Below are 144,179 nucleotides of genomic sequence, written 5' to 3' on the forward strand. Positions count from 1 at the left end.
AAATTAAAGAAACAATGGCAACAACAATGGGAAGAAAATAGGAAAGGACGATGGTTTCATAAGATTCAAAGGAGAGTGGGAGAAATAAGGTGTACAGGGAGGAATAGGCAAGAAGAGACAATAATATCAAGGCTTTGGTTTGGACACGGGATTAAATGGAACATTACTGAAAATAGGTAAACATGGCACAGGGAAATGTGAATATTGCGGGCATGAAGAAAAAGTGGAACACCTCATATTAGAGTGCAGGAAATATGAAACCGAAAAAAGACAATTGACTTTGGAGCGTAATATGGAATTACCCATATAACCAAAAGATGGCAGCAGAGGATTATTTTTTTATGCAGCTACCTTTTAAACTGCCTATATTTTTCCAGACGTCTTGCTTTTTGATTTATTATAAAATTACTAGTATAATAAATTGTAGTACTTTTACTGTCCTCATGTATATAAGTGCAGAAAATCAATAAGCTCACACACAAACAGCCTATAAGGGTGAATTATTTAAATACTAATATATAGTTCACTACAAATACATTACATAATTATGGTATAATAATTAAATAATGCACTCAATATGAATCGATAGGAATATGAAATATTTTATACAATTTAATAACATCTTTTAAGTTTTATCTTGAACTGTAAAATCTATTGAATAGCATATATTTAACCAATACTTATTTATTACCGGTGTAGTTTTGTTACTCTAAATTTAGTCTGAATCATTTTAAGCTCTTTTTTTGACATCAGCTTGTCAGATGTTTGTCTGGGTATTTCTGTCAATCATAGCAATGACTCGCGCATATTTAGACGATTTACTCGCCTATTTTTTATTTTTTTTATCTGGCATTTGTCATTCTTGAAACGGTGTACATGGACGTTTGGTCCTCTTAGACAAACAACACTTTTCTTCGATTGTAAATGGATTATGTTGATAAAAACGAACACAGTACGCTCATATTAGGGCACAGTACAGTTGACCAGAAACGAATTGGCTGGCTTGACTAAACAAGGAACTAATCCGTGCATATGGTCAATTAATAGCGAAATTAGAAGAAATTAAAATATGTTTCAATTTAGTAGATAAACTTCGGGAAGGGTCAACAGATTGTTATAGGGTGTTATTTCAATTTCTTAGAGAAATGAATATTTGAGCACAGAGGACCCAGATTGCTGATCGCGTCACTGTTAGATTGGGAGTGAGAATCAGAAATAACTGTGAACATTATTATCTTAAATAAATAACAGTGAAATGCATTCATGTGTCATAAATGTTTATATTAATTTTTCTAACATTTTGATTTATAGTCACGGATTGCCAGAAATGGGATAAACAGCGGAAAGATGTCTTGCTTGTAAATGTATGTAACCACAAACCAGTCATAAGCGAACGTTTTTTTTTTTTAAAAAAAAACTTTATTGAGATTTGTACACACCTGAAAGCTGAATAAATAAGCAAAGGATTCAGCGTTTATATAAAACGTATAATTCATAAGTATAGTTTCCAACTGCATTTCCTGTTGATCATGGCAGCGACGTCAATCCATTTCACTAACCAATGAGATGAGTTGTGGGAGGGATGTTGCGTCGACGTCATTAATTTACTTACAACCAATGAGAAGGCATGTGGGCGGGACGACACGTGCAGCCCCGCCCCAGATTCAGCCCCGCCTCGATCTGCAGGCTGCAGACAGGTGCACTTGGTCAAAATCGATTATAATAAACGTGAATTTATGTCATTACACAAACAAATAGGGTAAGGTTTAAATGTTTTATTACCAATTACCATTTTCCTAACTTTAATCAACCAAAGCAAGCGTTTTACCGGCTGTTCGAATGTAATTAGTTCCATATGAAAGATGACCTATGTTTAATTTGTATTATTTAATACAAACTGTTTTGTTTACATCCCCGATACAACATACTTCCGCCATTCTTGCACATGCGTACAACATCGGGATTCTTTTTTTATTTTATATTATATATTAAAGAATAATTGGACATTACAAAAATAGTGAAATAGAAATCCAGATACACAAAATACAAGCTTAATCTGTATACAGTAATACAATATGCAATAAGAGGGGGGAAAATAATAATAAAAAAATAAAAATAAACTAATACCATAGAGAGAAAAAAATAAATAAATAAACGTATAAATAAAAAGTAAAAAAATAAACACTAAATTAAAACCTAGAAACAACTAAACAATAGTTCAAATTTTCTTCCTTTTCCCTTACATATACAAAAATTATATCGTGGGAGCATAACCAGAAAAAAAGTTCTCTGTGAAATGTAACAACAAATGTATTCATTTGTTTTAAAGGCTTTTTAAAAACCTCTATTTCTGATAAAAATAAATTACATTTTGGTATGCATTTAGCAAATTTCTGTTTATGAATATAATATTTGCCTTGCAAAATGTAAAAGTTAACAACATACTCAATCATTTTACTTTTATGAGAATAAGTACAGATAACATCTTTAAAGAAAGCATATAATTAACATTTCTTTGCAGAAATAGAAAGGTGCTAACATCAGAATAACAAACTAAGAGACAATTCACAATTATAAAACAAATGACACAAGTCTTCCTCATGTGTGTTACAGAAACTGCAGGTATTATCAATGTCCATGAATTTAGAAAGAGCTACTTTACATGGATACATTTCGTGAAGTATTTTGAAATAAACCGCTTTAAGGCTACCGCTGGGGAGGGGAGTCACACGATGACGCATTGACGTGGGCGTGGTGTCTGACGTCACACATGGATGTGGGCGGGGTTGGATGTCCACCGCAGGCTGCAGTGAGCCCTACTTGACTGCACAGTGCACTGATTTTTGTTAAAAATCTCCGTCGTTCTGACTACGTTACCTGACAAACTAAGTCTCTGATTGGTTGCAGCGCTATCCTATTGCGTGGAGAGGAGTTTGAAAGACAACCGTTCATCCCACTCCTCCGGTTGAGCCCTGTCTATGGAGAGTGCCCAGTCCCTACATTTATGTGGGTCTGGCTTGCCAGGCTACAAGAATCACGTATCAATATCAACAATGGTGAGGTTTTGTGCTGATACCCAGCATGCATTGCAGCATGAAGCTTTTGAATTGTCACCATTGTTGAGATTCATGTGCTGATTCTTCATTTCTCCATTTGAGTAAAACAGCTATAGTTCCCAAAAGATTATTTATTGAATTCTTATTTTCTGATTGCTACATTACCAAATAATCTCCTCCGCAACAAAATCCGCAGTGTTAATTTACACTTTTGGAGTGGACACATATAGACACTGAAGCAGTGTTGAAGTTAACGAGATAACTAGGTTATTAACAAAGTGATGATTGATCATTAATGAAGACACATAATGTTAATAAGTAGAATTACCAAAGGAGAAAACCAACATTTTAAAGCAACCAATATAGCGGTCAGTGTTTGCATTAGTTAGGCTCTTGACCATTACATCTTCAATATTACGGTTTGTTTGACTGCAATTACTGAGTTATAACAGCCAGACAAGCCAAGAGCAAGAGTGATCAGGTGGCATTGACTGTGCTTGACATAATCATCATATAGTGACTTGAGTATTTAACATAAGACTTCCTTTCAGACTACAAGAAACTGTGACCAAAAGAGCAATCAGTTATGGCATAATCAGACAGAGGACAAAAATAAGATTTTTCCTAAATTTAGACACAAACATGAAGAATCAGCGTGAGAACCACAACAACAGTGACCATCAAAAAGCGTGTTGTAACCCCTGATCTATATAATGACTGGATTGCTCATTGCGTTCTAAACTGCCGTTAAGCAGTGAAGCCACCGGAAGTGTTTGATCCGCCATCTTACTATTCCCTACCAGCAGAGTGCGCCATTGATTTGCATGTAAGCCACTGACCTAAAATCACCCGATTTGAAGCGTTTCATTCACACAGGATTAGTTTTTAGGATATGTGTATGTAAATAAATTTTTATTTAGGACGTTATCTGGAATGTGTATGGTCTTTTCAGGCGGGATAAGCGATATATTGAAATCGGGTGTGTCAGCTGCGCACTTGCAGACACAGGTGAGTTAACTAATCCAATACGAAAATATATTTCTTTATGTACTTTATGTATTATGCAGGAAATAATGAACAAAACCATATTTATGGTATTAGTATCTGAAATTGTTTCGATTATACAATAAGTAATACAAAACAAGCCTCTGTTACTATATTGCTCTTTGTATTGAAATTCAAATCTTTGAAATAAAGCTTCATGTCTTTAAGTCCGTACCATATGTAGTCAGCGGTATAGCTATGGTGTGTATATTTTTAATGAGCAACAGCTATTTCAGACTCTTCAAATCAGCGATTCTGTAATGATTCACTAACATTACTGTTTCCATGTGAGTAAAATGCTGTGTATATATGTTGAATTAATTATTAATTTAACGAACAAATCATTACCTGCTTCAAAATTAACACTGTTAATAACGAATAAAATAATAAACAAATTAATAACGAAAGTATTGTTAAAACATGCAGTTAGCCTACTGTATGAATAAAAACAAAATGACAAATAAGTGAATTACTGTACTAAGATAAATTAAGGTGTATGTATACAAATCATAAATCTTAATTCAGATTTACGAGCATGTTGTCTTTTGTATGTTGAACGCCCGATGTTTATGTTTATCTGATGTGAGTGACTGTAATGTAGGCTATATGAACATACATTTTTAATAAGCAGAGGGAATTCCCGACATTAAACAATAACCGTTTACATGCTTAGGACGTTTGCATTGAGAAAATGTACATTGAGACTTCAGATATAAAAACGCTGACTTGTTATGTGATGTTTTCTCAATAAAATCGTATAATTCCCTATTAATTCAATGGAATGTATGCGAATACTAGGGAATACTAATATGGCGGCGTGGTGGCTTCACTTTTATGACGTCATGAGCAATCCAGTTCTCTATTATAGATCAGTGGTTGTAACCAATCAGAACTCATCCATGATTCCCATCATGCATTGCGGCATGAATAAAGTATGAGAGTTTAGAGTTGATCTGATTATTTGAATATGCCGTTTGTCACCATTGTTGAGATTCATGGGCTGGTTCTTGATGTCTATGTGAAACACTTATTTATTTATTTTTTGTAAACAGGTTGTAAAAAAATCTTTCCATAAAATATAGGAAGTGCTGGATCTTCTATACCTTGTAAAGGCTGTTACAATAAGCAAAAATAAATAAAAAATAACAGACTACACACAAAGTGGTTCACATCAAACAATGAATATGTTAAATCATAATCATCACTTGATGACATGAGCTTATGTCTGGCTGTTGGAACTAAAATACAGCAGCCAATCAAGCTGTAATATTGATGATCTAAGGGTCAAGAGGCTAACTAAAGCAAACACTGACCGCTATAATGGTTGCTTAAAACTTTTGGTTTTCTCCTTTGGTGATTCTGCTTATTAGCATCAGGTGTCTTCAATAATGATCAATCTTCACTTTGTTAATCACCTAATTATCTTGTTAACTTCAACACTGCTTCAATGTCTATATGTGTCCACACTCAGAGTGTTAAATTAACACTGGGGATTTTGCTGTGTGCTGTAACACACTTTGTGGGAAAAAACAACAACAATTATAGATCATGTTCATGCTCAACCAAAAATAGCCAACATACACTGACATTCATTACTGTCACTAATGCATCATACAAACCTAGCTACAGCAAAAACATCTATGTTTAAACATGAAGAGTCAGGAGCCCAATTCAATTAAAGCAAACACTGATCTCCACAATGGTATCGTCAAAGAAAACAAAACATCATCATCTAAACATCTGTTCATTCTCAATAAGAGCTTCTATAGACATCTGACAGAAATAAAATCTGTCCGGTTAGAAATGCGTGAAGTTGGTAAAGCTGTGTGTTGAGTTGTTTAAATTTTCAGTTGATTTCATCTAAGGCTGTGGCTGAAGTCAGTTATATAGTTCTTGTGTTTGTCTTGTTTCTCTGTCAATCAGTGATTCTGCTCATTAACAGCTGCTGTTCGTCAGTGTCTGAAGTCACTTTTTTTACAGCAATTTTTAACAGTGTACACAGTGAGTGATTATATTTCGTTTCGTTTTTTTATTAAGTTAATTTAGAAAAATGTTTGAATCATTTTTTTTATTGTTAATTGTATCTTAAATGTTTTTAAAGAAATAACAGCATCACTTCACAATGAACTGAAACTCAGCGAATAGCCTCACAGACATGATATATATATATATATATAGAGAGAGAGAGAGAGAGAGAGAGAGAGAGAGAGAGAGAGAGAGAGAAGCTTTAAATTACCACTTTAAAACGAAATAATTCAAATCGAAAATAGAAACTTTCATTATGTAATCTGTAAAGATTTAAAGATATTTCTACTGTATATAAAGGCACGTTCATTGAAGAGATGGCGAGTAATTTTTTTCTTCATCTCCATTATTGATGAATGTCTAAAATATAAAAATAAGGAAAAGCCTAAAACAGGCCCGATTATATTTGTTTTAAATTCTATTAAAATTATAATGTTATATTAATTTTTTAATAAAGTACCAATCGTGTCCCTTATTTTACTTTGCTGAAGTTGGCAAGCCTAATTGTTTGTTGGGGGAAAACTATCAAAATATGAAATAAAAACAGTCATAGATGTCATGTAGGGGAGAGCGGGGTAAGTAGTCACACGGGTAAGTTGTCACACTGTCCATAACTCCAATACTAGAGGCTTTATCTCAAAAATGAAATGGCCACTTTGTGTGAATTCTAATTCTATAGTCAACCTCCTGTTCACATGTGGTCAAGACTGCTCTAATCTGAGGTGAGCACAATTTTTATATTTTTTGACCTAAAAAGTAAAAACAAATCACTTAAAATTTTTTTCAGTACAACTTTGTTAGGTATAGATGTTAAAAATTATTATTTTGCACAAAATAGAGGAGACAGTAACGTGTCTTTTGATACTTTAGCTGACGTGCTATGTTGAGCTAACCCTGACATTTAGCCAACATTAGCATACATGTCAGTTTGGGGCAAGTTGTCTTATTGATTTTGGGGCAAGTCGTCACATGTGGAAAGGAAGAAAACGACACAAATGAGCAATTCTTACTGACACGCTCGTGAAGCAGCAACTAGAAATAGAAAAGAATAAGGCTGAATGAAGCAAAAAGCTATTTCAAAAGAAAGGGAAGCAAGGGGGGGGACCTACGAAGAACAAGGCAGGTAAAAGAAGAAAAATCATACAAGAGTCATCATCAGATGATGAAAAGTGCTTCTGCTTTGTCTGTGTGGAGCCATTTTCAAACAGTGTCCAAAAGAGACCTGGGTAAAATGTGTAAAATGCAACAAATGGGCCCATGATGCTTGCACCAGAATTGTGACTCTGAAGATGAGTCTGATTAATCAGATACAGGGCCTCTGTTTTGTTCAGAGGTTAAACGTATTATGTTAAGCCAGTTATTTGCAGCATTCCATTCAGTTATCATGGATTTATGTGCAAGCCAGAGAACATTTGAGTTTAAAGTTCAAAGTAAAGTTGTCTTGGCACTTAATGTTTTGATTGAAATGTGTATTGGACTGAAATAATAGTTTTTTTGCCAAATTCTCTAGGCAAAATTGTTCGTATTCCCAGTTTTGATTTGATTTTTACCAATTAAAATCAATCACAATTAAGTAGTTGTGTTTTTATTTTTAGATAATCTAGTGCGACAACTTACCTGCCGATGGGGCAAATTGTCACACAAGTGCACATTCTCCATTCAACAGTCTACAAATTCGTAATGAGATAAGATATGAAAATGTGATGAATACATCATATGTGCCTGAGACTTCCTTCTTTCATTTGGTAAGACATTTATAACATTGTGATGTATGGTGCTCAGTAAAAGTTAGACAGTGTGAAAAGTGTGACAACTTACCCCGCTCTCCCCTAATGCTCGTGCTAACATCCAACACTAGGCGGCGCAGTGAACTGCTGTCTTTAACTGCCATTTATCATTAACCAAAAACTATATGTAGATACTAGTTCAGGTGTTTTGAGCTGCTGCTCATGACAGCTTGGAGTTCGATCATGATGGTTTCTCATGGCTTATATGGGACCCTGTGGATGTTGTCGTTTTTTGGTGAGCCTCTTTCTATCAATAAATAATGTTGTTTTCCTTTCCTATACGGAAATATAATACATAGTAAGGCATATACTGCCATATACGTTACATTTAATGTGATATATAATGTTTCACATACACAAATCCCCTTTAAATAAACAACGAACATGCAAAATATCTGTTTTTAAAATATTTTAAACGCACCTCTATCTTATTTACTTATGTAATATTAACGTATTGACGGGTTTTAGGAAGTATATTTGCATATGGATTAATAGTTTGACATTTTTTTCACAAGCAAATGGCAAATTAGTACAAAACTCAGTCTAAACTGTTAACATTTGCATCATAGTGCATCTTTAATTTAAAACTTAAGAATAAGAAGTTGTGAAACAATGATTAGCCTAGTCTACGTTAAAGTAAGCATGTAGGCTACAGCTCTAGTTTTACTGAATATTGTGAAATATGAGAACCTTTTATTTATATATATTTTTTTACAAGTTAATTTAGTAACAAACAATACAAGATGCATGTTTTAAAACACACTTAGAGGTCCTAAATGAAAGATGTTATATGCAATCATCACACTGGACAACACGTCTACATTACATAATCTAAAAAATATCTATCTAGCAGGCATAATATGTGACCACCGATGGCATCAGTCCATAATGCAAAAATGCATGATGTACTTTTTGAAAAAACTAAACTATACTAATCTAAAAGCTAAAAAAGAGCTAATTACATAAAAAACAAGTGGAAGTCTGCCTTTTGAAATGTGTTATTATTTTTTTTATTATTATCATTTTTAATAGGTCTTTTTTTAAGTGAAGGCCTGCAGTTTTCTGAGCTGACTACTGGAGCAGTAGGAGGAAGTGTGGTGTTTGCCCCTGATAACCTACCCTCCACATCAATTAGTACAGTTCTGTGGAATTTTGAAACAGCTATTATATTGACAGCAGGGTCTGATTCCACTACAATAGCCGCAGCATACAGAGGCAGAGTCAGTTTTGACATAAACACTCTCGCTCTGGAGCTCTGGAACCTGACACTGGGTGATTCTGGAATATACAGATTGACTGTACTTACTACTGCTGGAAATGAACTTACAGGAGAAACTTCATTACAAGTGTTCGGTGAGTGTGCTGCAAAAAAAAAAAAAAAAGAAAGAAAAAAAAATTGGTTTGGTATTTTAGAACTCAGGAAACACAAAAAGTTCACATAACTTCAACCAGAGATGTTTTATAATTTATGGGAAGAAGAAATAACAATCAGCTTGAACCAATCATGATTTAGCATTGATGTCATTTAATTGCAGACAGATTTATATGACAGAAGCAAAAAATCCAATTTAGAATAGAATAGACTTTTGTCATATTAAGATATGAGATTTTAAGAGGTTAAAAGGTGTTTATAGTCTGAAGGCCATAGTACACAGAGTCTTGTATATACTTTAGGACAGTAGTTCCTGACCACTTTCCTACATTTCACTACATTGTACATGCGGGGTGTTAATACTTATGCTTAATGGTAGAATTGGGTCCTAAGTAAATTTAATGTCTGTTTTTGTTTTGTCTCTCCTTTGCCCACACAGAAAACATAACTAATGTCAGGCTTACTGGTCCAGATAAACCATTAATAGAGGGAGAATCATCTGCTAACATCATCTCGGAGGGAACTGGCACCATCACCTCTGTGCAGTGGATGAAAGATAACAGTCCTCTGTCTCCTAGCAACAGCATCATCTTCTCATCTGATAACAGATCAGTGTCCATCAGTCCAGTGCAGAGATCAGACAGTGGAGAATATCAGTGTATATATACAAACCCTGTCAGCTCTGGGATGGCAAAACTCAGACTGATCATCAACTGTGAGTGTTAAACATTCAAACATCAAGATGATTTGAGCCCAAAGCTGTAGAAATACAGACCTTCTTCATTGTGCAGTTTGTTCCTCAAACCATGAGTCTCATGTCTGTGTTCTAGATGGACCAGAAGATGTTTCTATTCAGGGTGAGGATGTGGTGGATTTAGGGGTTCGTGTGTCACTATCTTGCTCTGCAAAATCTCAGCCTTCTGCCTCATTCAGCTGGAAGTTTAATGGATCAGACGCTGGTGTGACCACAGACACATTCACCATAGATCAGACTGACTTCACACACAGTGGAGATTATGAATGCACAGCTTTGAATAGTGTCACAGAGAGAAGTGCCACACAAAAACATGCTTTACTAGTTAAAGGTAAGCAATTAAAACTAACGTGTTGTAAATATTTGATAACCAATGCAATTTGACATTATTTACATAAGATATGTTACATGTTGCTGTTTCAAAATTGTATCCAATATCTAGTATGTACCCCTTACAAAAATTAACCATGGTTTTACTACAAAAAAAAAAAAAAAAACATGATTACTATAGTTACACCATGGTAACCACACATTTACCATGGTCTTGCTACACTAACCATAGTTTAACAATGGTATTTGTTAGGGGTGGGAATCTTCAGGCACTTCACGATCCGATCCGATTCCGATTCTGGGAGTCACGATCCGATTCCAAAACGATTCTTGATCTACATTTTTTCCCCAATTAATTCTTCTGCTGTGCAAATACAACTTTATAATTTTAAAAACATGTAAAATTGCAGTTTATATGCTTTTTGTTTATTGTTGAAATCTCTGTAAAAGTAGGTGTCAATCTTCACTGGTTTCAAGATTCTGTACTGCACATGGCTACATTTTCGTATGTTTTATATCAAATTTTTCAGTGGACTTTCACATTTTAAATTGTTGAGAAATTATGATAATATACAGTTAGGATGTTTTTTGTTGTTGTTGTTTTTCGTTTGATTTAGTCGAGTAAGTTGTGCATCAAACACAATATGATTTTCGGCAATCAGGATCTGGCAGCAACAGTGCGTTTTTCCGCTTAGGCGAGCGCTTCACGGACAGCTTACCCCGCGAATAAAGTCATGCGCATGACAGAAAAACACAGAATGCGCATCAATTCTGAGGAGTCGATGAAGATGCGGAGAATCTGCTTGCCCAGAAGATTATATCTCAAATAAGGGATCAACTTATAAGCATGTTTATATTATTTAACACGTGAACGCATTCTCTCTGACAGCCTCGGTATGCGGAGCATTAGCAGCTTATATGGACGGAACGCCACTGATGCACAGATATATTTCGATATATCAGATGTTTTGTCCTGCTCTAAAAACAAAACTGACTTTATGTAGAGTTTCGTGTAAAACTATTTGAAAACGCAAGTGCATTTAACCGCATCTGCAATCGAGCTTTAGGACGAAAAAACACAAAGCGCACGCGAAAGTCTGTCAGTGCATCTAATAGTACTGCATTCCAGACGGCAGAAATGAAAGCATAACTTAAGTAAAACACGGCGGGTGGAAGCACACAATGTCAAGCAGTGCGCACGAGTCTCACAGTGCAAATGCTGTACAATGATGAAGCCGGCAGCGTCTCTAGCGCGCACACGTGCCATATGCGAAAAAAAACAAGCTCAGAATCGATTCTGAAATATTAGGAATCGATTCAGAATCGTTGAAGAGAGAATCGCGATGCATCGGAGAATCGTTTTTTCTCCCACCCCTAGTATTTGTAGTAAAATTATACAAATTGTAACCAACATGCCAAAAACATGGTTAGTACACTTTTACTATAAAAAAAAAAACCCATGGTTAATTTAAATAAGGGGTGTAGTAGGTGCTTTTTAAAAAAATATTTATTACATAAATGTATTTTCTGTTACATATATATAGAATGACCAAATATTTTATAATTTTATAATGCATGTTTTTTTAATTTTAGTCATACCCTAAAGTAAGCATTTTGTGTTGTACACTGTAAAAAACAACCTATAGAATCTACTCAATAAAATGGGGTAAACTGATGTAACAATTTACACAGTTTGTTTGGGTAGATTCTATCCAGTGGCGATTTCTTTAAGACTGCAAGGGAAGCTCAGCTTCCCCTATAATGTCACAAAATTAATGGTAAAATTACGTACTATTGTATTAACATTTTATTGACTAAAAATGCGTTAGAAAACGTTCATCTCAAAGACGAATTCGTTCAGAATCAGTTAGATATAGCAGGTCGGCTGACTTGATTTACTTCTCATACATTCCCGTAGCGTCACAGTGCATTTCCCCATTGAAGCCCAGCGTCCATTGACTTCAATGGGGCTGCTTTGAACGTTTTTTTTCAGTGCTTTGAAACTAGACGGTCATTGGATAAACGCTGCGATTATGTCCCGCCCACGGACGCTCAGCGTCTCTGGGGGTGAATGAGGAGTGGGCTGGCCTGGACGCTGAGCTTCTGCGTGATGATTGGAGGGTCTGTCGAAAGATTGCATCTCCTTTTGACTGACAGCGATTTTGTCCTATAAGGAATCGCTGAAGCTATTCGTTCGCGCTCTCTGCGGCCGCTCAGTCCCATCGTGGATTTCTCAAGTTCAGTCGAAACAAAAACTGCTGCAACCTATTTCTTTATATTTGCTTGGCGAAATTGCTTGATTTTCATCATACATTTCACACAATTATACACCACATTCCTTGTTTCACTTTTACAGAGTTTAATATTTTTTTTAGATCATTCATTCATATGAAACTGCACACGAAAAGTCACTGGAAAAGACGCCTAGTTGGTACGACAGGCTCACAGACCATTTTCTTGAAAAGGAACGTAGGGCAGAATTTACTTTTAAATAAATAGACAATTTTATGATGTAGACCGAAAATGAGCTTCCCCTATTTGACAGACCAGTAGCCGCCACTGATTCTATCCTATATATCTGAGTAAAGAATACCTGAATTTATCAGCTAAGAAAAACAAAAAAAAAAGTAGGTAAAGTCTACACAGCAAAAAGCGCAGTATTAAATGAACTCTCCCGGGAGTTTATTTGAGTCCATACTCAGAGTGTTAAAATCAACACTGAAGCAGTGTCAAAGCTAATCAGGTAATTAAGTGATTCATTGAGTGGTGATTGAAAATGATTGAAGACTTTAATGGTGACAAAATTTTTATGTCACCATTATAGTGGTCAGTGTTAGCATTAGTTGGGCTCTTGACCTATAGCTTTTTAGCATTAAGTTTTGTTTAGCTGTTTAGCTAAACCAGCCAGACAAGCTAAAGAGCAAAAGTCATGCAGTGGTGATAATTCTGGTTTAAAATAAGCTTAATTTGAGCCACTGGAATCATTTAGAGTCTAGTCTTTCAGTTCTATATTCTTTGTTTATTACAACTGCATTGGGCTTTCACAGCAGCAAAAAATAATAATAAAGCTTTTTTTTTTTATTGGCATTTTTACAAGCTCCTCTGATCAAAAAAATTTGAAAAGTTGCTCTTTTAGGCACACACAGACATCAGGAATCAGCATATGAATCTCAACAATGGTGACGAACAGCATATTCAGAAACAGATCAACTCTAAACATTACGGAAATAATCAGCTCATAATTTATTCATGCCGCAATGCATGATGGGAGACACGGATGAGTTTTGATTGGCTACAACATACGTTTTTGATGGTCACCATTGTTGTGATTCTCATGCTGATTGTTGATGTCTGTGTGTCTATATCTAAAATATGTGTATATTTTTGTCAAAATAAGCTTCAAAAACACCTCTCTGATTAATCCAGTGTAATTAACAAATAAAATATAACTCAGTTATTCAGGTCATTATATTATGACTTTGTCAAAGCATGTTCAACACCACATAATTTAATTTCTCCTGGTTTGTCTGACCGTTATAACTCAATTAGAGCACCCAAACAAAACCTAATGTTAAGAAGTTAATGGTAAAGAGCTAAACTAATGCTGACACTGACCACTATAATGGTGACTTACAAAATTAGATTTTCTCCTTTTGGCGATTCTGCTTTTTAACATCACACAGGTCTTTAATAATGGTCAATCACCACTCAATGAATAACTTAATTACCTCAATAACTCTAACACTGCTTCAGTGTTCATTTTAATACTCTGAGTATGGACTCAAACTATTGGGAGAGTTCATTTAATACTGGGCTTTTTGCTGTGTAGACTTTACCTACTTTTTTTAGTTTGTCTTAGCTGATCAATTCAGGTATTCTTTACTCAGATATATAGGATAGAATCTACCCAAACAAACTGTGCAAATTGTTACATCAGTTTACCCCATTTTATTGAGTAGATTCTATAGGTTGTTTTTTACAGTGTACATGATGTTGCTCTGTTGTTTCTTGTGTTTTTGTCAAAGTAGGGGGAGCAGTAATAGAAGGAGGAGGGCTGACATCAGGGGCTATAGCTGGGATTGTCATTGGGGTTTTAGTGGCAGTTGCAGGCATTTGTGGTCTGATTTTGTATTTAACAAAAACTAAGAAAATGTGAGTTAATTTTTTTTTCTGTATTATGAAAATATGTCAGTATTTATGAAATAACAAAATTATTTCCGTAAACAACTGTCATAAGCTGTCTTTTTGTGAGACAAAAAATGTGGTAAAGATAAAGTGAATGTCTTTACACTACAGCCCAAAAATAAGCCTTCCAAAAAGTGGACCAGCAAGGGGAGGTATGTTTGTTATTTATTCATATTGTCTACATAAGTATATGATTGAAATAATGCAATTTATTTCACAAGACTGACCATGATAATGAACATCCCATAATAGATTACAGATTAACTTTTCATATTACATGTGATTTAGTGCATATTCTTTCAGTATTAAACTCATGGAGTGTTACTTTCTTTAAACAGGAGCACAAAACAGACAGGATGCTGTAAGTAACTTTCATTTCTTGTTTTCTCATAATAGCCTTACTTTTTATTATATGGATACCTGTTTTAAAACTGTATAACTGGTGTCAAATGACATTACAAACACTTACTGGAAACATGCAGTAATACTGTAGTTACTAACTACAGTTCAGTTATTCAGCCTCAGAGGTAATTAAAGAGTTTATGGCTTTTATAGCAGGAGGAATGAGTATATTTTTAAAGTCAGCTTAAATGAACTTTAATCCTTCACATATCACTTCACAACGACTTTCTATGAGGATGAGGATGATTTTCTTTTTCTTTTTACCATATACAATGCTGTAAAAGTGTTTGCCCCCATTCTGATTTCTTCTATTTTGTGTATATACCAACTGGACCAACTGTAAAAATGTATTTGCCCTGTAGTTACTAATTTTTCCATTCATAATGGGTTGCAAGATGCAACCAGGCCTGATTTCTGCCAGCACTGTTCAAGTAAATAAACACTTAAATACAACTTCTTCAGCAGCATGAAGTTGGTTAGAAGTTCTTACCCAGTATCACACTGCTAAAGGTGAAAGAATTTCCAGAAACTATCAGTCTGGGAAAAATGTAAATGATGTCTCTTACTGATATATGGGTATGAAATATGTTTCATACCCATGAAAGATTTACATTATTTAAATCCACATAATTTTATACATAGCCTATTTTGGACTACAGGGGGACCATTACTTTCGATGACGTGAAATGGATGCACTGTGAGCTATTGGCACTACCTGTTGCTATTTGTACGCAGTACAATAAAATACTGATAATATGCCACATTGTGCAGCTTTTGGTTGTAATTTTCAGTCAAAGGGCAACATGAGAAGCGAAGTCTTCACTGCTTTTCCTAGTGATAAGATGAGGAGAAAAGAATGGGAAGATGCCTGTGGACAAATAAAATGTCCTAAAGACCGACGTCCACTTTAGACCTAATGCCTTTGAGGCTTTTAGTAGACCACATCTACTGAATGAGCTTACAAACAGCAGAGAAAAATAAGGTTAGATGCTGTCCTAGCCGGATGTAAACATGTTGACACTTGTCATGACGCCGCAGCCACTGAATGAGTTTTCCAGCGTTGATTTCACTCGATATTCAGGGGCGTTTAGACAGACAAACGGATTGTATGGCATTTGGTTTAAGCCTATGCTTATATACATTGCCACCTCTTTCAGTAGCTGTGGTCATCGTATCAGTATTTTATTTTCCATGTTGTGATTTCCCCTCCCCTCTGGTCCTTGCATCCCTGCCTCTGCTGAATTATTTTTATCTCGTTGGGGATAAAAAAACATCCCACAAACCCACTCCGAAGTGTCGATCTAAATCAAATGTTCTGAATTAAATGATTTGCGATCTGATTGGAACACTTCGAAACAGTAAATCATTTTGTGACGCAATATTTTAACTGATTCTGAGTTTTTAAAAAGCTCAGTTGATACTGTGTTCTTTGCTCTCTTTCTCTATATAATTTATTAAATATATAAAATGATTACAATTAATATGCCTAACTTACAATGTTTTTATTAAATTGATAATGACACCCATTATCTGGTATTTGCCTAAAAAAACAGGTTTGTGATGTGCGTTGTTAACAGATTACACTAACATAGGCTATAACTTTATTGGAGTAGGGTCAACCTCCGCTTATGGAGAGAGAATATTATTTTTAAAAGCATCCCCCCCTTTGCTTTTTTCACAAATTGCACCCTGATCATACCTATAGTCAAGCTACATGGTGGCAGTGTGCTGGTGTGAGGAATGAGGAAAACATTAATTCTGCTCTCTACAAGAAAATCCTAATGGAGAATTTTTGGTCTTCAGTCTGAAAGTTAAAGCTGAAGTGTTACTTGATTAAACAGCAAGACAGTGATGCAAAGCATACACTCCTAAAAATAAAGGTGCTTCAAAAGATTTTTCAAGCGATGCCATAGAAGAACTATTTTTGGTTCCACAAAGAACCATTCAGTCAAAGGTTCTTTATAGAACCACTTCTGGCTTAAGTTTTTATAATCTGAAGAACCTTATTTGCCACAAAGAACCTTTTGTGAAAGAGAAAGGTTCTTCAGATTTTAAAGTTCTTTAAGGAACCATTTAGACAAAAAGGTTGTTCTATAGCATTGTGAAGCACCTATATTTTTAAGAGTGTATGAGTAAGTCCACTCAATGGCTAAAATTAAAGTTTTGGAGTGGTCTAGTCTTGACTTCAACCCAAATACCTTAAACAGATATTTCATGCTCTTAAAACCCTCCAATGTGGCAGTTCTGCAAAGAACAGTGGGCCAAAATTCTACCAAATTGCTGAAAAAGATTGGTAGCATGTGCAGTTGTTGTTGCAGGTGGCGCAAACACATTTTAAGTTTAAGTTGGCAGATGTTGATGAATAACTTTTTTTATTTTTATTTCTTCAGTAAATAATTATAAATCAATAATGTATGTTCATTTGCATTGCCTTGTTTTATTTTGTTTAATTTAAAGATATAGAATGTACTGTACACAAAAAAGAAACAGAAGTCAGAATAGGGCAAATACATTTTCACAGTGCTGTAAATACATTCTGAAATTGTGATTTTAATTTAATATAAACAAATGACTATGTGTAGGAGTTGAACTACGCAGACATCAGCCATTTCCAGAAGGCTAATGGAGACCGAGTGAACCTAGGGAATGACAATGAACCTGCAACACAGTATGCAGAAGTAAAACATGGAGGGAAGTCAAGGGCTCCTCCACCTCCCTATGGAAGTCAGATAAGCGGTCGCATTCATTAAATGTAACCCATCTCATTCTAGAACACCATATGTGTACTTTAGCTGCAGTAAAACTTTACTGCATCACAAAATACGTGCTATTTATTCTGTTCTGTAGCTCTGCAGTAAAACAATAAGGAAGTAATTTGGTTGGTTTCATTTAACATGTTTCTGTAACTTCTCCATTCACGTTTCAAACCCTTTTGTGTGCAGGTGAGCAAGTGAAGACACGGAAATGAAATGAAATCTACTGCACTGAGTCTTCCTGCATATTGCACATTTCACATGTTGCGTTATTTCCTTAGTTTTATTTCACTAGATGTTGTTGTGTAAGTAAAATGTAAAACTTTCATTATGCTTTTGAATTCAGGATGGCTTGTTAGACTGTGTAATTTTTCTTTTTACACAATTAAGATGGAGAGACAGGGGAGGGTTGTAACACTGCTCAGCTTATCTTAAATTTACAGTTTTCCAACATTTATCTGATATAAATTGTTTAAAAAAACAGCTTCTCTTGAAATCTCTCTATTGTGTAAATTAATGTCAAGTACAGAGAGCACCGTTATTACAACATACAACCTACCGGAGTGAGTTTTAACAGAAGTTGTGGTGGGGTACAACATAACAGATAAAACATTAATATTGTTTTAAATTTTGTATATGCTTTTATTGGTTGGTATTGTGATGAAGTAAAAAATACATTTAAAAAATTGTTTTTAATGTCACCTTACACAATGTGCCATTTTTGCAACCCTCCCCAACTCAGAAATGACACTTTCTGCCACTTTCCAGTTTTTGTTTTAATATTCAATAAATATTGTACTAAATATTATCTAATTAAACAAGAATCTGTTGATTCAGATAAAAGCAGTTCATTGTAAACTGAATTATAACATGAAAGTAAAATGTTGATGTGTTTTTGTTCTATAAATCCTTTATATTTTTAAACATAGAATTATAAGATATATTTTCACCTCAAGAGAATGGTGTTCATGTATAATTTCATCCCTGTATGTAATTTCTAGATAGTTAAAGTGACTGAATTACTACTTAGCACTTGTTAGAAACATTCCTTTACCATCACGGCGTGTCTTATTGCATATTGTTAAAATATATTATCATTATATAAAAATCCACTGTGTGCACAATATGCCCCTTCAGAACCTTCTTTTTGTCTTTCACATTGGATGATGTACTAGAAACTGCCACAAATGTTTACTGGGTGATCTGGGAATGTGTAGGAAATGGTCTCATCTGAGCACTCCATACACTCGTTAAATGAGTTTTCCAAATAACAGTTTCCCAGAAATCACCAGACACATCCTCATTCTTTATTTCCTGTACTGGGCAAATAAAAGAAGATAAGATAGTGAGTAATAAAACAAAGGCCATATTCATGACTAAATGTACCTTAAGACCTGAACACATCATCACTCAGGGAAGAAAAGACACGAAGAAGTAACTTTTTGTTTCGGTTACAAACATTTCGTTTGGGTAAACTTTAAATTTATATGACTGTTGTGTCTTAACTATTGCCATGTAACAAATGTGATGTAACACTGCTTTTCTGTTAGTTATAATTTATGTTAACTTCAATGACAGAGGAATTTAATTTGCACAAAATAAAGATTTTTTTCTTTCTCATTCTACCTTCTAGTTCTGTTTTTCATCTGTTTTGTATATATAAGGTCAAAGACTGTATCATCTTCCCCATGGTGTGACGATAACACTGAACCACAACTGATATGGATTTGTCAAAGCAGATGTAGTGAGTTAAACTTTAACTTTGATTGTGTGTTTTATGAGTATGAGTGACCTGAAAAGTACAGGGTACAGGTGCAGGAGACACACACACACACACACACACACACACACACACACACACACACACACACACACACATATATATATATATATATATATATATATATATATATATATATATGTGTGTGTGTGTGTGTGTGACCCTGGACCACAAAACCAGTCATAAGTTTAAATTTTACAAAACTGAGCTGTATATATAATATGAAAGCTCAGAAAATAAGCTTTCTATTGATGTATGGTTTATTAGGATTGGACAATATTTGGCCGAGATACATCTATTTGAAAATCTGGAATCTGAGGGTGCAAAAAAATCAAAATCCTGAGAAAATCACCTTTAAAGTTGTCCAAATTAAGTTCTTAACAATGCATATTACTAATCACAAATTACATTTTGATACATTTATAGTAGGAATTTTACAAAAAATCTTCATGGAACATGATCTTTACTTAATTTCCTAATGATTTTTGGCATAAAAGAAAAATCAATAATTTTGACCCATGCAATGTATTTTTGGCTATTGCTACAAACATACCCCAGCGACTTAAGACTGGTTTTGTGGTCCAGGGTCACATATACATATGTTATATGTTATTACAGTAACACTTTCATTATGAGTTTAGTAGTGTTCAAAAATATTGTATATATGAACGTGAAATTTCTTCAAATTTCATTAATATCAGTTAAACCAAAATGCATGCATGTGCACTGACAACACATATTTTCTTCCTCTTTATTTCTGAGAAATGTGTGAAAGGATATTTCTCGTATATTTCCTCCCTACAACTCTGATAACTTATCAAACTGTATGAGAGCACTATTCAGCATTTTTAACTTCATTGGTACCTGTTACCGAACTTAAATGCCTTGTGTAAGTGTTCTTTATGTAAAAACATGCAGTAAACACAGATAAACAACTTTGATATGGTTATTAGTTACTGTAAATCAAGCTGCCTTTGTGATAGGGTGTTGTTTTACAGCCTGTTTGATAATTGTCTTGAATCATTATAAAACTGTACACTTAAAATGCTGGCATATTCTGTAGCCACAAAATAAGAAAAATATTAACAAATAAATAAATAAAAAACTGTACTGCACGTTGTGTCACAACTTACTTTCAGAGATTAAATTGGGACCGAAGAAAAACATTATTCAGTTTAATACCTATACCAGGTCTCCAGACTCTGATAGCTGAGAGCTGTAGACCTAAAAGCACAGGGCAGATTGTCTACTGCTGCCACCTGTTGTTTATGAAGAGAGAAATACCACTACATTTGTAAACTGTTTCCACTAGCAGCACATTTACTATATGTAATTGTATACTGTATACAATTTACTTAATGTTACACTATTGAACAAATAGACAGATTTAGTATTACAATAGTTGCATAACCACTTTGGGTTTTAGAGAGAACTGAATAATGACATTTCTGAATGGACAGATTTTAGAGATTTATAATCGGAGATTTTAGGACTTAATGAAGTAAGGATTTTTTTAATGAGTAAGTAAGGAATAGCACCCTGAAAAAGGACTATTTTGCTATAATGACGGACAGCACATTATCCCAGGTAACAAGGAACGTTCTCAAAACTTTGGTTTACTTTTTAGCAAGGTTATTTGGTCTTTAATTTCTTAAACATTGTATATATACATACATACATGCATACATACATAGGCCTACACATTTTTTTTAGCTATGATAACTCTTTTGCACATACTCACCAAATTAAATGGATATAAATGGCGCATGCGTCTGCTGAAATTAATTTTTGACAATGATTTATATCCTTTGGAGCAGTATCCTATACAGTAATTCACGTTAGTTGCACCTGGGGCATGTTGGTGATAAAGTGCAATGCATTGTTATCGCTAAACTTCTGGAGAATGCAGATATTGTGAGTGTACAAGATACATTTTTTTATCAAAACAAGGTCGAGACAAACGTATATGTTTATTATGACTTTTATGGTATTGGAAAATCTGTCATGCATTTACGGGAAAGGTGCATGACAGAATAGCCAGGGGTGTGGCCATTTTATGGCATAAGTGTGATCAGATTAAAGAAGAAGCGTGATTAGATTAGAGGTGGACTGGTTTATAGCAATTAAAGTGTAGCATAAGAATGCTTTTTGTAATAGGCTTTTTTTACATTCTTTTTTTTTAAGTAAAGCGTATATATTTGTAGTAGGGGACATGAATGCCAATATATCTGATATAACACAACAGACCATATACATGATGTTAAATGTTGAAAGTTTACCTGAGTTCAGCAATTCTGATAATTATAAGCAATGTAAACAATTAGATTGAGCAAGTCTTACAGCAAATGGCATTTGATCATAAAAATATCAACAGAGAAAAGTTTATGTAACATACGTGTATCAACTGAGGCTATTATGTGTGATAATAATAACTGTAAGAATCCTAAACATATTTATGATTTACGTTTGATGGTAAAAGTCGTCATTTTAGGGCTGGATGGAATGAATGTGTCTGGAATGAATTGCATTTTGAGGCTAGAGATGCTTTTAAAAACTGGTTTTAACAGGTAAAGAAACTGGAAAGTTCTCAATTCAAATGTGCTTTAAGGTTTATCAAAAGAAATGAGGCCACCATGAGAGAACTCAATGGTCAAGAAATTTCAGCAAAATAATCTATGAGTTTTGGAAACAAGTTAAAGTTAATAATAATAGTAAAGTACCATTGCCAGCTAGTATTAAAGGGGCTATTGGGGCTGAAAATATAAAAAATTGTGCATAAAAGGTTCTCCGCAATATTTTTAATTGTGTTGAGGCACGAATTTGAAGTAAGTCATATTATGAATGATGTTGGTGTAATTATTAGACCTCCCGTGGAGAGAAAATAGGAGTAAATAAAGCGTGTGGCCCCGATTTAATACAGCAGTGCCGATCACTTCTGGGGGCCCTACGCAAAACTGTGTCGGTGGTTATGAATGAATTTGAATTTATTTGAATTTCTTTATTAAGGGAAAGCCCCTTAAGATGCTCTCATTTTCGAGGGGGACCCTATAACACATACATAAGACAATACAGGATACAAAACAAGTAATAGACAAAACAAAATATACAAAAATTCACAGCTCACTCCCCTATTCACCCACCCATATAATGATTGCATAAGCAAACGTTTCCCTGTTTTTATTGTGACCAAGTATTAAACGTGGTAAATAAAATAAAATACCTGGGTCACATGATTAGAGATGATTTAATGATGATGTGTAGTGCCAGTGTAAAATTAAAAAAAAGCTTGTAAATCTTTCATGTACTGCATTACATCATGTTAAAATAGCACTTTTTAAAGCTTACTGTACTTCATTATATACAGGACATTTATGATGGAGTTATAGTAAAATTAAATGAAAAAGCTTCAGGTGGCATTTAATGATGCATTAACAATTCTGCTCAAGCTCCCAAGGTGGATAAGTGCTGCTAGCCAAATGTTCGTATAGTGAGAGTTCCTAAAGTAGTTTCTACTTTGCATGCTGGGTTTGGGAATTATAGTTATGTATAGTTTCGTGTCGATTAAGTGATTCAAAAAATACAATTATAATCAGGGTTGCACAAGTTTTTTGGCCTGGTTCTCATAAGAGTACCTGGAGATTTGGTTTGGTCCTCACACTACACATAGTGTGACCCATTAAATCTAAAGAAATCTAAAATAAATAATGACTTGATTTATTTATTTATTTTATAAAATAATAAAATTATAAAGTGTGGTAGTAGTATTATGTGTAAAATAAAAGGGGTAGATTAAAAAAATACAATTATTTTATATTTAACTTAAAAATAAAATGAATTTTTATCATGTTCAAACCTTTATTAGCAAGCTGTTATTTTGGCGAGTTGCTGGCAAGTGCGTAATGCGAAAGTTGCGCGGACGTTGACGGCCTTCAGTATACGCGCTCCCGATTAAAGAACATTCAGTGAAGAGCGTCAGTGAATGAAATGTCACGTTTTACACTGTGCTTTGAAAACGGCAGCGAATAGCCTATAATTATGGCTGTGTCCAAATTCAGGGTCTGCATCCTCCTTAGGATCCTTCCTACCAGGTTGAAGGAGGAGGGGTCCTCCGAAGACCGCAAAACCGGGAAGTAGGTGTCAGTGAATTTGGACAGCCTACACTTCTTTCAGTTCCCTCCCTTCCCCGTTGCTCATATCCTGTCGCCTAGCAACCGTGACAGCGCTAAGCAAGAAGTAAGGTTATCTGTACTGCACAAAAACAAAATAACTACTCTTTCATCCCTAAAAGCGTTAAAACAGCTTCAATCACTAACAAGAAATTACCTGTGTGTAAGGGGATATTCACACAGGCAGTAAAAAAGAAGCTAGTTTACGAAAGTGATGTTTTTTAACATATATACATACAAATGTAAAAAAAAAAAAAGCTTAACGCTAAAACCAAAGGCCTAACTAGACAACCGCTGTAAAAGAATATTTTTTGAAACGCCAGTTTTTTTTTTAAACTTCCATCATTACTACCGCGAAAATTCTGGAAGCGCTTTGCCGAAAGGTATTGTGGGATAGGTAGGACGGGAAAGGATCCACCAGACCCATCCTTCAAATTCGGGGAAAAGGAGGACGTATTTGTGGGCCGCATTTGAAGGATCCTATGAATTTGGACAGCCTTAGTCGCGGCGCTGTGACGTAACATCCTTCAAATGAGTCCTCCGAAGGATGTAGACCCTGAATTTGGACACAGCAGCTTTCAGTTCAAATAGAAATCTTAGGAACATTACAGTTTGTCGATCTAAATGGTAATTGTACATTAACAGTTGCAACCATGTCGGTACGCAAATGCGCGCTCTGAATTTATTTACACAGCGCATTTTCTTATTTAGGTCGCGAATGCGGACCTGCGGACCACTTATGTGCACCCCTGATCATAATTGTCTTAAATTATCCTACTTTAAGCGGCACAATTCTTCCTTGTTCTGGAAGCACTGGAATTCAAGTTTGTAACTATATGTTTTAAATAGTGTTTGTTCTATGCAAATGTAATCCAAGGGCCTGAAATAATAATAAAAAAAATAATAGTTTTTATCAACCTGTATATTATCTTTAAAAAAATGAGCAAAAATCCATTAGGAAACCACAATCACAAGACGTACACTGCAACAGTTCTACCAAACTCAATAAAAAGTATTTTTATTTTTATTACAACAATCCAGGCGCACGATGGCGCCAGTCGCGTTTGTATGAAACGAGAGAGCGTGAAGACGCATAAGCCACGCGCCAACAGTTTCGGGTAGGCAGAACCTGACGGGCTGTCCAGTCAAAACCAAAGTAGTGCAACATAATATTCTCATCCATCACACAGTCCGTTTGCATTGTTGCTTGTGTTTGCATTACAGAACAAACCTTTTAACCTCTACACAGAGACATTTGAAATGCTATGACTGTGTGCCTCTTTCCTGATAAATAAAACCAACATAATACCTTTGTCTCAAAAGAAGTCTTGCGATATAAATGCAAACATAAGTAGACAAATATTTCCAGGCATGCATTGTAGCATAAAAGGTGAGGCTGATACAACGCAGCTTTGGTAAAACAGGTTCTCTGGTCGCTTATTGAAGATAGGCTATAATTGTCCTTTGGATATCATTTTACTGACTTTGTTTGCTGACTTTGTGATTCCCACACAATCTGGGTGCAGCAGCTATTAGGCCTACTATTTTTTCCTAGACAGATGAGCGAGTTTAATTACATTCATTTATTTATTTATTTTAATACTTGGTGTGTTACCTATGTTAACAGCAGTGCCGATCCTACACTTCTGGGGGCCCTGCCCAAAACTGTGTCGGTGGTTATGAATGAATGAAACGCATTTTTTTCCCCCTTTTTTTAATCGCGAGCAAGAGGCCGAAGTTCACGTTACAGCGTGATGACAGCGCACCGCATTAAAATAAATGAACATTCATGATGTGATCCTGTTAAACATTTTCTCAGCAAATTTAAGAGAGAGATTGATGTCAATTGCTCTTTTTGCTCTTTGTACTTGGAAACTGTACCCCACATCTTTTGGCACTGTAGTTATGTTAAAATGTTATGGTATGATACCTCTGTGTTTATCAAAGAAAATATACTCTCTAATTGTAATTTGCATTTTGGAAATGTTGTATTTGGATATTTTGATTATGATAATATGAGTAGCGAAGCTTTTGTTATTAATCTATTTATATTATTATTTAAGTTTCACATTCATAAGTATAAATTTACAAACAAAAAAAACCCTGTTTCACAGTGTTTTGTAAAGAATTGGAAAACTATTTTTGTACTATTCTTCATAGTACTAATAGAAAAGCAATCAAAACTGTCTGTTTGTGTTCTGTCTTCAAAATCTTTGAGTAAAGGTCATGCATCTCTTTCATTGTAAATTTTCTTTTTTCCCCCTCTATTTGTTTTTATTTATCATTTGTTTCCTTGACTTTATAATATTTGTTGTATTTGCTGTCTCATATGTTATACATTTATAGAAAGTTGCCTATCAGATGTCAAACAGACATTTAGGAAATGTCTTTAATATGTTTATGTTTTAGAATGTATGTACAATTGACATCTTACAAAAGGCTTTCCAGATGAAGTGATCTTCAACAGACATCTTCCAGACGTACATTTATATAAAAGTGCTCCTTGAAAGTTTGTGAACCCTTCGCAATGTTCTATATTTCTGCATAAATGTGTCTCAAACATCATCAGTTTTTTTGCACAAGTCCTGAAAGACAAAGAGAACCCAATAAAAGAAATGAGACAAACATATTTTCTTTGTCATTTATTTCGGTAATTCTCAACTCCAGTCCTCGGGGCCCACTGCTCTGCATTCCTAATTCAGATCATCAGCTCATTAGGAGAAAGACCCATGAGCTGAACTGAGTGTGTCAGATTCAGAAACATACAAAATGTGCAGAGCAGTGGGCCCCGAGGACTGGAGTTGGGAACCGCTGATTTATTTATTGAAAAAAAAAAAAAAAAGAAAACTTCCATTGTTACATATATGTCTTGCAAAATTATTTAACTATTTGCTTCAGTATCTGGTGTGACCAAATTTTGCATAAGTGATTTCAGGTAAATGTTCTTGTAACTGCGATATAAATGCAAACATAAGTAGACAAATATTTCCAGGCATGCATTGTAGCATAAAAAGTGAGGCTGATACAACCCAGTTTTGGTAAAACAGGTTCTCTGATCGCTTATTGAAGATAGGGTATAATTGTCCTTTGGATATCATTTTGATGATCAGTCCTGCACAACATCTTGTAGGAGTTTTAGTCCATTTCTCAGTACAGAACCGCTTCAACTCTGTGACGTTGGTGAGTTTCCTCCTATGAACTGCTTGCTTCAGCTCCTTCCACAATATTTCAATTGGAGTAAGCTCCAGACTTTGACTTGGCCATTCCCAAAAAATGTCCATTAACCATTAATTTTAGTATTAGTATTATTAATCAAAGATAACACAAGTAAACACAACATGCAATTTTTAAATGAAGGGTTTAAATGAAGGGAAAAAATTCCAAACCCACATAGCCCTGTGTGAAAAAGTGTTTGCCCCATCCCTGTTAAAACATAACTGTCGTTTATCACACCTGAGTTCAGTTTCTCTAGCCACACCCAGGCCTGATTACTGCCAAACCTGTTCGCAATCAAGAAATCACTTAAATATGACCTGCCTGACAAAGTGAAGTAGACTAAAATATCCTCAAAAGCTACACATCATGTTGAGATCCGAAGAAATTCAGGAACAAATGAGAAAGAAAGTAATTGAGATCTATCAGTCTGAAAAAGGTTATAAAGCCATTTCTAAAGCTTTGGGACTCCAGCGAACCACAGTGAGAGCCATTATCCACAAATGACGAAAACATGGAACAGTGGTGAACCTTCCCAATATAGTCGGCTGACCAAAATTACCCCAAGAGTCCAGGAGATATCCAAGAGATCACAAAAGACCCACAACAACATCTAAAGAACTGCAGGCCTCTCTTGCCTCAGTTAAGGTCAGTGTTCATGACTCCACCATAAAAAACAGACTGAGCAAAAATTGCCTGCATGGCAGAGTTCCAAGACGAAAACCGCTGTTGAGCAAAAAGAACATAAAGGATCATCTCAGTTTTGCCAAGACTGACGAGCCAAAAGTTGAACTTTTTGAAAGGTGTGTGTGTCCCATTATATCTGGCGTAAAAGTAACACGGCATTTCAGAAAAAGAACATCATACCAACAGTAAAACATGGAAGTGGTAGTATGATGGTCTGGGGCTGTTTTGCTGCGTCTTGACCTAGAAGACTTGCTGTCATAAATGAAACCATAAATCCTGCTGTCTACCAAAAAATCCTGAAGGACAATGTCCGGCCAACTGTTTGTGACCTCAAGCTTAAGCGAACTTGGGTTCTGCAGCAGGACAATGATCCAAAACACACCAGCAAATCCACCTCTGAATGGCTGAAGAAAAACAAAATAAAGACTTTGGAGTGGCCTAGTCAAAGTCCTGACCTGAATCATATTGAGATGCTGTGGCATGACCTCAAAAACCCCTCCAATGTGGCTGAATTACAACAATTCTGCCAAGATGAGTGGGCCAAAATTCCTGCACAGTGCTGTAACAGACTCATTGAAAGTTATCGCAAATGCTTGTTTGCAGTTGTTGCTGCTAAGGCTGGCCCAACCAGTTACTAAGTTTAGGGAGCAAACTTTGGGCCATGTGGGTTTGGATTTTGTTTTCCCTTCATAATAAAAAAAAAAACTTCATTCAAAAACTGCATGTTGTGTTTACTTGTGTTATCTTTGATTAATATTTAAATTTGTTTGATGATCTGAAACATTAAAGTATGACAAACATGCAAAAAATAAAAAATCAGGAAGGGGGCCAACACTTTTTCACACCACTGTATAATTTAAAATTCATTGTTCCATCAATGATGGCAAGCTGTCATGTCCCAGATGCAGCAAAACAGGCCCAACCCATGATACTATCCCCACCATGTTTCATAGATGGGATAAGTTTCAGATGCTGGAATGTAGTGTCTTTTTTTCACCAAACATAAAGTTTCTCATTTAAAGGGGTCATCTGGTGCCACATGCACTTTTACAAGCTGTTTGACCTGAAATGTGTGTTGAGAGTGTGTGTACACAACCACTCTAGAATGACAAAGATCCACCCAGTTTTCTTTTAATTTAGTAAAATAATTTGCCTCTTCTCATATCGAGCCGTTCTCAGATGCCTGTCATTGTGGCGTAACACCGACAGAGGCCACTCCTGCGATAGTTGACAGCCAGTAGTGTTTTAGCATAGACCCGCCCTGAGTGAGAAGTAAAGGGTTTACAGCCCGCAACTGCATATGAGTAAAGACTATAACGCTCACATTTATGTATTTCAATATAAGGACGGGGTAAGTTATGTTAACCGATCACTTTTTTTGCTCTTGTTCAATCAGCTATGCCTCAGTAAACACACCGCGTTCGTCTCTTTACCACAGTAAACACAGTAAACACAACGCGTTCATCTCTGTACCACAGTAAACACAGTAAACACATGACGTTTGTATCTCTCTCAGTACTCTACCCTGCCAGTACATATAAAGATACATCAAAGTGACATTAAGTTTACTAACCATTCAAACACGTCCAGTATAAGCCGTAATTGCCGAACTTCTTTGCGGGTGTCATCTTGTTTCGGTTCCAACTCCGGTTTTTAAATTAAATTTTAAATGGATGGGGTTGTACAGTGTCTTCAAAGCCCCCCAAGTGCCATTTTCCCCCAAACTTTACAACTACCCCCAACTGTTGTCTAGGCAACACTCCTTGTGCTATGTAATGACACGCCCCACAGAACTGAGGGACGGGGTGAGCAGAGGTTCATATAATTTAAAGGGCCAGGTACTGATATCGCTTGCTGAGAACAGAGGCATTTTTTACCAGGTAAAATTAGTGTTTTTTACACTACCATATAGAATTTTTAATCAAAGTATATTACAAACTTTTCATTTGGACCCTAAAGCATCATATTAACTTGTGGAAAATGGGCATCGGATGACCCCTTTAAAACTAAAAATCTATTTTGGTTTCATCTGTCCACAAAACATTTCTCCAATAGCCCTCTGGCTTCTTTTTGGAGAGCCAAGGCTTTCCGCTTGCAACTCCATGCACACTATGGTTGTTCAGTGTTCTCCTGATGGTGGACTCATAAACATAAACATTAGCCAATGTGAGAAAGGTCTTTAGTTACTTAGAAGTTATCCCTTTTCAGCCTTGAAGACTATTACAGGTCTCGCTTTTGGAGTGATCTTTGTTGGTTGACCACTTCTGTGGAAGATAACAGTGATCTTGAATTTTCTTTACTCGTACACATCTGTCTGACAGTGGATTTGTGGAGTTCAAACTCTTTAGAGATGGTTTTGTAACTTTTTCCAACAGCAAATCTTTTTCTGAGCTACTCATTGACCTTTGTTCGTACCAAGATTAACTTCCCCAAACATGACTAGACTTTTATAGATTCCAGTTCTTTAAATAAAACAGGGCAGGTACTGACACTTGACAGTCGTGTAACTGAATGAAAACACCTCTGAATAGATCATTTCACCTTCAAATTAACCACTTTCAAATTAACACTTTCAAAACACACATATGTAACAATGGGTTATTTTTCTCAAATAAGCTAAAAAAAACTAAACACTAAATTTCCATTGGTGACAGTAAAAAAGCCTGATCTATATTTATTATCAAGCAAATATGTTACTGATGCTAACAGTTTCACTGCTTATTCATGATGCCATTTACAAATCACACACAGTAACTGGAATGTCTGATCATTTTATCAGCGGTTTAGCTGAAAGGAGAACATAAGAGAAAACACAAAAACATCAAAGAGTACATACAAAGAGACTATCAGATCTGTTTGCTCAAGGTGTGCAGCAGGAGAGGTGAAAGACAAATAGAACAGATGAAGAAGCCTTTTATAGCCTTTAATAGCACTGTGACGTAGATTTGTAAATGGATTTTCCACCATTTCACAATCAAAATGGTAGCAGTAGTGGTCTACATCTTGGGTTGGGAACCAACAACCGAAAAGCTGTAAATTTTAATGATAAAAGAATATAAAAATACCACAAAACCTTTTATGTTATGTAATTTTACAGTAAAATACAGTGTTATATTTAGTTTTTGAAAGTGAAAAAGAACAAGTTATCTTGTAAATTATTTTGTACATTAGGGTTTATATTAAATCTTACATTGTTTATTTAATGTTTATTGCATTATTTTAGTGCCATGTGTGTTACCATGGTGCTGTTGAGTATTTGTGTATATGACATTGCACACCTTCTATATATAAATATTTACTTCCTCGGCTTGTGGTTTTCTCATGATTGGTGTCAGTGTATTATAAAACTACAAAATGGTTGGTATATTAATATTATATTACAGTTAATTAAATACTTAATTTTACTTTAAATGTAAGTAAAATCTGTATAACCTAAAATGTTGCTACTACGTTTTTCTTTACAGTAAGGTTCTGTCTAGACTACTATGCATCATAAGACAAAGTTTAATCATACTCTTGTTCCATTTCCTCTTAGAAATGTTCATATTCCTTAAACACTTTTACAACCACCAAAGGAAATATTTAATTCTCTATCAAAATGTGTCTAGTTATAAAACACGTATTGTGGGCTTTTTAGTTGTGGGCTGTTATTAATGAAAATAAACATATGCTGAATACATTTTTATTGCACAAATTGTAAAATCATTCATAAAAGTTTTGCCCTCTGCCTAAACCTATACAAAATGTATAAATAGCTTTCTTATTAATATTTATATACCATTTTAAAGTGTTATTAATTTAAAAAACTAAATCAGGTATTCTGTTTAAAACTGTTTTGACAATTTAAAATTGAATAATCGATAACAAAATATGAATATTTACATATTTATTTGCCGTTTTAGTTCATAGTATGATTTCAAATTGAATGATTTTACTCAGTAGTGTCTTAAATGTTCAACTAATACATTAAATAATTAAATAATAACTATATCAAATTTAAAAACAAATTGTAAAATGAATTCTAACCCCAATAGTCTATTTGATCTTTTCACTTCAAAATACAAACTATTATTTTTACTCCACAAATCCCTCTTTAATAACAAAATTATTCAACACAATACAATGTTATGGATTTTCCAGAGAAACAGAATTTGATTATTTAACTTCAAAACTGTTTAGACTGATTACAACTCACAATGTTGATATTCAGATGAAATCACAAATGTTAAAATAGCACAGGGTGTGTCGAGATGAGATTTTGCGTCATGGTCAACAACATAAAAAATCCCTGTCTTACCGTATAAATATATTTCATAAACAAACTATGTGGTGTATCACCCTGGCGATATATTTACATACAAATACAAGACAATTTGATTTAGTTGTCTATTGATCAGGTTTGTGAAGGTTACTTAGAAAATTTAATAGGTTGCAGATTACAAGTTATCATATTTAAAATGTAATAAGTAGTGTATTATTTCAATTACTTTATTAAAGTAACGTAACTGATTACATTTGATTACTTTTTCTAAATTTTAATTTCTACATTTGTTCTAATTTTTGGAAACTGTTAATCATTTTCAAACATTAAAAGCAGACAGGGTTAACCATACAGCAGGACTCAAACTTTTATTGTTTTAAGATTTTCATCAGTTGAATTAAGATTATAATAAATTAATTTTAAATCACAGCCACCACAAAATCAGACTTTAACACCCCCTTTTATTATTTTGAGATCATTCTGAGGTTAAGTACAGATTTAAAATCATAAGATATATGTATTTGAAATCAAATCTTTGCATAGCCATTTGCATGACAGGAAACTCTGGCTTGAAAAAAGTTGAAAGTGAAAAAAATAAAGCATGTACACAAAGCCAAACAAGAAATAAAACAGTTATCGAAGAAATGTGTGTCCTATTCTGTGTCTTAAACTCTTGAAACATTGGTGTCTCATATGCAATTTTGAAAAGAAATCAAATCTGAATGTGTGTGACATTTTTTTAGACATAACCCCCTTGTAATCATTAACGTTTAACATTTGTAATTTAATTACACTTTTTTTTCCTCAGTAACTGTAACGCGATGATAAAAATTATTTTGTGAAGTAAATACTACATAAAAACAAATGTAATTTCTACATTAAAAAATTAAGTAAGGAAATAAAAAAATAAATAAATAAAAAAATAAAAATAAAAAAACATTTCAGGATTTCTCTCCATATAATGGACTTCTATGGTGCCCCCGATTTTGGACTTCCAAAATGCAGCTTCAAAGGGCTCCAAATGATCACAGCCGATAAAAGAAGGGTCTTATCTATTTAGCAAAATGATCGTTTTTTATTTTCTAAAAATAAATTACAATTTATATACTTTTTAACCTCAAATGCTCGTATTGTCTAGCTCTGTGTGTAGAGATTGAAAAGTATATAAATTGTAAATGTTTTTAGAAAATAACTGATCGTTTTGCTATATAAGACCCTTCTTCCTCAGCTGAGATCATTTAGAGTCCTTTGAAGCTGCATTTAAACTGATTTTGGAAGTTCAAACTTGGGGGCACCATAGAAGTTCATTATATGGAGAGAAATCCTGAAATGTTTTCCACAAAAAACATAATTTCTTCATAAATTTCTTCATAATTTCTTCATAAACAATTTCTTCATAAAGACCAAAGAAAGAAAGACATGAACATCTTGGATGACAAGGGGGTGAGTAGATTATCTGTAAATGTTTGTTCTGAAAGTGAACTATTCCTTTATGTACATTTTACGTAATTCAATACTTAAATTGTACTTAAAATTAATGTGTGCAAAAACTTGCAAGACAAAAATTAAGTAAATCTTACTTGTTGTTTTTTTTTCCAGTGCAGATGGCATTTACATTTATTTTCTAATTAAGTTAGGCTACACTGTGGGAAAAAAAGAACAAAAAACAATCTGTTGAGTCAACTTAAAATAATTTGTTACACAGCTGCCTTAAAATTTAAAGTTCAGTCAACTCAAATAAGTTTGTTCAGTCAACTTAAAATGTTAAGTTGTACTAAGTGACAATTTGAGTTGATTAAACAACAAATTTGGTTTGTTAAACTTAAAAGCTAGGTAAATTACCCAGCTGCCTTAAAAAAATTAAGTTGAATCAACTCAAATATCTAAGTTGTCACTTGGTACAACTTCACATTTAAAGTCAACTAAACTTAAATTTTTAAGGCAGCCAGGTAACAAATTATTATAAGCTGACTTCACAAATATTTTTTTTTACAGTGTACGTAATTCTGTTTCATGTAACTTACTCCAGTGCTATTGATATTTCCAAATTTCTGATTAATTGGATCACAGAGGGTAGCACTTTCACTGAAGATCCCTGGTGTGAGTCCTGTCTAAGCCAGATGACATTATGTGGAGTTGTTTACATTATGTTACTCCATGTTAATGGGTTTGCTCCTCCACATTCAAAGACAAGCGGGTTAGACTGCAAATTGCCCAGACTTAGTGCATATGTCATCCCTGTAATGGACTGGCCATCTGTCCAAAGGGTTTCCCTGTCTATGTACGTTCGGATATGATCTAGCATCCCTGCGAACCCACATAGGATAGAAGAATCAAAGGATGGATATCTTACAGTAGTACTTGATTTAATTTTCCAGTGTGATTATATCTGATTATTATTGATTATCCTTGATCAATGAGTGACTACATTTAATTTATTTAATTCTTTATTACTATTAAAGCATCAAGTCTATGGAAATGGTTTATGGGTGCGTCAGCACTGAACATGAAAGTCAGTCAAAAAGGCGCTATCACATTTAAATAATCGCAAAACAAACAGTGATTCATGATTCTTCACTTTTTACCACATAACAATTCTCGTCAAACAGAAGTAATCTTTCAGAATGCAAATAAAATGAAGTAATATTAAACATAGCTTTTCAATGACATCAAACCTGTGTTTGGTTTACATTCTACACTTGAGATAAAACAGTTCTATATACCATGGAAACTTACTGTATACTCAGAACCCTAAACCAGGAGTGACGCTGGAAGCTGGTGTGAAAGAAAACATCAAACTTTAATTGTCATCATGAGTCACTTCATGGTAATATCAACTCTTAGTGTTGATAGTCCACAATTTTTACTAACCACAAATCGTTTCCTACAACACCAGGATCTATTTTAAATACATATAGCATGACCTTCGATTTGTGACTAGCACGTCATCTGATCTGGGTACCAGCAGTCTGGTTCCAGATTACAGTCAACCACAACAAACACACCCTGAATGTGAATGTGTGTGATGATGACAAGAGGTGTGTGTAACTTTCTGTCACATGCTTACTCATTGGTGAACCTATCCATCTGCATAACAAGGTAAATATTAGCAGAATGAAAGTATACCATTTTGTTGCAGACTCGTCTGAAGTCTGTGGAAGAAGTGAAGAATTTGCTTGTTAGGATTTTCAAAATGGGACATAAATTACTCGTCTTATTCTTTACTGTAATCTGTATACCAGGTAATTATTCAACTGTATTTTCATTCAGTATTTTTCAATTCAATTTTAATTTGATATTTTTTATTTAAAAAAAAAAAAAACAATGCAGAAAGGAGATTGTTTGTTTGTCGTTGTTATTTAAATTTACCAGTCAGCAATTGTTTGACACAACACTTAACTTTTTAAAATTCTGTATCTTGAGAATTTTACTTGTACCTCACTGTAAAAAGTTTTCACCAGTTTCATCTTAAAAACTTAAGTTTAGCAGCTGCCTTAAGATTTTAAGTTAAATCAACTTAAGTAATTTCAACTCACAAGTTATATCAACTCATTTTCATTGTAATAAGTAAAAATGACTTGTAGTTTTAAGCTGATTTAACTTAAAAACTTAAGGCAGCTGCTGAACTTAGGTTTTTAAGTTGAATCTGGTGAAACCTTTTACAGTGTACCTAAGTAGGTTTATGTCAATTTTAAGAAATTGTCAAAAATATTGAGCAACAAATAGCCTTTTTAAATACATTTATCAAAAATGTACTGAATATCAAGCTTTTTTAAATAAATTTTTGAATATTTGAATTTTCTCAGATTCCTCTTAATGCAATTCATATTAGATATGTCTACATGAAATGTATATTTGTACATGTATATTTGAAGACATGTAGATTTGTGGATACAATTTAAATATATGTCATTCATCGGTTGTACTCAATACTCACTTGATCAGATGTGTCCTTTTACAAGCAAGAGCATACTAAATATGAAAACTACTTTCTAGTACTAGATGGAAACAAGCAACGACTATGCAAAAGCTACATGTAAATCAGTAGACTTGGTTCCATTCATGTTATCCAACAACAATGAGTTAAAAGTATATATATTTTCAAAATTACTGACTGCCACTTCTGCCTCTCCTAGGTCTTTATGCAGTGTCCCTGGTTCCATCACGGAACCCTGTGCCCATCGGGAGCAATGTCACTATAAATGTGACTGACACTGAGCCCATTATAATTGGGCTCTGGTTGTTTGGACCTAGTACATTGTTTATGTGGTACCCAGGAGACGTTTTTGTAGGAAGTGGCCACCAAAATGGAATGGAATTAAACTCTACTACATATCAGCTCACCTTACCGTCAGTAACTCTGAATAATTCTGGCCTGTATGTATTAGATGCATTGAAACCGAGAGCCCGAGCAGAGATTGCATTAGATGTTCAGGGTAAGTTGAAAAAAAAACATCCTCTTTTCCTACACACTGTAAAAAGTAAAAACTAACAGACTTTAAACACTTCAATTAATCTACTTAAGTAAATGCATTCACAGAATTTAAGTAGCTTGACTTAAAATTTCAATGCATGATCTGCCCACACTGTAAAGATTGGTAATAATGAGCAATAGAATTTAGTTTTTAAGTTCACTGAATATAATAAAAAAAATTTATTCTTAAACAATAGATGTTAGAAATAAGAACATTGTTTAGGTTATATTAAATATTTCTTAAATTCTATATACAGTTCCTATAAACCATGTACTTCCTGTTATGTTTTCTTTAAGAAACAATTCAATGCAGTCATTAAGTTTTTTTTTTTTTTTTTTTTCTTTTTTTTTGAGGCCTGATATTCTATTGCATGTCTAAAGTGTTGTAGGCTGTTCCCTCAATATATGTGACCACTAAATCGTTTAACATTCATAATATGTGACCCTGGACCACAAAACCAGTTTTAAGTAGCACAGGTATATTTGTAGCAATAGCCAAAAATGCATTGTATGAATCAAAATTTTCGATTTTTCTTTTATGCCAAAAGCCATTAGGATACCAAGTAAAGATCATGTTCCATGAAGATATTTAGTAAATTTCCTACCGTAAATATATCAAACGTTAAGTTCTGATTAGTAATATGCACTGCTAAGAACTTCATTTGGACAACTTTAAAGGTTATTTCTCAATATTTTGATATTTTTGCACCCTCAGATTCCGGATTTTCAAATGTGACCCTGGACCACAAAACCAGTCTTAAGTCGCTGGGGTATATTTGTAGCAATAGCCAAAAATACATTGCATGGGTCAAAATTTTTGATTTTTCTTTTATGTCAAAAATCATTAGGAAATTAAGTAAAGTTCATGTTCCATGAAGATTTTTTGTAAAATTCCTACTGTAAACATATCAAAATGTAATTTTTGATTTGTAATATGCATTGTTAAGAACCTAATTTGGACAACTTTAAAGGTGATTTTCTCAGTCTTTTTGATTTTTTTGCATCCTCAGATTTCTGATTTCAAATAGATGTATCTCAGTCAAATATTGTCCTATCCTAACAAACCATACATCAATAGAAAGCTTATTTATTGAGCTTTCATATGATGTATAAATCTCAGTTTTGTCAAATTTAACCTTCTGACTGGTTTTGTGGTCCAGGGTCACAAATAGTTGTATCTTGGCCAAATATTGGCCTAACAAATTATACATTGGCTGTCAGATGTCTGGAAATATCAGTATCATAAAATTGACTGTTATGATTGGTTTTGTGGTCCAGGGTCACATATTATAAAATAAATTAAGGTTGCAGCTTTGCAAGGATCAGCAAAACCGTAAACTTGACAATGATTTTTGAATTGCGAATTCTTAGCTCTTATAGATATAATATATAAGGCCATTGGTCACCTGGATTTTAGAAGTAATTTGCTTGTTACACACAAAACAAAACAAACATTTTAAAGTGAACAATCCAGTTAGCTTTTGCTTACCTACTTAGTTTCAAACAGCAAACACTTACACTCCCTGTACAAAATGTAGGCATAATATTAAAACGCCTATATTTGCTTTGTGATTGCTTGATGTTCTTTGAATACAAAATAATTGTTTATTAAATAATATAGACTACTGTGCTAACATTAACCGGTTAGCTAAGGCAGCAGAGTTATTTGCCGACAACAATGCTTTTCGCATACTCTACAGTGAACACGTCCAAATACTTACACAGTAAACGTTAGGTGCTTTGGTTGAGGGCATACTAATACATTTAGCATCCCGTAATGTACTATAAAGTTTTGCACTAAAACATTTTCTGTTAACTTGTAGAACCTGTCAGTAATGTAACTGCATTTGTAAGCGCAACAAACCTGGTGGAGTTTAACGACACCGTGACGTTTACATGCTCCGCCAACGGATCGCCGCTGTGGTTCTCGTGGCACAACGGAAGCTCTACAGTCACAGCGGGAGGAAGAGTTGAGCTCAGGAATGGTGGACGAGAGCTGGTCATCAATAGCGTGACGCGGTATGACGAAGGACCATTCAAGTGTCTTGTGAAAAACAACATCAGCAACACAGATACCATTCAAATGAAATTAAACATAAGCTGTGAGTATGACAGCAAACAATGTTGATTTCACTAACAGCATCCCTTCAAAGGGCATAGAGAGGGATGGGCAGCTGACAATAATTTAGTGCCTAATTTGTTTCAACTGAATTGGTTGTATTTGTTTAGATGGGCCCGACCTGACAATGACAGTCTGGCCAGAGAAACCGGCATACATTTCTGGTACGGACATATTTCTGTCATGCTCTGCTGACTCCAAACCAGCAGCTTCTTTCTACTGGATGTACAATGGCAATCGTTTGAATGCCCAGGGTCCAAGTTATAACCTTACAAGCACAACTCAGGACAGAAGTGGAGAGTACACCTGTGTTGCCCAAAATGCAGTCACACTCAGATATGCTGCAGTGAAAAATATGATTGAAATTGTTGGTAAGGACACACTCAAAATATTTTTCTAAATTTCTTATGATCATACGTGTGCTCATTTTTATCTCCAATACTTTTTTGTCTTTATTTAGATCCAATATCAGCAGTGACAGTGAATTCAGCAAGTAATCCAGTAGAAGGCACAGCTTTTAATCTAAGCTGTAATGTTGTGGGGCCAGTGGACTCCATTCATTGGATGAAGAATGGCGCATACCTGTATGCCGATGATACAATCACCTTCTTCAACGGCAACACAACCTTGAGCTTTTACAATCTTGATCTTAGTGATGACGGACACTACAAATGTGCTGCTAGTAATGCTGTCAGCAACATGACTAGCGAGGCCTACAATCTTGTGGTCAACTGTGAGTATGATAGATATTTTCAGGACATCCATGTTTCCTTTTATTGTATAGATTAATATGGGGTAAGATGTCCTCCCACCTTAAATTTTTCTATTGACTATACATAAATGGTCATAAAATGACATCTCAAGACATCTTTTTTGACATTAGATAATAGTGATCTGTGAATTTTATATTGTTAAATTTATTTATAATTACTGTTTATAAATAATTGATTTAGATGTGCATTTCTAACAACTATTAATCTATAACATTATTCATCATAATATATAGGCCAATTGAGTTGAATAATTTAATTTGAATAGTTTATACGGATTCAAATTAAACAAAGTTTAATTTATAACATTTATAACAACATTTATAACAAAGTTTGTAATTCATACTTTAAATGGGGCTTTTTCAGTTATAGAACTAAAATATGTACATTTATACAACAGTTCTTTCTCTAATTGGCTGATAAGAGTGAAATATTAGAATAATATCAGAACTTCAACGTTTTACCATTTGCAATTGTATCACTCCGCTTGCGATACTTCTCACAGCTAGTGTCATGGTGGACACCCAATCCGGTATCATTTTATAAATAATGTGACATAGTGACACTGCTTTTGTGTCACGGATTGTAGTTTTAAGATGTTTTCAGTTGAAAATGTACTTGTGTACAGTTCAAATATGCAGTTTGTTAATAAAGATAACGTTTATTTGAAAATACATCGTAGTTTTCAAGCAAAGCACCTCAACTCGGCCAGATCTTCTGTAATTTACCGCTGGCTCATACGTTTGACTGAATTGTCTAGTAACTTTATGATGACTGTTGTTGTTGTTTACTAAATAATTATTATTTAATAAATAATATTTTATATAAAAAGTAGTATTTAAAAGGCTTTAGTATTAAGAAACGTTGCGTGTTCATGATGGTGATTTTAGGTACATTGTTCTGCATTAGATGTCGTAAAGAGACTGTTTTACGAGTCAGCAGTAAAGACTTTTTTACAGAAAAATTAGAAATGGAAGTTAGTTTTAGCTTCAACAACAGCTTGGCACAGGTAACAAATGCAATGAGCAATGCTGTCATCAGAAATCACCCTTATAGGGGCTATATGCAATTTTCTGAAATTTAAACTCACGACTGACACCTGTGGCCAAAAAACGGAACTGCTCTTCCTTTCTGCTCGCTCTCGCAGTGCACGCTCGTACGTGCACACTTCACAAGTCATCCGCTGCACAGAAGTCAACATTATGTTTACAGAGGTAAGAACAGTCAAACACATATATTGTTTGAGAAACTAAGTTTGTTTGCAATGTATATGATAAGCGGTGGTGGCAGAGTGATCTGAAACGTTTAACATGAACGCGCTTGACGTCACATCCGCAGACAGCGCGCGAAAAATCCGACCCGACAGATAATAGGAAAAATAGGATACAGGCTTATAGGTGCACCCACTGCGAGCTGACAAGGTGTCAGTATGCTCATCAGGAGATGTTTGAGTCATAAATGGTCAAATAAAAAGGCTATTGTTACGTTTATTTTGGGGAAAAAGTTGCACATAGTCCCTTTAACAGATTATATTAAGGATATTAACGTTATGACAAATAAAAAAGGCTTTCCTCAGACAGTCATGCTAATGAATTTTCTTGAATATGAAGAATAAATGCTGTATTAGATGCAGGTAATCATAATCGCCTCTCTCATAAAACTCTACATAATATAGTCAGCTTGACTGCATAATACATGAAGCAACTCAGCGTCCGTTTGTTACTAGTACTAAAGTGACATTTTGGAATTAGTAACAGAGGCTTAGGCTCAGCTGTTCAACTGAATCCGTGGCTGAAAAAGTAGTTCTGCACAAAAGAGGGTTTTTAAATCCACTCCGTTGTTGTTTCTTATGTATTTACACACTCGTGCCGTCGAACTGTTGTATAAACGCAATATCACACTCGTATACGTGAAAAATGGCTGTATATTATCTTCTTGCCCCAGGTAGGAAACCATCTTATCCCAATGTATAAGATACCGCTTTTTCACATTTTCTGTTTTGTGCTAGACAATCAAAGCAAATGTTTTAATTTATTTTCTCTAATAATGTATTGAATGATATCCTGTAAATGTATCTTCCATCATCTCACCTTATATACAAGTTCAAAGCATTGGTCAAATCTGTTTGCATTTCATCGACAGTTGTCTTGTAATGTAAAGATATTAGTGCACCAGTTTAACATGAATCAGATGATTAAAACAATTTGTGTATTTGCTAGATGGCCCAAACAACACAACAGCCTCTGGTCCACATATAGCAGTAGTGGAATCCAGCGTGACCTTCAGCTGTTCCTCTGTCTCTCGTCCTCAAAGTGAATACAGCTGGTATTTCAGTGGCTTAAATGTGAAAAATGGTTCAGTGTATGTGACTGCACCTCTCTCAAAAAGCAATAGTGGAAAGTACACCTGCATGGCCTTCAATAGCATTACAGGCAGAAGCAGCAGTGCCTCAGTGACATTAGCTGTATATGGTGAGTCATTCAATTCAGTACTTTGCTTAACTGAAACCAGCTAATTTTGAAACATCCAGATTTTTAAAATCTAAAATGGTTGTGAATGTGATTGGTAATTTTTTTTTGTATGATATTTAGTTCCTGTCAGCAATGTTACTGTGAATAAGAACAATCAGCAACCAATCTTCAATGAGCCATTCACATTAACCTGCAGTGCCAATGGGGATGTTGAACACATTCAGTGGATGAAAAACGGCATGAACCTAGACAGCAACGATAGGATCAATTTCACCAATAACCACTCAGTTTTGAGCTTCAACCCACTCACACTAAGTGATAATGGACAGTATCAATGTGTGGCTAGTAATGCTGTCAGCAACATGACCAGTCAGGCCTATGACCTCGAGGTCTTCTGTGAGTAAAAACTTTGACCTAGCTGCTGGGTTTTGTTTTCGCAAGCAATATGTTCGAAAGTGACTCTGAGCGGAAAGTGACTTGTGCTTTATTTGTGTTTTCAGATGGTCCATGGGGCACAACCATCTCTGGTCCACTTGTTGGAGCTGTAGGAAGTAATGTGACCTTCAGCTGTTCTGCTGACTCCAATCCACCAAGTCAATACATTTGGCTTTTAAATGACACAACGGTGGGAAAGGGTCCAGTGTTAACTAGATTTCTCTCATCGAATGGTGGTGGACGCTACACCTGCATGACCTCCAATGAAATCACAGGCAACAGCAGCAGTGTATCACTGGAGTTAACTTTAAGATGTAAGCTGTTATGCTTTTAAATAATGTATTTACTGTATTGTATGAATAGTTCATAAGTTTGGTTGTTCAACAGGCAGGTCAGCACAAAGGTCGTTTTCTTCTAAATATCTTTTGTGCTTTAAAGAATTAAGAAATGCATACTGAACATGTTTGGAATGACATAAGAGAGAGTAAATGATGACTGAATTTTCATTTTTAAATGAACAAGCCCTTTAAATTATGATTATTTTGTGTGTGTGTACATTTCAGATCCAGTCACCGAGGTGTTTGTAAATGCGGGTAATCAGCAACCAGTATTCAATCAGTTATTCACACTGAGCTGCGCTGCCAATGGAGATATTGAACACATTCAGTGGATGAAGAACGGCACGTTAATTCATCCTCAGAATGGAACCACTTTCTCCAGTAACAACTCAACCTTGAGCTTCCAAAGTCTAAATCTCAATGATGATGGACATTATCAATGTGAAGCAAGTAATGCTGTCAGCAAAATGACTAGCCCTCCCTTTAACCTGATGGTCAACTGTGAGTAACACAAATGTACTTGTAATAAGTCCATTGAATCAGTGTTCATGGGAATCATTTTCATTGTATTTGGCATCTTTCAGATGGTCCATGGAACACGACAGTTGTTGGCCCAAGTGTGGCAGAGATGGGGTCCAGTGTGACTTTCACCTGTAGAGCAGACTCTCGTCCTCATAGTCAGTATAGCTGGTTCTACAACAATTCAAAGGTGGGAGATGGTCCAGTGTATGTGACAGCCTCGCTAACCAATATTGGACGCTACACCTGCATCTGCATGGCCTTTAATAGCATCACAGGCATTAGCAGAAACGCATCACTGGACTTAAATGTAATTGGTAAGCTATAACTCTTTACAACAATGTCTTGTTATGATCTTTAAGCTAATTGACTTCATATTAACATATGAAAATGGATCATTTGAAAAAGGTATGTACATTATTCTTAAACAAGGAAGAGGTTCTCTCTCTGCCAATTGGTAAATTATTAAGGGCATATTTTTAAGATTGGTTTAAAGAACCAACTCATAAGAGTCATTTACTTGAAGACTCCTAATACACTTTGCATGTTGTTGATTTACTTAAAAGAATGGTCTCAAGAAAGGCACCTAGTTCTGGGATTCATAAACATACAGTGTGACCAGCAGAGGATTTGATTTGGTTCGCTTTGGTTTTGTTTTTGATTCACTAAAAATAACTGTCTCATGAAAGCCAGTTGTTTCTGGGAATCAGACTTCACTGGTCGCAATGTATGTTTTTGATTTACCAAAAATAACTGGCTCATAAGAGTAACTTGTTTCTGGGAATCAAACTACACTGCTCATACTTTGTTTTTTGATTAACTAAAAATAACTTGCTCATAACAGTCATTTATTTCTAGGTATTAGACTACACTGGTCACACTGTACATTTCTGATTCACTTAAAAGAACAGGCTCATAAAAGTCAGTTGTTCTTGAATTGGATTACACCACTGGTCTCAAACTCAATTCCTGGAGGGCCACAGCTCTGCACAGTTTAAGTTGGAGTTGGTTGGAGCTAAACTCTGCAGAGCTGCAGCCCTCCAGGAATTGAGTTTGAGACCTCTGGATTACACTGTTGCATTTTTTTTTTTTTTTTTTTTTTGGTCACCCAGTTCAGTAGGAAGTCTTTGCAAGCCGTTATTATGTACTACATTATTTCTTTATGGCTTCAGATTCAGTAAGGACTGTAAACTAATAATCATTCAAATAAAAAAAATGCAGTCCTAGTTGATGCACAGTGCCTTGCGAAAGTTTCATTTTTTTTGTTTTATGTTGCTGCCTTAATTAAACTGCTTTAAAAAAAAAAAAGTACCACATTAATCTATACTCCAAACACCATAATGACAAAGCAAAAACAGAACTGTCACAACTTTGTACATTTATTAAAAAATCAAATGTGAATATGAAATAAGTACATTGGGGGCCACTCAAAGACATTCACAGAGTTGTCTATAGGCCACTCTTGATGTGAGCTTACAGTAGGGTCATTGTCCTGTTGGAAGCTGATCCTTCTGCCCTGTCTGAGGTTCTGAATGGTCTGGGTTTTAGGTTTTCATTAAGGCAAAATCTCTATATTTTGGTGCACTGAGCTTTCCTTCTACTCTGACGAGTCCTGCTGCTGAAAAACATCCCCACAGCATGTGGCTGTTACCAGCACACTTCACCTTTGGGATGAGCAGTTCCTGGATCCCTCCATGATGCTTGGAATTGTGATTCATCAGACCAGAAAATGTTGTTTCTCATAGTCTGATTCCAAATTGTGTTTTCATGTATCTTCACTGAGGAGAAGATTGAGTCTTGCCACACCATAATAAAGCCTGGATTGGTGGAGTGTTGCAATGATGTTCATCTTTCTGTAAGTTTCATCTCCATATATGATCATGGAGCTCAGGTTTTAGGTCACCACACCAAAGCCCTTCTCCATCAGTTGCTTAGTTTGGCCAGGAGGCCAGCAGCTCTAGGAAGAGTCTTGATTGTTTTAAACCTCTTCCATTAAGGGTAACGGAGACTTCATGCATCTGTGAACCTTTATTGCAGGAGATTTTTTTAGGAACTCTACCCCAGATCTGTGGCTTGACGCAATTCTTGTTTTTGAGCTCCGCGGGCAGTTCTTTTGACCTCAGGGCTTGGTTTTTGCTCTGACATGCATTTTCAGCTGTTCGACCTTTTATTAAGACAAGTGTAGTTACATCAACAAGCAATATGAATGTTCCAGAGCTTTCAACTGTGCCGGATAAGACTGAATACTTATGCAAAGGAATCAAGTTTTTCATTTTTAATACATTTGCAAAGATATTAAAAACCTGTTTTTTTCTTTGCAATTATGGTGTATGAAGTTTTGAATGATGTGGTGAAAAAGGTCATTTAAAGCAGTTTAACAAGACAGCAACATAAAACGTGAAAAATGAAGGAGTTTGAATTCTTCAGCAAGGCACTGTATAATCACACTATCTACCACAATTTGAGGGACTGGTCTGACATTCTGTACACTCCACAGAGGCCATCAAATTGGAAGTGATCCCTGATCGTCTTATACCTCTGGCTTCCCAAAGCCTGCAGCTCACCTGTAATGTAACGGGAGCCTACAACAGTCTTCACTGGCTTCGAAACAACCAGAATTTCGAACCATCAGACAAAGTTACATTTTCAAAAAACAACACCACTGTGACCTTCAAAGCCTTGCAGACCGCTGACGATGGGAGATACCAATGTGTCGCTTCGAACCCAGTGAAACAGCATGTCAGCCAACCATACGATCTTGCTGTCGTCTGTGAGTAATATAAAACGTGTTTAAATTACTTTTAATTAAATCTGACTTCAAAATACTTTTATTTTGCATGAACTAAAGCTCTGTGTTTATTGGGCAGTTGGACCACAGAGTGTGCAGATCATAGTACGCCCTGGGATTCCCCCCATCCTGACATTCCTGACATGTCAGGCACTGTCTCAGCCACCAGCCGTGTATCACTGGATCCTCGAAAACAACACAGTAGTGGGAAATGGTTCTTCCATCGAACTTCCCATAAAGTCTATCTTGGGCAGCAATTACACCTGCGTGGCCAAAAACCCTTTGACCAATGTGACAGTCTTCACCAGCCAAGTCGTCAGCTGTGAGCATTAGCCCAAATTCACACAGTAGTTAACATGCAAAATAAAAGTTAACTGATTGTCAGAAAGTCCATTTTTATGGTGTTTTTGAAGTGACCTAACAGATTATCATCTTCTCTGTCTTTACCCCAGACCCCGACGCTGCTGTCAGTGTCCAGGCAAGTGTGATATTGACGGCTCTCCTGGTTCTGCTGATCCCTGCGCTGGAGGAATGGCTGTAATACTGATATTGCCATAAACATGGCATCAGTCTTTGAAGCATGTATGTGGACTGGATAAATTTATCACTTAAAAAAAAAAACAAGAAAAAATTCACACTGGCAAGATCATACAGCCCAAATTAGTTGAACTGCTTCTTAATTCATTTTAAAACATATTTAACCATTATTTAAAGACAGGTATGAGAATTTATTAACAGAACATTTTCAAGTAATAGTCATACTACATTTTATTTTAATCATACTACATTATCTTCTAAAGAACTATATATATTCAGTACATTTATTACTATCAATTGGTCATTAATTTCGGACATGAATACTATAATATGCTGAAATTAATAGAGGCTGGATTGATTTTGGATTTGTAGCTCTGGTTAGGTGTGACACTAATCTCCATCTGGAAAAGCTATCATGCACCAAATTTAGGCAAATTACATGTCTGAATGACCAATTATTCAAATTACATTTCTGTTTTATTTACAAATGTCTTATATCTCACAATCACAAAATATTTTCTTATAAAATATTATATGCCTTCTGTGTGATTATTTCCAAATGATGTATTTTGGAGTTATTTAAAATATCAAAAAATTAAATGTTATATGTTTTATTTATATATAAATAAAATAAAATAAAAGCAAATTACTCAAATGAATTTCTCTCTTTATTAACATTTTTAAGCCCACTTGCATATTTTTTCCAGTATGAAATTTTTCTTCCCAATTGTAAAATCTGAATGTAGAACACTGAATAGAATAAATGTTATTGAATATAAGATATACAAAAATAGTTCAGTATACACAGTTTAAGAAATAGTATGATAAGTATGTTTAAATGGGGTTTATAGTTTGTGAATATAGTGACTGAGTTAAATCGGCATGCTGATGCCTTTTTTCTCCTTCCTGTTTCCTCCAGTCACCTGTAGGCATTTTTTATATGTCAAAATCCCCTTCTTTAGGCACAAATCTCTCCGCTCTTTGTTGAGCATTCCTAAAATTAAAACAAAAAGATATATACATTATAACAGCCAGAAGAGCCATCAACTTTTGCACATTTACTTTAAAAGTTTTCTTTTGTCTGCTATGTTTACATTAGACAAAATGCTCTGGGTAAATACATGTCGAATGACTCACTAAGTTGACGTTGCATCTCACAGGGACAGTAGTTCTGGTCCACTGCATTTTTTCTCCCTGTGGAAAACAGCACATCAATCAAAATGACTAGGACCTTTCATTTTAGACAATAAATGCTTTTAAAAACACTACAAAGCACTACATTTGAGCAGTGCACACTGTTTTCTGAACCAAAACCTACATCATCGACATCAAAACCTACAATAAGATACTTTACTACTGCAACACAAAGTCCTCAAAACGAGTAAATAAAAATAAGAGATTTTGGGCTCCTAGTATTGTTGTGACTGATCAAAATGTCATTTCAAATCATTTGATATGAAGGTGATCTCCCTTTTGAAGTTTTCAAAAAAGTAATTTTCTGTAACCTTTTGCATAGAGCAGTGGTTTCTCAATTACAGTCCACATTTTGTATGCGTCTTATCACTTCATATGTTTGTTCTATTAAGTGCCCTGTGAAGTGGACATCACAGGATATTCTGCCATGATTTCAGTTAGAAGAAATCGCATCCACTTTTTCTTCAATGCGAAAGTAAGCCTATGGGTGAGACTACCGGTTCATTAGGGAAAAAACGAGAAGAATAACAATGTGCAGTAAATGGTAAAACTGTTTGCACTTAAAACCAGTTTGTTCATAGCTAAGATAATACATTAAAATAACATGGTAAGACACCCCAGTGTCTGTTTCCTCCTGATGCATCAAGGACTTTTTTAAAGAAAAGCAGGCAGCTTAATTCTCCAGGACAAACAAGAGACTCATGAAAAACTACCACAAAAAAAGAATAAAAAAATCGCTGTGGATCATTTAGGTAACAACACAGTATTAAGAACGAAGTGTATGTACACTTTTGAACGGGGTCATTTTTATAAATTCAATTATTATTTACTCTTGTGGACTATATGTAAACTTATTTTTGTGAAATATTTTATTCAGGTCAGTATTAAATAACAAAAAACATACATTTTGTATGATCTTTCTTATTTTGGTAAAATAATTGACATTTTGCAAGGTGTGTGTAAACTTTTGACATCAACTGTATATTATGTCACACTTAACACTTTTGTCTGTGTGTGAAGACGTGGCAGGATGTGGCATAACGCAATGTCCCGTGCTCAAGGAGTAGGAAGCAAGAACACTGTGTAGGGGCCATGTCAATCGGAACACGGTTCATGCATGGAGCTCAATCTAACAAGCTGGTTATCTAAACTAGGTGTTAACAAAAGAGACATGCAAAATATGCAGGTCTGTGGTATGTTGGGACCAGAATTGAGAAAGAGTACTATCATCACTTACCAGTGCAGTTGCATAACTTGCCCGGTTGCCTGGAGATGGCGAGACCTTTGACCACTGGAGATTTATTTGAATCTCCTAGCTGAGGTAATGCTGCAATAAAAAAAGTATATAGAAACATATAAATAGTCTTAAATTTTACTTATTTAAAATAAAACTTTTAAAATAAATGTATTATATAACAGGATTTAACAGTAATGCTGTATAAGAGGTAAAATGTAGATTACAGCATAACAAAACAACAGGAAATTAACAGAAAATAACAATACAGCAACAGAAAGTGACATACACTCTTAAACATAAAGGTGCTTCACAGTGCCATAGAAGAACCTTTAACATCTGAAGAACCTTTCTGTTTAACAAAAGGGTATTTGTGGCAATAAAGTTCTACAGATTATAAAAGGTAAGCAAGTAATTGTTTTTTAAAGAACCTTTTCTGAATGGTTCTTTGTGGAATCAAAAATGGCTAAATTTATCATCTACCTTACCAACTATTAATAAGCAGCAAATTAGGAGTTATTTAAGGCAAAAGTCATAGTTAATAGTTAGTTAATATTGAGAAGTAGTTCTTAAATTAAAGTTTGACCATATATTTATATCAATTCATAAAAGCTTTTACCTTGACAGTGGATGTTAGTGGCAATCACCACAGCAAAGACCAGCAGAAGTACCTGGATGTTCATCATTATTACCAGCCCTTAGTAGGAAAATGAGAAACGCTGTCCAAAAAGATGCTTTTAAGTCTTCGAAACGCTGCTTTTCAAGAGAACTGTGTTCAAAAATCTAGGGTTACACACTATTTATATGACAAAGCTCTGATTTCTGGGTCTCAAAAGCCACGTCTGATTATGCCCCAACTTGTTTGATAGAATTTTAGAAACGAAGTGTGAATGAAATGTTGACAGCGTATCCCATTTGCCAGGAACTGCCAGGATTTGTGATGAGGGCTGCATGCAATTTGGGAAAAGAAAGCCATTATTTAGCCTCCTTTGTAATTCAAACTCATGGATCGTTTTATTCTTACCATATCACATTTAGAACAGCTTATTGGATCCAGTGCCAAATGTTTTGCACTTGAGTGATTTATGGGAATCCATAGTTCAGGTTTCACTAAACCTTAGAAGAAATAAATTGTCTCTTCTCTAGTCTAATGACATATTATGTGGTTACTGGTGCGGTAACAGTAATATGTCATGTTAGATACATGATGGATGTTTTTGAGAACAAGACGACCCATAGGTCAAACTTGATGAACAACTCAGGACCAAAAAAATTCCTTAACAGCTAAATGATATCAAGCATGCACCCCGTAATCAATCTTGTATTCACTCAGATTCATTAAACTGAAAAGACAAGCTGGTCTCACTAAGAGTATTGTATAACTGCTGGGTCGAAAAAAATGGGAAAAACATCTTGTCTTGGTGAAGAGTTCTGACCTCAACCTAACTGAGATTCCTTGGCCTCACTGGCGTCATCTATGGCTGAAATGAAACCGTTTTTAAAGAAGATAGGTGCAAAATTCCCTATAACTGTATGATTAACATTTCAAACATTTATGGTTTTAACCATATTAAGAAGACTGTGAACATCATGTAGAAATATCAGTGTCTTAAAGTTGTCTTTCAGATCAGATGTAATGAAGACAAATTGGATTCTACCTGTAAATCTTCCTGCCGCATACTGACATATAAGACATGTTGTGCAAGACATTTGAGTTAATAAAACTTCTAAAAAGAACTAAAGTACAGGTGGTTGTCTCGGCACCACTGATTTACAGATATCCCTGGAACTGTAATTCCATCTTTAACAGGCTGAATCACTCAGCATGCTCTCACGTGTCATCGGACACTCTTTTGTGTACACCATAACATGTCCCAGCCGAGTGTTTTGCAATGCTTATCAGATTGTAGGTGCCAAGAGGTATTTATCTGTATTTGAGCAGTGACACAATATCAACTGACTTTAGTTCATTCAGCTCAAGGAGATCTGTCGGTCACTGAAGCACATTTTCTGGAAGCAACTGTATACTTTAATCACAAAAATGATTATAGTAACTTATGAGCATTTTTTTTTGTAATGTCTGCTATTTCTTTATATTTTAATATAACCAATTTTTTCTTTCGATTTTAATATACCTTTATATTTACTTTAACCAACTTAGAAGTTTTTAAAATTGCATGGAAAAACAGTATGTCCAGCTATAGACGGGCCTTAAAAGCTGCTAAAGCCGAGTATATCCACCAACTCATAGAAAAAAACCAAAACAATCCAAGGTTTTTATTTAGCACAATGGCTAGATTAACAAATAACCAAACACCTCCTGACCTGAATATTCCTGCACAGTTTAATAGTAACGTCTTTATGAATTTCTTTACTGATAAAATAGACAACATTAGAAACACAATAACTAATATAGATACCACAGCAACTGATACTTCAACATTAGTCATTACACCCAAAGAAAAACTCCAGTGCTTTAAAACTATAGAACAGAAAGAATTAAATAAACTTATCACCACATCTAAACCAACAACATGCCTATTAGATCCTGTACCCACTAAATTACTAAAAGAGTTGTTACCTGTAGCAGAAGTACCGCTTCTTAATATTGTTAACTCATCGTTATCTTTAGGTCATGTCCCAAAACCATTCAAACTAGCGGTTATTAAACCTCTTATTAAGAAACCACAGCTAGACCCTGGTGAATTGGCAAATTACAGACCCATTTCTAATCTTCCATTTATGTCTAAAATTCTAGAAAAAGTTGTGTCTGCTCAATTGTGCTCCTTCTTGCAAAATAATAATATCTTTGAAGAATTTCAGTCAGGTTTCAGGCCCCATCATAGCACAGAAACTGCACTTGTAAAAATCACAAACGACTTGTACTTGCGTCAGATCAAGGCTGTGTCTCATTGCTAGTTTTACTTGATCTTAGTGCTGCGTTCGACACTATAGATCATGAAATACTCATAGATCGATTACAAAACTATACAGGTATTCAAGGGCAGGCTTTAGGATGGTTCAGATCATACCTGTCCGATCGCTACCACTTTGTTTATTTAAACGGGGAGTCATCGCAGCTAACACCAGTAAAGTATGGAGTGCCACAAGGATCTGTCCTAGGTCCTCTGCTATTTTCAATTTACATGTTACCCCTCGGTAATATTATTAGGAAATATGGGATTAGTTTCCATTGTTATGCTGATGACACTCAACTATATATTTCAACAAGACCAGATGAAACTTCTAACTTAGCAAAGTTAACAGAGTGTGTTAAAAATGTGAAAGACTGGATGACCAATAATTTTCTACTGTTAAATTCAGATAAGACTGAGATATTACTTATTGGACCAAAAAACAGTACACAGAATCTCTTAAACTGCAACTTGCAACTAGATGGATGTACTGTTATTTCCTCTACAGTCAAAAATTTGGGTGTTATATTAGACAGCAACCTCTCTTTTGAAAATCATATTTCCTATGTTACAAAAACAGCATTCTTTCATCTTAGAAACATTGCTAAGCTACGGAACATGTTACCTGTTTCTGATGCAGAAAAGTTAGTTCATGCATTCATGACGTCTAGACTGGACTATTGTAATGCACTACTAGGTGGTTGTCCTGCTTCTTCAATAAATAAGCTACAGGTAGTCCAAAATGCAGCTGCTAGAGTCCTTACCAGGTCAAGAAAATATGATCATATTACCCCAATTTTACAGTCTCTACACTGGCTACCTATTAGGTTCCGTATCACTTACAAAATATTACTTCTTACCTATAAGGCCCTAAATTGTTTAGCTCCTGCATACCTAACTAGTCTCCTACTACGCTACAATCCCTCACGCTCCCTAAGGTCGCAAAACTCTGGACTTTTGGTAGTACCTAGGATAGCAAAGTCCACTAAAGGAGGGAGAGCAGCTACGCTAATTATTTCTTTGTTTCTCTGTCTCTGCCACGGGATTCCATCCCGTGGTAACTAGGGTTTACACAAGATTCAGCCCGGATTCAGAAGAAGAGATGATGCCAACCCCTCAGAGGACCGCAGATGATGCCAGCCTTGAAACAACATACAGCACTACATAATTTTCCTACAAGTCGATTACAGCACATAACCATTGCAATTAGTGTTCATCATCTGTTTGATTACACAGTTACTGATTTTAATATTTATATCATATGTACATCGACTCAACATACAGTATTCACCACTAATAAGCTACTAAATATATTGTAGTAGCCTAAAACTTTTGTACAGCTGCTCTGCAACAATTTGTATTCTAAAAAGCGCTATACAAATAAACTTGAATTGAATTGAATTGAAAGAATCCTGAAACATAAAACAGTGTAAAACATTTCAGTTTTCACAAAAATAGCAGCACAATTGTTTTCAGCATTGATTAGAAAAAATGTGTGATTTTTAGACAATCATGTGACACTGAAGAATGAAGTAAAGTAAAAAATCATTTTTTATATATATAAATGATATTTTTCAGTCTGACTTTCTTAAACATGCTGAGACTGATGCTTACCCTATTCAGTGCTGAACTGGCAAGCAATTCCAGCTGCAGTGTTGAACCGATTCCCCATTGAGAGTCTCTGCATTATCCTGTCTTGCATTTGTCTACAATCAGCCTTTTTGGGGACTTGAATGAATTGATGTCATTGTAAACCTGTAATATTTAAGAAAGAACAACATTTTTGGAATGACGAACTTCTCTTGCAGTGGCTGAAAGGGTCCTTTTGGCCTTCATCTGGACAACCACCTGTCGCATGGTTTCAGTCACCTTAGAGCAGCCCACCATCTTGCATCTTGCAAACTTATATATATATAATATATATATATATATAACTTATATATAATATATATATATAGTCATGTGAAACAGTTAGGTCACTCTATTGAATTTCATTTCATACTGATCATCAGCAAGTTTGAGCGCTTCTATAAAAGCATAAGCTTTGGTGTTTTGCTGGTCTGGAGCCTTCAGGTGTGCACAATGCCAAGGAGGTAAGACATCAGCAATCATCTTAGAGAAGCATTTGTTGCTGCCATCAATCTGAGAAGAGTAATACAACCATGTCCAAACATTTTGACGTTTATTCACAAGTGAAAGACATTTAAAACAGACACCTCTCCTTCCAGGAGTGGACGTCCCAGAAAATTCACCCCAAGATCAGAGCGTGTAATGCTCAGAGAAATGGCACACAACCCAAGAACTACACCTCAGACTCTACAGGCCTCAGTTAACATGTTAAAGGATAAAGTTCATGACAATACCGCTAGAAAAATATAGGACAAAAATGGCATGTTTAGAAGCCTTGGCAAAGGAAAGCCTCTTCTATCTAAAAAAAAAAAAAAAAAACATGGCAGCACAGTTTAGGTCTGCAAAGTTGCATCTGAACAAAACAAGTCTTCTAGATTCTAGAATAATGTCCTTTGAACAGACGAGACCGAAGTGGAGATGTTTGGGCATAATGCAAGTTTAGTGAAAACCTAAAGAGCATATCAGCACCTCATACCAAAAGACAAGCATGCTGGAGGAGGGCTGATCATTTTGGGCTTGTTTTGTAGCTACAGGACCTGGGATCCTCACAATCATTGAGTCGGCCATGAACTCCAAAGAATATAGTATATCAAAGAATTCTCGAGTCAAATGTGAGGGCATCTGTCTGACAGCTAAAGTTGGGTCAAAATTGGGTCATGCAACAGGACAATAATCCCAAGCACACCAGAAAATCTACAACAGAATAGCTGAAAAGAAAAGAATCAAGGTGTTGCAAAAGCCCATTCAAAGTCCAGAGCTCATCCTGACTCAAATGCTGTGGTGAGAGCTGTGCATAAGCAAATGCCCACAAACCTTAACAAACTGGAGCAACGTTGAAAAGAAGAGTGATCCAAAATTCCTCCAGAACAATGTGAGAGACTGATAAAGTCACACAGAAAATGGATGCAAGTTATTGCTGCTAAAACTGGATCTACAGGCAATTGACTCATAGGGAGTCCTAACATTGTCACACATAGCCTTTTCCTCTTGGCTGTATTTTTCTTAAATAAATAATGACACTGTGTGATATGTCATGTGATGACGTTTATCTGAGGATTTATTTTCCAAATTTTAAGACCTGCTAAGGACAGATCATTTTGTATTATGTCCTGATACAGAAAACAATAGGGTGCCCTTTTTCACATGACTGTATATTTAAGTTTATTATACTGTGCTTCTGAATACAATTCATTTATTAAATATGCTTAAAACTGCCCTTCTACTCTTGTTAGGATATCTTCAAATGAAACTAAGCAATGACCTTATAATTTAGAAAATTTATTATTTTGATTTTAAATTTCCACTGTAAATGCAGCCTTGCTGTGCTAAAAAGTTTTTAAAAAATGATAGTAAATATATATATATATAAACATCACTTACCACTTTTGAATGGTATAGTGTCTATTAATAGTATAGTCTATTCATCAAAGAATCCTGAAAAAAAAAATTAATAAAAATTAATCTTAAACAGCAAATCAGCATATTAGAATGATTTCTGAGATATCATGTGACGCTGAAGATGCTAAAAATTTAGCTTTGATCAGAGGAATAATGTTTAAATAAAAGCATGCTTGGTGAGAAGAGACGTTACAAAACACTAAAACTTGAAAGGTCCAAAACATCTTGACTGGTAGTGTAATACAAAAGAGTGCTTTCTAAGAACTTGACAAGTATTTCAAATTTTCTTTTTATCATGGACACTTATAACTTGTCATGACTCTTAATTTTAACTTGATTGTTAACATAACAAACCAATATTTTAAAAATAACTACAAGTAAATTCAAAACAACACATCCGACAGGTTTTCCAGGTTTTCCATGATAACTGTTTATTGCAACACCAGACATGATATCTAACCTTCAGACAAAAATCTCAACAAGTCATGAGGGAAATCAACTCCTGGAATTGCCCACGACTAATGGATGATAACAATGATCACAAACCCCCCCTCAGACAAAGCATTATGAACACAAACACCAGGACAAAGCAGCAGAATAATCATACACCGCAACATTTAACCATATTCTTCACCATTTGAAAGTGATGGTTTGTTGGTTGTAATACAACAATACAACTGTAATACAAATAAAATAAAACCTGTGATCAGCTCCTTATGATTTTAATTCTCTGCTAAAAAGAATCTGAGCCATGCACAGACCACCCACACCCATTCCTTGTCTTTAGTTATGACATTTTTGGATTTCATCCATAGTGTAGTTTTTTCAGATACCCCGGTGCATAAAGTACATATAATTCACCTGCTGTCTTGCGGTTAGACAGCAAAGGAAAAAAAACACAAAATGAACAATACAAATATAAAGTAGACAAAACTGGGAGAAAATTAGAAAAATACTGTACAAAATAACTGAAACACTAACTCATTGTTTATCACAAAAACGGTCTAAAACATTACATCATATGGAATCATTTTAAAGGTACGTAACTTAGTGAGAAGCACCTACCCTTTTCTCAGAAAAGAGCCAATGGGCATGTACTGAGGAGAATCAATAATGGGGGACGAAACCAAATTAAGCCATATTACTCCTTTCAACAAATAATAAGAGTGGTTGTCAACATCTAAAGGGCTTTTGTGTTTCCTACACAAGGATAAGAAGAAATTTTTCGGCAGCCAAACCATGATAGCAACACACAGCCCTTATGTACACTTCAACAACCATTACTCATCAGAGGTCATGGAGAAAACAACATCACACGTGTTTTTGTGTCTTGTAAATAAACGTACACACTTTGGAATGTCCTAACCATTTTAAGCAAAAATAATTAGTCTGACAGAATAGGATAGTTTACCCAAATATAAGATTCTGTTATTATTTACTCATCCTCATGTCATTCCAATATTTCTCCATTCTCATATTTTGGAGACAAAAACTGTTGAATCATACATTGATTGGAACTACCTGAAGAATGACATCACAGACTTTTATTTTTAAATGAACTATCTTTTAAGCTAAAATCTATTTTTGCAGTAACAAGAAAGCAGTAATGCACGCTGACTGAAAGCATGTAATATATATGTGTTTATCTCTTAAACAGCCATGAGTTTTCCTGAGGGTGTTTATATCTCAGTAAGGCTCTAATTGTAGAGCATAAAGAACATCCGTTAATGCACAGGAAAGGGTGTTTATGCTGTACTTTGTTTTGCGTTCAGGGAGCATGTTTATCTAACAGGGATTTGATACATTCGTGTAAGGGCTGGCACACCCTCTGGTAGGCCTGCGGCGTGAGATGCAGATAATCATACATGTCCTGATGTGAGATAGAACCGTCTGAGTGAATGAACCCAGGGTCCATGTCCAGAAAGGAGACATGAGACAGAGACGCTACCTTAGCCTGAACTAGAGCATTCACACCTGCGTTACGCTCACGGAGAGGGTTTGGACTTTTACCTCTCGGCAGCAACCCCTAGTGGAGAGAAAAGAAAGAGTATTACATTACATTATAGCTTGGACCTTTTACACCAAACACTGTATTAATGTGATATTTATTAAGGATAATGTTAATGAAAAAGCAATAAAGAAATGACAGTATGAGATAATGTCTGAGATAAAAGTGTGTTTCTACTTACAACAAACTGACAATAAAAAGTCAAAATAAACGTACACTTAATATACACTTACTGTTCAAAAGTTGTGTTTTTTTGGAAATAAGTCTTTTATGCTCACCAAGGCTGCATTTATTTATTGATTTATTTTTATCAAAAATACAGCAGAAAGAATAATATTGTGAAACATTATTCCAACTTATTTTATTATAAAACTAAATTTATTCCCATGATGGCCAAGCTGAATTTTCAGAATCATTACTCCAGTCTTTAGTGTCACATGATCTTTCATAAATCATTCTAATATGCTGATGTGGTGCTCAAGGAACATTTCTTATTATTTTCAGTGTTGAAAACAGCACTGCTGTTATGTTTTTTTTTTTTTTTGCTGAAACTGATACATTTTTTCAAAATTTTTGATGAAAAGAAAGTTATATTCATAATAGAAAGTTACATTCATATTAGAAATCATTCTAATATGCTGATGTGGTGCTCAATGAACATTTCTTATTATTTTCAGTGTTAAAAACAGCAATGCTGTTAAATATTTTTATTGAAACTTTGATCCATTGTTTTCAGGAGTTTTGATGAATAGAAAGTTCAAAAGAACAGCACATTTTTTTAAACAGTAAAGATTTTTATAATGCTACAAAGTATGTACAAAGTAATGCATCCTTGCTAAATAAAAGTATTAATTTCTAAAAAAGTAGTGTATATTATAGTAAATGTGATTATTACCTTCAATTAAAGGGATAGTTCAAACAAAAATTAAAATTCTATCATTAATTAGTCTTCATGTCATTCCAAACGTGTAAGATTTGTTCATCTTTTTAACACAAATTAAGATATTTTTGATGAAATCCAAGAGCTTTCTGACTAGATGCATAGATAGCAATGCAACTGACATGTTCAAGGCCCAGAAAGATAGTAAGAACATTGATAAAATAGTCCATGTGACATCATCATTTTATGAAGCTACGGCAATACTTTGTGTGCGCAAAGAAAACTAAAATAACAACTTTATTCAACAATTTCTTCTGTTATGTGTAATTCATAACATGACGGTTGGATGTCACATAGACTATTTTAACAATGTCTTTGTCAGTTGCGTTACTCTCTAAGCAGAGTCAGAAAGCTCTCAGATTTCATCAAAAATGTGTTAATTTGTGTTCCGAAGATGAACAAAAGTCTAACAGGTTTAGAACGACCTAAGAGTGAGAATTTAATGACAGAAATTTCATTTCTATCCCTTTAAATGATTATTTAAATTATTTTATAATAATTTGTTCCCTTTTTTCTTGTGTAATTTTAATTTTGGAAATATATGTATCTTTTGTTGGACAGTCCTATTCTTTAGGTTTTTTTAAAAGATATTTAAGGATTAGATCACTTCCAGAGCAAAAATTTACAGATAATTTACTCACCCCTTGTTATCCAAGATGTTCATGTCTTTCTTTCTTCAGTTGTAAAGAAATTGTTTTTTGAGGAAAACATTTCAGGATTTCTCTCCATATAGTGGACTTCAACTTCTAAACGGGAATAAGCCCAGGAATAAGGGTCTCATCTAGTGAAACAATTGGTCATTTTCTTAAATAAAATCAATATTTGTACACTTTTTTTAACCACAAATGCTCATCTTTTGCATGCGTACTCTGTGTCAAAACTTCCATCTCAACTTCAAAATCATTCTACATCACTGCAGAAGTACCGACCAAGTGTTTACAAAGTGAACGTACAAAGAAGATCAAACGCTTTTACAGCGATGTAGGACGATTTTGAAGTTGGAGGAGAAAATTAGTTGGGAGTTTTTCTACATACCCTAACTGTGTATAAAGTAAATAAATATTAATTAATTTAAGAAAATGACCAATAGTTTCGCTAGATAAGGCACTTATTCCTCAGCTGGGATTGTTTAGAGCACTTTGAAGCTGTTATTAAACTGCATTTTGGAAGTTCAAACTCACGGGCACCATAGAAAATTCCTGAAATGTTTTCCTCAAAATCATAATTTCTTTACAACTGAAGAAAGAAAGACATGAAGATCTTGGATGAAAAGGGGGTGAGCAAACTATCTGTAAATTCATTAAGTTGCCTAATTCTCTGCTGCTCAAGTCACAATAACTATGAACATGACATTCAGCAATGACAGACTTTGACAATATGAATTAATGATGAAATAATTAAACAAATGAAATTATTTTAAAGAATTAAATAATGCTGTGACCGAGAGGTGGGAGCTGAAATAACTAACCAACACAAGAGTGTGAGCATGGGGCAGTTTCTGATGAATCACATTGATGATGGCCATGATGCCTCCACAGATCTGTTCCGGGGTGTGACCATGATTATTAGTGCCTACCCACAACACCACCACCTGTACACAAACACACAAAAGAAAACATTTCTACTTACTCTATTTTGCTACAAGAGGGTCTTTCACAATTGATGTGTTATTTCCTGTGTCTAAATAGGGTCATCCTTTCCTTTCATGTCCCAACACAAATAAGGGATCCATACACAAATGATTCACTTGTAAGAATGAATGATGTACTGTTTACATGTACATACTGTATCTAGACCATCTTATATAAGTCGAATACTCCACCGTAATATTTGAAAGAGTAGTAATTATTTTTAATCAATTGTTACAGTAAGTGCTAAACTAATTTGAAATTTAAAATTACATACCTTTGGGCTAATGTGGTCCAGTTCTCCATTTACGAGTCTCCACAGTACATGGTGTGTAGCATCCCCACCAACCCCAAAATTTAGAGCATGGAGAGGAGAAAACAGTTTTCGCCAAACCTTCCAACAAATACAAAAACTAATTATACACATTTTAAACACATAAATACATGTGCAGTCGCTGATATAAATGACAGATATGAAGGAGATGCAGGTACTTTGCTATACCTCAAACTCATGCAGAAGCTGGACAAGTGAATCTCCAATAAACAGCACATCAGGCTCTTTTCCTTTACTGTCTGATACAAATCGATGGTGCTGCAAAATGAGAACACATAAAAAAGCTATAACGACTCAGTTTGTATATTAGAGAAGATACTGGCCAAGTGTACATTTTAGGACAGCCTCAGACCTCAGTCATACAACGAAAAGGCTTCAGGTCTCAGGAAAAACAATGTCAGGTGTTAGGTCTCATACAACTAGGCATCGGACAAAACACTCAGATTAAAAGGCATCAGACAAAAAGGCATCAGACTAAAATGGACTTAAATTAAAATGCATCAGGCAAAAAGACATAAGGCAAAAAGGAGAGTGGCATCACACACGCGGTTCAGAACAAGCAAAGTGGTGTGGAATGTCATTTATTCTGGACTTGTCACTATACTGAACAATTCTGGGAAATTGTTGGGTCATTTATTAATAGTAATATCCAGCAAGATGTATCCATTACTTTCAAAGGCATTATTTTAGGACATTGTGATTCTGTCTCTACTAAAAGCAATGCTTGTTTTGTTATAAACTTATTTTTTTCTTTGTAAATTTTATATTCACAAATGTAAATTTACCAACAAGAAACCACAGTTTCTTGGTTTTTATTTTTAAGAATTTATTTGTTGTCAGAAAATAAAGCAAGAATAACTATTTCATTGTTTTATTAAATGCTAAACTAATTAAACTGCATACAGAGGAGAAAATGCAGTTCATAAGTATTGTGTGTATGTTTAAAAAGTTTATAATATTGCAACTGGCTAGCTTGTATGTTGTCAAATAGTACTAAAGTTACCCTTACGAAAAATAATCGTGGTTTTACTACAAATAAAATTGTGGTTATACAAATAGTAATCAATATACCAAAAAAAAAAATGTTTCTACACTTTCAGTATAGTAAACCCATGGTTAATTTTCTTAAGGTTAACTTTGTCCATCCTGAGTCCGTTTGACCTCATGTCTTTTTGTCTAATGCCTTTTAATCTGAATCCGTTTAGTCTGATGCCTTTTAATCTGAGTCCGTTTCAGCCGATGTCTAATTGTACGAGACCTGACGTCGTTTTTCCTGAGACCTGAAGCCTTTCAGTCTGAGGCACGATGCCGTTTTGTCCTGTGACTGAACCCTTTTAGTCTGAGGCATGACGCCTTGTCATTGTATGACTGAGGTCTGAGGATGTCCTAAAATGTACACCGTACAAGTGTTTAAAATAAAGTGGTATAATAGCAGATTAATAGGAATGCTAATGTTGTAAAATATATTATTATACAAAAGAAGCACCAATGACATCCATCGACCATCTCCCTGTATGTCCTGACAGGGGGTGGGTGTGGCGGCAGGGTTAGAATCTTCACTCATCACTTCCTGAGGACAGACATAGAGGGACATGACAGGTTACATTTTCCCCATTAGAGTTAAATATGGGACTTTATATTAGACCAAACATCATTTGAAAGTTTGAATACAACGTTGTGTTTTAAACATACAAAATATTAAAATTCATTTGGCAGGTTGTGCTTAGGTTGTTCAGTGAAAAAACATTTTTCTTCCACAGCTAAACTATTTTGGTGCAATTTTTGGATGAAATTTGCATTGCAGTAGTTAACCTTACAAACAAGCTGGTGAAAAATTAACATCTTATAAATCATAATTGGAAGTTTTAATATATATAAAAGTTAACGTTCTCTTTTTAATGTGCAGTATACTGTTTATAACTAAGCAGCTCACATGGCTAATGTAGCACTTAGCATGCAGATATCATTGATTTAGGAAAACAAGCCGCAAATGCTTTAAAACACTGCGTAACATTATACACTTGCCTGGCTATAAGTATATATAACACATGTTAACCTGTATGTTAATCCATATTAATAAAAGACAGGCGAAATATCGTTACCAAAAAATGCTACCACAGTACAGCTCTGTGTTCAATCAGTCAGCCAGCGGTCAGCTGCCAAACCCGGAAGCTGCTGGAATATCGAACCAGACATTACTGGCAGATCGCCGAGCACGGTCGACCAATAAATTAACTTTGCACTTTATATACGCGAAAAGGTCATTAAATCTCCTTCGTTTTTGACTTGTCAGTGTTGCAAATGTACGTTAAACACTCAAACAGTACTTAATATCAATCTTCTTGACCGTAGTTTCTTTCTTAGCAGAAATCTGCGTTTGATGTCCATCTTTGAAGCACGTTGCCAAGCAACAGAAAAGGTAAAACTTAACGGTCTTTGTAACTTACTTCAACTACATGCCGATATATATTTGACAATGAAGAGAGCATTTCAGTTTGAACACAAAGAATTCTGTTCATTTGAGGTATGTTGCCATATGGTGAACTAAGTAGGGTTGCCACCCTTCCCTTAAAATACTGAATCGTCCTGTATTTGAGAATGAAATTGCGTGTCCTGTTTTGAATCAATACGGGACGGGTTTTGTCCCGTATTTTTTTATCATCGGGAGAATTCCCCGTGGCCTAGCAGTCAATTTGGCCCGCTGCCATTTTTTTTATATATTTTATTTTCATATATATTGTTGTTTCTGTTGCCTGCCGAATGTACTAAAGTGATTATTTCCAAATTCGCCATTCAATAATAAAACTCTTAATAAATCGTAATCCGGTTTGTCTTGACTGACAATGCAATTTGCCTCGCGCACGCTCGCTCCGCCCATTCGCGCGTCCGACTCGAGAATAGAGCGCCCAGGTGGAGCAGAGAGGCAAAACTTTACAGGTCAGATACATTTGTAAATAGACTATTGTAGTTTTGTCTTTGTTTACTTAGTTAAGCATTAAACTGCTTGCAAATATTATCAATACCAGTCAGTTTGCTGCAAAATTAACAAAATTACATAACTGTTGTAAAGAGTTGGAACTTAGCAGACAAATATTCACATTGTTTTATAACAAGTTTAGAGGGAGCTATGGCTATAGCAACAATATGGCCCTTACAAAAATTAACCATGTTTTCACTAAAAACCAAAAACCATGGTTACTATAGTTAAACTATGGTAACCACAAATTAACAAAGGGTTTGCTACACTTTATGGTATTTGTAGTAAAATTTTGGTTAAACAAATTGTAATCAAAATGCCAAAAAAAAAAAAAAAAAAAAAAACACGGATACTACTATACTTTTACCATAGGCCTAAAAAACCTTTAATTATTTTGCACGGCACCAGCCAATGGATTTAAACTTTTTTATGTGATAATGATAATGGCTATATATATGGGTTTTTGGGATGGCCTGGATGAGTGTGAGATTTTCAGACCCCCGACCCCCCCCCCCCCCCCCCCTCCAAACAGTATGCGTCCCTTATTTTTTTGTATTAAAAGTGGTAACCCTACCTAGAAGTGGTGTGTGTAACCACAACCAGCATAAGACTGTTAACTCTATAAGACTATTTAACTTAATTATAAATGCATGACAGACTAATTGTTTGTATTTTAATAACTTGTGTTTCAATAGTCCTAGCATGAAGATGAGCCACCTATCCAGCAAAAGTGTTCTACATAAACATAACTTGCCGAAGACATCCAATGACCGCCACAGTAGCACAGTCAAGTCTTCATGTCAGAAAGCAAGTGCTGTCCATACCAGCAGAGCAGTGTGTTCCAGCAGCATGAAAACAGATGTGTATTTCAACTCGTCACATAAAGTAAGGCGTCTTAAAACAAGAAAGGAAAGGAATCAGATTCGAGGTCTGGAGAGAAACAGGTACCATCCATCTTCTCAGCACAGCAGAAGAGAAAGCACTGAGAAAGCACTTCATCCACCGGCTTGTTCTAGAAAACAGAGGGCATTCGCTAAACCATTCATTCCCCAGAAGCCAAGCATCATGACTGAAGGACGTCTTACCTCCATCCGAGGCCCTTTCAGCTATGAGATTAGGTCTATAGATATTGAGAGGCTTGTGAGTGAGCAAATAATGAGAGATAAGCAGAGAAATGAGCTAGGAAAACATCCTACGGTGCACATTGCATCACCGCTGCCTCCCTCGGTACCTGATTCAGACCTGGACTGCAGTCTCGATGAAGTACAGGAACCACTCCAGGAATCAGAAAATAATATGCCGCCACAAGTTAAGAGGAAGAGAAGTTCAAGAAAAGAGCCTGGTGAAAAAAACACAAGTGGTTTTCAGATTAATAGAGGAGTTGTTTTATCTATGGGACCATCTAGAGAAGATGGGAAGCATGGCAAAAGTGCCAACACCAGAAAGGAAGATCCTAATAGCAAAACAAGACAAGATAGTCAGAGTAGCCTCCCAAGAGAAACTGAACTTTTGGTTTTGTCATCCTCTGAAAATGAACCGGATCATCAGTTATGCTTCACTCCAGATGAAACTGATAAGAATAACTCACAAACAGGCAATCTCGAGTCTCATGATGGAGGAAGCCAAGAAAATGGTTTTATGAATATTCAGAGATTTGAGAAAAGCTCTACAACAGTGGGATTCCCGAACATGGAAGTTACGCAAGTGTTCGAAAATCAGCATACGTTAACCTCTTTATCTGATCTGAACTCTGGGGCTGCTCAAATAGGAGACAATGTTAAGCAAGGAGAGGAAATGTCACTGTCATGTAGGGAAGCAGTGAAAAGGCTCGCCAAACGTTTGTGTCAGAGTTCAGAGCTCCGTGTGCCAAGCCGTCGACGCCCCCTACTGGACGAATGTAGAGAGACACTACAACAGACTTTACAAAAAAGACACAGTTTCTATTTAGAGCACAACCTGCACAGGCTACAGTCCTTCTTGAATGGGAATCAAATGGCTTCTCAGCTCAGCTCAGGACAGAGAGATGAAAATTGTTCACGTTTTAGCCATGCAGTGGAGAATGAGGATAGGTGCTACAGAAGCAACAAGGAGATATGGACAGGTACTTTTTTTTATTTACAGCTGCAATCGAAAATATTCAACCCCCTTGACCTGCAAGACATTTCGCTGCAGAGAACAAAATTTTGTGAAAATAATTCAACCAAGGCATCAATACACAATTGGAGAAAGTTTTTAATACACATTTGAGTAATTCTGAGAATGTTAGTTGATCAAATTGGCTCTAAACGTTCAACCCCCCAAAAGTCAAATTTGGTGCAGAATCTTTAATTCTTTAAAACCACCAATAAACGCTGCTTGGAAGTGCCAAGCTTCTGTCACCTCTCTACTGCAATCTTGGCTCATTCCTCAACTCAAAAAGCTTTCAGATCACTGATAATCTTTGGTTTTCACTTTGCCACTGCTTTCTTCAAATTCAGCTAAATATTTTCAATGAGAATTAAATCTACAGACTGGACAGGCCACTCAAGAACATTCTATGACTGATCCCTGAACCAAAATAAGTAGATTTGGATGTATACTTTGGGATGATTATCCTGCAGAAAAGTACATTGATCATTAGCTTCAGTCTTTGCACCAAAGGCATCACAATTGATGGCATCACATGATCCACCTCCATGTTTGACGATGGAGATGATGTTCCTCTTCTCATAAGTTTTTCCTTTTTTGCATCAGACATCTGTACTAAATTGTTTTTCCACCTTGATTTGGGTCATCTTGCAAGTCTTTGGCTGTACATTGCAGGTTTTTCCTCAGTTGCTCTGATCAAACATTTTATATTTTTTTGTTTAACATACTCAAAGGTTTTCTGGTACATCACATTTAACCTAAGGAATAAGGCTGCCATCTGTGTCTCTAGGAACTTTTAATGTCTTGGAAAACTTCATATAACCTTAGACTTCCTTAGTAAAATTATTTCCTCTCTGTAGCTTCTTTATAGCTTTATTGAGGGATATCTGTTGGCTACTCAAACTTCAGCACAAGCATGGGAACTGTTTGTGTGTCTAACAGCTCAAGCTAATTCTGTTTTCTAATAGAGTTTCTAAAGGTTTAATTGTGTTTTAAGACAATTTTGTTCCCTTCCATACAAATAAGTGACTAAAAAACAGCAATGTTGAATAGGGGTTGAATAATTATGACATAGCAGTAAAAATTTTATTACAAAATTATAAAACTCAAAAACATTACATTATATTTTGACATTATCACTTTTAACATGCCAGTAAACTGTTGTAGATACAATTACAATCAGAAAAGCTTGTATTTGTAAAGTACTGCAGTTTTGGGGGGTTGAATAATTTTGATTTCAACTGTATTATGGTATCAGGACAATTGTATCACCCATTTTTTAAGTAATGCACTCCAGAAACAACAAAATTAATTTTAATTTTGAAATTTAAAATTAATTTCATGCTAAATACTAATTATTTACAAGGTTATTCAAATCATTGAATAGTTGTGTACATTATGGATGCTTTAAATTACCTTTCTGCATCCTAGACAGTGCCATGCAGCAAGACTACTTAGCACAAGAAGTTAAACAAGATTTGGAAAGAGAAGCTTTCGCCAAGAAACATAGGATACAAGATTGGAAGACCTCATCCACTCTATTCTCGCTTAAAGATCCACAACAGTCACACACAGACTTGGTAAGTAACAAAGTAAAGAATTCAAATCCAAATGTGACCCTGGACCACAAAACCAGTCTTAAGTAGAATGCTTAAATGTAGGGCTGTCGCGGTTAAGGAATTTCCCTTGCGGTAATTTTGAGTGGCTCAGTAGCGCGGTATGCGGTATTACCGCCATATAATTGTGTGTAGGCTGTTACAATGTAAGGTCATATTCAGAAATCAATAAACCGAAACCAAATCGCGTTGATATATGAAGTGAAGTAAACAGTACTTACATAGAAACCTAGCCAGTAAGAAATGCAAATTTTGAAGAAAAATGTCAGACATACTTAGAGGCTTTGCATCTGAAATCTTCGTGTGTGTATATATAACAGTTAGCGCGCACCCTCGAGTCTGACTGGACGAGAGACTTTCTGTCAGTATTTCACCTGCATGTTTTAGGCGAGCTGTCAGTCAGTGCAGTTTCATTGTTACGCCACAAGATGGAGGCAAGAGACTATCTCTGAGTAAGTCTTTAATCCGTTCATTCAACTATACGTTCAAAAACGCTTATTTATATTTTTTATACGCTTATTTATTTATTAAGAGAGACGTAATGAAACACGATGTTAAAATCATTTTAACTTTAAAAGCCACTTTTAAAGGCTCAGCTGACCAGCAGAGCACCGATGTTAAGACAGAGATTTCACTTTCCTTGGACATGACAAGCTAGTTTCACATACATACATGACTGGATCTGAAAGACAGACGCAGGTAATCGCACAAGCTCAGTCGATCTCTCTCTCATTCGCTGTCTGTGTAGGCATGTTAAGTGCATATCTACTGAGCCTCATAATAAATACATTATGTTATCATTACTAACTTATTACTAATTTAATATTCAGCGCACAGGCATTAAGTGAGAAGGGCAAATCCTTAGGAAAAAAGAAAACAGGCAAATATCGCGGTTGCTGCGGTTGTTGCATTCCTCTGCGGTTATGCACGTCAATAGCGCGGTATTGCGATATTGCGGTTATCGCGACAGCCCTACTTAAATGTGTAGAAATAGCCAAAAATACATTGTATGTGTCAAAATTATAATTTTTTTAATGCCAAAAATCATTACAATATTAAGTAAAGATGATGTTCCATGAAGATGTTTTGTAAATTTTCTACTGTAAATATTTAAAACTTGATTTTTTTGCACCCTCAGATTCCAGATTTTCAAATAGTTGATTAGCTAACAGATTCAAATAGATTTTCAAATAGCTAACAAACCATATCAATGGAAAGCTTATTTATTCAGCTTTCAATTTCAAAAAAATTACCCGTATGACTGGTCTAAGCTCACAAATAATAGCAAATTTGTTGTGAAGTAGACTATTACAGAGATTCAACATTTTTAACAGCTTGCAGTTCAGGACTGAATGTCTCGTTTACATGTAAAGTTGCTTGGTTAGTCTTTGCAGTTTGACCAATGGAGGGCAGCTAGGTTGTCTCAGGATAGCTTCAGAGCTCAGCATCATCACAGCAGACCGCTCTTCAACCAGGAACAGACCTTTACCCAGCATCCCGTCCCTGTACTCAGAAGTCCCACCTGGGTTGATCATCCAGTAAACTCCTATTCCCAGCAGCAGTCACTGAGCAGAGGGGAAAGTTGGACAAATGTAGACTTGGATCTCTCCAAAATCTCTCAACAGTGGAGGGAAGACAACGATCTTGATTTCAATTCACATCACATATATGAGAGCAGAAAACAAAAACCACAAGAAGCATCTTTTGGAGGATCCAGATTCTGGTCCCATCAGCAACACGTCCAGGATGAAAGAGAAAGATGGGCTCCCTTCTCATTCTCAGCATCCTACCTCTCGGAAGGCTTTCAGTACAAGCCTTTTTTTCGGTGTCCACATCCATCTAACGTCCAGCACAGGTCAGACTCTTTTGGCATGACTCACTGTCCCAGGACAAACACACCAGATAGGGTATTTTACCCTCCCCTTTACCTTTAGCAAAGCTGTGTGTCACGATTAAAGCTCTTTGCCAAGATTGTCTTTGTATGAGTGATATATATGAGTAACAATTATATATATATATATTTTTTTTGAAAGACCATCACCACTACATAAGATTTGAATTTGAGAGTTCTTTGTGCTCAAATTATGTACAGTCATGATTTCTGTAGTGTATGTGTATATACCGTTAACACAGGTAATACAAGTGAATGAAACTTGAAAACAAATCACTTCACACAAATATTAAAAGCACCACACATTAGTTATCTTTTATTCTCCTGAATTAATATGGTAAATGTTTATTTGCAAGGATGCTGCTTGTTTAGTTATTTAGTTGAGTATTATTATTATTATTATTATTTTTAATTTATTTAGATTTCTTCTATATATCTTGACTGGACTTTGACTGGAAGTTCAGTATTCTGTAAAAAAAAAAGGATGCATATGTTTTTGTGGCATTCTTTAATAAAGCAGTACAGAATTAAAATTCTTACATCAAACTGATTTCACAATTTACGTTTTATATTTGGTAAAATATCTTGTAGTAAACTGAAATGTAAAAATTCATCTGTGTGATACTCTTGTGAAGGTAAAGAAAGCACAGCTACTTTATCTGTTGAATTTCTACGTAGGTATATATTTATTTATTTATTTATTTATTTTTATTATTATATTTGTACCACAAATGCTTAACAAAAATTCAAAATGGCTTCCGGTGCATTTGTATCTTTTCCATTATTATTTTGTACATGTTTGCAAGCATGCAAAATGTACAGCCTTTTCATTTAAATTTATTTAGTCAGATTTCTTCTATATATATTGATTGGACTTTTTAAGTTCAGTATTCTGTAAAAAAAAAAGTGCATATAATTTTTTGCCATTCTTTAATAAAGCAGTACAGAATTAAAACAATTCTTACATCAAACTGATTTCACAATTTACGTTTTATATTTGGTAAAATATCTTAAACTGAAATGTAAAAATTCAACTGGGAAGGTAAAGAAATCACAGCTACTTTATTTGTTGAAATTCTATGTATGTATATATTTATTTATTTTTATTTATACATTTGTGCCACAAACACTTAATAAAATTCAAAACTGCTTCCGGTGCATATATATCTTGTCCAATATTATTTTGTACATGTTTGCAAACGTGCAGAATTTACAGCCTTTTAATTTACATTTATTGAAATTCATTCAATTTGTTCTCAAATTGTACAGATTAACTTTGGTATTATATGGCAGTGTAATCAGGGCATCAGGTAATATACTTCATCATCTACTGGTGTCTGATTCACAAAATATTCTCTTTCCTCCTGGTCAGCTTCCTCTTTGTCATGTCTTTTCTGATCATTCTGCTCCTTCTGCTCCTTGAAGATCTTCTGCTCCTCTTGGCTTCCAGTGTTGCTGCTCCTTAGTGCTCTCTTTAACTGATTCCAGAACAGTTCTTTTGCACTGTCTGGATCAGAGCAGTTTGACCCAGGCCACTGCAAATAAGTCTTTTTGAGCATGACCTTTCTCATACGGTGATAAGTGGACATTTGGCGTTCAGAGATAGGCTCCAGAAAGACCAGCAAAAGCACATCCTGCATTTCTTGAAAGAGGCGATAGCTGGCCAACTGGATCTCCAGTGAGCACCATTCGCTGCGAAGGAAGCTTTGACTAACCACACAGATCGTTTTGCGACTGCCGTATACAGCAGCCACGATGTTGTCGACAATATCGCGGCCCAGCTCGAAATCTCTGTGGTGGAGGCAGAGCTGAAATGAAGAACCCTCAAGGTTCGGCAGCAGTTGTTCCATTACCCAGTCTTCATCTGCTGAGTTGTAGGAAATGAAGGCGTCGTACTTGTATTTCTCCTCCTGGTCCTTTAAACGACGCCATTGTTCTCCAAACCATGATCGAAACACATAGTATCCATACTTAAATTTCCAGTAAAGTCTGACGTAGAGAAGTGGTATCAAGCTTAGTAAGATTGTGAACGTGAACGTTGAGGAAAAGAGGTAGAGTGCTATGTCCAAATAACACACATTAGTTAAGAAGTTGTGAAAATATAAGCCTGGTTGGTCTTGGCATGTAATATTGAAAAGATAAGGAAACTGGAGTCTCTCACTGCCTATGGTCCAGTTTTGTAGGTCACTATTCTGGCAGTTACAACTGAGAGGACAGCTGCGTATGTCAACATATGTAAGATTGGTCAGCTTTTCCAGTAAACTAATGTCTAAAGTCATCATGGCATTGCGGTTGAGATGCAGTTGTTTTAGTCCTGTGAGATTTCCAAATATCTCTTCAGAAAATGATTTAATGCCCATGTTCTCAGTGGATAATATCTTTAATTTTCGAAGGTTTTTGAAAATACCAGGTTTGAGCTGGGCGATCCCAACACATGAGTTGTCCAGAGTTAAGAACTCCAAGCTTTTCAGGTCATCGAACGTTTCAGCACCGAATCCAATGATATGGTTGTTAGTGAGGTAAAGACTTTTCAGAGAAGTTAGACCACGGAAAAATGCACGTGGCAACAAGTTGATGCCATTTGGTTCCTGTCCATCAAGTTTCAGATCACGAAGCCCCGACATATTTATAAATGGCGAGTATGTGTGTTCTGTAAAATACAGGATGTGGTTAGCCTGTAAATCCAACACCTGCAGGGTGCTATGAAGTTTCCCAACGAGCGTGCCGTCAATCTCTTTCAGGCGATTTCTATCCAAATACAGATTAGCCAAGCGTTGCAGCCCATCCAATGCATGCGGCCTCAGCTGCGTGATCTTGTTCCCTCCCAAATCTAAAATAAGTAGATTTGATAGATTTTGAAAGACATAGTCGAAAATCACAGATAATTGGTTGTTGCGCAGGTTGAGAGTTTCCAGGCTGGTAAGATCTTCAAAGGTGTCACAGTAGATATCAGACAAAAGATTGTTGTCGAGACGAAGTGTGACAAGATCTTTGAGTCCCCTTAGGGCTTTATGGTCCAAATAAGCAATTATGTTTATGTTTAGCTGGAGTTTTGTTAATTTCGGTGTATTGCTGAACGCATAACCACTAACCTCTAGAATACGATTGTATCGATAGCTCAGGTTTTTCATGCTGTCAAGCTGTGTAGATGTATTGCAGGGCCTTAGCCTAGTCAGATGGTTATGTTCGATCTTGAGAGTTTTCAGTTGGTTTTGACAGTGCAAAAACTGCAAGCAGCCTGTTGATTTCATCTCGTTCCGAGAGAGGTCCATTACATCAGTGATACTGGAGCAATTACAAAACGTGTTTTTGTTTATAACTTTTATGTAATTGCTCTGGAGTATCATTTTAGGTATTTGATGACCTTGCAGATGAAAGCACAGTGAAGTCAGTGCACGATCCTTCAGTTTCAAACCAGAGAAGTCGACGTACCTTGGTTGTATGTTGGTATACTTTAGAAGTTTGCTAGCAGAGACACTGGTAAAGCGCAAGCGCAGGTACTTTATATTCTTCAGATTCAGACCCTGAAAAGACTTGGATGACAGTAATGTGTTGTCTGATAAATCTAGCACTTTCACATACTTTAGAAAAGACTTGTCACATCCCAGTGTTTTTAGTTTATTATCACTGAGATAGAGTTTGACAAGCGAGTTTGGCAGACAGCTGGAGTGATTCAGAGTGGTTAGATTGTTAAAAGAAAGGTCCAGTTGTACCAAGCTAGACAGGTTGGTTATGCATTCAACCAAAGCTGAAAAGTTATTCAGGTGGTTCCTGCGTAGGTCAAGATTCTTGAGGTTTGTCAAGTTGGAAAACAAGAACATATTGATATTGGTGAGATTATTGTTTCCCAGGAGCAGCTCTGTAAGGTTATGTAGGTCATTGAAGACATCATGGTGGAGATATGATATGTGATTGCAGGACAGATTCAAAATCTTAAGTTTTTGCAAGTCATTAAAAGCATCTTTGTGGATCTTAACAATATGGTTATCATCTAGTACCAGAGAAGTCAGGCTGGGCAGATGAAGGAACACTTGGCCTTCAATGTATGTAATGTTATTGCGAGAAACTGTAAGGTTTGTTGCAGTGGAAAATACGTCACCCACAATTGTAGATATGTCTGTTTCATGACATTTAATACATCTAAAGATTGTATGGTTAGATTCAGGGATCTCTATGCAACTCCTGAAACTGTAGCTGAAGGCAAGCTTAAGGAGGCAGATGAATACTGCATTTACGATCAGTTCACGACATGCAGAATCTGCCATATTTTTTAATTCCACTTTTAATTGTAAGTCCCATTGATTGACTTCATCAAAGTCCAACACCACGAGGCTCTTCACTCAGTATGAGCACCTAATAGCTGCTAGAAAAAAAGGAGAAGGTTATAATCAGTTTAAATAAATGGTTATTATACAACTGAGGTCAAAAGTTTACATCCCCTTTTCAGAATCTGCATAAGGTTAATTATTTGACAAAAATAAGAGGAATCTTACAAAATGCATGTTATTGTTTATTTAGTACTAACCTGAATAAGATATTTTAGATAAAACATGTTAACATACAGTCCACAAGAGAAAATCCTCTTAATAATAACTGTTAATAATGCTGTTACCTGAATGATCCACATCTGTTTTTTTTTTTTTGTTGTTGTTTTTTTTTTTTTTTTTTGATGATAGTTGTTCATGATTTCCTTGTTTGACCTGAACAGTTAAACTGCCTGCTGTTCTTCAGAAAAAACCTTTAGGTCCCACAAATTCTTTGGTTTTCCACATTTTTTGTGTATTTAAACCCTTTCCAACACTGACTGTATGACTTAGACATCCATATTTTCACACTGAGGGACTCATATGAAACTATAAAAGAAGGTTCAAAAGCTCACTGTTGCTCCGGTAGGAAAAACCATGCATTAAGAGCCTTGAATTTGAATATCAGGGTAAATTTAACTTATTTTGTCTTCTGGGAAACATGTAACTGCCTTCTGTAGCCTCTCAAGGGCAATACTAAATGAAAGAAATATGATATGTAGGCTAAATAAAAATAAATGTCACAACAGTAACAATCCTGTTTTCACCTCCCCTCTTTAATCCATAGTTTTTCCTTCTGGAGCATCAGTGAGCATCTGAACCTTCTGTAATAGTTGCATATGAAAAGCTAAAATCATACAGTCATTGTTGGAAAGGGATCAAATACACAAAAATGCTGGAAAGCCAAAGAATTTATGGGATCTGAAGGAAGAACAGCGGGCAGTTTAACTGTTCAGGACAAACAAAGGACTCATGAACAACTATCACTAAACAAAAAACACAGATGTGGATCATTCAGGTAACAATACAGTATTAAGAATCAAGGGGATGTAAACTTTTGAATGGGGTCATTTTTATATATTCAACTATTATTTTCTCTTGTGGACTATATGTAAACATGTTCTATGTGAAATATCCTATTCAGGTCAGTACTAAACAAACAATAACATGCATTTTGTTTACCCTCTTATTTTGGTAAAATATTAAACATTTAGCAGATTCTGAAAGGGGGTGTAAACTTTATATGAATCCATAATGCTGCTATTCAAACTTTGTTCTGCTTAAATGTAACAAATACAGCAAGAACATGTTATGGATGCTTTATTCATTTATTATTAAATGGTAAATACAAAAACATCCTACAATTACATTACTCAGAAACAAACTTCTCTAATGTGTTCTCAACTGACAATTTCCCACTTCTCAGACCCTTTTCCCTTTTACATCAACTTCCTTAAAAATGTAAAGAAGTATATAAAAATGAAGTGAAGCTATAAGACCATAGTAGATATTTAAACACTTTGTAGGTTTACATGGAAATGCAGGAAAAGTCAGGTTTCTCTTTTTTCGCATTCTCCGTTTGTTCACAATACTGACATTCAGTTACAAATAAAGGCAAATAACTTTTCACTGTGAACAAAATAGACAGAGAGCTATATGTCTCGAGAATAATTTCAGGCTCACTACTATGAAACCAGTGAGAAAACCTATATTGCCTGAATATAGGAATGAATTCATTTCATTACATTGACTCCTTTGCTTAAAAATGGTCTCTTAAATAGTAATGTGATTCAGTAGCTTACCTTCATGAAATCGTTCCTGACAATTTTGCAAGACTATCATCGGCGTTCTCTCTTTTTCAAACAGGGCATTCCCTTCACAGGAATAGAAAGAGGAACCAAAAAAGCTTCAAGCCAGAGATAAAATCAGACAAAGGGCCACAATGTCTAATCCATTTGTTTTGATTCACTACAAAATTTTGAATATTTTCTTTAAAGGAGACATTGGATGCAAAATTCACTTTTACTTGATGTTTGGATATAAATGTGTCGTAGCAGTGTGTGGACAATGATAAAAATCCATTCACCTTTTTTTATTTCCCAAAAAACCTAAACAGTCTTAATAATTAAGTTGTTTTGATTTTCTAAGCTGTATGATGTCATAGTATGACATCATAATGCTCAGGCCCCACCCACAACCACTGACAGACTTGTTTTAGCATATTTCCGCCATCAGTCAGTTGTACTCTGTCCACCATTTTCTCTGTGCTCGAGTAGCTGTAGCCACAGCAATGTCTCATAAGCAATGCATGTGTTTTGTAGTTAGATGTAATGCGTCAACAAAAACACAAAAAACAGAAGAGAGGGGTGGGGTCAACAGTAGCTCATTATCATTTAAAGAGCCATGCACCGAAACAGCTCGCTGTTTTTTATAAGGTAAAAAAAGGGGTTGTTTTACACGACTATTGATGAATTTTAACCAAAGTATGTTGCAGACATTTAATGAAGACCCTAAAGAAATATACCAACTTGTGGAAAATAAACATCTGATTTCACCTTTAAACAAATATATGTATAATAATCATCATCATATCATCATCAAACTGCATTTTGGAAGTTCAAACTCACAGGCACCATAGAAGTCCACTATATGGAGAGAAATCCTGAAATGTTTCCTCAAAAAACATAATTTTTACGACATCTTGGATAACAAGGGGGTAATATTATCTGGGATTTTTTGTTCTGGAAGTGAACTTCTCCTTTAAAATGAAGCAAATTAGGAGATTATTCATAACGTAAAACCTGTTAGTAATATGATTTAATAAAAGGTGTAACAATTTAATATATAACTAACATTGAGTTTTTGATTTCATGCAGCATGACATTCATACAGTTTAAGTATCGCATAAACCATTAATATTTTTGAATATTCTAAAAACAAAACAGAAAACGACAAAAACAATTGCTGCTATCCAGGCATTTCTGAAATGAGCCATTCTCTCCTCTTCATTTTCTTTTCAAATTAGCCTCTCGCTTTCTGTTCTCGAGCCATCTGACAGAGTCCACAGAAAGGACAGCAGGTCATAATCACCCAGTCATCACAGACAGATCCCTAAAAAAAATACACAAGCCATTCATGCAGTGTTAGTCTCTGACAGTTATGTTATGTAATAATGGACTATATCAAGAGCAGAAACAAGCAATAATCAACACTGAAAAGGATTTTTATTGCATGGCCTACATTAATACGATATCTGTCACGGATGCTGGTTCTCAATGCAATCATTGCTCCAGGCAGAAAGGGCAAACAGCAGCTGTCACCATTATCCTGTGCCACCTTACATCCCAAAATGCAAGGAATAAATGCCCCACACAGACCTGAGGAATAAACCAGTGTCAAAATTCCCAGTATTTTACAATGTAATGTTTGTAAGTTTCAACAAATTGAATAAAGGGATAGTTCATTAGAATTTACTCACCCTCATGTCATTCCAAACCTGTATAGTGAACTATCCCTTTAAGAATTTACTCCACTTATAATCACTATTACAATTACATTAGCTTAAGCTAAATGAATTTGCATTCATAAATGAATCTCCCTGCTTCAATCACACTCACAGATTCCACAGTCATCACAGCAGTCACAGACATCAGAGCTCCAGTGAGAGACAGTGTAGCTGGTTACAGTCATTTGAGGCTGGGAAGTCATTGCTTCTGTTTGATATGACATCACTAATAAAAAAAAAACACTAATTTGCAATTACAACTACAATTACAACCCACACTTTTGTTTCTATAAAATACAATGATATTGTCCTGCTGTGAATAACAATGTATTTTTCATTTGATGGCTATCAAAGAGGCTACCAAATTTTAATTGGTTAAATAAGTATTAATTAGGACATAACATAAATGTCATTTTTAAGAACCATTAAAATAATAAGATCTTCTCTCTCTTACCTGTGTCTTTGGAGAGGCTTCCTGTTACTTTATGTGTCTCACTTCCTCAGGAATGATGTTCTGTTTCTGATAGATCTCCGTGAACTTGGAAATCACCTCAAGCATGACGAAGGGGAGGAGAAACTTTACTAGGGGTGAGTGGTTTTATGTGACCTGTAAACTAAAGGGTGAAGTGTTTGATTTGGGGGCGAGGAGTTTTGCACTATTTTAGGTCTCCACACCCTTCCATTATTACAGTATATTATCTACAATTTTTAGAAAAGAACTTTTTGACCGATGCAGCAGTGATCTTCAGAAAATCACCAACACTAATATACATTTCCTTTTCTTTTGAGGTATTAGGTATTGATGTTAGAAACGTATGAAAGCCCAATTCCACCAGAAAAAAACTGTGTTTTGTTAAATAATAATGACAACACATGCCAAAATTATAAAATAGAAAACAAAATTATGACAAAAAAAGTGAAAATTCTGTAAATAAAATGACATGAATATTTAGGTCAAATATAAAGTGTAAATTATTAGACTAAAAGTCATAATTATGATATGACATTTTTGGAGTAGTTCATTTACATAACAAGAATTTACAGATAATTTACTCACCCCCTTGGCATCCAAGATGTTCATGTCTTTCTTTCTTCAGTTATAGTGGACTTCTGTGGTGCCTGTGAGTTGGAACTTCCAAAATGCAGTTTAAATGCTACTTCAAAGGGCTCTAGACAACAGTTTCCACACAAAAACTGTTCTCATAGCTTCATGCTCTCTATGCAGGGTCAGAAAGCTCTTGGATTTCATTAATTTTTTTTTTTTTTTAGTTCGTAGTCCAAAGATGACCGAAGGGTTTGGAATTTAATTATGACTTTTTATTTGGTAATTTCGACTTACCTCATAATTATGACTGTATGTATGCAGATGATTCAGTTGCTAACTTTGAATCTGTAATCTGATTCAGGCAAGCAGATCCACAACAGGTGTCTGTTGCCGTCAGTTGTTGTCATTGTGCTATGTTTTGATAAGGCTGTTGCCATATGACGAATTTTATATGCAAGAACAGTAATTAATTTGCTCATCCAAGCAGAAAAACAACATTGCTAAAATAACCCAACATTTTAGCATTGCCTACCTGGTTGTAAAAGTCACTGTTCACCCCTGAACTTCACCAAACCACAAAACGTCTAGGTTACGAAGGTAACCCTCGTTCCCTGAAGGAGGGAACGGAGACATTACATGGGATCTCGCTTGAGAGACCGATCATCTCTGAACCGTATTAAAAAAGGCCAATTGAAAATTGGCGAGTGGACGTGCGCGCCGGCCACGCCCCCGTACATACCGGTATATAAGATGGCTGCGCGCATCACTCAGTTAGGCTTTTGCTGAAGAGCCGATCGAGCCGGCCTCAGCGCGACGTCAGGTCGTGGCAGGGGAATGTAATGTCTCCGTTCCCTCCTTCAGGGAACGAGGGTTACCTTCGTAACCTAGACGTTCCCCTTCAGTCGTTTCACTACGACGTTACATGGGAACAAGTCCTATGGAAAAGGCCACGAACCTGACGCCACGTTACGCACAACCCCACGTGCCGGCAAGTCTTCTTCAGACGTGTCCGCAGGCAGTATTGTAACGTAACCTTCCCAACGCCCTGAGGCCCAATAAGGGGGCCCTTCCAGGGATGCCAGATGTACTGAAGCATGGGTTGGGGGGCGGAGCACATGAGATCTTTACATGTGGAAATGAGAATAATTCAATATATCCATAAAGGCTTTTAGGGATACACGAGGGAAACAGCGGTCTCCTCCGCTGGAATAAATAAAAACTAAGCCACAACCTGCGGGGCGAAGGAGACCCAGGCAGGATCACAGTCAGGGACTACTCCGCATCTAGGCCAGGCTGCGGGGCACGGAGGACCCAGGGTTCACCGGAGGGAACATTCTGGGAATTGGCACACGGATCCACGTGGGAATGGCGCAGCAAGCCGACACCAGCCATCCTCCCGCTCGCCTAAGTCTTATGTCGAGACACGGGAGGATACGGCCTCTACGCGGAGGTTGTAAAACCTAGCGAAGGTATTGGGTGTCGCCCAGCCTGCAGCTCTACAGATGTCCGCTAGTGAGGCGCCATGAGCCAACGCGTAGGATGAGGCAACACTCCTAGTGGAGTGGGCATGAACACCTAAGGGGCATGGCTCTCCCTGATATAAGTAAGATAGGGAGATGGCTTCTACCACCCAATGAGCCAACCTCTGTTTGGAGACAGCATTCCCTTTCTTCTGACCTCCGAAGCAGACAAAGAGCTGCTCGGTGCACCTGAAGTGCCGAGTACGGTCTACGTAAGTACGCAGAGCACGAACAGGGCAGAGCAGCGCAGAAGCTGGGTCTGCCTCCTCCGGGGGCAGAGCTTGCAGGTTCACCACCTGATCGCGGAAGGGCATGGTGGGAACCTTGGGCACATAACCGGGCCGGGGTCTCAAGATGACGTGAGAATCTCCGGGCCCGAACTCAAGGCACGTTTCGTTGACAGAGAAGGCTTGTAGGTCCCCTACCCTCTTGATGGAGGCCAGAGCAGTCAGGAGCGCTGTCTTAAGAGACAGAAATTTCAGCTCAACTGACGCAAGTGGCTCGAATGAGGCGTCCCGTAGGCCACGGAGAGCGACGGAGAGATCCCAAGAGGGTATGAGGTGCGGTCTGGGAGGATTAAGTCTCCTGGCACCTCTAAGGAACCTCACGACCAGTGGGTGCTTACCCAGGGATGTTCCATCCACTGCATCATGATACGCCGCGATAGCAGCAACGTAGACTTTGAGAGTCGAAGGGGACAGCCTGCGCTCCAACTTCTCTTGCAGGAAGGAAAGCACTACTGCAATCGTGCATCTCTGTGGGTCCTCAGCTCGAGAGGAGCACCAGTCAACGAACAGACCCCACCTCAGAGCATAAGCCTGCCTCGTAGAGGGGGCTCGGGACTGAATGATGGTGTTTCTCACGGCCTGGGGAAGGCCGGCGAGGTCTGACGCGTCCCGTCCAGGAGCCAGACATGAAGGTTCCACAGGTCGGGGCGCGGGTGCCAAATCGTGCCCATCCCCTGAGAAAGAAGGTCTTTCCTCAAGGGGATTTTCCAGGGAGGGGCTGCCGCGAGGGAAATGAGTTCTGGAAACCAGGTCCGGGTGGGCCAATATGGCGCGACCAGCAAGACCTTCTCCTCGTCCTCCCGGATCTTGCACAGGGTCTGTGCAAGGAGGCTCACTGGGGGAAAGGCGTACTTGGGCCCCGGAGGCCAGCTGTGTGCCAGGGCGTCTCTGCCGAGGGGAGCCTGGGTCAGAGAGAAAAAGGGCTGGCAGTGGGAGGTTTCGGGGGAGGCGAACAGATCTATCTGAGCCTGGCCGAATCGACTCCAAATCAGCTGGACTGTCTCGGGGTAGAGTCGCCATTCTCCAGGGTGGGTGGACTGCCGTGAGAGCTGATCCACTGCACGGTTGAGTTCCCCTGGGATGTGAATGGCACGTAGCGATTTCAGCCACGTTTGACTCCAAAGGAGCAGACGGCGGGCGAGTTGTGACATGCGAGGTGAGCGAAGGCCGCCCTGGCGATTGATATACGCCACAGTCGCGGTGCTGTCGGTGTAAACAAGCACGTGCTTCTGACGCAGCGTCGATCGGAAGCGACGAAGGGCCAGAAGCACAGTCAACAACTCGAGGCAATTGATATGCCACTCCAGCTGAGGTCCTGTCCAGGAGCCCGAGGCTGCTTGCCCGTTGCATATAGCACCCCAACCCGTGGTAGAGGCATCGGTGTACATCACAACATGCCTGGAAACCTGCACCAAGGGAACTCCGGCCCGAAGGAAGACAGGGTCTGACCATGGGCTGAAAAGGCGGCGACACTGCGGGGAAACGCAAATCCGAAGTGTGCCACGGTGCCATGCCCGTCTTGGAACTCGATCGTGTAACCAGCGCTGAAGCGGTCTCATATGAAGCAAGCCCAGCGGCATGACCACGGACGTGGCTGCCATATGCCCCAGGAGCCTCTGAAAGGTTTTGAGAGGGACCGCTGTCTTGTGTCTGAATAAGTCCAGACATCTCAGCACTGACTGCGCGCGCTCGTTTGTGAGGCGGGCTGTCATATTGATCGAGTCCAGCTCCACACCGAGAAAAGAGATCCTCTGCACTGGGGAGAGTTTGCTCTTCTCTCGGTTGACCTGAAGGCCCAGATGGCTGAGGTGCCGAAGCACCAGGTCCCTCTGCTCGCACAATAGATCTCGCGAGTGAGCTACCAGGAGCCAGTCGTCGAGATAGTTGAAAATGCGAAGCCCCGACTGCCAAAGAGGGTTCAGGGCTGCTTCCGCGACCTTGGTGAAGACGCGGGGAGAGAGGGACAGGCCGAATGGGAGAACCTTGTACTGATACGTTCGACCTTCAAAGGCAAACCGAAGAAAGGGTCTGTGACGAGGAAGGATCGAGACGTGAAAGTACGCGTCCTTCAGGTCGATGGCTGCAAACCAATCCTGGGGACGAATGCAGGTTAGCATGCGTTTCGTCGTGAGCATCTTGAACGGCAGCCTGAGAAGGGACCGATTTAGAGCTCTGAGGTCCAGGATGGGTCTTAACCCACCGCTCTTTTTGGGCACGATGAAGTAGGGACTGTAGAACCCTGACTTCATCTCGGCTGGAGGGACTGGCTCGATTGCGTCCTTCGCCAGTAGGACTGCAACCTCTGCACGCAGGACAGCGGCATGCGTGTCCGAACGGACAGTAGTAAAATGGACACCTCTGTACCTGGGCGGACGCCTGGCGAATTGAATCGCATAGCCGAGACGTACCGTCCGTATCAACCACCGCGAGGGGTTGGGGAGCTGAAGCCACACCTTCAACCGGCTCGCTAGCGGTATCTAGGGAACGTTGACCGACGTGACCGCGGTGGGGCAGCCTAAGGGGGCGGGGGGAAGGGGACTGACCCCAGAGAACGCCGAGTTCTGGGGGAGAGTCTGGCTGCGAGAAGCAGCGCTTACCTTCTTCCCTGGATCCCGCGATGGCGATATCAGGCTCCGAGTCCGATGCCGAGGAGTGTAGGTTCTGCTCGAGAAGGGAACTCGGGGCCGAGGCCCCAGAGGTGAGGAAATTTGCTCTTTCTGTGAAAATGTGGGTACCGCCGACCCGTGGGCCGGCGGCGATGTTAAGTTTTGTGTGCACAGAAGCTCCCGGCCCTCCACCGGGAGTGGGGAAGTCGATGTCACTGTCCCCCGAAGAGCAATCTCCACCACCTCTGGGTTGCCCGCATCAGGGACGTCTCGCAGGTTTCTTGCGAGAGGTTTTCTTGGCTGGTCCCTGAGAGGCGGGCGGCGCCGCTCTCCTGGGGCCGGCTCTACGCCGGGTAGCCATCCCGGCTTCGTGACCCTCGGCGGGAGCTGGAGCTGTCCTACTAGCCGCAGGGGGGCGCCCTCCGCGACGGGCAGGCGGAGGCGGGGCCACCGGCGGCGGGATGTTAACTTCGCGACAGGGCAGGATGTGTTTGATGGCCTCCGTCTGTTTCTGAACTGCCGAGAATTGCTGGGCAAAATCCTCGACAGTGTCGCCGAACAGGCCGCTCTGGGAGATGGGGGCGTCGAGAAAGCGAGCTTTGTCGGCATCCGCCATCTGAGCCAGATTGAGCCACAAGTGTCGCTCCTGGACCACGGCCGTGGACATCACCTGACCAAGAGACCGCGCCGTGACCTTCGTCGCTCGAAGGGCGAAGTCGGTGGCGGCGCGGAGTTCCTGCATCATGTTTTGATCAGGACCACCCTTGTCCAGTTGTTTTAGTGCCTGCGCCTGGTAGACCTGTAAGGCGTGGAGGGCGGAGGCAGCCTGTCCAGCAGCGCGGTAGACGCGGCCCGCAAGGGCGGACGAGCGCTCACACGCTCTGGAGGGTAGATGCGGTCGGTCCCGCCAGGTGGCGGCGCCACGCGGGCATAGATGCACCGCGATAGCGCGTTCCACCTGAGGGAGCGACTCGTATCCCCGGGCTGCCCCGCCATCGAGGGTGGCGAGGGAGGAGGAGCTGGGGCGGAGGCGCGAGGAAAAAGGCGCCCGCCATGTTTTGATCAGCTCCTCATGCACCTCCGGAAAGAATGGAACGGGGGGAGGGCGCGGCGGAACCGCAGGCGCCCCCCTCAGGAACCAATCGCCAAGCCTAGAGGGATTGGCAGGAGGTAAATCCGACACCTCGAGGCCGATCCCCCTGGCGGCACGAAGGAGCATAGCCGACAGCTCAGCGTCCGTGTCAGACGAGGCAGCAACCGCAGGAGGGCGCTGGCCCGGCGAGATGTCCGCCTCACCATCGGACTCACCCTCTGACGCAGCGACAGACATCTCTTCCTCCGGTGGAGCGCCAAAGGAGATGCTCGGCCCGGATACCGGGGAAGCATACTGCTCTGGCCACTCAATGGGGCCACGCTGGGGTGCAGACGGCCGCGGGGCTTTGGAAGCCGGCGGCGCGTTCTGCACTGTAACCTGTAAACCCCCCCCGTTGCCTCGCCACGGCGGCCGAAAAGCATTGCCGGCTTAACGACGGGCCGCGGGGCACAGAGGGGAGCCGTCTCGCAAAAGAGCGGCGGTTCTTCAGCGTGACCATGGTCATGCACTCGCAATGAACGCACGAACCATCCGTGAACGCCGCCTCAGCATGCTCTAAGCCCAGGCATGTGAGGCAGCGTTCATGTCCGTCCTCGGAGGTGAGGAAACTGCCACGTCCAGTAGCGCACGCCCGGAAAACCATCCTGAAAAGGACGTTTCACAGCCGTGAGAAATTGCTCTTTTCTCGTCCCGGTCTGCCCAGGGAGGAACCGCGGCACTCTGTGCACTCGATGGGGTTGCTCGCTGGAGCGCAGGAGGCTTTTATTGGCCGTGAAAACGGCCGCCCGCAGGATACCGCTGATGGCTGCCAAAGACACTCTTTTAGAATATAGCTCTTTTAGATGGCAGCACGTCAGCGGAGAAGAGCTTGCAGGAACTCTGAGAATTCTTTCTGTAGGTAGGCTCGAGCAGAAGGGCTCTGAAAGCAAAAGTCTAACTGAGTGATGCGCGCACGTCCACTCGCCAATTTTTAATACGGCTCAGAGATGATCGGTCTCTCAAGCGAGATCCCATGTAACGTCGTAGTGAAACGACTGAAGGGGAACCAAACATACCATCCTGTTTACCCTTTTTGAGTACAACAACTGAAATCAAAAAAGAAAAATGACTTTAAAAGGCTTAACCATGTTCTCAACACTTTTAATTTACCTGTCTACAAGAATCAGAATTAAACAAAACACTAATGTAACTGAAAAAGGAAGCTCAGATATACTGGGATGTGACTAGTGTATTGTTTGCACATTTTTTAGAAAGGTTTTTAGGGAAGAACACTTGACACTGGTCCAGAAAGGCACTAGAGTCAAAGCCACACGTCTGACCACATTCTGGCTGAAATCTGACAATGCTATACCAAAATCAAACGAAATCAAGTGTTTTATTAGGCTAGATCTAGGTGTGTTTTCTTAAAAACTCATTAGGGAATGTTGAGGCACATTCACTATATGAACACAGTGTACACAAAATATATTACAAAAAAGTTGAAGGATTTGTTTGATCAGTTAAAATCTGTATAGATAGGATACTTATTAATAAGGGTTTTAGGTTATTAAAGGGGTCCTATGCTCTTTTACAAAATCTTTATTTAGTTGCACTAGAACATGCTCTCAGGCTTGGTGGTTCGAAAAACGAATTATTTTTCACATAATTTACATTATTACAATTGCTTTTTCCCCAGCCTGGCACAAATAACCCAATTAGTTCCAGGTTTGATAAAGGTCCACCTTCCAAAAAACGAAATGTGTTGTGATTGGTTAGCAGTCCCAGTTGCCTAACAGCTTAGACAGCGTTTCAGTATTTCCACGCCCCTTCCCAAAGCAGCTATAGTTCCGTGTACCACTGCACAAACTAGATTGAAGTGAGTTTTACGTTTTAAATATGGATATTTTTCTTACAAAAACACATCGGATCGCTAAAGGGGGCTTTTAATGACCCCTCCGGAGCCATGTGAGGCACTTTTTTATTATGGATCGACTTGTTTTGGACTGATGGAGAGAAACACTTGTCTATGCCCTTCAGTTCTAAAGCTTGGGAGTGCCAGGATTATTTTTAATATAACTCCGATTGCATTCGTCTGAAAGAAGGAAGTCATAAACACCTAGGATGCATAAAGGGTGAGGCAACAGTAGTGTTGGTCCTATATCGTCAGCCTGCGAGATCGCCGATACATGATATTATCATTATTGTGCTAATTTATTTAATTATTTACATGCCTGAAACCAGCTCCAGCATAAAGCTAGTGAAGCTATTTACACTGTATGATGAATAAATCTCTTACCACACACTGCACGTCTACGGCGCTGCTCCGACGCAGCAACCGACGATTGTCAATCTAGTCAATGCTTGTGTTTACATCAGCCGCGGCTCCATGTGTTTCAACCCTCTATACCGCATACGTCAACGGCGCGGGTCCAGCACGGCTACCGGAGCAGTTCGCGGACACTTTAATCAATGCTCGCGTTTATACCAGCGGCTCGCTGAAGCATCCCAGAAGCGGCTGTCCATGCTACATCGCTAAGTTAGGCGAATCTTCCACCTCGTTCCTCACCACCCTCCAACAATTTGAATTTCCGAGGGCGGGAATTATTTGAATGATATTCTAATGGACCGTGTTGTGACATCATAGCATCTGGAAAACAAACTCTGTAGTCCAAAGGAGCCATTCGTTGTAGTTCTTGAAAAGGGATTTTTTAAAAACTAAATATCTCCCTTTGGAATGGATTTTGAGATTTGTAACTTTGTAGATGTTTTTTTTATGCCCAAACATACACACCACACACTGGCTAAAATTCAAAAAGTGAAAAAGCATAATAGGACCCCTTTAAAACAGATTTGTCACATCTTCAGACATACAGAAGCAGCTGAGGATGAAGGTATGTTAAAAGATGGCTTGTGGTTTCATAATTGTGCAATGAATATGTTGAGCTGTTTGACTTCATTGTTTACACATCAGGGCATGTCTTTGGGTTTCTTATCCAGTGTATTGCACTGCTGTAGCACTTACTAATTCTTTGCTTTTTCATCTGCATCTGTGAAGTCAGCTTGTACAAATACAGCAACCAGCTTACTGCCCCTTAAGTAAATAATGTTTAAAACACCAAACACCCAAACTCATATATTAACATGAAATTCCATTTAAAAGAAGAAACATTACATATAAATACTCAGCAGTATTTAAAAGTATGCTATATTTAAAAAAAAAAAAAAAAGAAGTAATATCACATATACAGTACATTCTGTGTATGTTGTGTATTTTTGTATTTAAAGAACTATATTTCGGCCTAGATGTGAAAAGAAGAAATATTACAGTACATACTCAGCAATATGTCTTTTTGTTTTACGTAGATTTAAATGACTATCTCATGTTGCGTAAGTTATACAGTCAGTTCCTTATTCTGATCTCTGTAGCCACATACAAACATGCACAGGCCACATGATTTCACAATCCCTGAAGATAATATGTTGCACAACTATATTGTCAAAGGCGCACTCCACAGTTTCAAACATATTGGATAGGTTTAAGTAACGGATCTGAAACACAACCGTTGTTTCAGTGGCATCTGAAACAAGAGGCTCTGAGTGCACTTAAATGAGCATCTGTTAAAATGTCGAGTTGTGTGGACATTTCTGTATTGTTTACTTTATTTCTGTGTCACATATTAAATAATGACATTAACAAAAAATGTAAACAAGTAAATAATGAAGGATAAAGGAGTTTAAATTGTTCTTGAGTTTCTTGGACTGTATGTCAAAAGAAAGTCACTTGAATTAATATGTTGATCATATTTGCATAGGAAAGTGGAAGTATAGAGCAAATGTGACCCTGGACCACAAAACCAGTTGTAAGTAGCATGAGAATATTTGTAGCAGTAGCCAAAAATACATTGTATGGGCCGAAATGATCTATTTTTCTTTTATGACAGAAATCATTAGGATATTAAGATCATGTTCCATGAAGATATTTTGTACGTTTGCTACCGTAAATATATCAAAACATTTTTGATTAGTAATATGCATTGCTAAGATCTTTATTTGGACAAATTTAATGGTGATTTTCTCAATTTCTAGATTTTTTTCCACCCTCAGATTTTACACTGTAAAAAGTTTTTACCAGTTTCAACTTAAAAACGTAAGTTCAGCAGCTGCCTTAAAATTTTAAGTTAAATCAACTTAAAACTACTATTCATTTCAACTCACGACAATAAAATTAGTTAAAATGACTTGTACTTTTAAGTTGATTTAACTTAAAATTTTAATGCAGCTGCTAAACTTAAGTTTTTAAGTTGAAACTGGTGAAAACTTTTTACAGTGTAGATTTTCAAGTAGTTGTATCTTGGCTAAATGTTGTCCTACCCTAACAATCCATACATCAATGGAAAGCTTATTTATTCAGCTGGTTATGACTGGTTTTGTGGTCCAGGGTTACAAACATCCATCTGCAGTTGAGACATACAAAAAGAGACAAATACTGCTGCTCTGTGGTGGACAGAATCATTGCAGGTGACAACTGTCTATGAATAAACTGTATACAAATACTTTGTCATTTGTCTAAATAGACTGAAGTCCTGGGCCATATTTACCACAATCTGCAGGAGAAACATTGTTATGATTCATGAACAAATATTTCAGATCATATCTACACGTGGACTTGCCTAAATTAATGTCTTAAGACCTAAAAACACTGCTCTTGTTTTACACTTTGATCTATTCGTTGTAACTGAATATAAATCACAATTTGCAAAAAATCTGTCTGAATATGAATAAGAATCAAGCACAATAGAGAACATGTAGGTTGTAGCGTGCAGTCATTACTCAATACACAATTTCTCACTCTGGAAGTGAAATTTACTTCTGATAGATAGGAGATAGTATATTTTTAAAGTTTTTTCTTAGAAATAAAGATCATAGCCTGTTTACAGGGAAATCTGACTGTGCTTATTATTTTGTATTTATAATACTTTGTGGCCAGCCAGGATGTGGTTAAACTTTTGAGAAGGTGTCAAAACTTCAGAGCTGTTCATGTAAACATGTAAACACAACTGTCGGCTGTACCCGGTGGTTTAAGAGAATTAAAACAAGTGTGAATTCAGGGTGTGAAAAAATGACATACCCAGACCTGCAAAGGAAATACAGCATATTGAGTAACCAGAATGCTTTAAAAAAGGCTGTCAAGTTTCTACATTTCTATATACTATAGGCCCAAAGCTACATATATGTACTAGCTTCTTTTTTCAAGTTATATTTTTGGCTTTATATTGGATAGATGAGACATATAATAGAGAGGAGAGAGAGAAAGAACAGGACATTGAGCTGGGATTGAACTGAGCTGCTTTTTAAGTTTGAACATTGCCACAAAACTATGGCTAATGACTGAGGTTATTGACTTCCTGTCTGTTAACAGGAAAGATGAATCAGAATATCATTAGATTAAAAATTAGATCAAACAGATTTGAGCAGTAAAAGAGAAAAATGCTTCTCTTTAGTTTTACAAGCACCTTTTGAAAAAGACTATGAGGTTGAAAATATTTCCAGTAAGAGTAAGTTATGTGGAAAGAGCAAAAAGGGAAGAGAGAGAGAGAGAGAGAGAAAAAAAAAAAAGCCAGGAAGCACTAAGATAAATGTGTTTCCTGAACAAATTCAGTTATAATCAGACTAGCATCTGATCTGGGCCAGTCAAACCCCTGCACAGACAGCACAGAGAGAACAGGTACGAGACTTGATATTTGATTGTGTACTCTAAGATTTACTGTTAGTCCCTGCACTAACTATGATACTTTTTAAAAAGATAGATCATGTAGTCTGTTTTTGTAAATATATGGAATATTTATAATTATAATTAACTAACTAGAATTTAAATAGTTCAGTGCAGTGCAGTGTGAAATTAGATTTTGAAATTAGTAACAACAAATGAGAATATTCTCTCTATTTTACATTTAGTGTAAAAGTTATTGGAAGTTATAATAATTCCCTTTCTCAATGATTTTACCAGAAACATCACCATATCTATCAAAATACATGGATATGGCAATGGCAGATATTATTTTTAATATTTTTTAATATTATGTTTCATTGCACATGCCAAACTTATGCAATAATAATTCTGAGCACTTTCAGTTCCCTCAAGAACCCTTTATCTTTTTAAACTACTGTTAAAAAGTTGAATTTTTTAAAACACACTTACAGATGTGACAACCAATGTTGCTGATGTTGCAAAGGTGTTTTTGAGAAGCTCTGTAAATATATCTGTTCTCAGCAAATCGGGGATTTCAAAAACATGTTTGTTTAAATTTTTTTCAAATGAGTGCAGTTTTGTTTCCCTGTGGACGAAGTCTTTAGTTCCCTTTTGCAGCAGTTTTACAAGAAGGAATCAGTTTCTGTGGTCTGACTTCTTGCTCTCTTTCCCTCTATTTTTCTGACATTTGCCCAAAAGAAAGGAGAGACATATAGACAAGATAACGTGAGAGAGACGAGTGCATCTCGTGCCCACTATTTGATTTGTATGTCTCACTTCTCTGAAGCTCATCATGAAGGACACCACAACAGCTACAGAGGTCTCAGAGGTGAGTGTTAAAACAGTACTGTAAAAAAATAAAAGTTAGACAGTTCACCCAAAAATGAAAATTGTGTAATTATTTACTCACCCTCATGTTGTTTCAAACCTGTAAGACCATCATTCATCTTCAGAACACAAGTTAAGGGTGTGTTCACACTTGTCATGTTTGATTAGATTAAAACAAACTCTGGTATGATTGCTCAATATGTGTGAACACTGCAATCCAAATCCTGGTGCGCACCAAATAAGCGGACTGAGACCGCTAAAAAGATGGTTCTCGGTCCGCTTCCAAACAAACCGGTGTGTTTCAAATAAAAATATGAATGCAACAAGGACCAAATACTTCTCAAGGAACCAAATTCAGGAAGTAATGACAAGATGCAACGCTACCCTGATAGCACATCTTGGAGACATCTATTTAACGTCTGCATTTACATCTGCAAGACGAATTCTTTAGAGTGTTTGCTCATCTGCAATACATCTATAGGATGTCTCCTATCAGATGTCAAATAGACATTTATTAGATGTCTTTAACGGGATAGTTCACCCAAAAATGAAAATTTGATGTTTATCTGCTCACCTGCTTAGGTTATCCAAGATGGTGAATTTGTTTCTTCAATAGAACACATACAAAGATTTTTAACTCAAACCATTGCAGTGTGTCAGTCATATAATGGCAGTGAATGGGCACCAAACCTTTGAAAGTAAAAAAAAAAACATGCACAGACACATACAAATTACACCCTGCGGCTCGTGACAATACATTGATGTCCTAAGACACGAAACAATCGTTTTTTTGCGAGAAACTGAACAGTGTTTATATCTTTTTTTTAACCTTTGATACACAGCAATGTCCAACTGTCCTACAGCTGTACACGGGTCGAACACTTTTTCTTTCGTTTGAAGTGTTCGATGAATTCCATCATGAATATGTCATTCAACCCGACTAATCGGGTTGTAAACGTATCACTATGCCTTAAGGTTCGGTATCATTAGGTTGGCTGTCAAAAAATTCCAATTCTAACGCTAACATGTAACCAGGACTGAATGGTCCAGACCGAATTAACCAAACAAACCAAACAACAAGTTTGAACTCTAAGATATTTTTTATGAAATTCAAGAATTTTGTGACCCTGCAAAGACAGCAACGCAACTACTACGTCCAAAGTCTAAGAACATCAGTGGTTCAACCTTAATTTTATGAAGCTATGACAATAATTTTTTGTGTGAAGAAAACAAAAATAATGACTTCAGTCAACAATTACTTATCTTCTGAGACAGTCTACGATGCAAGATTGAACCACTGATGTCACATGGACTATTTTATTGATTAAGCCACCATTCTCACAACACAACCAAACACAGGAACGCGCTGCAATCACTCACAGGAACGCGCCGCAAATACAGGAATGCGCTGCAAATACAGGAACGCGCTGCAAAACGCACGGACCACAATGAAAATGTTTCAGGGGGACCTCAAAAAGTGACGAACCCATCTGGGACCTGATTACTTGTTCAGTGGCTGTTGGTCAGAGTTTGTGTGTTTGCAGCGCGTTCCTGTGTTTGCAGCGCGTTTCTGAGTTTGGTTGTGTTGTGAGAATTTGCAGCGCGTTTCCGTATTTGTTGTTGCGTTGCGAGCATTTGCAGCGCATTTTTTTTTCAGTTTGCATGTTTTTTCTTAAGTTGCAGCACATTGAGCTCTCTCTGCGACCGTATTTCTGGGCCTTGAACCTGTATGTTCATTGCTGTTTATGCAGGGTCAGAAAGCTCTCAGATTTCATCAAAAATATCTTAATTTGTGTTCCAACGATGAATGAAAGTCTTACAGGTTTGGAAAGACATGAGAGTAATTATTGACAGAATTTTCATTTTTGGGTGAGCTATCCCTTTAACTATCTGAATTAACAGAATATTGTTCTTTGCTCTGTTGCAGTACACAGATTATGACTACTCAAACACTTCTGCTGACTACAATGGACAAGATGATGACTCTGCTGCCCCCTGCAGTCTGAAGGAAACATGGGACATTCTTCGTCGCTTTGCCCCCGTGGCTTACATCCTAGTCTTTATCCTGGCGCTAGTGGGTAACATTCTGGTTCTGTGTGTGATCCGCCGCTACCGGCAGTCTCGACACAGCCCCTGCTCTTTCTCACTGACAGACACCTTCCTGCTCCACTTGGCCATCTCTGACCTCCTACTGGCTATAACATTACCCTTCTTTGCCATCGAGTGGATCCACGAGTGGGTTTTTGGCCTGTTCATGTGTAAAATAGCTGGAGCGTTGTTCTCGCTGAACGTCTATTGTGGGGTACTGTTCCTGGCCTGCATCAGCTTCGACCGATACTTGGCTATTGTACATGCCATCAATATCAGCTGGAGACGTAAGACCTGCCACGCTCAGCTGGCCTGTGCCATCATTTGGGGTATCTGTATGGGATTGGCGATGGTGGACGTGTACTACCGTAACGTGGTGAACGTATACGGCATAAATCGGTTGATGTGCCATGTAGATTTTTCTAAAGAGAACAGCCAGCAATGGCAGATCGGCATGCAGCTGGTTAGCATGATTCTTGGATTCATACTTCCCCTTTTGGTTATGCTGTACTGCTATCTTCACATTTTCAAAGCACTGTGCCATGCCACACGTAGGCAGAAGCGGCGCTCGCTGAGGCTCATCATCTCATTGGTCATTGTGTTTGTAGTCAGTTGGGCGCCTTATAATGCTTTGCGGATGACTGACAGCTTGCAGACTCTTGGGGTCATTGTCAAAACCTGCACGCTCAACAAGGTGCTAGATGTGGGCACTTCCGTGACAGAAAGCCTGGGGTTGGCACATTGCGCTTTAAATCCGCTACTCTACGGTCTTGTGGGGGTGAAATTCCGTCGTGAGCTCGCCCAGATGTGCAAGGCTGCTTTAGGACCCCAGGGGTGCCTTGGATTAGCAGGATGGGCAAACGGTCGGGGATCAACCCGCAGGCCTAATGGATCATTCAGCTCAGTGGAGAGTGAGAATACCTCGTACTTCTCTGTCATGGCCTGAAAAGAGCGCAAATGAACAAGAGTGCAAGAATAGGAGTGACGGTTGCTTTTATGTGGAATCAGGAAGAAACCACGATTTCAGTTCTGAAAGATATGAAAACTTTTCATGTTCTCGTTTTTTGAAGATCTATCTGCATGTTTTTGAATATGAATGAGAATATCCAAAAATACCCAATTTTTAGCTTTATTTTAGCTATAGGCTCTATATTTTTATACTTTTATTTTTCCAGACATTACATATTGAGGCAAAAAAATACAATGCTTTATTTATTTTTTTCTTCAGTTCATTTTCAATTCTGCCTTTTGTGGCAGCTGTAATCGTGACAATGAATCATTCGTTGAGTTGTCTGCGTCTGGTTTCACAAAAAGGAACTGAAAATAGCCTCCACATCCACATTTTTCTTTTTTTCTTTTATGAATACTCTTCATAAATAACGCTGTAACATCAAACTGAGTTATTTTTATCATTTTATTAATCTGTTGTTTGATATTTTAAGTTTATGACATAATATAATACGTAACACATCACATACAGGACATAATAGATCGGAACATGATGGATGCAATTTTTGTAAAACATTTCTATTGTTATTTTTGTAAGTTCGTTGTTGCCAGTTTTGTATTTCCATTAAACATGTAAAAAAATAAAATAAAAAGTTTCGTGTGACTCACTTTTTTTTTTTACTCTTCTTCAGCTCTAAACTGGGAAGGATGTGACACCCTGAAGATACATTTTAGTTCTGAGAATGACAGCCACAGAGGAAACATTGAGCAAAATGTGTAATTGCTTTTGTTTCATCTCTATTAATATTACTTCTTTCAATCACTTGTTTTATCTCTATTTTCATCTCTATTAAAATAAATGCATTTTAATTTATTTTTTTATTTGTATCTTAAATGCAGTGGAATTCTAACATTAATGATGGTAACAAAAAAAAAAAAAACTATAACTGCATGCTCTTTTATCTGAAAGGCAGTGTGGGGGTCAGGAAATGTGTTTCAGACTGAAACTCTTATGACCCGCATAAGTAACACCTCATTTGTAGCATCTGCTGAGCCTGAATTCTGAAGGTATTGATTTCACAGCTTTCAAAACCTTCAAAATTGGCCGTCTGTGGATTTTTGGTTAATGTCAGTTGGCTTTGAGGTAAATGCTAAAGACCCAAATTCTGACCGCAATATATAGAAAGTGACATATCATGTTTATCACCGTGATATAAACTCAAGCCTTTTGCCTATTTAACAAATGGTTAAACTAATGATCCATCACACCCAAATGTCCTGATTCAGTAGGAAAATGTTATTGCAGGACAGCATTTTTACATTATTTATGTGGATAAAAGTACATTTGGACAATGATTCCATTATCATCAGCAAGATGGCTAAGAGGTTTCTCTTTAATTAGAAAGCACTTGTACATGTTTGTTAATGACTTAAACAATGGCAAGTAGAATATTATGACAAGCACGTGAAAACAGCTGAATTGCATTTTACATATTCAATTGTAGTGCAAGTATATACTGATGACATTTTGGTTCTTGGTGTTTTTTGATTGCCAAGGGTGACTGAAGTCCACAAGCAATGAAAGCTCATATATGAAGAGGGAGCTTGACACCTGTCAGTTTTAGCTTAAAGGGATAGTTCACCCCAAAATGAAAATTTGACGTCTATCTGCTTACCCCCAGGCCTTCCAAGATGGAGGTGAACTTGTTTCTTTAGTAGAACACAGATTTTTAACTCAAACCATGACTAATTTTAACTCTAAAATGCCACAGTAAAAACCTGTTCATGGTCAATTGTCATACTATACAAAGGACGATTGTAGTAGGTCCAACATTACATTTTATGTGTACAAGTTAAAAATGTAAATGTACCATTTTTGGAAGTAAAGAACAAATCATCTTATAAACCAATATGTCCAAAATTCCCTGGGTGATAAATATTCTGTCATTAATTACTCACCCTCATGTTGCTCCAAACCCATAAGACCTTCATTCTTCTTCGGAATGCAAATTAAAATATTTGTTAACACTTTATAATAACGTTCAGTTGTAAGTCATTTATAAGTGGTTAGTTAATGATAAAATAATGATTTATAAAACACTCATAAATGTTTAATAAGCGATATGCTAACAATTTGTATGTTTTGTTAATTAATTTACAAGTAATTTACAATTAATTAGTTAATGATGAGCTAATCATTTACAAAACATGACTATGTATTCATAAATTATTAATAAGTGATATGTTAGTATTTTATCTATGTTTAAGTTATAAATCATTTACAAGTGATTAGATAATGATGAACTAAAAATTTACAAAACATGATTATTAAAGGGATAGTTCACCCAAAAATGAAAATTTGATGTTTATCTGTTTACCCCCAGGGCATCCAAGATGTTGGTGACTTTGTTTCCTCAGAAAAACACAAGCGAAGATTTTTAATGAAAACCGGTGCAGTCTGCCAGCCATATATGGACGTGGATGGGCACCAAACCTTTAAAAGTAAACAAAAACATGCACAGACAAATCCAAATTACACCCTGCGACTCGTGACGATACATTAATGTCACATTTTTGTGAAAAACTGACCAGTATTTATATCATTTTTTACCTTTGATAGACAGCCACGTCCATCTGTCCTGAGCACGAGCTTAACATCCGGCTTGTTACAGGTGAACGTGCTCTGGCGTAGAATACGCAAATGCCGTAAGGGGAAATCCGTGAAAAGTCCTGCATGAGTTTGCGCAAGCAAACGTAATCTTTTAGCTTTAAATCGGTTTGAGCAATCAGGATAAGCGCAAGTAATTACCATTTTCAATAGCTGCTATACCCACAATATCTGTGCTTTATGTAAACAATGAGTGTTGTATACATGCGACAGATCGCTTCCGGTGTTTGCGTATTCTACGCCAGAGCACGTACACGTGTAACGTGCCGGATGATAAACTCGTGCTAATGACAGATGGACGCGGATGTCACCTACATGTTACATATCATTTGTAGATCTTTCTTACATGTTACAAGATCTGGTGTATACAAGCCATTTACAACACTTTCTGCATCCCCTAATCTAAAGTGTAAACTACTCATGAGTTGTAAATGTTTTACAAACCTGCCGGTTACAGGTTGTGTGGGTATCAGGTGGGTATACACACTGGGTGAAAGACCTTTGAACAATGAGTAAAACATTTACAACTGATGAATTGTTTACACTTTAGATTAGGGGATGCAGAAAGATTTGTAAATGATTTATTCATGATGCGATCTTCAGTGAAGTATACAAATTTAAATGATTGATATTTTAATTATTTTTAAGTGACAAATAATATATTAACTAGTAACATATAAACCACTTACTAATGATCTGTTTGAATATTTTGTGATATTTTAGATAAATTATGACAGATTTGTAAATTGTCAGCATATTACTTAAAGGGATAGTTCACCCAAAAATGATCATTTGATGTGTATCTGCTTACCCCCAGGGCATCCAAGATGTAGGCAGTGTTGTTTTTGACAACCATCTTAGATTTAGTATTAGTCTTAGTCTTTTGGACTAACATGCTTCTTAGTTTTAGTCAAATTTTAGTCACTTCTATATGTGATAGTTTTAGTCCAATTTTAGTCGACGAAAAGTCAAAAAAGTTTTAGTCTAGTTTTAGTCAAAAAAAGGGGAAAAAGTAGTCTTTTAACAAATTAATGTAGGTCAGTAAGTATTTTGCTGTTGGGTAGTGTCACTTATAAGTTCTGAAAATAGCAGATCTATAGTTCAACACAATGTGAGCTTCCGGATCGACTATTTTCACCAATAATTACAATAATGAAGGAATGTTTTAGAACATAAAAGACAAACAAGGATGGAATGCTAAAACGGCTTGCCATACTAGCATAGCAAAGAGTATTTAATGCTAAAACGGCTTGCCATAGCCTCAGATACTTTTTAAGTTTTAATTGGCATGCACAATAAGCAGAAATGTCATGCATTTTAAACGTCTGACGGACCACCCACTAACATTTTCGTCTATTCTCGTCTCGTCAACGAAAACTCACACACGTCTCGTCATGTTTTAGTCATCAACGAGCCATTTTTATCTCGTCATCGTCTCGTTATCGTCATGAAAAAAAGTGGCGTCAACGAAATGATTTCGTCATCGTCATCGTTGACGAAAACAACACTGGTAACACATTTATAAATGATGAATTGTTTACACTTTAGATTAGATGCAGAAAGATTTGTAAATTATTTATTCATGCATTTACACAACAGCTTTTGAATACTTTGAAGTGTGTACTGCAATGTAAGGGCTTACTGGTGAGGATAAAGATGTCTTCTCTGTCTTCTCATGAGCTGTGCCCCAAATGACGCACTATACACTCTGCACTTATTCACTATGTACTTATGCACTTATGCACTTTGCACCATGTAGTGTATGAATTATATAACACCCTGGACAAACTTTCACAAGAACCTCAATTTCTTTTTTCATATCAACTTCAAATTTGGAATAACTTATTTAGATGTAAGGCTTCAAATTGATATCAAATTTAAGATAAAACCTGTTATGTAAAATATGTATTTTATATAAAATATAATAAAAATTGTACAGTGTATTTTCTTTACAGTAAATTTAAACTTCTGTAATTTGTTAATGCTTCTTTTTTTAAATTCCGCTTCCGCAATAATCTGCTGACTGTTTTCTTTAAAAAGAGACCTACCTTACATCTGTATTCCAAAGTCTTCATGAATTACAACAATTTAAGTTTGGATAGTGCACTTTCAAGCCTATTTAAAAAAAATGGGGGTGACAGTTAAGGGGTTAACTATTTTTTAACCATTTACTAAGGATCTGTTTGATTATTTTATTATATGCTATTTTTAAGATAATTTATGACAGATTGGTAAAATTGGTAAATTGTTAGCATATTACTTACAATAAAATTTACATATCACTTATTAATAATTTATAAACACATAGTCATGTTTTGTAAATAATTAGTTCATCATTAACTAATCACTTGTAAATTAACTTGTAACTCACTTGTAAATGAATTAACAAAACATACACAAATTTTTAGCATATCACTTAATAATCATTTGTGAATGTTTTGTAAATGATTATTTCATCATTAACTAATCACTTATAAAAGACTTACAACTGAACGTTATTATAAAGTGTTACCAAATATTTTTTTTTATGAAATCTAAGAGCTTTCTGACCCTGCATAGACAACAACATAACTACCATGTTTAAGGCCCAAAAAGGTAGTAAGGACATATATAAAACAGTCTATAGGGCCCTATGTAATCCATTTCCCTTCTTCCCCAATTTTTATTTTTTTTATTTTTTCATTTAATTTTCTAGACTCTGTGTTGTGTATTTACATTTTTTGGTAAATAAATTCTGGTAAGTCATTTTTCTGGTAAATATTCCATAAAAAATAATGATTTAGTAGTAGTACAAGCATTACATTGAGTAATAGATTTCTGTCACAGTTTCTTTAAGTTAAACTGAACCTTTATTTTGACGAGTTGCTGTAAAGACCTTTAGCTTTCGTTAGGAATCATTGCATTCTTAATTTAATTAAACTTAAATTGAATTTCTCATTAAACCTGACCATATTACTTAATTACCTGCAAATAAAACATTTCAAACTTAATTTTTTTTCCTGAAAATGCAATGAAGTTGTCACCAAAGACTCAAATCTCAAATTGCTTTAGAAAATATTTATTAACTTTCACTCATTTGCAAAACAAAGATTCCAATGTAAATTTATTCTCTTAAACTTAAAACAATACATTCTACTGTTTAGTCATTCTACTTTTTGCGATGTACTTTGTCTTTGCACTGCACCAAACACTTTATGCCCAAAACTGAGCCACTAATATATGAATAAAAAATAAAAACTGATCATTGAACTGAGGCAAAAAAGTATACCAGTCAAAAGTTTTTGAACAGTGAGATTTGTAATGTTTTTTGTGAAGTCTCTTCTGCTCACCAACCCTGCATTTATTTGATCCAAGGTACAACAGAAACAGTCACATTTATAAATATTTACACTATTTAAATAATTACCATCTATTTGAATATTTTAAAATGTAATTTATTCATTTAATTTCAAAGCTGAATTTGTAGTACCATTACTCCAGGCTTTAGTGTCACATGATCCTTTAGAAGTCATTCTAATATGCTGATTTGCTGCTCAAAAACTCTTTAATTATTAGAAAGTTCAGAAATACAGCATTTATCTGAAATGGAAATATTTTGTAACATTATAAATGACTTTATCATGACTTTTGGTCAATTTAAAACATCCTTGTTAAATAAAAGTAATTATATCTATAATCTATCTATTAATAATAATAATAATAAATGTTTTTTGAACATTTCTGAAGGATCATGTGACACTAAAGAAATGATGCAGAAAATTCAGCTTTGATCACAGTAATAAATGACAGTTTAACAGATATTCAAATAGAAAGCAGTTATTTTAAATAGTAAAAGTATTTCACATTACTACTGCTTTTGCTGTACTTTGATGAAATTAATGCAGGCTTGATGAGCAGAAGCGAATTCTTAAAAAAAAAGTGTACTATACAAAAACTTTTGACTGGTTGTGTGTAAAAAACTTTGACTCCCTCAATCACAATGCTGATGTCAGAAGTTGATTTATGAAGCTCTCTTCCTTTATCCTTTCCGAATAATAAACGTTCCCAGGTTGAGCTGCTCAAGTCACCACTGCAAGCATCTGTCTGGCGATGATGTTTGTGGAGCTGTTTAATCCTCCTCCGCTGAGATCTTGAGAGATTTAATGTGCTTTATTTCAGTTGATTTCAGGCAGCTGTGATGATATTTAACACATTTTATGTTAAACACATTGTATTCTCTCTCTCTCTCTCTCTACTTTTTAATACAACTATGAAAGGTGCTATACTGCCATTGATTATCCTTTTTAGAACATTTAACATGTTTGAAACCTTTTCAATCAACAAAAGGTTCTGATACTTGTATGTTCATTGCATAAAAAAGTCAGAGATTGACTAAAAAAAAACAAGTTGGCAGAGGCTTTTTTGGATGAACTAGCAAAGCGTTGCTCACAAAACTCATCTTTTTAATTTAATGAATAAAATCTTTGTTTGTAAGTTGATTGAATGTGTTAAATGTAGTTGTACAGAATTTTTTTTACAGATTTTTGCTGAATCAACAACTGTCCCAGTTCTGTCTGTTTATGTCTTTGGTTTCGCCCGGTGTCTCCCCCTGTTGATTCTGTGTGATTTGGTTTTGCCCTCGTTTGCCCTGATCCCCGTCACCTGTGTCTAATGATTAGTTTGTCTCTAAAAGTCTGTCTGTTTCTTGAGTTTGTAGTACTCCTGAAAAGAAGTTTATAAAGATGAATAAAGAAAAATGAAAAGACAGCGATGCAGTGATGACTTCTTCAGTGGCGAGTTTACTCTGAATGAATTATAAGATCATATGCATAACAAAAGCTCAGCATATTACAGCATCAACATAGTACAGTATACTTTGCCTGTAATGACTAAGTGTAAACATGAGTGACTTCAAACACTATTCATCAGAATAGTAGCAATAAGAAAATACGATCAACAGTCTATTTAACAAACTCTCTTCTTACAGTCCATATGCTGTAGTTTGAACTGACACAGTGACATACAAAACACATTTCTTTTAGAAACAGAAAAAGATGTTCAACATGTACACATGAGCACCAAACGTTATCTAACATCTTCATAAATATTCACCCTTAAAAATGAAAGAATTAGATTTATGATACAAAAATACAGCTAGGATATTAACCATGTGTTCATCTCTACACGCTGTTAAATCCCTCGTATCTGATGTACTTCATTCAATACAAGATTAATTCGGATAACTGTAATGCATAACTCAGGCACCAAATGGTTAAACCACCCAAACGTGCCAATTTAAGATAACTCACAAATATGCAACAACGTCATGAACCTTTATACACACAAATAGAATCGACATACTGACCTTTTATCACATAAAGCGGCTATCGCGCTAATCGCGAGGCACTCATACCAACCATGTGCTCAGGCCTGCTAAACTCATGACATACTATAAGTAATGTAAAACGAACTGCTTTCAACACATATAACTCATCAATATCATATTACCCAGTGTTTATACTTAATCGGAGAAGTGTTTTATACATCTTGTTTTGCATTTACCTGAAAAGAAGTTTATAAAGATGATTAAAGAAAAATGAAAAGACAGCGATGCAGTGATGACTTCTTCAGTGGCGAGTTTACTCTGAATGAAGCACATCACGCCCGCGCCACCTACTGAAACGTGCAATGACGTCATGACGCAGGTATGCCAAGCGAAAATAATTAATTCAATAAATGAACATAACACCTTTTTAAGAACAAATATGGAATTAAACACTTTTTAGCAATATTAAAAAAATATATAAATTTACCACTTAAACATAACTGGTATCCAAACATTCAATCTATCACACTCTCCCCTATCGGAAAAGATGTCGTCCCGACATCTACCAATGGTCTAATAAATTTCTAATGTTTTCTGTTACACAACTTTTTGTCTTACACAGTCATGCCACCGTAACATATCACCTTTTTTTTTTTTTTTTTACATTTGTATACTCAATGACACTGCAAGTTCAGATTTACCAACAGTCCTTGTCAACTGGTTATAATCTTTCTCGACTCAAATGCAAGAGATTGTGCCCCTTGCACATTCAAGTTCAAGGGTTCAGTGTCCAAGAAAGAGAAAAAAAAACATGAAAGTCCATTTCAACGCACAAAAACACAAAATCCCAGGTCGATGCCAATTAAAAAAAATGAAGAAGTTATAAATCAAAGTCTCTGCAGAGATGTTTCAAAACATTTTTCCAAAGTGTTAACTCAGTTTTTTTTTTTTTCAATTGGCCTTACAAAAGTCTTTGTTCCATTGGCCTGGAAACAGTCCAATTTGTGTAAGTGTATGCAAAAGTTTTTTTTTTTTTTCAGTCCATCAGGATAATTAGTGTATATGTGTGTGCAATAGTTCATTGTCTTTCACCAGTTCTTGCACAGTGAATAGGATAACTAAGTGTGTTATAGCAGTTTTCGTTTCAGTCCAAACTTAATAAACAAAAGGTGGTCTCGGGTAAGGGAACACCATCGGCATCCAAGGCGCAAATGTAGGTGTCCACATGCCTGGAGGGTGTGGATCATACCCAGGACCAGTTACTTGCACTTTGTAACAGGTAGGGGTCCCTAGGCTATCATACGTAAACAGTTTTGGTGGTCGCCGTTTCCTCCCTGAGTACTGGTATTCTCTTTGCACTTCAACAGGTCCGTCACTTGACTCCATTTCATCTGGTTCTTGCACAGGTAAGTTTTCACATGCACTCAACTCATTTTCCATTTGATTTCCAAGCAGTTCAGATCCGTGCTCTTTCACAGGTACATGAGCAGGTGTGGGCACAATTCGTTCTGCCTCAGCTGAAGGTAATGGTTCTAGTTCAAGCTGCAGTAATGCAGAATTATCCAATATATTCTGATGAGCAGGCGACTCAGGAGAAGGTGGTTGTATATTTGCTTCCTCTTGTCCCTGATCATAACTACTTCGCTGTTTTCCAAACTGGCAAGGCTCAACTGGTACATAATACTCAGAGTCACTTTCGCTTTCCAACTCACTTTCTTCCATTCTGTTTGCAGGTACGCCGGAGTTCTTCTGTGGCTGTCTCCGCTTTGATTTGGACCTCGGCGTTGGATCAACTTCAAGAGGTAAGTGATCACATGGCATCAACAAGTTTCGATGTAGTACTCGTGACCTCCCTTTTCCTTGTTCAGGCTTTATCTCATAAATTGGCACATCCTCTGCAACTCTGCGTACAACAACATGAATTTGTTCTTCCCAATAGTTTCGAAGTTTACCTGGTCCTCCCCTCGGGGTCAGGTTTCTTACCAGGACTCTACTTCCTGAGTCAAGGTCGGTGTATCTCACTTTCTGATCATAATTCCTTTTATTACGCTCACTTGCCTTTCTCACATGCTCTCTAGCAATCTCTTGTGCTTCTTGCATCCCTCGTTTCCATGTCTCCAGGTACTCGCTCTTGTTTATAGGCAAGCTGTCTGTGCCAAGCCCGAAGAGCACATCAATGGGAAGCCTGGGGGAACGCCCAAACAAAAGGTGAAATGGGGAGAAACCGGTCACTTCACTTTTTGTACAATTGTAAGCATAGATTAACTTGTTCAATGAGTCTTTCCAATTTGACTTCTGCTTCTCAGTGAGAGTTTTCAGCATTTGTAACAATGTTCGATTAAATCTCTCCACCTGCCCATTCCCTTGAGGGTGGTAGGGAGTAGTTCTTGACCCAGTGATCCCACTGTACTTCTGCAACTGTCCAAACAGCTGATTTTCAAACTCTCCCCCTTGATCATGGTGTATTCTCAACGGGAATCCAAACTTGAGGGCAAAGTCATTAAAGAGTTTGTCGGCAACAGTTTTGCCGGATTTTGACGTGGTCGCATATGCTTGTGCGAATCTTGTGAAATGATCGACTATTACAAGGATATATTCGTATCCTCCTCTGCATCTTTCCAGGTGAAGGAAGTCAACAGAGACAAGCTCGAATGGGTAAGTCGTTGTGATTGGCTTAAGGGGTGCTCTCGTCTCTCTGCACGGTTTCTTCTGTTTTACACAGGAGCAGGTCTGCAACACATAATGCTCAATGTCTCGCTGCATGTGGGGCCAAAAGAAGCGGTCTCTAACCAAACTTGTGGTCCGATCAACACCCTGGTGCCCCATTTTGTCATGCAATTCCTCAAGTACAATCTTTCTGAATTCTGCTGGCAATACAAGCTGAGTTCTCTGTGCTGTTTTCCTTCGCAGAATACCATCCTCATCCAGTGTCAACTTATCCCACCCTCTCATCATCGCTTTGGCTGCTGAGCCCGCAGTTCTCAACTGCTTAGAAGAAGGTTTTACTCCAGACTGTAAGTGATGAATAATGAACTGTATGTCCTTGTCTTTTCTTTGAGCTCTCATGATCTCTTCCTTTGGCAGGGGTCTTGCTGATGTTGTACTGATTTCTGCACATGTTGGAGAATTCTGACAAGCTACAGCGAAGGACCACGGAATACTTGACTCAAGCTGGGCTTCTACCACCTGTATCATAGCCCCTATAGAATCCGATGAAAGCTCCACTGTGTACTCTGGTATGTCTTTTTCTGAGAGTGTTGTCAGTCTGGATAATGCATCTGCATCAATGTTTTCCTTTCCAGGCCTATACCGAATGGTGAAGTGGAAATCAGCGAGCTCCGCGACCCATCGGCATCCCGTTGCGTTCAGTTTAGCAGACGTCAAAACGTAGGTAAGGGGATTATTGTCGCTGTACACTGTAAAAGTTGGGGCATAATAAAGATAATCCCTGAACTTCTCCGTGATAGCCCATTTAAGAGCCAGGAACTCTAATTTTCCACTATGCAAATGGTAATTCTGTTCTGCTGTTGTCAATGTCCTTGATCCATAAGCAATCACTCTCAATCTCCCCTCTTGATGTTGATACAGGACAGCTCCCAGTCCCAGATTTGAAGCGTCAGTGTGCAGTACAAAGGCTTTTGTAAAGTCTGGGAACCCGAGTACAGGTGGCTTGACAAGGCAATCAATCAGTTTTTCGAGCGTTTCCTGGTGTTGCTCCGTCCACTCAATCAACTGACTTGATGAAGCCACATGATTCTTGGGGTAAGTCCCTCTTTTCCCTTTAGCTTTTGTTTGTACCTTGTTATTGTCATTTTTCAACAGGCCATACAAGGGGTAAGCAATCCTTGAGAAGTCTTTAATGTATGGGCGGTAGTAACTTAACAAGCCTAAGATCTTCCTCAACTCCCCTACTGTGGTGGGTCTCTTGTCCTTCAGTGCGGTCACTGCTACAGTGTCTGCTGGATCCATCCTACTCCCCTCTTTTGATACAATCCTTCCCAGGTAGCGGACCTCCCCCTTGAACAGCTCACACTTTTTGGGCTTCAATTTCACCCCATGTGACCGCAAACGCTGTAAGACTTTTCTTACTGCCTCAACATGCTCATCAAAGGATTTTGTGAAGACCAGGATATCATCCAGGTAGGGAACACAGATGTTATCTCGTAGCCCTTCTAAACATCCTTCCATGAATTGCTGGAATGCAGCTGGAGCATTCATGAGCCCAAAGGGGATACGGATCCATTCATAAAGCCCCCATGGGGTACTAAAAGCTGTTAATGGCCGGCTTTCTGGTGTCACAAAACCCTGATGGTACGCCTTCCCTTGGTCTAACAGAGAGAACCATTGATTTCCTCCCAAGCCATCGAGTATATCCTGCACCCTTGGAATCGGTTGGCGGTCAGGCACTGTCTTCCGATTGAGATCCCTGTAATCAATGCACAATCTCAGACTGCCATCTTTTTTTCTGACACACACAATTGGAGATGAGTAAGGTGAATGAGATTTTCTAATCCACCCCTGAGCGATCAGATCATGAAGATAGTCTTTCATTTCTTGGTACAATGGCTTTGGAACAGATGTATACATCCGCACACAAGGTGTCTGATCTGTTAAACTGATGCTCAACTGTAGGTCTTTGACACACCCAATGTCCTCATCTGATTTTGAGAAGGAATGGCATTCCTCTCGCAGCATTTGTCTAACTTTCATCTGTTGTTCCATGGACAAGTGACTCACATCCACAGGTGGGTCCCACACACCTTCACTGTTTGCCTCACACTCACTTGTTGGCTTCACACTTTCCTTAACACAGGCTGTCGTTACGCAAAATGACTCTGTTGCTGGTATCACTGACTTTATTGTTTGTACTGTCCCAAGTTCAGTCTTTCCCACCAGGAGGATATCATGGTCGGTCACATTCTGGACACTGATTTGGATTACAGGTCGACTGCCCTTTTTCAGGGTCAAGAGTGTTTCGAAGGGTTCCAGTCCATCAGGGTACTTTGGATCGACAGCTGGTTCAAACAACATGACACTATCCTGCTTCGTACTTGGGGCTTTTACTTGACACTCCACTTGCACGATAGCATGTTTTGGCACATTGACATGGTTTTTTGTCACTTTAACACAATACTCGCTTGCACTCTCAGCGGTCACCAAGTTAATGAATGTTCGGATTTTGCTTCTCCTCAAACTTGGAAAGGCACTTCTAACAGTCTTGTTCAAGAGCCCTTTGCTCCCGTCACTCTGCCCACACGCTTCACTCTGTTTCATTACCTGTTCAATTACGTTGTATCCAATGATCGGCTTGGATAACTGCTGTCCTTTTAGAACAAGTACAGGAATGACTAACTCTTTCATTCTGTTTGCAGGAGGAGCCAAACTGAACGTGATTTCGACCCATCCTTCATAGGGAATACTGGAACCATTGGCTGCGACAAGACTCAAACCGTCTGCGGCCTCCATTACTTCGGCAACATCTCGCACCCTTACTCCAGGTATGTACTGATCTTTCCATTGTCGATCTACAATGCACACTTGAGATCCTGTATCCCACAATGCCTCTGTTTTGTGTCTGTTCAGATAACATGTTACTAAGCATTGTTTACCAACCAGAGAAGTCACAGGCGAATGGTTATTAACTTGACACTCAGAAATTAAATCACACTCAAAGGGAATTATCTCTGGCTGTAATTCAACACTTTCACTTTTTGGATGTGGGAGGGACAATTTCACTTGCTGGGCTACTCCCTGTCCCGCGGTGGCAACCCGTCCCCGTTTAACTGACCTCTGCTCTGTGATCGGTGACCTCTCTCTTTGCATCCTGCCAGAAAATGTTCATTGCTGCCACAGCGGTAACAATGGGTGCACAGTTCAGTCGATCTCACTTGCTGACAATGAAAACACTGCCTTGGCCTTGGGGGGCGTGGCTGTCGGTACAGCTGAAAATATTGTGGCTGTGGCGTTGTTAGGTATGGCGGTGACTCTGCGTGAAACTGTTGTGGAAAGAACCCTTGGGCTGCATAATGAGATGTCTGAGTTGGTTGAACATACTGTGTTGACATTGGACTCGCTTGTCGTTGATATTGTTGTGGCATGAAATGAGGTGCTTGAAATGGATGCTGCTGTTGTTCACTTCTATTGTGACCTGCCCTCCAGACTTGGTGTTGCGGCACCTGATTCCCTTCGGAGATGGACTGATGGGCTGCTCCTAGAGGTGAGACATCACTGTTGACAACAGCGCATTGTTGCTGCAGAGGTGAGGGTTGCTGCATTGATTCCTTTATCTGCATGACTTCTTCACTTAAACTTTTCAACTGTGATATCAAATCAAATTTCGGCTGCTTTTGTTTGCTTTTTGACTGCAGGGCTGGTTCACTTAACTGAGTGGCATTCACATTGGCACTTCGTTCTCCCTTTCTTTTACTTTGTCTCTCAGCCTCGTGGGAGCATGCTACATTCAACTTCTCCAACAGCGTCTCATCTGTGACTGTGGTGTCTGTTAGGTACGGTTGGAGATCACCCTGGATACGGTCATTCTGTAGACCTGTTAACACAGTGTGAAGAAACATGTTCTGTACAAGTGCTGGGTCATACTTCAAACCTGACTCGTCTTCTTGTGAGGCAAAGAGAATTTTCTGCCTCAAGTCAAGCACACGTATGAGGAAACTTTGAGGTGTTTCTTTTGGACGCTGTGATTCTGCAGTCAGCTGTTTATATAACTCCGTTGCATTCTTTTCTTGGTAATGGGAACGAAGGATTCGTCTTAACATTGGTAGAGTCAAATCTGTCTTTCCTTCCAAGTAGCTGCGTAATTGAAGGCCTGGTGTAATGGCCCGAATGACTGCATCAACGATTTCTTGCTCTTGGTAACCCTTATTCAGTCCGCTTTCAATTTGACGCGCCAGACTTGAAAAGGTTAATCTATCTCTTTGGCCAGGCTCTCCGATAAAACCTGAAATCTTAAACTCCCGGTGCCAAACGGCTGGTATCATTTGTCCCTGTTGAGGCAGCAACGAGTTAACTGCTACACCGTCTGCTGATACAGATGCCAATCTGGTGCTCTGTGAAACAGGCAAATTTGTTTGTGCAGAATTGGTTGCATGTTTTATTTCCCCTATTTGTCTCTGGGCTGGGTTTTCCTCAGTCACATCAGTTAACATCATCTCGCTCAATTTCTCATTTACGTTTAGCAGTTCCGCCATGCCTCCATCCTCAAGATCCTCCAAATCCTTTCGTAGCAGATAACTACTTAGCAGACTGACTAGGGAAAGGCGTGTGGCATTTGATTCTATATGAATTTCAAGGGATTGGCCGAGTTCAACTAATTTTTCTCTGGGCAATGTGCACAATCTCTCACCAATCTCGTCCTGAAGGCTGTGTAAAGCATCCATTTTGACTGCAGTGTTTACAGTTTCGTGTGTGAACTTTGACTTATCTGACTTGAATCAGCTGCTTCTGGTAGTTGCTGTACCCCACGTGCACGCTATGTTCAGTCAGCTCTGCCTGGTCACTTTATTCAACTGCTCCACATCTGGGTAGTTAAGAGATGGATGTCAATGGGCGTTCCTGACGATAACAAGGGATGACCCGTCTGACATCAATCCCAGCGGTGCCTCCAAAATTGTAGTACTCCTGAAAAGAAGTTTATAAAGATGAATAAAGAAAAATGAAAAGACAGCGATGCAGTGATGACTTCTTCAGTGGCGAGTTTACTCTGAATGAATTATAAGATCATATGCATAACAAAAGCTCAGCATATTACAGCATCAACATAGTACAGTATACTTTGCCTGTAATGACTAAGTGTAAACATGAGTGACTTCAAACACTATTCATCAGAATAGTAGCAATAAGAAAATACGATCAACAGTCTATTTAACAAACTCTCTTCTTACAGTCCATATGCTGTAGTTTGAACTGACACAGTGACATACAAAACACATTTCTTTTAGAAACAGAAAAAGATGTTCAACATGTACACATGAGCACCAAACGTTATCTAACATCTTCATAAATATTCACCCTTAAAAATGAAAGAATTAGATTTATGATACAAAAATACAGCTAGGATATTAACCATGTGTTCATCTCTACACGCTGTTAAATCCCTCGTATCTGATGTACTTCATTCAATACAAGATTAATTCGGATAACTGTAATGCATAACTCAGGCACCAAATGGTTAAACCACCCAAACGTGCCAATTTAAGATAACTCACAAATATGCAACAACGTCATGAACCTTTATACACACAAATAGAATCGACATACTGACCTTTTATCACATAAAGCGGCTATCGCGCTAATCGCGAGGCACTCATACCAACCATGTGCTCAGGCCTGCTAAACTCATGACATACTATAAGTAATGTAAAACGAACTGCTTTCAACACATATAACTCATCAATATCATATTACCCAGTGTTTATACTTAATCGGAGAAGTACATCTTGTTTTGCATTTACCTGAAAAGAAGTTTATAAAGATGATTAAAGAAAAATGAAAAGACAGCGATGCAGTGATGACTTCTTCAGTGGCGAGTTTACTCTGAATGAAGCACATCACGCCCGCGCCACCTACTGAAACGTGCAATGACGTCATGACGCAGGTATGCCAAGCGAAAATAATTAATTCAATAAATGAACATAACACCTTTTTAAGAACAAATATGGAATTAAACACTTTTTAGCAATATTAAAAAAATATATAAATTTACCACTTAAACATAACTGGTATCCAAACATTCAATCTATCACAAGTTCACTGTCGGTCTTTGTTAATGTGTAATGTTAATCGTGTGAGGACTATTATCTGTGTTCCTGCCTGTTCCTGCCTTGTTCATCTTTGAGAATTATATTAAAATAGTGTTTGTTGCTTATATCGTCTCGTCTCGTCTCATCCTGCACGTCTACCTATAACAACAACATTGCGAAATGGAGGATGACTTACGTATAACGGCCCATAGAAACAGTCGCTAATGAAGCATCTATCTATATATATGATTGCAACAGTCCACGGCTCACCCCTCCCTTTACTAAAGCTATGGTTACTAAAGCTTAAACACATGTTTAAGATGTCTCGTTTTAGACAGCAAAGAATAATGAGGTTTCTTTTAAAATGTAAATTAAGGAATTATATTTACTTAATCATTCAATAAAACAATGTTATTGTGAATATTACCTTTACTTGATCATCATTGTGTCAGTGTTTTTTCTCAAGAACAACAGTGATGAAATGCGATCTGTAGAGCAGTTTGTCCATTCAGGGCTACTGTAGAAACATAACGGTGACTTCCATGTGAGGGGACCAAGGGGCAACCTCCCGCTCTCTCTATTGAAACCAACACGGAAGTGTCTTAAAATGCAATTCATCGACTGGCCGTTAGAGACTGGCTGCAAAAGAGAGTCAGTCCCATTGACTCCCCATGTTAAAATGGCCAACTTTACAGCAGAAAAAAGTATGTTTACAGCCTGGTTCAAAAAATGGTTTTGGTCTATATAGCTAGTTTTGCCCATGTCAACTGTGAGGGGGGTGAATTTTTTTATAACTCATCCGTTTAAGTTATATTAAGCCTTAAAGTTCAGCATAATTAAGGGCGTGGCCACTTGAGTGACAGGGGGATTGCTGCTGTTGTCACCACTGTCGCACTAGGCGGGCGTGGTTTCAGCAACCAGCTCCACCCACGTCCCGCCTTTTTGCCCATTTTTGATTATCCGGGAGTGACGTGCGGTGACACGATTCCAAGATGGCGACGGCCGAATCCCGCCCACAACAGGCTTCAAAATAGCGCTTCAGAATCCTACGGGTGACGCCACGGATACTACGTCCATATTTTTTACAGTCTATGGAGGGGACCCGCGGTGTATGTAGATATAAACTGCTAATTGACCATATGCACGAATTACTTCCATGTTTAGACAAGCCAGAAACAAGTAATTTCCGGTCAACTGTACTGTGCCATAATATGAGTGTACTTTGTTCATTTTCTCTACATAATCCATTCACAATCGAAGAAAAGTGTTTGTCTAAGAGGACCAAACATCCATGTATACCGTTGCGAGAATGACAAATGCCAGTTTAAAAAATTCTTTGGGAGGCCAATGGCGGGTCAGTGCTCTCAGGAGGCCATGGCGGAACAGACAGATTAGGGGTATAGTAGGTGCGGCGTCCATCATGTCTGGGGGTTCGGAAGAGACCGGCATGTTGTTCAGTGGCTTGGGAGAGACCACCATCTTGTCCGGGGGCTCGGGAGAGACCGCCATCTCGGCCGGGGGTTCAGGCTTGGCGGCCAACTTGGTCGAGGATTCAGACTTGGCGGCCATCTTGGCCGGGGACTCAGGAACGGCGGCCATCTTGACTGGAGACTCAGGCTTGGTGGCCATCTTGGCCAGGGATTCAGGCTTGACAGCCATCTTGCCCAGGAACATTTGTTTTGCGTGCAGACTCTGGCGTGGCAGAAAGCAGGCATTGATCATGGAATCTCTCCAACTCACCAGATGTGAAACGCTCAGAAAATCCTCTACTAACTCCTCCAATGGCCTTCCACCCTGCTGGAGATTAAACAGGTATTCCTCAGCCCAGTTCATCTTTGTATGGTCCGTCGATCCGTCAAAACGTGTGCAGGTGGTGATGTGGTGGAGATCCAGGGAGAAGCCGGGAAACGGAAGTATAAACAAAAACACTTTATTTAGAAAAAAACATACATAAATCCAGGAGCTGACATGAAACACGAAGTAACTTCATCGACGGACAATGGGAGTGAGCAGACACAGACTATAGTCTAAATACACAGAAACAGGGGAGTGGCTACAAACGTGCAAACAAGGGGGAAATACAAATATGGGCAAGACTGAACAAAATTAATACAAAACCAAAGGGGGGAAACAACTAAACCAAGATTACTAGAAACACAGGGGGAACACTTGGAAAACAGAACAGACAAGATTATAATCCTGACACTGTTTGTGTGTGAGCTTAATGACTTGCTATACTATATATATATATATATATATGTGTGACCCCGGACCACAAAACCAGTCATAAGGTAAAATTTTACAAAACTGAGATGTATACATCATATGAAAGCTCATTAAATAAGCTTTCTATTGATGTATGGTTTGTTAGGATAGGCCAATATTTGGCCAAGATACAGCTATTTGAAAATCTGGAATTTGAGGGTGCAAAAAAATTTAAATACTGAGAAAATCACCTTTAAAGTTGTCCAAATTAGGTTCTTAACAATGCATATTACTAATCAAAAATTACATTTTGATATATTTACAGTAGGAATTTTTACAAAAAAATCTTCATGGAACATGATCTTTACTTAATTTCCTAATGATTTTTGGCATAAAAGAAAAATCAAAAATTTTGACCCATGCAATGTATTTTTGGCTATTGCTACAAATATACCCCAGCGACTTAAGACTGGTTTTGTGGTCCAGGGTCACATATATATATATATATATATATATATATATACTTAAGGGTGGTAAAAGTACTACAATTTATTATACTAGTAATTTTAAAATATATATTGACAAGCAAGACGTCTTGAAAAATATAAGGAGTTTAAAAGGCAGCTGCATAATAATTAATCCTCTGCTGCCATCTTTTGGTTATATGGGTAATTCCATATTATTTTAGCCTAAAAAAAAGTCATTTTTCCGAAGCCGTTTTGTCAATGAAAAGTGAGTTCTTGAAGTAAATTTTATTTCACAGCTGTAGAGTTAGAAAATAATAAAGGCTTTAAAATATTGCAAGATTTTAGAAATGTGTTCATGACTATGAAGGCAAGTTAGTGATTATCAAGAATACGATTAAGATGTCCTTAAAGAGAAGTATAGCTAACATTAGCCTAAACACGTTATGATAGTGTTTAGCTGTCAGCATTTAAATGTTCAACTATGCAGGTACGGAGAGTACAGGATTGCCAGGCTCCGCATTTAAATTATATGCTGTTAAATAATATGAAACTGAATGTTCATGCTGCTAAAATTGTTTACAATGTTGCAAATGCAGTTTTTCTCAGTTTCTGATAAGAACAAGGCAGTAGATGAGTCTCAAGAGTGTCCACCTAATATATAGCACATATAAAATGAGCTTCAGCGGAAGTTTACGAGCTGCTTATCTTTATGCGGAAGTTCTAATCTAAAGAACGCTCAGTGCATAAGGTCAATTCTAAGGTCACAAAAACATAATGGTTCATTAATACACCTCTGAAAACATAGTTATGTATATTATATTGCACTGTCTAGAGATCATCTCAAATATTACACAGTGCACCTTTAAAAATATTTTTTAAGAAAAATTAATAGATTCGATATATAAAATGTACAGAAGTTTTAATCTAAAAAATGTTTTTGCAGAAAATGTACATTTATAAATGTGATATTTATAAGTTTATAAGTGCAACTTTTTAATGAAAAGATAAAACACAAATTTCCCTGCAGTAACAATAAAAGTATGCACTTATTTTGAAATTTCAAGGAAATTCAGGTTACTATATTTAACTCTTTTTGGGCCACATATAAATGTCTTTATTTCACCATGATTTGTATTAGCAAATATGCAAACTTTTATCTTCACAAAGGAAAGAAAGAAAGAAAGAAAGAAAGAAAGAAAGAAAGAAAGAAAGAAAGAAAGAAAGAAAGAAAGAAAGAAAGAAAGAATCTATACATAATCAACACTTATATTGAAACATGAGAAAATGTGAGAAGATATCATGTAGCTATTTGTGTCAGATTGCTGCCATCTGGTGAAAAGAAAAGTAAAATAACGTTTATGTTAGGTAAAAATGTATGTTATGTTAAGGCCAGTAGATGGCTTAAGAGTTCTATGCAGATATACCTGCTGTGAAAGAATTTTAGATTTTATGGTTAGAACATATACATTTAGATTTTTTAGGTTTAATGCAACGTACGTGTGTGTGTGTGTGTGTGTGTGTGTGTGTGTGTGTGTGTGTGTGTGTGTGTACCTGGTATTCATCACGTTGTGGGGACCAAATGTCCCCACAAGGATAGGAATACCAGTAGATTTTGACCTTGTGGGGACATTTCTCAGGTCCCCATGAGGAAACAGGCTTATATATCATGCACAATTAGTTTTTTTGATGAAGTAAAAGTGTGCACAATCTCCTGTGAGGGCTAGGTTTAGGTGTAGGGTAGGTGTAGGGTGATAAAAAAGTATGGTTTGTACAGTATAAAAACCATTACGCCTATGGAATGTCCCCATAAAACATGTAAACCCAACATGCGTGTGCGTGTGCGTGTGCGTGTGTGTGTGTGTGTGTGTGCACCTGGTATTCATCACGTTGTGGGGACCAAATGTCCCCACAAGGATAGGAATACCAGTAGATTTTGACCTTGTGGGGACATTTCTTATGTCCCCATGAGGAAACAGGCTTATAAATCATGCACAATGAGTTTTTTTGAGGAAGTAAAAGTGTGCACAATCTCCTGTGAGGGCTAGGTTTAGGTGTAGGGTAGGTGTAGGGCGATAGAAAGTACGGTTTGTACAGTATAAAAACCATTACGCCTATGGAATGTCCCCATAAAACATGTAAACCCAACATGTGTGTGCGTGTGTGTGTGTGTGTGTGTGTGTGTGTGTGTGTGTGTGTGTGTGTGTGTGTGTGTGTGTGTGTGTGTGTGTGTGTGTGTGTGTGTGTGTGTGTGTGTGTGTGTGTGTGTGTCAAAGTGCTATTTTGCATTAATGGGAGATAGACTCGTGTCAAAGTGTTATTTTGCATTAATGGTAGATAGACTCTTAGAGTGTATGTATTTGAATCTTTTGCACTGGATGGTTTGTAACATGGGTGCCCAGCCCTGTTGCTGGAGATCTACCTGCAGAGTTCACTTCTAACCCTGATAAAACACACCTGTCTATAATTATCAAGTGGTCCTGAAATTGATCAAAAATGCCCATAATGCCTATTAAATTAAAATGCGTTCAAATTACACTGAAAAAGCACCAGGATTTCTTCAGTATAAACCAGTGGTTCTAGCTGTCCTGAAAGATCTTTTGGTGTGTTTGTTAATGGTTAGAGCTAAACTGCAGGACTGTGGAACTCGAGGGCCATATAGAGAGTTTGCACTTAGGCTACGTCACGATATTGGCGATACTCTGATGTAAACAACAGCATGGATTGCATGGTTAATATGCTGCTAAATAACTTGTTGTCAAACATGAATTTTGTCAAGAAGGAAATCCTGGTTCAGTTTGGCCAACCACAAACGTCTTTGTTCCTCAGATAGTTTTTGCACTCTTCTCCTTGATTTGTTTTGTTTTGACTTTTGCCAGTCTATAGCACTTTTTTCTGGTCTGACCGATAAGTACAGACCAAAACATGACAATAGTTTACCATCTCAGCAGGTAGAATCAGCAAAATATGTGAGTTTCATTCAGTTCAGGCATCGTTTATATTCATTGCTGCCAATATGGCTGAATGATGCATCATAAAAACGCTCTATAGACTTCTATGTCCTGCATTAGAGGTTTGGGGAATATTGATGTATTGTGGTGATAATGTACAACTGGAAAAAACACTAATCACATTTTTCCAAATACTTCGTGGAGAATATTCCATTCAACTCACCTGCATTTTTGACTATCAACCACTAGATGGCGCACTACATCTGCTGAAATCACCGATTGATGTGTACATTACCAAGTTTGTGACTGTGAGATATTTTTAGGTATAACCAGCTGGGGCAGAGCGCACGCTCTAGTAGGTAAGAAGAGAGCTACCCGGATGAAGTAATAGGCTAAGACGAAGAAAATCAACAAGGATCATCGTTACCTACTTCTTCTCTTACACCCTGTGTGTACATGGTAACCAAACCATACATTTGCAATGAGCAAATATACTCGCAATAGACGGGTTACGTAAACTAAAGAAAATGCGGACTGCTTAGAAAAGAAGACAAAGAAACAAAGACAATGAACATGGCAACACCTGTAAGTATTTTCTCAGATTTATAGATGCATATCTTTAAAGTTGTAAGGTCCTGTCTCTGTCGGTTTCAGCTATATGATCTGCTGCACTGTTTAGCCATTGTTGTAAAGATATCTTGAACTGGATCTCTGACCAGATAACTCTCTAAGCAAACAAACCCAGTTTCTGATATTTGATATTTCGACAGCAGCTAAAGGGGTTTGCAAAACAAAAACTTAAAAACAAAGCAATGTCAAAGCGATTTAGTTAGTTTTTGTATGTGATCCCGCGCGTATTTACCTCCCCAGTTTTATCAACAGCAGTCAGCTGTCCCACCCACAGTTCTACTTTCCATTTGACTGTTGTTGCAACATCATGTGAAAGCCCAGCATGTGACTGCTTGCACATAAAAACACTCAAAGCTGTTGGCAGCTCAGATCACGAGAAGCTGCTGTCAGATTTCACATTGACCCTTGATAAGTCTGTTTTTATTTTAGTCAAACATGCAGGTGGACCTGCACGGACTGTTTGAGAATAACGACACCTTCGACTATGATGATGATTATGAGTACAAAGAATTGGCCTGTCCATCCAGCACAGTCTCTGGCGCCTTGGTGGTCTTCATGCCCCTGCTTTTCTCTGTTGTGTTCTTATGCGGGCTGCTGGGAAACGGACTGGTGCTGAGAATACTGTTGTTTAAGAGGCTGAGGAAGCTGAGTGTGATGGACATCTTCGTCCTCCTTCTCAGCGTAACAGACAGTCTGCTGCTGCTCACACTGCCTCTCTGGGCTGTAGATGCGGTTAAGGGATGGACCATGAGTGCAGGGCTCTGCAAACTGTCTGGATTTCTGTTTGAGGTGAGTTACTGTTGGCTTGTTAATGTGTCGGTTTGATAAATTCGTAGATGTCATTAGGTTAAAGAGATGTGAAAGAGTTAATGACACTCTGAAATCAAAAACTGGCAAAGTGTGGAATGACATGTTTAGGATCTTCTGATGGCATTTCTGTGTTTGTTTGTTTATAAGAGTTGAAAACAAATCTTTTAGAGTAACTTGATGTTATAAGGTCATATTTTGGACATCCATGCCTAGACAAGTGACTTGATCCTAGTAAAAAAGAAATACATTTATTTAATGCTAAGTATAGTTCAAATCTACTAGCATATTTACGGACATGACACTCGAGACTTACTAATATAAAAATTATAATTCAACTTTATTTGGATTTCAGTTGGTGCACAGTGCACATTTCCTATAATATTAAGCCTAAAATGTGTTTAATATAGTGAAGAAAACATATTTTTTAAAGCAATGTTTTGTCAAAACTATTTATTTCTTTATTTATTTTTATTGTTGTTGTTGTTGTTGTTGTTTTTTATTTGTTGGTGCACCAACATGCAGAATAAAAACAAAACAAAAATAATAGACCCCTCATGACTTTGTTTTAAGGCCAATAAGACTAAAATATCAGATAATTTTTTATGACAAAGCAAAGTTAGTTCAGGTTTTAAATGTCATGTGGTGTGACTCCCCTAAAAATGATCTACATTAATGATGCTTTTAACTTATTATTTTTCTTAAATCTTATAATACTATAAGATATTTAAGTAAAGAATAATTGACGACGGACCGTTGAATTCTTAGAAAATAATGCACACCCGAGGTGGTGATGCGGCCACAACGGGAAGTGTCTATTTACATAGAATTCAACGGACCGAAGTCAATTATTCCGCTTATACTACGGTTACCACACCTTAAGACACCGAACAGATGACATATTTTTAGATAGTCTTAGTTTTTTTGTCCTTAAAACACTATTGTGAGTAGGATTCATTCTTTACACAGCTCATCCAGCCATTCGTTGCTAATTCCAAAACGTCATTTTAGACCTAGTAATGACACTTGAGCCGTTGATAGCAAATAATGCAGTTAATAATGAAGTTTAGACAGACTGACAGACAGAAAGAGAGAGCGAGAGAGAGATGAATTGCCTCTCTCAAGTCTGCCTCTCTCCTCACTTGTGAGAAATGTCATGTGGTTTTTAAGTTGTTAATCGTCAGAACAGCGCTAACAACATTAGCGTGTATGCTAACGTGTGTGCAAACTGTATTTGTGTGCATCTGTAAGGGAGAGAGAGTGGGTGAAATAGAGTAAGTGCTTTCCGTACATAATAAAACATAAAATTGTGTCAAAAAAATGAAAATAATCTGTCGTTTTTATCCTGTTGTTTACTGTATTTATTAGTTTGGCCAGTGTCATTGTGGGTTTTGCTGTTTTGGGCTGTAAGGACCTTTGAAATAACTGAAATGTGGCAAAATGATATAGACATGTAATGCGGTCAAGGGCTGCCTGGAACTACGTTCGCCGTGCCTTTCCCTAAAAAAAAATGCACACTATTAGAATGTTCGTCAGCCAATCAGATTCAAGCATTCAACGGCCCGTAGTATAATATGATATATAACATGTTGATAAAAACTTGATGAAAACTTTTAAAATAAGTAAATATGTTATTACTTTATACTTAATGCAAAAAATGACAAAAAATATTATAATAAGTAAGTAAGCCATATGAAACCAACATGAATGCATTTAAAGGTACTGAAAAGTCAATTATAGTAGTATTGTAGTAATAACTGTTTCCCCTTTTTCTTTGTCTCTCCAGATCAATTTCTACTGTGGTATCTTCACATTGGCCTGCCTCATTGTTGACTGCTGTCTGTTCAGCGTCTGTGGAGAGCAGCTGTTTTCTCGTAAAAAGCCTGTGGTGGTTTACTGTTGCTGCCTGATTATCTGTGTCCTCTCCCTGCTTCTTTCCATCCCCGATTTGATCTTTCTGAGCGCCATCAGTGGTAGCACAGGTCAGGGTAAAATGGAATGTATTCACTTTTACCCGCCTGATTCCTGGCGTCTTGCCTCTCGTTTTCCACATCTTCTGAGTTTTGTTCTACTGGTGCTTGTGCTGCTGGGCTGCTGTTCCTTCATCCTGCTAAATATTCGGCATAACCCAAAGTGTGAGCAGAAGAAGAAGGGCCAAAAGACAGCTATCATTGGAGCCCTTGTGCTGGTTTTCTTCATCTGCTGGACACCCTACAACATTACCTTCATTGTGAACACTTTTCAGCCAATGAACAGCATTTCTTCAGCAGTGGGAGAAGAGTGTGAAGAGAGGCAGTGGACAGCTAGCAAAATAACGGCAGTTTTTGGGCTTCTCCATTGCGCTGTTAATCCTGTTATTTACCTCTGTCTCTCCAAAGAGTTCCGGCGACACGCACTGACTATGTTGAAGTTCAGTGCTCGTAAAACGGAGAGAGATGATGTTTCGCTTTGGGACTCTAGTGACGTAAATGGTAATGGTTCTGTTCAAGAGGAGCAAGGTTCACTTCAACCAATGAATGACATAAAACCAACAGTAAAATTCCAGGATAATGATACGTGAAAGTATGGATCATTAAACATTGACTGCTGAACCATCTGTGTCACATAATTCCTAAAAAGGATTTTATATACACTTTATTTAATGTAAGCATTTAGAAGATATCACTAGGTATGAAATAACCCAGTGGTGGGTGATGGAGAGTCCACCAAAGGTTTCTGTACATGTATTCTGAAAAAAAAAACTCTCATTATGGATGATAAAGGATGAAATGAAAAAGATGGACATAAAACAAAAGAAGGACATGAAATGCTGGTCAACACATTTGCACTTTAATTCTGTTTAATTTTATCTGTCAAATGATTTTACTGGGAAATATTTACTTATATTTGGTTAAAGGTTATATTTATTTATATTTGCTGTGCTGCAACTGTTATGGGATTATGATGTGAAACAATGTTTTTAGTAATAGACTGATATTGTCTGCCAATATTTGGCCATTTTGGCCAGTTCTGTCTGTGCCCACTCGCTTGATTAACAGATGTCTGGTTATGAAATCATTATAAATGATAATAAATATTTTCTTCCTAATTCTTTTGTATAATTTGAATTACTATTGTGTGAAACATTTATTTCATTTCAGCATTCCAATATTTTTTTTTTTATTTTTTTTTTTTATTAAAAATAAACTGAAATTATTCCACTGCATAAGTATTCTTAAGTATCTGGGACAGTTGAATTTAGGCTCAAGAGCATTTATATTGCTTGTAGATGTCACTACACTTAGAGTGAGGTTAACCTGTGGCAAATTCAATTAAATGGGTATGATTTGGATATACAAACATCTTAATAAAAAGGCCTAACAGCTGGAAATGCTTATCAGAGCAAAAGTAAGCCCTGAGGTAAAAATAAATAATTAAATAAATCCCTGTAGAGCTCAGAAACAGGACTGCATTAAGCCACACATCTGGGGAAGAGTTCAGAAAAAAATTCTGCTGCACTGAAGGTTCACAGAAATATGTAGTCTCCATTACCCTTAATGTTCTAACCAAAGTGACTCATGGTCACTCTAGTTGAGCTCCATGATCATATGTGGAGATGTGGAGAAACTTACAGAAGGACAATCATCACTGCAACACTCCACCGATCTGGGCTTTATGGCAGTGTGGCAAGACTCAACCCATGTGTCAGTGAAGACACATGAAAACACTTGGAATTTGCAAAGCATCTAAAGGACTTTCTCTGTGAGAAACTGTTCTGTTCAGATGAACCTCAATTCCAAGCATCATGTATGGAGAAAAATCAGGCACTGCTCATCTCCTAGAGAGTACCGTCCCAACAGTAAAGTGTTGCTGTTGCTCATGCTGTGAGGCTGTTTTTTCAGTGACAGAGACTGAGGGACTCATCAGAGCAGAAGAAAAAATAAAAATAGCCTTAATGAAAACCCAGTCCAGAGCATTCAGAACCTCAGACTGGGCAAAAGGTTTACCATGACCCTAAGCACACAGCAAGAGTGGCTTATAGACAACTCTGTGAATGTCCTTGAGTGGTCCAGCCAGAGCCTGGGCTTAAACCCAATCAAACATTTCTGGAGGAACCTGAAAATGTCTGTCTGTCCCCATCCAACCTGACAAAGCTTAAGAGGTCAGGAGAAGAATGGCAGCAAATTGCCAAATGCTAATGTGCAAAGCTTATCACACAGACTTGAGGCTGTAAAGGTGACTCAGCTACGTACTGAGTTAAGGGTATGAATACTTGTGCAATGTACACATTTCAGTTTTTTTAATAAGTTTATGAAATTTCAATGTATTGAGAATTACTTTTTCATCAAATAATGATGATTTGCAATTATTTGACATTTGTGTAGTTTTTTTGTGAGATGGGGTCATGAAGGATTCTTTTCCCCAGTTGCGTAACCAGTTCTTCTTCTTGTCTGAAGGAAGTACTTTCTTCCTGTGCGATATTCAGAGCACTTTCTGTACAGGGTGAATTAGCAATTGGGAAAGACCACTGTTGGGATTTTCAGACATAAATTCTCTGGTGTTCTCATGAGTGGAATATCCCGGATAAGACATCATGTGGTGTACAGAGAGAGAAAACAGGGCAGTGCTCTAGTCTTTGTAATGTTCTGCAGTGTAGTGTTTTTTCGAAATACTTTCAGGATGTCATCATCCTGCACAACAGAAGGGCCTGTGTGTAGTACACAAAGTGCACTGACTTTTTTTTTTTTTTTTTTTTAACATATGTGTAAACTGCCAGAGCACATTTTAATAAACGTTATCAATTCCAATGACTCAGCAAATAGACAGTCCATTTTGAATAGATTGGTTTCTTGGAAAGTTTTTTGTATTGTAATATGTTCTAAAGCCATGCACACAAAAATAACCACATGTATGTGTGACACGCCTCAGTTCCTCTTGTGAAACAGAGCATGTGGTGAGCACTGATGTAAAGAGGACAGCATGATTGCATTGTCATGCGACAAAATAATCATCAATATAATATTCCATTGGATATTTTCGATGAGTCACCATTACATAAAGAAAAATAAGAAAATGAGAATAAAATGATAGTAGGTGATGGTTTTTCAGAATTACAGCTATATGTTCACACTACTTTTAGTATAAGAAAAATTGCATTTGTGCTAAGTGTTCATTTCCTGTCATGTTGTGTGTTTGTGTTACTGCTTATGACAGCTTTTTTCTGTGTGATAACGAAGAAGCTATTAGATAGATTTTTTTTTTACCAGTGCTCTTTACCCATGATCTTCATCCATGAAATGTTTTTGTTCTTTTTTTGGCTGGACCAGTTTTTAAAAAGTAGTGTGTGGTCTAGTTGAGAGCAATAGAACAGTATCTGTCTACACAAACTTGTTTTGACATGTCTTAGACTGGTTTTTCCACTTTTGAGAACTGGGTCACGTGCAGGCCGGGGAGGAGCCTAATCATTCAGTCGTGTCAATCATAATTATCATTGTACATAAGCAGCAGTCATTTCAGCATCCCAGCGACAATTCTTCCGACTTACCTTCACCTCCCCTTCTTCTCCACTTATTTCTTTCTTCCTTTACATAGTACCATCATAGGGGGCCGTGAGCTGAGCCTTGGGTTTGAAACTATTTCAAGGACAGCAAGCCAAGTTATTTTACCATTATCTATCAAGATAAAAATGGGCAGGTGAACTAAATATTGGTCAATTACTCATATTTGTGCACTTATATGCAATTAACTATGCTTATTGTGATGACTCTATAATACAGCATGTGTAATTAAATCTGTGATAAAAATGGGCCCTGTGGCCTCATGGCTTTTCTTCTACTCTGAAATGCATTTTTAAAGACTGGCGTGTGCCTTTTTTAAATCATGTCCAGTCAGTTACATTTTCCACAGGTGGAGATGATTCCAAGAAATGGGACTCATCTGAGCTCAATTTCAAGTGCGAAAGTATTCATACCCCATTCATTTGTTTCATATTTTGTGTTGCTGCCTCATGTTAAACTTCTCTAAATAAAAAAAAAAGTCCACAACAATCTACACTACATACACCATAATCGAAAGACAAAAAACAGGTTTTTAACATCTTTGCAAATGTATTAAAATAAAACACTTAAATGATTCAGTATTCATATCCTTATGTGGGAAAGCTGAAGTTTAGCTCAGGAGCATTTATATTGCTTGTGGATGTTACTACACTTCAAGTGAAGTTTACCTGTGGCAAATTCAACTGAATGGGTATGATTTGGATGTCTTAATAAAAGGTCTAACAGCTGAAAATTCATATCAAAGCAAAAACCAAGCCCTGAGGTAAAAAAAAACTGCCTGTTTGCATCAAGCCACACATCTGGGGAAGAGTTGAGAAAAAAAATCTGCTATTGAAGTTTCACAGAAGCACGTAGTCTCCGTTAGCCTTAATGGAAGAAGTTTGAAACAACCAGGACTCTTCCTAGAGCTGGCCTCCTGGCCAAACTGAGTAACTGATGGACAGTCACTCTAGTTGCACTCCATGACCATATATACAGATGGGAGAAACTTACAGAAGGACAAACATCACTGCAACACTCCACCGATCTGGGCTTTGGTGTTGCAAGACTCAATCCTCTCCTCAGTGAAGACACATGAAATCTTGTCAGAGTAGAAGAAAAGCTCAGTGCACCAAAATATTGAAACAGCCCTAATGAAAACCCAGTCCAGAGCATTCAGAAGGTTCACCTTCCAACAGGGCAATGACCCTAAGCACACTGCAAGAGTGGCTTATAGACAACTCTGTGAATGTCCTTGAGTGGCCCAGCCAAAGTCTGGGCTTGAACCCAGTCAAGTATTTCTAGAGAAACCTGAAAATGTCTGCCAGACCTCATCCAAACAGTGCTTGAGAGGTGAAAAGGTGAGGTGAAGAATGGCAGATAATTGCCAAATGTTGATATGCAAATGTTATCATCATACCCAAAAAGACTTAAGGTTATAAGGTGCTTCAGCTAAGTACTGAGTTAAGGGTATGAATAATTATGCAATGTAGTTATTTCATTTTTTTATTTGTATAAATTTATGAAGTTGTGACAATTCTGTTTTTGCTTTGTCATTATGGTGCATGGAGTGTAGATTGATGTGTGTGCGGGGGTGTCAGTTTTGAAGTTTTTTTTTAAGTTTTGACAAATCTGAAAAGTTATCACATATCTCTTTTGCATTGTCATTGGGTATAAAGCAGGGGTCACCACACTCAGTCATGGAGGGCCGGTGTCCTACAGAGTTTAGCTCCAACCCTAATCAAACACACCTGAACCAGCTAATCAAGGTCTTAAAGGTTGTATCAGCGATTTCTAGCCTGAAACATAAAGTGTCAAATTCAGCTGAGCTTTCTTCACGATCCGCTGTTGCTGTGATGTTTTTTTTTTGGCAAATCTCGGACCCTAGGCTGACCAGAGAGACGCGTTTTTTTCACAGACAATTTATGGGGCAGGCAGCGAGCAGATCGTGAAGAAAGGTCAGCTGAAATTGACACTTTATGTTTTAGGCTAGAAATCGCTGATACAACCTTTAATAGGTATACTTGAAACTTCCAGGCAGGTGTGTTGAGGCAAGTTGGAGCTAAACTCTGCAGGACACCGGCCCTCCAGGATCAAGTTTGATGACCCCTGGTCTAAAGTATGGATTTATATGAAAATATATATATATATATATATATATATATATATATATATATATATATATATAATTTTTTTTTTTTTTTTTTTTTTTTTTTTAAACATTTCAACAAAATGTAAATGCACTGTAAAATAGTTGCCGTAGCAGTGACATCTTGTGGTTATTTTGGGAGTATTTTCACTTGTAGTGGAGTACGTGCGCGCTTCACATTTTTAAGTAGTAGGCTACACTGTAAAAAGTTTTCCCCAGTTTCAACTTAAAAACTTAAGTTAAGCAGCTGCCTTAAAATGTTACGTTAAATCAACTTAAAAGTACAAGTCATTTTAACTAATTTTATTGTCGTGACTTAAAATTTTAAGGCTAAACTTAAGTATTTAAGTTGAAACTGGGGAAACCTATTTACAGTGTATGTGTGCCTGGCTGTAACATGGAGCCCGACACGTGACATGCTGAAATAATAGATAGTCTATGGCTAGAGGCTATAGCCTCTATTATTTTTTTTCCACTCGTTTCCTAATATTAAATTGTGGATTCTTTGTATTAATTGGTTCATTCGTTTTATGTAAATCATGGGGACGCTGTAGCCTACTAATTTGTTTCTTCATTTTAATTTAGTTAAATCGTGGCCACGAAACGAGGTATAACAAATTTAATCCCTACTACTGAATCGCCATGCACAGACATTTTGGGAGGCAGGTGTTCAAGTGAAAAACGGCACCGCTCTCAAAATTATTTATTAAAAAAATAAATAAAGAGACATAATGTTCAATCTTTTGATTACACTAAATAACACAATACAGGGATGTCTGGACTGGGGCACAGGATTAGTTTACTATAACTTTCTAGGTAGGTATATTAAGAAGAATATATCGGTGTGAGAGCCGACACGTGGCACACACCAAACAAACTAGCCCGACAGATGCTGGCCAACGGCCCGACCCCCAGGGTCTGGCTGCAGACATGCACTTGCACTTTCAGACTTGCAGACCTGACCTGGACCAAGTGTGCCGCAACTAAAAAAAACAAAATCCAAAACATTTCAGTCGCCTCCTGGTGGCTGGTTGCAGCATAAGTCATAAACCTCACCCTCACATGAGCCAAATAAAAAAATCAAATTACACTTCAAATAAATATTTCCCAAAAATATTTTATTTAGTGCTTATCAAGCTGAATCACAATGTATGTTCAAGTGTTTTTCTAATTAGTTTGGGGAACAAAACGGAGTCCTTGTTATTGGATGATTCCTTGATATTTCACAAAGAAATACTTTTATATATTAGTCCACGAGAGAAATTATTAGTTACATTTATAAAAATGACCCTGTTCGAACGTTTACGTTCACTTGATTCTTAATATTGTGTTGTTACCCTGAATGATTCACAGCTGTTTTTTCTGTTGTTGTTTAGTGATAGTTGTTCATAAGTCCCTTGTTTGTCCTGAACACTTAAACTGCCCGCTGTTCTTCAAAAAAAGCAACTATTACAGAAGGTTTAAACACTCACTGTTGCTTCAGAAGAAAACACAATGCATTAAGAGCCAGGAGTGGAAGCGGTAAGAGGGTAAATTTAACTTATTACATTTGACTATAATTTTCTCTTGTGGGCTATATGTAAATGTATTTTATGTGAAATAACATATTCAGGTCAGTATACTAAATCAAAAATAACAAGCATTTTGTATTATCCCTCTTACTGCATTTGGGTAAAATAATTAACATTTTGCAGCTTCTGCAAGGTGTATGTAAACTTTTGACCTCAACTGTATTCATGTCTATTATGTAGTCTGCATATTAAAAAATCACTGTCATGAGACCAAAGTGCTTTGATACAATATTGATACAGATGTTAAAGTATGCATAAAAAGATGACATGCGGACTGATTGTACATATATCAGTGTGATGTTTCAGAAAGCAGATGTGTGAGGTGTCCACTGACTATGACCATACAGAGCTTTTTCGTGACACCTGCAGGCCCACATAAAGCACTGGGATGACACAACAGTTTAAGTAGGCCAATATGGAAGTACCTGTGAGAGCTGTATCTAAAGGTGTGGCTGAGATGTTTTCACAAGATGTTAGGTTTATAGGACTGATGGCTTCATTGGTTTGTATGTTGTTAATGATGAGGGTGACATTGTAGGGCATCCAATGGATAAAGAAGGCCAGTACCAGGGCTTTGGTGAAACAGGAAACCCTCTTGTTCTGGTTGCACTGGGAGCCACACCGCAGTCGCAGAAGGATGCAGGAGTAACAGAACAGCATTATTAGTCCTGGAAGAATGAAACCAAAAATATGGAAGAGATGACGGGTGGCCAGACGCCAAGAATCAGACGGATATTCTGGAACACATTCTGTTCTATCATGATGTCTGGAGTCCTTGTAGATCTTAAAAGATATCCAGTCAGGAATAGAGAGCAGAAGGCAGAAGAGCCAGACCATCAGGCAGCAACAATGAATCACCATTCGCTTTTTAGACATCTGCACTCTGTGGACGATGGACAGGTAGCGGTCAAGACTGATGCAGGAGACCATGAAAATGCCACAGTAGAAACTGATCTAATGGGGAAAGAAGTTACAATTTAAAAGCTGCTGCATATCTATTCTATAGAATTTTGTAACTCATACAATGTAGTCACTGAAGATACACATACAACTATAAAATGAAGAAGCAGTGGGCCCATAATTTTATAAAATCAACACAAGGCCATAAAAAAAACTGACCCCATGGACTTTTGCCTACCTTGAACACAGCTCCAAACAGCTTGCAGAGCGGTGTGCCGAAGATCCACTCATTCGCTGCCTCTACGGCCCAGAAGGGCAGCGTTAGCAGCAGGAGAATGTCTGCTAAGCTCAGATGGAGGATGAAGATGTCGGTAGCGTTCATGCTCTGCCTTTTCTTCCACACTATTACAAGAACCAGCCCATTTCCCACCAACCCCACTACCAGCGCCAGAGAGTAAATGACCGGAGTGAAAATAGAATCAAAGTACATGCTAGACTTCTGATCACATACTATAAGTTCTTCGCAACAGGACTCATTATTCTCACTGTAGCAGTCTTTATAATCAGCAGAAACGTCAACTTCTTCCATACTGAAGGTAATCTTTGTATCTGCATTCACCTTCTGCAAAAAAGGAAGATCTTACATTAAATACTAGAAATAGTATATATTTCTGTCTCATCCATTGTCATTACAGTGTTTCAATGCAATGAGTCAGAGTGTCTTGAGATTTTGCTAACTAGAGAAGCTGCTAACTTTCTGCAACTCCAGCCCTATTAGGACTGTTACTGAACTCTGCAGGATGGTAGATCTCCAGAAAGCAGGATTGGGCACCCCTCTAGTTTATCACTATTACTTTTGCTGAAGTAACTTACTTTGACCAGATGGGGGCAATGGTGAGACATGGTGGCTGGCATTAAGGCTTCAAGCTTAAGTTAAAGGGACCATCTGCCAAAAATTAAAATTCTGTCATTATTTACTCACTCTCATTTCAATCTGTACTTACTTACTTCTGTGGAACACAAAATACTCCACAACATATCAATATAGTCAGTAGTTTTTTGTTTGTTTGTTTGTTTGTTTGTTTGTTTGTTTGTCGTACAGACAAAACAGTTTAAACATTCATCAAAATATCTTCTTTTGTACTCTGCTGCTGGAAATAAAACTTCTTACAGATTTGAAATGGCATTGGGATGCCCAGTCCTGTTTCTGGATTTCAACCTTCCTGCAAATTGATAATTACAGACAGCTTTGTTTGATCAGGGTTGTTGATTTTCAGAAACAGGATTGGGCACTTCTGATGATGTGCATGGCAGAAACAGAGATTTTCTTACTAAAGGGAGATGACATTACAGCCTTGACCACATTGAATTTCAGTGAGAGTTGTATGACACTCAATTTTTCTAATTTTTTGCATTCTCTCGCAAAGATATTTGCGTTCCCTTGCAAAACGTTTGCAGTTAAAGAGTTACTCCACCCCAAAATGAAAATTTTGTCATTAATCACTTACCCCCATGTCGTTCCTAACCTGTTAAAGCTTTGTTCGTCTTTGGAAAACAATTTAAGATATTTTGGATGAAAACCATGAAAACCATTGACTGCCAGGTTAATACCACTGTCAAGGCCCAGAAAAGTATGCAAGACGTCATCAAAATAGTCCATCTGCCATAGTTCAACCATAATTTTACGAAGCTACGAGAATATTTTTTGTATGCAAAGAAAACTAAGCTTTTACGGGTTTGAAACGTTTGGGGTGGAGTAACCCTTTCGGACAAACACTTCCTGTTTACTTTACAGCTTGTAAGTTAGTGGTTCATACAGCTCTGTACGTTCACAATAGAGCAGTTCATAGAGTTTTATTTTGAGCTTGGACTCAAGTATACAGAAATACAGTCAATGCTTATAGTTCAAGGCACGGTTTTGGGACATTCTAAAATGCCTAATGTGGCTTAATACATTTTTTCATCAAGCAAACGATTTGATTTGTGTGTGTGTGTGTGTGTGTGTGTGTGTGTGTGTGTGTGTGTGTGTGTGTGTGTGTGTGTGTGTGTGTGTGTGTGTGTGTGTGTGTACCTGGTATTCATCACGTTGTGGGGACCAAATGTCCCCACAAGGATAGGAATACCAGTAGATTTTGACCTTGTGGGGACATTTCTCAGGTCCCCATGAGGAAACAGGCTTATAAATCATGCACAATGAGTTTTTTTGAGGAAGTAAAAGTATGCACAATCTCCTGTGAGGGCTAGGTTTAGGTGTAGGGTGGGTGTAGGGCGATAGAAAGTACGGTTTGTACAGTATAAAAACCATTACGCCTATGGAATGTCCCCATAAAACATGTAAACCCAACATGTGTGTGTGTGTGTGTGTGTGTGTGTGTGTGTGTGTGTGTGTGTGTGTGTGTGTGTGTGTGTGTGTGTGTGTGTGTGTGTGTGTGTGTGTGTGTGGCCAGTTTCATACGTTGCAGCGACAGAAATGGTGACATTCCAGGTAATGCTATGTCTTAATGCTATTGAGTAGGTATATGGCTAAAGGAGATCTATTGTTTTTATAAATAAATGTTCATTTAAAGCAGCCCATGATCAGCAGATCAGCTGAATCTGCTGTTAAAAATGAACCATCTATTCATCATGTCGTCATGCAAAACTAAGAGTTAGAGTAATTGTAATATGACGATCGGGTCGGTGCAGTTATCTAAATCAAAGAAAAATATAGGTGTGGGTGGGTGGCGTTTGAGCTTATCTGCACATCACTAATCGGAAGTCAACTGGTTTTGTAAGAGAACAGTTTTGTGAGGGAATGCTAAATTTTTCGAGGGAATGCAAAAGTTTTGCGAGATACTGCAAAAAAATTGAAAAATATTTTTTCCTCCCACACCAATTTTTTTTCCACTCACCCCGATTTTTTTTCACCACCATGTCCCTTTAGGGGCTCCGTAGGATTCATAGCCTTTTCAGGTATATATTAATTTCTGTGTGAGAGCAAAATAAATGATTGATTTTATAAGTGTAGTTACAGCAACACTGGCACTAAATTGGGTGTTGCCATATTCTGTGAATCACTCGAATGAAAAGAAAATAGAAAATGAAAAAAGCACTGGCCACAAAGTACATTCATAACAGATATCAGTCATAATCCAATTCAGTTTCTTATCATTGATGAGACAAAGTAAAACCTCCTGTGACCTTCACATTTGTTGCTGAGGTAGCAGTCAACTTTCTGCAGTAGAAATAAAGTCAGTCTGTTTGTGATAAAATGTACGGTACTTTTTAAGTCTTAAAATGATTCATCGATCGAAAGTGAAGCTCCTTTGAAATTCTTTCGAATCGCATATCAGCTCAAGGGCAGCAAAATGCATATTTCTATTCCCATGTCATTTTTTTAACAATTACTTTTTTTTAAAGATGTCTTGAAGTCACTCATCTCTGGAAGACGTTGTTGGAAGTCGTCTGTGAGTATTAATGTTTACTTAGGTCTAAGGTAGGCTACACAGTGCTATTTTAATGCCCCACCCATAATTTAATTTTCAGTTAAATAAAGTAATTAAAAGCTTCTAATGGTGGTGGCTGCCATATTCTCTTTTTCTTCTTATTTTTCTTTTTAAAGCAAAATTTTGGTGTCAGATAGGCAGAGGTGGAAAGAGTAATAAAATATGCTACTCAAGTAAAAGTACTGTTACTTCAATGAAATTTTACTTAAGTACAAGTAAAAGTACTGGTCAAAAAATATACTCAAGTAAAAGTAACTCATTTAAAATTTTACTCTGAGTAAAATTTAGTGAGTAATTTTTTTTTTTTTTGAACAGCAGTGCTGGGTGGGGGATTCTAGTGTTATTCAAAAAAAAACCAAGCGGATATAATTCTCAACCTGGTTGTTTTTATTTGAGGAAATAACTTTACAAATTAAAGTGCAATAAAAACAAATAAATAAGATACAATAAAAAAATAACCATATAAAACATTTAGGGAAATTTTTAGGCAAATAATCCCATAAAACTTTAAACATCACAACCACTGAATGTTGCATAAACTGTGAATTCAGTAGAGCGGGGCTCCCAACCTTTTTTTTACTCAGCATGTCCTCTAATTTATTATTATCTTATTTATTTATTTATTTATTTACTTATTTACTTCTGCAGTAAAGAGAAAAGTATTTATTTTTTAGTCTTTTTTATTAACCAAAACATTTGTTTTGCCTTATTATTCTTCTACTGCATGTTATAAAAAACTCAAAATTCAAACAAACGTTAAATTAAAACTTTAAATATACCTTATAACCTTTAAAGAAAACCTCTGCTAAATTCTAACTTTTTAAAATTATATACACAGATTTAAAGCACCTGAATTCCTTACTAAAGTCATTCTTTACAACTTCAGAGTACTTTTTCTTAAATAAGTGAACCTGCCTTACCAAACAGGACAACAGGGAGATGCCAAAAGACCACTAAACCTATCCATTTGAACTTGACTGACTGAATATCTACTGTTTCCATTAAAAAATTAACATACGAATTCAAACTACAGCAAATACATTCTAAATCTGTTGAAACGCATCGATGTGAAGGTTCGACAAAGACACGATCAGAGAAGTGTCAGTGCGCGCCTGATGCTCATAAACACAGAGCCTCACTCCTCTTCGATGGCTGAGCATTCATTATAAAACACTCACAGGACAGTAATTTGGACAACTAGGCAAATGTTTTGACGCAAAAATACTATAGGGATCAGAGCCCCGAGAGCGCGCATAGTTTGTGAATCAATAGCGGACTTATGTGTGCCGAATGTACGACTCTGATACATGAGTGTTATACATTAGGTACGCGCAAGTTTGTTATTACCTTGACATTAGCGCAACGGTTTGCTTCATGCATGAAGCCGAGAGATGTAGCTCTGCACAACTGTCCGTCTCCATCTTTCTTGAGTTAGCGCGCTGCGTTTGCTCTCCCGCTCACCAAGCAATCAGGAGTTTCCGGTGCGCGATCCCCAGGCTCTTTCCCTCCACGCACATTTTTTTTTATTAATCTATTAGTATTATTTTTTATTTATTTATTTTTACTCAGTAACGGATGATATTTAAAATGTAGTTAAGTACAATACTTAAATGAAAACGTACTTAAGTAAAAGTAAAATTACAAAATTTAAAAGTTACTTTAAAAAGTAGAAGTACACAAAAAACCTACTCAATTACAGCAACGCGAGTAAATGTAATTCGTTACTTTCCACCTCTGCAGATATGTATTAAAAAGCAGAAAACAAAACACACACTGAATAAGCAGTTAAAGGCTGTACTCATAGGCTGTACTTGCCTTTTTGACAACTCAGCAAAGCACCCAGTCTTGGAAGTGGTGATGCTCCAACACCAGACCGCAATCCCAAAAGCACCAAGTCAACTTGAAGACACAGTTCCCACTTCGCACAGTAACCTGTAATTTTGACTCCTCTCTGAAGAACCTCGCCCCTTACCACCGTTAACTGACTTTCAACAAAGTGAAAGTAAGACAATATGGCCACATTTTTCTGCACTGCCACACTCTCACTTCTTTTCTGAGAATGGAAGCTGTCTTCTGATAAATGGCATAATGTATGGGAAAAAAGTTCCCCAATGGGAATAATAAATAAGCAAAAACAGGTTGAAACAAGCAGGTGCTCCTCCTGTGTTATGAGACATTGGACCCATGATGTCAACTCTCATCACTTAAAGGGATAGTTCACCCAAAAATGAAAATTTGATGTGTATCTCCTTACCCCCACGGCATCCAAGATGTAGGTGACTTTGTTTCTTAAGAAGAACACAAACAAAGATTTTTAACGAAAACCGGAGCAGTCTGCCAGCCAAATAATATGAGTGGATGGGCACCAAACCTTTAAAAGTAAACAAAAACATGCACAGACAAATCCAAATTACACCCTGCGGCTCGTGACGATACATTGATGTCCTAAGACACGAAACGATCGTTTTTTTGTGAGAAACTGAACAGTATTTATATCATTTTTTACCTTTGATACACAGCCACGTCCATCTGTCCTGAGCACGAGTTTAGCATCCAGCTCGTGACGTGAACACGCTCTGGCGTAGAATGCGCAAACGCTGGAAGCGATCTGTCGCATGTTTACGACACTCATTGTTTACATAGAGCACAGAGATTGTGGGTATAGCGGCTATTCAAAATGGTAATTACTTGCGCTTATCCTGATTGTTCAAACCGATTTAAAGCTAAAAGATTACGTTTGCTTGCGCAAACTCATCCGGGACTTTTCACTGATTTTCCCTTACGGCGTTTGCGTATTCTACGCCAGAGCGCGTTCACATGTCACGAGCCGGATGTTAAACTCGTGCTCATGACAGATGGAGGTGGCTGTGTATCAGAGGTAAAAAATGATATAAATACTGTTCAGTTTCTCGCAAAAAACGATCGTTTTGTGTCTTAGGACATCAATGTATCGTCACGAGTCGCAGGGTGTAATTTGGATTTTTCTGTGCACGTTTTTGTTTACTTTTAAAGGTCTGGTGCCCATCCACTCCCATTATTTGGCTGGCAGACTGCACCGGTTTTTGTTTGTATTTTTCTGAGGAAACAAAGTCACCTACATCTTGGATGCCCTGGGGGTAAGCAGATAAACATCAAATTTTCATTTTTGGGCAAACTATCCCTTTAATAAGTTCCCTCAGTGGCCACTCATGGGACTGCAGTGGTCGTGCTGCAGAAGAGATTATCTATTTTGTTTATACAGTAATATTAATGTAATTAAAACCAAATCTCATCAAGTTAGAATTTTAAGAATTTTAGATTATTCTAAACAGCTATACAAACGAAATAAATAATTTAAGATTAGATCTATAATTTAATGGTAAACTGATGTTCAGCTGTTATTTGTAACTGGTCACATATGTTTTCATCACCCTGTTTTAATGCACATTTTAAAGAATCACATCAGAAATTAATGATGGAAACACAAAATTTTGAATAAAGGCGGTATTAACTGTCAGACATTCCCCTATTTATTCTCAGTTGTCACTGCAGCTATAGGTGGTCTGTTGAAACTTATGGGCTCAGGGGAGGTGAGAGAAACATGTCCTACCACTGTAACTTTAACCACTGTTACTTTAGAAAAATCTGTGATTTATATACTTTTTAATGTCACATTTTTAAATTAATTTTCCCATTAACGCCCTTATATTGTTCATGCAGACTGATTTCCGAATGCGGAACACATGCAAACACAAGAGGCAGAATTTATTGCATGAACCAATCACAGTCGAACATAGCCAGTCATATCCGATGAAGACATTGCCTTCTCTCTTGTGATTTTTCCCCCATTCATTCTCAATTACACCCCACCAAACCTACTGCACGCTTCAGGGGGTCTGTTAAAACTTAATGGGCTCAGGGGAGGAGAGAGAGACGTAGACAGTTTTACCTTAGAAAGAAAAATGTAAAAACTATAGTAAAACAGTGGAGCAGAATGAATAGGGGCCTTAAAAAAATTGTAGTAGAATGAATGGGGAAAAGTCACGTGAAAGGAAGCAATGCCTCCGTTGCGATATGATTGGATATGACTGGTTATGTTCGGTTGTGATTGGTTCATGCGATAAATACCGCCTGCTGTGTTCGCATGCATTCCATGTTCAGGAGTTAAAATGGCATGAAAACATGACCTGAACGTAGTGAAATTTAGTGTGACCAATACTTACAGAGCTTTGATGACTGATGATCCGAAAAATTAAAAAATTGTTAAAAGTTAACTATTAAAAAGAATAGCTGAACATAAGTTCACAAACTAAAGAAATTGTTTCAACTGTTACTGTCTTGAGTTACTATTTTGAAAGAAATGTAAAATGCTTAAAAACACTAAATTGATAAGATATGATGAGATACTTGGCTTTAATAAACAGAATACATTGATTTAATACTTGATTACATTGTCAATCTAAAAATATAAATTGTATATTTTTTCTGATAGTGTAAATAATGTTTATTTAACAAAGAAAATGCAACTGGGACATTAATTTACATTTGAGTAAAAAATAAATAAATAAATAAACTGCTTCCACATTTCAGACTGAAACACTAAAACAAAGTGTTGTAGGTTTCATGGCTATATACATGGCCTGATGGCTAATCTTCGCTAATTTCATATTCCATCAGAATATCTCCCATGGCTTGCACAGCTTGTTTTGGAGCAACGAGTCAAGAATTGTTTGCCTCCACCAGCATCACATGACCTGACCACTGTTCTGCAGGAGGAATGCCTCAAAATCCTTCTGGCCACTGTGCAGGACTTGTCATTTCCAGAACAAAATGATGCTGTATTGACCGCTGAAGGAGGCTCTAACCAGAGATCAAATTGAAATTAGGTGTTTTCATTTTGCATATCACTTGACTAAAAAGAAAAGAGAAAATCAAAAACTGGTTGCAAAGTACATTCGTCACTGATGCCTGTATCAGTCATAATGCAATTTAGTTTCTCATCATTGATGAGAAGGTAAATCTCCGTGCATTTTCACATTTATCACCTTGCACTGAAAATAAAGGCAGTCTGTTTGTGCTGGAAATGTACATAGGCTATAGTACTTAAAATCATTCATCATATTCGAAAGTGAAGCTCCTTTGACCTTCTTTTAAATTGCAAATCAGCACACAGGGGAAAAAATGCTTAGAATTTCCCTTCCTGTGTCAGTCTTTAACAATGACATTGTTTCAAAGATCTCTTTAAGTCATTGGTCTCTGGAAAAAAAAAAATATTTTAACATAGAGAGAACGTGGTGCATTGAATATTTGTATTGTACTGCAGTGTAATCTGCTTCTGAATCCAGCATTTTGTAATACACAGAGTGAGAGAAAACTTTTTTTTTACTTGTCTATAAAGCACATTTTAATCCATTCCAATGATTTTAAAATGTGCTTGATAGTGATATTTGAAGTTTCTGTGGTAAAGTTTGGGCCATGTTATTTTTACAAGCACATCAAAATAATCATGTCTTACTCGTCATTTCCTCTTCTGAGACAGAAATTGAGAATGAGCAAGCGTCACTTACCAGATATTGCTTGCTTCTATAGCTAAAAAACATGCCAGAAAGAACATTGCCCATATTTTTTTCTCTTTTTTTTTTTTTTTTTTTTTTACTGTACAACAAAACACGCACCAGCTGACAGTCAATTGTCTCCTATGTGTTTTTCTTCTGTATTCACAAGAATCTCTGCAAGATCTTAAATCACTGTGAAATCTTTTGTACAATCAACAAGTGTGTGGTCTCACGATCTGGTTGAATCATCTAGCATGCGCATTCAGAGGATTATAAGGCAAAAAACTGGATTAAACTGTCTTCATGTCTGTGGTCTCCCATGTTTTTAAAATTGTTTAAGATTTGAAAATTGTCTAGTGTGTCCCAAGCCAGCCAGCACACCCATGTGACGCCCAGATGAGCCATCTTGATTGAGTATTATTAAAGACAGAATCGATAATGACCAGAATCAAAATTTTGATAGTCAGAATAGTCGCTCATCAGTTAAGCGGATACAGTGAACAAAACTTTTCTTCCTCGGCTGGGATCATTTAGAGCCCTTTGAAGCTGCATTTAAACTGCATTTTGGAAGTTCAAACTCAGGGGCTCCATAGAAGTCCATTATATAGAGAGAAATCCTGAAATGTTTTCCTCAAAAAACATAATTTCTTTATGACTGAAGAAAGAAAGACATGAACATATTGGATGACAAGAGGGTGAGTACATTACCTGTACATTTTTGTTCTTAAAGTGAACTACTCCTTCCAGATGGCTCTGAAACACTGTCAGACAAAATGCTCCAGTAATCATCACTGATCTTCATTCGGTGCATGAGGAACTTATTCCCATTTGTACCAATGATAGTCATCCCTTTGTCCTGGCACAACTAAAACAGACGCTAAATATCTCTCATTCTAACTTTAAGCTCAACTTCATACATGCATTTTGGCTTTGTTGGTTTACCTCCACACCCTATTAATATTATTTCCTGTGTTAATGGTGTGGGGTTTGGTAACACATCCTCACTGAGCATTCTACTCTCTACTGCTTCACTGAAAAGTACTTGCCATACATCCTGAGTCTAACATTTGTGCTGAAAAAAAAAAAAACAATAATACACTATCACAAAATGTAATAGTTTTACTGGTTATAATGAGACTTGTATTGGTTTTAATGTAAACTGTAATGGACCCTGTGGGTTTTCTACTGGTAATTGATCACCTTCTATTAGTGGCTTGTTAAAAACACTAAATTCTAATGAAATATGTCCCAAAACACAACAGGAAACAGCATTCTGTGATGGTTTCTATTGGGATTTTTATCATCTAGAATTTGTCATTCACATATACAGGTGCATAAACAACTCATCAAACAACACATATTCTGTGCAATCACTTTTACTTCAGCTGGAGCTTGTGCAGATGCACTTTCATAATCTTGCTTAATACCAGCATTTTTGAGGGTTTGTTTCACTCTACCCACACATCCCCTCTCCAAGTGTGGGCTGACATTTTTAAAGTCGGTGAGCCTTGAGGTGGTTGTGTAAACTGATTTCCAGTGCTGGGTTGAATAGCTGCACAATTCCTTTTTATGTGACATGGGGCCTCATTTATAAAACTTTCTTACGCACTGATTTGATCTTAGAGTGTTCGTACGATCAAATCCACGTCAAAGTACAGATTTATAAAAACCGTCTTTGACGTGGAAAAGTACTTATCTCCACGTCAGATTCCAGCTTGGCGTACGACCGTTTCCTTGTGGTAATGCCGGGTATTGCAGATAGTTCAGCCTCACTATAATTTGATTTCTTGCGCTTCTTTTTACTTGCCATTGTCACAGAGTTTTTGCTTTAGGAATGAGCTCATTTTATATGTTAATTAATTAAGCAGGGGCGTTTCGACGGCGGAACATTCAGCTGCACACAATTCCACGATCATTTGTGATTTATAACCGAATGACTGGCGTATGCATGGATTTCGTGGTACGTTCGTTTCTCTGAATCGCTCTTACGATCAAATCAGAAAAGTTCTTAGATAAAATCAAGGATGGTTTCTACGCAAGTCTTTATAAATGAGGCCCCAGGTTTTGAAAAAGGCGAGGTAGAGTAATTGTCATGTGCTAAAGTTGAATGTTCATGAGAACGGCATACCTGACATGCTCTCATAGGTGGTTGGATTGGTCGAGGACACCTCATTTCCGCTTGGGAAAGAACATGGTCAAGTAGACTGATTAGCGTCAATTTGTAGAGGAGACAGAGTACTAGCATTAACATTATCAGACTGCACAACAGGAAAACCACTAGTTGTGATCTTATCTTGCTGTTTAGTGACTGGGTATGAGCCGTAGCATTTTTCACAACAACGTTACTCTTGGATTTGTCCGCCAACTGTTCATTTTGTTCTGTCTGATATCTGTTGAGATTTGGTGCTGGTGCTGGTGCTGGCGCTTTCAAGCGTAAAATGACTTTCAAGCGGAAAAAATGTTGGGCCCAGGCCATGTTTTACAAACATCATGACTGCCTCCTTCTTACAAAAGCCACTTATAAGCTTTAATGACAGGGAAAGGAATCAAATATGAGCTAACAAACATTATTAAATATATTTACAATTACATGCATATTATTATTAATATTATTAAGACTAAACGTGCATTCTGTGAGAAATATGTTCTGTGTTGGTTTTTGTGTCTTGGACCTCATGGCTTGTTTTTCTTTTGCTCTAATATGCATTTTCACCTGTTAGACATTTATATGAAATATGTGCATTGTGTGGCTTTCTATATCATGCATCTCAAAGATGATCCAGCCACATCAAATTGACTATATTGATATTTCCATTTTCTCTTTATAATACATTTAATTTGCAAAGGTAACACAAATCTGAATCATGCTTTGTCATTATGAGGTATGCAGTGTGTATATTTTAAAGAAGCCTATTTTTACAATATGTAATAAGTCTCATGTGTCCCCAAAATTTGTCTGTGAAGTTTCCGTTTAAAATACTCCACAGTTCATTTAATATATCATTTTGAAAATTTTGAGTTGCAAGAAACACACTATTTTCATGCATAACTCTTTAAATGCAAATGAGCTTCTGCTCTTCGCCCCCATTTCCAGAATGGGACTATGCCTTTACAGCTCTTAGCTCAGATACTCTGCTGAAAAATGTCTGTTTAGTTTTGATTATCATGGCTGTCACACTGAAAGCATGCGTTTTAAAGCCATATCAATTTAAACGTCTGACATACGTTTTTTTTTTTAACACACACATGTGAAGCACGCGGACTGTCACACAGCATGTGAGTACTAAACTAAGTTCTCTTTAATGTCTTATTGCGCTTAAACTGTCAAAAACCAAGTGTGCCGCACAAGGTCTGAAAAGTAAGGCCAAAACGTTTCGCCCCAAATCGCCCCCAGCAATTTCAACAGGGACCTGGTACCTGGCACACTAATTTGTTCCTTCATTTTAATTTCGATAAATTGTGATTGTCATATATAACTCTTCATACACAATTTCTCTTGTATTTTATTATATCACAGCATTAATGAAGATTTCTTGTGGCTACATGTTTTATGCAGCACAAAAAACAAGAGATAGGAAGGTTGAACTACATATCACAATATAAGAGCATATAAGAAGAAAATAAGCAGCAAAATACAAATTTGCCCAGTCCTGCTTCAAATGATATGTCGTAAGATGTTTTGAAAATGTATTTACAACAATTAAAGATAAAAAACACACCATAACATCACAGAAAAAAACAACAACAAAAAGACAATTAAAAAACAAATTTTTTCAGGATTGTCAGTGCATACAATAACAATGTATAATAGTAACATTTTCTAGTTTTGTCAAAGGTCTGATCTACTGGAAAACTCTGCCATTATGACAAAAATAGAAACTTTTACCTGCGCTCTAATATGTGTGAGCTGTAAGGAGTCAGTATGCTTAAGAAATATAAAACTAGAATGTAAAGTAGCTGCCACATGTGCAAAAAGAAATATCTAAAAGTAAGATTAAACAAGACTTCTCTATATTTATGGTTATTATGCAGTCTATAAAGCACTGACATGAGACTTAAAACCTGTTCACCCCAAGACGATACCTATAAAGATAACTGTGAAGATAAATATTAGTGCCCACAACAATAAACAAAAACACTTGTTTATTATTAATGTGAACTACAGTTTTGCCATCTGCAGCTTTAAATGCTCAAGCTCTTTAAAGTTGCATGAATTCTGACTGGCTGTCAGTGTTTTTTATTAACAATTTACTGGAAGATCATTCTGAAAGTGATTCCAATGATATCGGTATTGTTATAGTTGTGATGTGAACTTCTGCATTCTCATACAATTATAATAATTATTAAGACTACTTATTGTTATAGTTATCGTCCTTGGTGTGAATGGCAACACTTGCGTATTTATAGCCAAACTTAAAAATATAAAAAAACATAAAAATATGACATGCTGCCTGATCATGCAAATATCAGTTTGATGGTATATGATATTTTAGAAAGCAGATGTGTGTGAGGTGTCCACTGACTCTGACCATGCAGAGCTCCTCCGTGACACCAGACCCGCTGGGCCCTTCAGCTTGAAGCCCAGTGGTCTCAACATTTCTAGCAGGTGCTGGCGAAATTTCACCCCCACAAAGGCGTAAAGCACTGGGTTGACACAGCAGTGTAAGTACGCCAATGTGGAAGTAGCTGTGAGAGCTACATCTAATACTGTGGCACTTTCGCAGGATGTTAGGTTAGTGGAAATGATGGTCCCGTTGGTTTGCATGGTGTCTACGAAGAGGGTGAGGTTGTAGGGCGTCCAGTGAATGAAGAAGGCTACTACCAGAGCTATGATGACGCGGATGGCCCTCTTCTTCTGCTTGCACTGGGAGCCGCGCTGCAGCCGCTGCAGGATGTGATAATAACACAACAGGATCATTACTGATGGAAGAATGAAACCCAAAATATGGTAGAGCCAACGAGTGGCCAGGCGCACATTAGGCTGGTAATCCGGAACACATTCTGTTCTATCCTGACGTCTGGAGTCCTCAATGGCCACAAGAAATATCCAGTCAGGAATGGAGAGCAGAAGGCAGAAGAGCCAGACTATCAAGCAGCAACAGTGAGTCACCATGGGCTTTTTACGAGAATACATCTGCACTGCGTGGACGATGGACAGGTAGCGGTCAAGACTGATGCAGGAGAGCATGAAAATGCCACAGTAGAAATTGATCTGATGGAGAAAGATGTGACAATAAGAGACTGCAAACCCAAAGTTGATTCTTAAAGCAATATTCCTGGTACAAGGTAATTTCAGTCATCAGCATTTGTGCTATAATGTTATTTAATACAAAAATATTTTCCACTTCTTAAGAAGACCCTTTTTACAATATGTAATATAAGTCTCAGGTTCCCCAGAATGTGTCTGTGAAGTTTCATCTCTAAATACTCCACAGATCTTTTATTATAGCATGTCAAATTTGCCCTTCTTTGGGTGTAAAGCAAAAATAATATGAAATATATTTATTTTCATAAGCCATCCTAGGTGTATATGACTGTAGTGAATCAATGCGTTTTTGTAAGAAAAATATCCATATTTAAAATGCAATTATCACTATAATTTAGCTTGCGCTGATAGTTGTACATGGAAGCCCTTCCGGACAGATGATATAGGACGTATTAGATTAAACTGATTATTACATTTTTAATATAATATAATATGCAATGATTCGCTACAGGAAGCCTGTATTCACCCCCGTGTGAGGTACTTTTTATTATGGAAGAATGAGCTTTGTTGGACTTGTTTTGGACTGTTGAAGAGAAACACCCGCTCACTGCCATTACAAAGCTTGGAAGGGCCAGAACAATTTTTAATATAACTTCAATTGCATTCGTCTGAAAGAAGAAAGTCATATACACCTAGGATGCCTTAAGGGTGAGTAAATAATCTAACACTAAACTAACCATTTAAAATACTGACTGCTTCAATAGTCTAGCCACAAGATGTAAACAATACATATTTTAGGGTGAAAAAAATCACTTGTTAAGCTTTTCTGTGTTAAGTTATATCTAACTTTACTTCTTTGTTCCCATTACGATGCAATGCTGTAAACCCTAAAACTGTGAGAATGATTTGAAAAGCTATAGATAGAGGAATATCTCTTTACTTCCAATTGAATGTCTATTCTATAGAACACGGGTTCTCAACTCTGGCCCGGGAGATCTATTTTTACTGAAGATATGTATAAATCAATGCACAGCCATATATTTGCCCACCTTGAACAGAGCTCCAGTCAGTTTGCAAAGCGGTGTGCCAAAGATCCAACCCTTCGCTGCCTCTACAGCCCAGAAGGGCAGTGTTAGCAACAGCAGAAGGTCTGCTAAGCACAGATGGAGGATGAAGATGTCAGTAACGTTCAAGCCCATCCTCTTCTTCCACAGTACCACCAGAACCACACCATTTCCCACCAGCCCCACTGCCAGCGCCAGAGAGTATAGGACCGGAATAAAAATGGAATCAAAGTAAATGCTAGAATCCTGATCACACACAGTTCCATCATTTGGGAGTGAGCTGTAATTGTAGCTGTAATTGAACAAGTCGAGGTCGAGGTAACTGAAGTCGTCCATACTGAAGGTTACCTTTTTGTCGACATTCATTTTCTGAAGAAAAACAAACAACATAATTAGTATCTATTCCTATCATCCATTTTATGGACAGCATTTTTTCTTTACCTAAAACATTGTCTTGTGAATGCTGGTTTAGAGTCTGAGATTAAAGTTTCAGTTTAGTCTTTTACTATAATTTAGTTTTTGATTAATAATCTTTCAAATATGTACAAGATGTTAGTTTATGCCTCAAGTTTTTTTGCTGAAGAATCGTGTTTTGACCAGAAGGGGGAGACATGATGGCAAGCATGTTACTCAAAAATTAAAATCCTGTCATCATTATTTCACCCTCATGTCGTTCAAAACCTGTATGACTTTCTTGCTTCTGTGGAACACAAAAGACATTCAGGGTTTTTTCTACATAAAAGTCAATAAAGTCAATAGTCAATAAAGTCCTGTGTTTTGGATCTTTGGATCAAAAAATCTTCGTGCTCTATTGAAGAATTTTTTTGCAGGTCTGAAACAGCATGTATATGATGCCAAAATGTTGTATTGCTTCATATATTAAAATTCATCTCCCCTGGTTAGGTGTATGTTTATTTCTATTCTGGAGTGAAAATCCATGAGTTATAAGTGCAGTTACAGAAGCATGGCACACAAGCAATTGTTTTCATATTTCAGTGAATTACTCGATTGAACAGATAAGAGAAGAATTAAAAACCACAGTTGCCACAAAGCACATTGACCACAGATATCTATCAGTCATAGTGCAATTCAGTTTCTTATCTGATGAGACCAAGTTAAATCTCCTGTGACCTTCACATTTGAGACTGAGGTGGCAGTTTGTCACGTTCCTGAGTGGTCATTAACGTACCATTTCTTTGTAAATGAGAATGTGGTTAGTTTTGGATAGTACTGAACATCTAGTATCATGAACCCTACGCTTTATGGGAAACCATGGGTATTACAATAAAGCTCTGAATGTCTGTGACTGACACCTGAAATCTGTGGAGGTGATATTTGTCACCCCCTGGTATTTCCCTTCATAGTAGAAATATAGTTTGTGCTAGAAATACATTTAACTTCGTTTAACATCAAACTTAACTAAAGTTTTAAAATTATTCATTAAAATTGGAAGTGAAGCTCATTCAAAACTCATTCATGTTGCGTATATGTGAAGCAAAGTTCACAAAACATTATAGGAATTTTTAAAAATCCAAAAACAAACAAGAAACAAATTAGATGGTCACTAAATATCTCCAAATGTAAAATCATTAGAAAAATAAAACATTTTTTGAGCAATGATACAATGTAAAGTGGGTGTATATGGTGGATGAAGATGTATAATATCTCCGAACAATGGAAAAAGTTTGAAAGGAAAAAAACGTACCTGCCAGTAGTTGAGAGTTGCTCAAATGATTGGCACATAGAGAGTTACTCATTAATAAAAGGTCACGGCATGCAGATGCGTAGAAGACAGACAGACAGAAAGAGGAGGAGGAGACAGTGACAGGGAGCACCAGAGTTTGAAATAGGAAATAAGATAAAGATCAGTTGTCAGTCATTCATAACTCTTTTTCAAATGTTCATTTTGCTTTCTCAATGAAAGGTTGTGCCCTGAGAAATGCAAATGTATGATGTATGTTACTAACTGATAAACAGTGATTGTTCATAAGTTAATTGTTTATCAGTTTTATGGATCCTCTTGTCAGCAAAGCACTAGACAAATACAGAGATGCTGAGAAACTGTAACTGTAGTTCTATATGCTAACTTATAATATTCCAGTCCAGTTTATTTGCAATTTACAAACTTTTATTTTCAGTATTTCACTCAGAAAACCATCAAATCCAGTCATGTTATTTATAGACTGTTATCTGTTTTTGTATTACAGATATTTCAAGTAAGTGTTTATTTTCTGTCAGTATGATTATAAAATCCTCCACTGCTGATTTTGTAAAAGTATAGTGCTGCAAAGTAGAACTTCTTTCATTCCGTTTGCATGTTTCATCCTTATGTCACAGATGCTCATACAGCGGGATGTT

At 37.2% G+C, this 144,179-nt stretch overlaps 8 protein-coding genes, 1 long non-coding RNA gene and 1 pseudogene across 12 annotated transcripts; 4 read left to right on the forward strand and 6 right to left on the reverse strand.

Annotated features, from left to right (window-relative positions):
• Positions 1-8,018: 8,018 nt before the first annotated feature.
• Positions 8,019-19,333, forward strand: LOC141342886 (cell adhesion molecule CEACAM20-like). Of its 3 annotated transcripts, none has more exons than XM_073847460.1 (9): positions 8,019-8,147; positions 8,945-9,265; positions 9,724-9,999; positions 10,115-10,369; positions 14,394-14,520; positions 14,665-14,705; positions 14,892-14,914; positions 17,538-17,707; positions 17,898-19,333. In XM_073847460.1, exons 1-8 carry the CDS (start codon positions 8,075-8,077, stop codon positions 17,703-17,705), a joined length of 1,284 nt encoding a protein of 427 aa, XP_073703561.1. In that variant the 5' UTR covers positions 8,019-8,074; the 3' UTR covers positions 17,706-17,707; positions 17,898-19,333. The 3 variants fall into 3 exon arrangements, with proteins under 3 accessions (XP_073703561.1, XP_073703562.1, XP_073703563.1); XM_073847461.1 differs by having other exon boundaries at positions 14,397-14,520; XM_073847462.1 differs by lacking the exon at positions 17,538-17,707.
• A 15,591-nt stretch (positions 19,334-34,924) lies between these two features.
• On the forward strand, positions 34,925-46,921 carry ceacam1 (CEA cell adhesion molecule 1). 2 transcript variants are annotated; one of them, XM_073847245.1, is made up of 13 exons: positions 34,925-35,057; positions 35,952-36,251; positions 38,113-38,391; positions 38,519-38,779; positions 38,869-39,141; positions 41,398-41,649; positions 41,770-42,045; positions 42,150-42,398; positions 42,648-42,923; positions 43,007-43,258; positions 45,439-45,711; positions 45,809-46,051; positions 46,182-46,921. In XM_073847245.1, exons 1-13 carry the CDS (start codon positions 35,009-35,011, stop codon positions 46,268-46,270), a joined length of 3,072 nt encoding a protein of 1,023 aa, XP_073703346.1. In that variant the 5' UTR covers positions 34,925-35,008; the 3' UTR covers positions 46,271-46,921. The 2 variants fall into 2 exon arrangements, with proteins under 2 accessions (XP_073703346.1, XP_073703347.1); XM_073847246.1 differs by lacking the exon at positions 45,809-46,051.
• A 7-nt stretch (positions 46,922-46,928) lies between these two features.
• LOC141342730 (uncharacterized) lies at positions 46,929-53,344 on the reverse strand. Its single transcript, XR_012356696.1, has 4 exons — positions 53,224-53,344; positions 48,698-48,787; positions 47,404-47,460; positions 46,929-47,260 (listed from the first exon to the last, which is right to left on the reverse strand). It is a non-coding gene; the product is annotated as an uncharacterized lncRNA (long non-coding RNA).
• A 2,198-nt stretch (positions 53,345-55,542) lies between these two features.
• pafah1b3 (platelet-activating factor acetylhydrolase, isoform Ib, gamma subunit) lies at positions 55,543-62,225 on the reverse strand. Its single transcript, XM_073847123.1, has 6 exons — positions 62,150-62,225; positions 61,534-61,617; positions 60,216-60,305; positions 59,991-60,107; positions 59,554-59,676; positions 55,543-57,163 (listed from the first exon to the last, which is right to left on the reverse strand). The coding sequence occupies exons 2-6, from the start codon at positions 61,609-61,611 to the stop codon at positions 56,906-56,908; spliced, it is 666 nt and encodes a 221-aa protein (XP_073703224.1). The 5' UTR covers positions 61,612-61,617; positions 62,150-62,225; the 3' UTR covers positions 55,543-56,905.
• A 7,367-nt stretch (positions 62,226-69,592) lies between these two features.
• On the reverse strand, positions 69,593-73,015 carry tlr21 (toll-like receptor 21). The gene has a single exon (XM_073847345.1). The coding sequence runs from the start codon at positions 72,921-72,923 to the stop codon at positions 69,957-69,959; it is 2,967 nt and encodes a 988-aa protein (XP_073703446.1). The 5' UTR covers positions 72,924-73,015; the 3' UTR covers positions 69,593-69,956.
• Positions 73,016-75,983: 2,968 nt separating this feature from the next.
• Positions 75,984-76,691, reverse strand: cnfn (cornifelin). The gene is made up of 3 exons (XM_073846588.1): positions 76,580-76,691; positions 76,203-76,339; positions 75,984-76,073 (listed from the first exon to the last, which is right to left on the reverse strand). The coding sequence occupies exons 1-3, from the start codon at positions 76,689-76,691 to the stop codon at positions 75,984-75,986; spliced, it is 339 nt and encodes a 112-aa protein (XP_073702689.1).
• An 11,959-nt stretch (positions 76,692-88,650) lies between these two features.
• On the forward strand, positions 88,651-93,258 carry cxcr3.2 (chemokine (C-X-C motif) receptor 3, tandem duplicate 2). Its single transcript, XM_073847550.1, has 3 exons — positions 88,651-88,722; positions 89,446-89,575; positions 91,502-93,258. Exons 2-3 carry the CDS (start codon positions 89,540-89,542, stop codon positions 92,606-92,608), a joined length of 1,143 nt encoding a protein of 380 aa, XP_073703651.1. The 5' UTR covers positions 88,651-88,722; positions 89,446-89,539; the 3' UTR covers positions 92,609-93,258.
• Positions 93,259-115,308: 22,050 nt separating this feature from the next.
• On the forward strand, positions 115,309-119,484 carry cxcr3.3 (chemokine (C-X-C motif) receptor 3, tandem duplicate 3). Its single transcript, XM_073847592.1, has 3 exons — positions 115,309-115,544; positions 116,019-116,378; positions 118,183-119,484. Exons 1-3 carry the CDS (start codon positions 115,527-115,529, stop codon positions 118,954-118,956), a joined length of 1,152 nt encoding a protein of 383 aa, XP_073703693.1. The 5' UTR covers positions 115,309-115,526; the 3' UTR covers positions 118,957-119,484.
• Positions 119,485-125,210: 5,726 nt separating this feature from the next.
• Positions 125,211-127,178, reverse strand: LOC141343067 (C-X-C chemokine receptor type 3-like; annotated as a pseudogene).
• An 11,896-nt stretch (positions 127,179-139,074) lies between these two features.
• Positions 139,075-142,187, reverse strand: cxcr3.1 (chemokine (C-X-C motif) receptor 3, tandem duplicate 1). Its single transcript, XM_073847441.1, has 2 exons — positions 141,807-142,187; positions 139,075-140,763 (listed from the first exon to the last, which is right to left on the reverse strand). Exons 1-2 carry the CDS (start codon positions 142,185-142,187, stop codon positions 140,041-140,043), a joined length of 1,104 nt encoding a protein of 367 aa, XP_073703542.1. The 3' UTR covers positions 139,075-140,040.
• Positions 142,188-144,179: the final 1,992 nt, after the last annotated feature.

This window comes from Garra rufa, chromosome 9 (assembly GCF_049309525.1).
Source record: "Garra rufa chromosome 9, GarRuf1.0, whole genome shotgun sequence".
NCBI classification, from domain to species: Eukaryota; Metazoa; Chordata; class Actinopteri; order Cypriniformes; family Cyprinidae; genus Garra; species Garra rufa.

What these genes read in the sequence shown, in the direction of transcription:
- cxcr3.1 (XM_073847441.1), bottom strand. Translation starts at nt 142,187, where the DNA reads ATGAATGTCGACAAAAAGGTAACCTTCAGTATGGACGACTTCAGTTAC. An exon ending in TGACTGGAGCTCTGTTCAAG is followed by an intron (nt 140,764 to 141,806) that starts GTGGGCAAATAT and finishes TTTCTCCATCAG; the next exon opens with ATCAATTTCTACTGTGGCAT.
- ceacam1 (XM_073847245.1), top strand. Translation starts at nt 35,009, where the DNA reads ATGGGACATAAATTACTCGTCTTATTCTTTACTGTAATCTGTATACCA. An exon ending in ACTGGAGTTAACTTTAAGAT is followed by an intron (nt 42,399 to 42,647) that starts GTAAGCTGTTAT and finishes TGTACATTTCAG; the next exon opens with ATCCAGTCACCGAGGTGTTT. An exon ending in CACCAGCCAAGTCGTCAGCT is followed by an intron (nt 46,052 to 46,181) that starts GTGAGCATTAGC and finishes TCTTTACCCCAG; the next exon opens with ACCCCGACGCTGCTGTCAGT.
- tlr21 (XM_073847345.1), bottom strand. Translation starts at nt 72,923, where the DNA reads ATGGCAGATTCTGCATGTCGTGAACTGATCGTAAATGCAGTATTCATC.
- pafah1b3 (XM_073847123.1), bottom strand. Translation starts at nt 61,611, where the DNA reads ATGAGTGAAGATTCTAACCCTGCCGCCACACCCACCCCCTGTCAGGAC. An exon ending in ATGGTCGATGGATGTCATTG is followed by an intron (nt 60,306 to 61,533) that starts GTGCTTCTTTTG and finishes CTCATTTTGCAG; the next exon opens with CACCATCGATTTGTATCAGA. An exon ending in TGGACCACATTAGCCCAAAG is followed by an intron (nt 59,677 to 59,990) that starts GTATGTAATTTT and finishes GTTTGTGTACAG; the next exon opens with GTGGTGGTGTTGTGGGTAGG.
- cnfn (XM_073846588.1), bottom strand. Translation starts at nt 76,691, where the DNA reads ATGTCATATCAAACAGAAGCAATGACTTCCCAGCCTCAAATGACTGTA. An exon ending in CTGTGATGACTGTGGAATCT is followed by an intron (nt 76,340 to 76,579) that starts GTGAGTGTGATT and finishes TTTATTCCTCAG; the next exon opens with GTCTGTGTGGGGCATTTATT. An exon ending in GTGACAGATATCGTATTAAT is followed by an intron (nt 76,074 to 76,202) that starts GTAGGCCATGCA and finishes TATTTTTTTTAG; the next exon opens with GGATCTGTCTGTGATGACTG.
- cxcr3.2 (XM_073847550.1), top strand. Translation starts at nt 89,540, where the DNA reads ATGAAGGACACCACAACAGCTACAGAGGTCTCAGAG. An exon ending in CAGCTACAGAGGTCTCAGAG is followed by an intron (nt 89,576 to 91,501) that starts GTGAGTGTTAAA and finishes GCTCTGTTGCAG; the next exon opens with TACACAGATTATGACTACTC.
- LOC141342886 (XM_073847460.1), top strand. Translation starts at nt 8,075, where the DNA reads ATGACAGCTTGGAGTTCGATCATGATGGTTTCTCATGGCTTATATGGG. An exon ending in AAGTGGACCAGCAAGGGGAG is followed by an intron (nt 14,706 to 14,891) that starts GTATGTTTGTTA and finishes TTCTTTAAACAG; the next exon opens with GAGCACAAAACAGACAGGAT. An exon ending in CACAAAACAGACAGGATGCT is followed by an intron (nt 14,915 to 17,537) that starts GTAAGTAACTTT and finishes GACTATGTGTAG; the next exon opens with GAGTTGAACTACGCAGACAT.
- cxcr3.3 (XM_073847592.1), top strand. An exon ending in TGTCTGGATTTCTGTTTGAG is followed by an intron (nt 116,379 to 118,182) that starts GTGAGTTACTGT and finishes TTGTCTCTCCAG; the next exon opens with ATCAATTTCTACTGTGGTAT.